Below are 144,179 nucleotides of genomic sequence, written 5' to 3' on the forward strand. Positions count from 1 at the left end.
AGAATTAGCCCCTCTGTCTCTTTCTTCAACTTGCCGGATCTTGTTGTTACCTGCTTTGCCTGCTAATTTGTGTGTGTGTGTGTGTGTGTGTGCATGTGTGTATTGGCCAGGCAATACTTTGCCTTGCCATATCTCTTTTCTATTCCTCATTTGGACTTTCTTGTAGGCCAGTTTGGTCTCTTTGCTATTCTTGATGGTGTACTAGCTTCGGTGCATCTTCTTTATTGTCCTTCAGATATTATTCTAGTGCCCTTTTTTCTTCTTCAATTGTCTGGTGTACTTGCAACATTCCACACCAACCTATGCTCCTTGGTAAGTAGAGTCTGTCAATGTCGCTGCACGGATGAAGGGTATGATTCATGGTCATTATTTTTCTAGTCTCCCTATCCAGGGCTTCTAGTTCTGCTAGCATCCAGTCCACTCTTCCAGCTCTGTATCTAATGACTGGAATTGCCCAGGTATTAATTGCCTTGATGGTATTTCCTCCACTGGGTTTGGACTTTAAGACCTCCTTCACTCTCATTATGTATTCACTACTAACCTTCTTCTTGAGTTCAGTGTGCTTGATGTTGTCAGCTTGAAGGATGCCCTGGTATTTAGTGATCTTTTTCATCCAGACTTGTGATGTTATTTCCATAGGGCATCTTGATTCCTTCAGTTTTCACTATTTTTCCCCTGTTGATGGCAAGGGTGGCATATTTGTCTAGTCCAAACTCCATTGCAAGATCTTGTCTGTATATTTGGACAGTGTTGAGCAGCAATTCTATTTCAGATGGTGTTTTTCCATATAGCTTCAGATTCTCCATATAACGGAGGTGGGTTAGCCTGGCAGATGTTTTTGATGTTTGATAGCCATGGCGTGACTTGTTCAGTATTGTTGACAGAGAATCAATGCAATGACAAACAATAGTGATGATAATGAGTCTTCTTGAAAGATTCCTTTCTTGATATTAACCTTTCCCAGTCTATCACCATTTACCAGCAACTGTGTCTTCCATTGTGCTATTGATCTTTGCACAAAGCTTCTGATGTTTCTACTGACTCCTGTTATTTTAGGCATTTGATTATCCAGTCATGTGGCAGGGAGTCGAATGCCTTCCTGTAATCAATCAAAGCTACATTCAAGATGTTCTTCCTTCTCTTGCAGTTTTCCAAAATCTTATTGTCAATTAGGAGCTGATCATTTTTCTTCTGCTGTTTGGGCAGTTTCCTTTCTGCTCAAATGGAAAGAGCTTGTTTTCAACTAGATGCTGTTGGATTGCATCAGCTACTACACCAGTTGCCAATTTGAAAGTTGTTGGTAAGCAGGTAATGGGCCTGTAGTTGCCTGTATTCCTTCTTTTGTTGGATCTTTCATTATCAGGTAGGTTTTGCCAGATGTTAACCAATCTTCAATTTTACCTCCTTGCAGAATGTTGTTAAACTGCTTGGCAATGAGTGGGTGCAGAGCAGTCAGATGTTTCAACCAAAAACCATGCAGTTCATATTCACCTGGTACTGACCAATTCTTGATCTTCCTTGCCCTTTTCTCCATCATTTCTGCTGTTATTTCAAGTTATTTCATTTCAGCTTCTTTTTTATTCTTATCTACATTCTTTAGCCAAGCTGCCTTTTTTTTTTTTTTTTTTGTATTTTGATTTGTCCCAGAGATGCACCCAGAACTGCACTGTTTCTTCTTTGTCAGGGGTTGACTGGTTCATTGCAGTCTCTCTATTGATGGATTGGTAGAAACGTTTCTGATTCAACTGAAATTGGAGATTCTGCCTGTAGTGTACAATTCAAGCTTTGTATCTGCTGATCTTTTTGGCTATGGCTGTTATTTGCTGCTTTATTATTTCCAGTGTTTCTTTGATCTTCCTTGTTTCTAGGTGATATTTCTTGATCAGGTATTCTTTGGTCTTCTTGTTCTTCAGCTTCTTTTCTGTCATCTATTCCAGCTTGCTTGCATCTGATCTTAGCATGCTGAGAACTAATTGTTCATTGTTCTGACCATCAATGCCAGTCCTTTACCATAATCAGATTTTGCCATATAATCCACTATATTGCTGTGAATCCTCAGAGTCATTGGAAGTCAGGTGGCATAAAAATTTAATAAATTATTATTGTTATTGTTATTATTATTTCCTTGTGCAGGTTTAATTTTTAATAACTTTGCTTTTACATAAGATATAAATAACTTGACCAATGCAACAGAGAGGGAATTTGTTCAGTATTTGAATTAAATAAATATTGAACAAAATGCTAGGCAAACAAACAAGCTTAAACACAACTGCAAGACATATTCAGTGAACTTCAAAATTGTGCTATGCTTTGAATTCAGAATGATGGTGGCTATGTTTAAAGTTAACATTCTTACAAATAAATATGCTAAATTTACAGTAAATACATTCCCTCTCTGTTTCATTTCTCAGATTGTTTATATCTTACTGTATATAGAAGTGAAGTTATTAAAATTAAATTGCACAAGGAATTTATAGACTGTCTGCATATAAAGTATGAGGTTATTCTTCCCTCTGTCACTTTAGCAATAGGGAAATTGTTGGTACTGTTTATTTCATTAAGAGAAAAGGCTGTATTTAGAAACCATATTAGAAAGTTGTTGCTCATATAACCGAGCCAGTATTTTGACAATAAATTGACAAGTTCAATTCATAACAGAAAATCTATAAAACTAAACACATTTAAAGTTTAAAATGAATATTCATAGCACATATGAAATGTTAGAGGAATACCACACAATTGGTTGTTTTATCAGGTCATTCGCAAATTTTATTTGTATTTGTGGACTTACTGAACTTCTTTCAAGCCTACAAGGGTTAGTGAATGTCAAGTAAGGTCAATGTAGGCAACTATCAATCCAGACCTTAACTAGGAAGAATAAACAAATGAAACCCAATTGGATTAGCAGAGAGGTATAAATCTTTCTCAGACAGTCTGTCAAAGACTTAAATGCAGTACAAATCTTGATTTCAGGGTCAACTATGATGTAGATCAGTCAGTGGCCACATATCAAATAATAAGAAAGTATAAGTCCAAAGAAAGGAGGCTGTACAACAGAAACAGACAAGGGCTTTTATGGAACTGCTACCTTACAACCAGCAGGGTTTGTGGCAGGCAAGAAGGCAAATGACATAAATGTATCATGGCATCATAAAGCAAGTCCCACCACTTTCATACATGTATTGTGACATCACATGTATATATGAAAGGGACAGAACTTATACTGTAGCACAAATTCTGATGAAAGCAGCAAGCTTTTGCACATGCTTAGCTTTTATACCAAATGAAGTGATGCGTTCAGCAGTTTGACAAACTGGGTCTTGCCAAGGGGAAGAAAGAGCATGATACCTATCTAGGTGGTACAGTGATCTGCAGCACCATTTGGGAGGTTTGCCTTAGGAACCGAGGAGCCTTGTAGTTGTTAAAAGAGGCAGACCTCACATTTAACACTACCAAACATTACTTAGGATATAGAGAACTAAAATACTTAAATTTCCTATTGGGAAATGAAGAGATAAAGCTAGGGAAAAGAAAAGCACTATAACTGGCAGAACACACATGGGGTATTTCTAGGGCTGACAGCTTACTATATAGGTGTATTCAATAGGAGGCTAAACAGTCATCTAGGGACAGTTTAATTCGGATTCCTGAACTGAGCAGGTAAATGTACTCACTGGCTAATTGGCCCTTTCTAGCGCTATGATTTTATGTCCTAGAGAATGGGGACTCTCTAGAACGTCATGTCAATCTCAGGAATGAGTAGCATGAATTCACTCCCTTGTAAGTAGTTCATGCAATACAACCAGCTATGTTTGGAGGAAATCTAACTTAATTTGAGTTAAATGAATCATTTGTGAAAGTTACAGAGTTTGTACCACATGCTTATTCCTTCATCCTCCTCAGCTCAGTTAGGTTTGTTTTTTTGAACACATCCAATCAGCATTAAGTATCTGTATCTGAAGTTACTTAATTGAACAAATCAACCCAGAGTTCTCACTCAAGGCAGAATTGGCCAGGCTCAAATTATTCTACTTTATATCACGTTATGTGAAGACCCAGCTCTCTGGAAAAGGCTTTAATGCTGGGAAATATGAAAGGAAAGAGAAGAGGATGGCCAGCAGCAAGGTGGATGAACTCAGTTACAGGGGCAATGAGTGCACCATTGGGAGACTTGAAAAAACAGATCATCATGGAGAAGATCTATCTATGTGGTCACTGGGAGTCAAAGACAACTCAGTGGCACAAAATCAATCAATCAATCAATCAATCTGAAGTTAACAAAAACCTTTGACAAAAGTGAAGTTTTGTTGGCATGTGGTTTGTTGTTTCAGCTGGTGGACAGAGTGTTGTAGATTCAAGTTTTAGGGGTTGTTTAACTTTCACCATGAAGCCACTTTGCTAAGGAAGATTTCAGTTTTAATGACCATTTCTCAACCATGGATATGTCATTAAATTAAGTACAGAATATCTCACAACATAAGGATCTGGTCTTCTGTTATTCTGATTACAAAGTTTATTATTTGATCCATTTTAATCTCTGCTACTTTTAATTTCTCTGACACTGAGGAAGCAATTTCAGTCTTTAATTTCTGGAGTCTAATCATAAAATCATCATGATGGTTTCCTGATGTCTCTAGAGATGTTTCCCATTGATTTAAACAGAAGATCTGCTGAGGTCCAAGCTATTGAGATAAAGTTTTGCATATTTTCTTGATCAATCACTAATGTTGTAAAGAAGATGGTGATAAAATGATTAGACCAAGGTTTAGGAGAATTCAGGCCAATGCAGCCTAACTCTCAACTATTATTACATCAGCATGGTATCAATTGTGAGAGTTTTATGTGCAGGGAAGGCCTTTTTTCATAAATGTTCAAGGGGATCATTGATAGAGTCCCAGAGTCCCACTGTGAGGTAGAATGATCAGTAGCTCAGCTGATCCCATCTGGCTACTATTCTGTACTAGACACAACTACGACATAGATTAATTTATTCCCTTTGATTTTAGTGGGAACGGTGAATAAAGGCAAATGGACTGAGGATGGGGGAGAAATAGAAATTCTACTCCATTTGCTCTTTTACATAGCTGGGGATGCACCAGATTAATTTGATGTGCAGATTTGAATAGCTCCAAACCTTTTGTATAAAAATGATAGATAAAACAACCATTAAATAAAACAGCACTTAGCAAGCACAGGCTTACCAGAACAGAAGTGTCTTCACCATTTCAAGAAGAGGCTCAGTCACATTACCTAAAAAACTGTTCTATTAGAATTTTAAACTGCATAAAAATCTCTGTCACACTGTTCATGATTCACAGAGCATTAGAAGTACAAGCAAAATATTCAAAAGTCTTTGATATAATAAGATTTGCTATATATTTTTACTTACTTTTCTTTAGGTAATTATTTCCCTATTATCAGTTGAAGAGGAAGGAGAAAGGAGGAAGGAGGGAGGAGGGAGGAGGGAGGAGGGAGGAGGGAGGAGGGAGGAGGGAGGAGGAGGAGGAGGAAGAATAAAACACAACATTGGCATGTTGGAATTTATGTATAAAGTATGAATTTGATGCCCTAAAGTATTAGTGTGACCATGTAAAAAAATTATGGAACCTCTGCATTCAGATGGAATGACATCTAGAACACAATATGCCAGACATCACAATAGTTGAAGAAAAGCAAGTCTGAATGATAGATAAATATTTATACTAAAGGACAGTAGAGTACTTTAAAATAATCTGGAAAGATTGTAAAATATTAGGACATACCATCTGAAACACAGATTATGGAATAAATTGGCAAACATTTTCCCCATGATTATGAGCTATAACAATGGAATAGTCCAAACAACTGGGGAAAAAAATTATTTGGCCTCACAACATTTAGTTTAACAAAAAAAAAACAAAAAAAAAAACAGCGTTTGCTTTGAACCACATATATATTATGGTGATATTTGGACAATTGTTAGGGTTTGGGATAAAGTTTGAATGAACTCTGAATTGCCATTTAGAGCATTCTTCAAAAGTGTGTGTGCGTGTCTGAAAGTGACCTTGTGATATAATATATGTAGGAAGAAAAGAAAAAGAGAAAAATGTCACATTGCATTTAGGAGGACTTATTCCCAGCCTAAAACACCTTTTCCTACCATGAAAGGAAATATCAAACAATGAAGTTTATTTTAGATCATAAATTGAGCTTATGTTTGACAACTGGCAATATTGGCAAGCTATTTCTCCAAGGGTTTAGTTTTATTACTGAAATAGCAGGGTAATAATATGAATCTGAATCCTTGTTTACATGGTTGGCTGCCTGCTCAGGCAAACTATTGACCATCTGCACAATAATTCTGTCAGGCAATAGACTGGCCTAAAATGTGCAGTGATGATCATACAGTGGCAAGCAAAATAACTACAAAACAAAAGTACACCTGGGAGGAAATCAAATATATTGTTTAATGATACTAACTTCAGTTCAGTTCTGTTTTCAGTTCATGATACTTTGCAGAGTGATGAAAAACAAGTGAGGTATTTTTTTTAATACTTGTTTTCGCTTTCATTTATATGAACATTAGGGAAAGCTATTTGGAATATTAACCTTGCAACCTTTACTCCAGATTTATTTTTATTCTTTATTCTTTATTTTTTAATTTATTCATTTAGGGTAAATAATTTGTTAATTTGCTTGACTTTTATTTAATTATTTAAGAAAATAATGTATTTAATCAAATTTGACTTGGGGACAGTTGGATAATTCTGGGGCAGAGCCTACCTGCAGCTGGCAACAGTGGGAACATCTGATCCTGAAGATTTGGGATTTGGAACTCAGTCATGATTTGAAACCTACAAGGCCAGAGCCTAATATCTCAAAATAAATTCCTATAAATAGGTGATGGATGGAAGTTGTCATCTTTGCATTCATTGTTTACATCAACATACATTTGCTAATCATCTCAATGCCTATGGTATCTGTAGACCTCTAAACCAAGAGTTTGAAATACAACTAGTGATTAGTAATGGGGAGAGAATTATAAAGAGAAAAGAATAATCTCTGTACAAACCATTCCAAGGCTGAGTATAATTGTCTATCTTCTAGTGTGTGATAAGTGAACAAGATAAAACTCCACCACTTAATATATATGATTTTAGGACATGTGTATGACAATGACCTTCCCCAAACTGACTATATAGTTGTTGCATAAATGCTGTTACAGAAACAACCATAATTTTAAGGTAAGTTAGAATTGTTTTGAATTTGTGCTAGCTTTGCTGAGAAATAAAATCACCCATTTTTTTATAGTCTTTCCTGTAAATATTTTATTGTTTAAAAAAAATCTTTTACCTTAGTTTCTGACAGTAGAGTTTCTTCCTGATCTTTTTTCTAACTTTGTGTTTTGTAGTATATTTTATCTGATATTTTGGAATACAGCCATGGACGTTTATCCTGAACTAAACTGAGATGATTTATTGTGACTTATATTATTGTGCAAAGTTTAGGGAACTAGTTTTAAGAAGTATTTAATAATAATAAATAAATAATCAATCTTGGTGAAAACCAAAATAGCATAAAAGCAATTCCAGGATCAAGCTATAAGTGTGTGAATGGACCCATTTCCTGGCTGTATTAACACTGTTGACTGAGTTGTTTTTCTTGGCTACTATGCATTTTAATTTTGTATTTAATTTTTGTATGCATAATATAATTGTTTTTATTCTATTTGTTATTGTTCACCATCCAAAATCACCTGTTGAGATGGGTGGCTTTACAAATTGAATAAATAAATAAATAAATAAATAAATAAATAAATGTTTCATTTTATGCTTATTTTTCTCACTGTAATTTTTTTTAAATGAAAAATTAATGAAAACATAAGTATGCTCTCTTTCTCCTACTTCAACATAGATCAGGAAGCTGAGAAAAAGTTGTACCTAACACCAAAAATGTAGTTCTGTTCATTATCAAACTCTCCTCAGAAGCTGATCCCACTCTGTTCAGTAGTGGTTGCTCAAAGGTTAATCTGCCTTAGAAATTCTCATTTGTAAGACTTGCTTCCTCTGAGTATTACGAAAGCTCATAATGTAGTAGATGATAGAAGGTACACTTCTGTTCACTAAAAATGATGGACTCAAGCTTGCATAACTCTACCTAGGACTGTGATCATTGTTTCTTCAAATGCAATGGGGCTTCATTATATTATAAAATTGTAACTGTATCATTCCGGTTCACACAAAAGATGCAGGGGGGGGGGGCAGTTATAAGACTCAGAGAGGGTTACATTGTTCATTTGATTCTCCCCCCCCCCTTTTTTTTTCCTTGGAATTTTTTTTTTCTCCTTTGGAAAAATTCTTGTACAATACTAGTAAAATAAACAGTTTTGCCACTTTGGATTTAAAAAAAAATCAAACTGATCATTTCAGATATTAAATTATTCTCTTGATGGACCCCTCTATGTTGTGGGTCCTGGACAATTGCCGTTGCCAGGTCCTGCAGAATTAGATTGGACTTGTACTGCATATCTTAACTGGCTGTAGCAATACAAGCCAAATCAATTGAACCAAACACAGAACTGAGAAAAAGAAAGAAACTTCTGATATTATTCCTAAATGACTTTAGGGTTTATTCAAAAACTCCAAAAGGGAAGTCACCATCGAAATTTGATTTTGAAGATTGCCCTCATCACAGCCTTGATGTACTGATAGATTGATATGCCTTATAAAAATGAGCTCATTTATTGATTTGAAAGTGAAATAGTAAGCTAAAAGTACAGCTAAAAGGAAACCAGTGGTATTATTGTTATGTTTACCTCATATACTTATACAATGGGGTTAACATTATCTGACTTAAGCATCTCTCTCTAATGTCCAGCTATGGACAGATGGTCTATAACTGCAATCTTTCCCTTTTTTTCATAACTGTATTAAATTTTTAAGCAAGAAAGATAAAAACTAATAATTAAGTTAAGGAAGGAAGGAAGGAAGGAAGGAAGGAAGGAAGGAAGGAAGGAAGGAAGGAAGGAAGGGAGGGAGGGAGGGAGGGAGGGAGGGAGGGAAGAAAAGCAAGCAAGCTGAAAAAAGAAAAAGAAAAAGAAAAAGAAAAGAAAAAGAAAAAGAAAAGAAAAAGAAAAAGAAAAAGAAAAAGAAAAAAGAAAAAGAAAGTCACTTGAAGCCCAATTTACAGCTTTTGAAAACAAGATAGATGAAAGACTTGATAAGATAGAAAATTCTGTAAAACAAATATCTGGAGATATAAAGCAAGTTAATGATAGGATGGAAAATTTAGAGAGTAAATCAGAAGTTAGGCACAGAGAATTGGAGAGAGAGATGGATAATGTGACTTTGCTGGAACTGAGGGAAAAGGAATTCTCTTTGAGATTTACAGCTATCCCAAAGAGTTCTGATGAAGATACTTCACCATAATAAGTTTATTATAAAAGAAAGATGATTAAACATAAATGGTTAACTTATGGTGACATATCAGAATCCAAAATAAAATCAAGAGAAGATTTGACATTAGAAGGATACACGTGTCAGTGGTTTTCCTATGTAAAATTATTAGAAATATTTAAAGTAGATAAAGTAGATAAAAGGACTTTTGGCTTTGAATATTGTAAGGCTGAATTTGAAACAGAATTATGTACAAATGATAAACATGTTATTGCTAAAATGTATACACTTTTATTAAAATTTCACACAGGAGAACAAGTGAAAGAATGTATGATAAAATGGACTAAAACTTTGGTTATTACATACCAATTGAAGAATATGTGGATCAAATGATTGAAATTTACATTATGTTATAATCTTAAAGAGAATTTTTATAAAATGATGTATCATTGGTATTTGTCACCAGAAAAAAATTGTCTAAAATGTATAAAGGTACTTCAAATTTATGTTGGAAATGTGGACAAATGTGGACTTTTTATCATGCTTTATGTTAAAAAAGCTAAAAAAAATTGGATTCAAATACCTACATTAATTCAGAAGATTTTAAAGATTAATATACAATTGAAACCAAAGATGTTTCTTTTGGGATTGATTGACAAAAAGTTGTAAAAAACCCATGGAACTGTGTTTTTATATATGAAAACAGCAGTGAGACTTTTATATGCACAATGATGGAAAGATTTGACATTACCCACAATGGAAGGGTAGATGGTGGGGATGATGGAGCTAGCTAAATTGACAGCCTTGATTAGAGAGAAAACACTGGCTAAGTTTAATGCTGATTGGAAATCCCTTTTGGACTTTTTGCGTGCAACAGAAAAAACTGAAATTATGATATATGAGTTTGATGATTAGAAAAAATAGTAGATGATAGAAAAAATTAAAGTTATGTTGTAACTATAGAGTAAGAGGTCAATTTAAATTTATACCTATAACTGTTGTAAAAGAAAATCAGAAGTCATTTCTTTATGTTTCTTTTTACTATGCAATCTTTCCAATTTCCATCTTTCCATAAAAATTTCAGTCCCATCCTGCTTATCTCAATATTACGCATTCTCCCTTTCCTCCAAATAGATTTAAGTCCATAGCCATAGTCGACTATGGTGGTCTCCGTTTTTTCATTCTTTTCAGTTTACAGATTGAAATATTTGCCATAGTTCTGTTTTAATGAATATATATTTTTCTCTTCAAAAATGCTTCTAGCTTCCCACAAGTTAATCAGTCCAGGCTACTATGTCCTCCTGGCTCCATTTACTGATGCTAATGATTTTTGTCACTTTGCAATTCTCTAATGATATTCCTGTAAACTTTCCTTCAAAGAGTGAAAAAATGGCTGCTGCAAGTCCATTCTGGCCACAGTGTTGCTCTCCATATGCAGCTAATGTTCACTCATTATCCCAATACCCACAGTGTTTTTTCAGGAACACAAAATTAGTTCATCTGTGATATTTTTTGTATGAAATATGACCTCCTGCATACAGACTGTAATATAAAGACCCCACCATAATTTATTTTCTTCATTGTAGAGAGTGTGGAAGTAAAATACCAGCAGTGAGATGAATTTTCAGAAAAGTGAGGGTAAAAATCTATTGAGAATGGATACTGTTTTTAATATGACTATGCATACATTAAAATTATATTAAAGTTGTACCATTTATAACAACAACAATAAAAATCTACAGACAACACTGTTCATTTATTCCTTCATCATTTTTCAAAATTTTAGGCTGCCCAATATCAGAAAAACAATATAAAATCAATATAAAAAGGACAACAGGAGTGCAAAGGGAAAAATCCAAAACACTCATCCCATCCCTCAATGTAAAGGGGTCTAACCACAAAGTTCAATTTAAATATTCCAAAACCTTAAAATAAAAAGTGAAGAATGGGTTTGGAATTACCAAGATAAGTGTCCAGTAAGAAACAAAATAGTACCATTCCTTTACAGGTAGTCCCCGTGTAGCAACTGCCTCATTTAGTGACTGCTTGCAGTTACAACAGTGATGAAAAAGTAACTCTGTGACTAACCCTCACAGGTCTGTAAAGAAAGGAAAGCTGAAGTAAGATTATAAGCACAGTTGCAGTTTTAGTGACCACTTCACTTAAAAACCGAGTTGCTGGTCCCAATTGTGGTCACTAAAGGAGGACTATCTGTGTTTAAAAAACTATTTGTTACCTACTTACCTGTTTTATTTTTTATGCTGAAGAGTTGGTGATATAGCTAATGATACAATTCAGATATGAACACTCATTTATTCCATGAATATTATTTATGTGGCCTTTGCCACTACAAAATGGAAAACTAAATAATAAAACCAAACAGATGAAATATATGCAGACATACCAAAACACATAATAAATTCTGTCCATTAATTACATAAACAAGGTATGTATCATTTGTCAAAAATGCTAAAACTTCCGAGCAAAGACCATTGAAACTTGCAAACAAACAAAAGATGCATCCCAAAGCAACTAGACAACCTAATTGATTTCTCACCCCAACATCATGTTTCAAATATCATTAAAAAGTCTTTAAAAATGCAGAGCCCACTTCTTCCAAATTGGTTCCAGAAAACTGATGAAAAGCATATTCCAGGGGAAGGAAAAGGGACAATTTTAATTCTTGTCTTAGAGCTTGCAACGCAACTTACCAAGCTCTTTATTAAGAGGTAAATGGCATAAGACAGAAAGTTCCCTGCATAATTTACAGAGCAATAAAAATTGTGTTAGTTGCTTTGATAACTTGCCAGAGTAGAAAGGTGGATATAAATCAAGTAAATAAATAGTAAAGGCAACAGCCCTTGCCTTTAGTATAAGAGCCCGAAAAGCTGTAACACAAAAGCTAAATAGGATATGGTAGGAAACAGATAACTAGAATACTAAAGTACTAATTTTATAAAGGCCTTTGTTTCCACCTCTCTTACAGGTTTGTATAATTGCTTCTGGGAGAAAGACTAAGCCTTTCTGCCTGCAGTTTTCATGTTTTCAACATCACATCAACCTTTTTCTCCCCAGTTCCTCCCTCCCTCAATTTCCCCCACCCAGATTTTCTAACATATGGCCTGATGGAAAGATATCATGACCTCAAGTCTGGCCAACTTCAGGCAGTCAAATAAATCTAATAAATAAACAGCTAAAATGTCGTATTTGTCTGATCTACATAAATGCATTATCTGCATTTGGGTTTTTTTTTTTTTTATGGGTCAACTTAGTTTACTTTGTTTTTATTAGGAATTAGACAATTATTATAATAATATTTCTAAGTAAGAACAGCAGATTTCCAAGCATTTTTAGCAATTAATCATAACATCACTTTAAGCTATGAAAATACATGCAAAAATACATTAATCTAAATTTTGTCTACTGTACATCCTTTCCTATTTTGGTAGGTTCAGGTAATTAAACTATTTCTTACAGCTTATGTAGGTTCTTTGACAATTAAGCTTCCATCCACTTCATCCTGTTGTCAACAAAATATGGACATTCCATAAAATCATTCGGAATCAAGCTCAGCTGCACAGACACTTCGTATGTTTTAATCCTGATTTCAGCTTTACTGTTTTGTTCTTGAAATCTGCATCAACTGAAACCCTCTGCTTCTGTGTTCTAGTTCTTTTCTGCACTGACTCCTTGTTTGTAATGAAACCCAGTTTCATTATGGTTTCAATTCCCAGATTAATTAAATTTGTCTCCCTGCTTTTGTCTTAGGAGAGAATTTCTTGGGATGTCTCACTAAAAACTCAATGACCTTTTAATTCCACTGACATAAACAGTCTCTGAACTCCAAATAATTCAATAACTAAATAAAAAATAACCGTTTCAACAATGAACACAAATACCAAATGATGAACAGTTTTATCCCTTTACGGTAATATGTGGCATATATGATCGGTAAAAATATATTTATAAGTCAAAAAATCAGGATCAAACTCATCTATATCTATGTCACCTCAAACTAATCTTCCTTCCTTCCTTCCTTCCTTCCTTCCTTCCTTCCTTCCTTCCTTCCTTCCTTCCTTCCTTCCTTCCTTCCTTTCTTTTTCATTTTATAACCAATAAACTGTAGTTTCACCTTGCTTGTCTTACTCTGTGTACTATCATATTTTCCTTCTTTGTACTAGAGATTTTGAAAGATGGCCTGTTAAAAGCATTAATTGTTCAAAGCTGACTTTCAAAACATAGAAATTGCCAGAAGAATAAGGGAAAAATAAAAATGAAAAAAACAATGAAGTGGAACAAGAGTTTGAATATCAAAAGCAAGGTTTTAACAATCACTTCCTGACTGCAATTACCTTAATCCCCTCCGGTGCCTAAGTGACCTGTCAAGGTGTCAAGGAGAGAATGGCAGAAAATTTTCATGCAGCCTTCTTTGTAATCATGTTCATTTCTTCTGGTTAATTAGTGGAATGCAGAAAGAAGCAGGCCAAGGAAAAATGTTAGTTGTTTATAAACACAAAAAAGAAAGCAGATGGGCAGACAAAAGAATGCACAGATTCAGTCATAACATGGTAATTCTCAGGGAGTTGTTCATCATCTGCACCTCGCTCTTCTCCTTCTGGCTGGACTAACCAAGCAAAAACTGATCCTTGCATTAATGGCCACATATTCTTTATTACCGTCTTGATTATACCCCAATGCAAATCTCTTACTATTTTTAGCTTGTTGTCTCATCCATATGGAAACACACACCCATTTTATATGTGCATGTCTATGTGTGTGATTAAGATTGGTATTTGTTAGGAATCCTTCAATACTTTTCAAATCTTAAACTCACCCATTACCTTGGTGCTAGGAGCAGTTTCAGTTTTATTCTTCCTGTATTAGACCCAAGTACTGTATTTGTTCATGCTGCATATTTAGCCTCCATCTTATATAACCTTAGACTTAGAAGATAGCTGGAAGGCTTACTTCCAGAAAATATGTTCCTCTGTTCTTTGTAGAACTAGGTAAAAACCCATTATCTTTTAGCTTCTTACTCTGCCACAAATGTATTAGACCCAAGTACTGTATTTGTTCATGCTGCATATTCATACAAATGAGAATGAACAGTAGATCCCAATATAGACTGGATGTGTTACCTCTTTTCTTATAGATCAGTCCATCAGTCTGGTCCTATGAGTGAACTTGCAAAAAATGTCACAACTGCAACACTAACATCTTGATAGCTTTGGCACACACTGTCTGAATATACACAGCATAAAATCAGCTGCAAGGCTTAATTTGCATTGGTAACAGGGTCATACATTGCAACAAGATAAATGAACTGTTCAGGATCAACAAAAATGAGTAAACTGTTGCTTATGGCAAATGTATTTTCTTGCATAGGTCAGACTCTTATGGTCAAGGGCCATAAGCTGCCAGTTACTTAATTGTACACATTAACCTCTGAGAACTAAAAATCATGTTGTCGGCAGTTTTGCCAGTGCTGTTTTTTTCTCTATACGCAAATGTCATAGACTCATCACAATAAATAAACTATAACTCTAGAATGGATTGTTTTCAGTCATTTTTGCTGAAACAACTGTTTTCATTTGTGCAAGTGAATACAGTAAAGTTATAATGTATAATGCATTTTTGAATTAAAATGTCAACATCAATATTTTCAGGAAGTATATTTGTAATGAATATTTTCAGTGAAATGGATGTTAACAATCATAAAAACTCCAAGAGATTGGATAAAGAGTACATCTAATCCAGATGTACTTCCAGAAAAGTCACACAATTTCCTGAGTAAGGGATCTTTAATAGCATAATCACTATGCTACAATGCTACTGAAGAGTTACAATGTTTATTTAGCATTACTGGCAAAAGCATCTATTCCTAGGCACAATGAGGCCAAAATGTCAAAAGTGCTTTGTGACATCATGACACAATGTCTGCTCTATTCTACTTGTATTCTGCTCTATTCTACATGTAATGTCATAACAGAAATACAAAAACATGGAGCTTGTGTTGTGACATTGGATTGCCCACCACAGATGCCTATGTTTGTTGGAGCTAGGGTTTGTAAAGCTAGTATAGAAGTTTCTTTTTTAAAGAGGAGGAGAAGGAGTAAAAGAAGAAGAAGAAACATTTTATATTGCACTTAATCACAGTTCAGGCTAGGATGGTTTGCATTGACTGAACCTTTGAGGGTGGCTGTCCCTCATGTTAGCTGCTGCCATTTCTCTTTGGTGTTTCTATAGATATTACCTTATTAGAGATGTTTTGCTGCTGCTGCTATGGTTACTTTAATAAAATCTTCCTAGCATAACAATGCTAGGAAATATTGGCACACACACCCCAGAGAAGAAGCTGTAGCCACAGAAATAAGGAAGTTTCAATCTGAACCATCGGGGGGGGGGGGGGAATGACAAAAGGGATAAGGAACCTTTTGGGAAAAGGAGGAGAGAGCTGATAGAACCCACAAAGGACTGAGAATTCATGAAGTACCTGAAAATCTTTCCACACTCCTTTTTCCCTGCTAGTAGGCTACATGTGTAAAAGGCAGAAGAGGAAGGACAGGCTGTTAGAATTCAAGCCTAAAAGTTTTCTCATGGCAGTTAGTTGAAAGGGAAGAGAAAAGGGGTGGAAAGTAAAGAAAATTCCTCACTAGGGGTGAATTGGGAGAATAGAGATATAGAGAAACAAGGGAAGGGATGGGGCAAGGTTGGCTAAGAGCAATAAAAATTGCACATTAAAAATTGCACATTCCTAAACTTAGGAATCACTTTAACTTGTAAATATTAATGCCTACAGAAAATTACACATAGATGTATTGCATGAAATGTCACAGGAATGCATGTTAAGTCCAAGCAACCAATTTGACATTGTAAATAGTTTTTTGTATTGAAGACAATTCCAATTTGTCTGTGCGTGGGAAGACTGTGAAGATGACACCATCATAATAAACCCCTTCTCTAACACAGTGTTTCTCAACCTTGGCAGCTTTAAGATGCATGGACTTCAATGCTCAGAATGCCCCAGCCAGCATGCTGCTTGGGAATTCTGGGAGTCAAAGTCCACACATCTTAAAGCTGCCAAGGTTGAGAAACACTGCTCTAATATAACCATGTTCAGCTACCCCAGCATTTCTGGGAGATTGAAGAAGAAGTTGCACATGCAAGTGTGCATCTCCATACTTCTGTTGTTCACCCCTAAATAGGAGGTAACTGAATGTTTTAGATATGACATTGGCCATTGTTGCTTGTAACGGAAGACTAACCAATTAAAAAGATATAGTTACACCATTCATTAGGAGCTAATAACTCAATTTTCATCCTAGAAAATGGAAACACAAAGAAGTGCTAAGGGATAATGATTAACTATTGGAATAGGTTCAGGGAGACTCACTTTCAAATTGTCTCTCCAGGAGAGAGTTAAATTTGTGATAAGTTACTCTCTCTCATACTAATGTTTCCGACAATGTTTAGTGAGAATAAAAGAATAACAAAACACAAATGCTGATATGAGTTCCTTGAAGGAAGGACAGGATGTCAGTAATGATAATGATTATGTAGACAAGAAGACATTAATTGGATTAAATTAAATGTATCACATATATCTTTGCAGTGTGAATGGCTTTACTCATGTCTAAGACAAATTAAATATAAGCTTTTTTTTCAGTTTTGCAAAGCATGCTTCTCAGTCTGGATTAATATTAAAAAGGCATAGGTCTATGACTATTTTAAGGTCTCTTCTACATATCAGTACCATACCTGTCAGCATGTTAGAATCGTAAGTAGAGACATGGTTCTTGTAATTCTCCTACTCTCAGTACATATTTGATTTTTTATATCCTAAAAAGACATGAGTAACTGGGTCAGAAGTGGTATTTGCCATTGCAGGAGAAACCTTTATTTATCCCAAAGCAGGAAAATAACTAAATAATGAGTTACAGCTAACTTGAATTGAAGCTGAATTTGTTATTGACCAGTTCACTGAAAGTTTTAAGAAGTTTCTTTTCTATCCTGCAAGGTTCTGTGGCTGCTCACTCAGGCAAATAATACTGTGACAGCAACATATAATCCTCAATGTCTTGGTGAACAGCTAGTTTTTACATTATCCCAATTTCTGCAAGGCATGCTTCAAAGCTTTTACTTTTCCTGCCACCCTACCCCGGAAGCTTCAGTGGCCTAACTGAGGTCAATACCACTATGGACTGAGTTGGAGGAACTTAGCACCTACAACTGTTTTCTTACCATGTGTCATTCCCTATGTATAGTAAAAAAACTAAAAACAACACAGAGTGATAAAAAAAACTTGTTCATCCATGGCTATTCTAGGACTGTTTGTGTAGAGAATAGGGGTAGCAACCACCGCAGGCTCCTTCAAACAATTTGGTTGACCATAACATTTCTTCTATTCCATCCCTGCTCTCTAAGTCACTATATTTGCATAATATGCTAAGCCACCTTGACCCTGTTAAGTGTGTCATACAAGGAGCAGATTTTGTTTTGTAGGTTAGGTCAAAGTTTGATGACTAATCAGTGCAGCTATATTTCTTGAATATAGTGATTTTGGATCCTATCACCTCATACTGAAGTAATATATTAAAGTTCTCCAATCAGATATAATTGTGTGCAGAAACAAAGCATACAGTTTATACACTGAACTCTTGAATACATAGCCTAGCCTACACTCTTGGATTTCAGATGTCTTTACCTGTTCCTCTGTTTTTTTATTGGAGGAGGCAATGTTGAGATATGAAATGACAGTTTAAAGCCAGCCCCAATATTTAAAATGCTTTCAAGTGTGAGAGATGTTCACTGATCAAGTTACTACATGTGTGAGGACCTTTTAGACAGCTTCATTATAAAGTGAAATATCTTTTCTACAAGTTATTTTCTTTTGCCCTCTTATTTTGCTACTCAGTGTGCTAGTGGCATGCACCACCAATAGCATAAAGTTTCCCAACATTTCATTTTTTTCATCTTTAGATACATTTTACTTATAGTCATTAAAGAGATATTGTCTGAGACCAAAGCCACACAATGCTCTAGGCTGACTCCTGTAGCAGAGAAGCATTTTTCAATAGCTTTTCCAATTTTTTCAGCATTTGCAAGATTAACTGTGAACATATTCAGAAAGTGAGTCCCGACTGACCCTTCAGAATTTTCAAAATTGAACTAGTGTTGGGTGAAACTTCCCATCCTAGTCAGAACTGCCATTGGTATTCAGTAAAAATATTTGTTTTGTTTTAATTACTAGAATGTTGCACTAATTGCATTTGGATAGCACCGGGTTCTTTTTCCAATACATTAGACAAATCACTTGATTTTTTTGCTTCCACATGCATATTTCTCCACTATTTCACTGTCTGGAAATATTCCACCTCCTAGTTTACTGAAAATTTCCTTTTCAAAAAACAACAAACTGAAAAAGTAGTTCAGCATACAACATACTGTACTTGCTATTAGTAGATATTTATAGTATGGACCAAAAGCTCAAGATTAGATTTTTTAAAAATCATTTTCTGTATTTGTCCAATTTAAAAAAAATATATTTTCAGTATTTGTCCTATGTTTAACAATACCTTCACACATTTTTGCATTATGAATCCCATCATGTGCTATAAAGAAATCACAGGGACATGTTTCACAAAAGACTTACATGCTTTCTTTTCGGAAAGATTCTATAAATCTCTTGTCTTCTGCAGAATATGAGTAACATAATGAAGTTTCATGATATTTTTGTTTTGATCTTTGTATGATCATAGTGGAACAATAAGATTCTGAAAATAAAATATTGTGTTGCATAAGAAAGGTCTTGGATTACAGCATTCAAGCACTTTCTGAAACTAAAATACTGCTCTAAATATGACCCTTCCTTACAACATTTAAAGAGTTTTTTTTTTAAATGCAATAGTTGTCAACATAAGAGCTCAGTTTTAACCTTGAAGCAAGTCTTGTAAATGAAATAATAATAATAAAGGCTCTTGACCAATTGTTGTTGTTCAGCCATTAAGTCGTCTCCAACTCTTCGTGACCCCATGAACCATATTGCGCCAGGCCTTCCTGTCCTTCACTGCCTTCCTGAGTTTGCTCAGTTTCATGCTCAGAGATAGAACAGTTTCATGCTTGACCAGAGATAGAACTTAATAAACTCTTGGGAATCAAATAAAAAGATAAAGCTGAGTTTGACTTGAACACGGACATGTTGTTTTCTTGGCAACAGTGTGGAACTTTTTTATTGCCTTAATGCAATATGCATCTTTCCCCTTATCAGCCTAGTCTATAGGTCAGAGATTTTTTTTGTGGTCTCCCATTCAAGCACTAACAGATCCAACCAGATTGGACTTTTTAAAGATCAGCCAGAGTTGTGTATGCTGTGCTTTCTTCTGAATAATCCAGTCTGTACTGTGCATTTTGTGGCCAGCAGTTTCTGACCAAGCCATTCAAATCTTTTAAGAGGTGCCTTGCTTCAATGAAGGATCAAGTGAAGGCCCCATTCAGAGCTCCTTCATGAAGCCATGTGTCCCCCTTACTTATAAGAGCCAAACAATTGTGTTGCTTTCCTTTTCATCCCTCCACAGCTGTTCTGATAGTTGCAAAAGCTGGAAGAGGCTTCTGTGGAGGCTTAGTTTAGCATTTTACAAGATGGTTGATGGTTCTTCTGACTTTTTAAAAATTCTTTTTCTTAAAGTCTTGCCCTGGAGGCTGGACTAGAAAAATATGCATGAGAGCGATGTCATTTTGGCTTTCTTTAAGTCCATCTCACAGGAACTGCAGGCAAACCCCTCAAAAGATAAGGCTTTAAAATTTAGGATTTTCCCCCTGAAACCAATAACATGACAAGCCCTGTCCATGATATTGGGTGGTGGTGAAAGAAAGTTGCCAGGCAGTGCTGAATTTTAGGTTAGTCTCCCACCCTCAAGATATTGGAATAGACTGCCATTTAATTAGCTTTATGGGAAAAGTTTCTGAAGGCAGTAACATTGAAAACTTGATATTAAGAAATAGAGAAACCTGTTCTGAACCACAATAACATCAAAATGATTAAATGTGTTGCAATGCCATAAAACAAAGTCCACCTTTCCATAGTTGCTTTGCAATGGTCATGTAGGTATATATAGGAGTGGGTATTGCATTATGATGTCACCACATGTATTTCAGCATTCCTCTCTCTGCCCCTGGATATCTGCATTAGGAAAGATCAAATGTACAAATGTATATGCAGTTTGATCCTTATCCTCAACTTTTTTGACTAATGACTTGCCATGGCTAATTTTGTGGACAATGTAATGTGTGAGATTAACAGCTACGTGTTTTGGCTGGAGTTTCTATTGTTGGTTTTCAAGAATCTCTAGACCACACATCTCATTTACAGGATATCTTGTAGGTTTATTAGAAAGATTCCTGAATTCCCTATTTTGAAGAAAGCTGAATGATTTTACAGGAAAATAATTTGACAGTTACGCTACTCTTGTTAGCCAGAGGGCTGCCAGTAACTTAATCCTAGCCCTGCTATATAAGCGGGCATTTTTACATGGATTGACTGTGTGGCTGATTATTCAAAAGCAATAGATCATTCTGTAGTGGCATTTATGAAACCCTAATATTTAATCATGTTTCTTCTAATCTGGGATGTGTAAATTTATGGGGTATTTTCCATTCAAAACCTTTAAAAATGCACCTATAAATGCATATTGTCATTTTCCTTGATTTTATGCATTCATCATATTTCAAAATGTCAGCCAAGCAAAGTCTTGAATGTGTTTTGGGCAGATGAAACTAACTTGAAAAGATAAATTACCTTAACATTATGCCTTGAGTAGCATTTGTAGGGGTCAATAATGGCCCATCAAAATGCCTTTATTGATGCAAAAGAGATTTGTTTCAGATGAAATAAACATCTCTGCAAAAAAGAGTCACCACTATTTACATTTCCTAAAAAAAAAAAAAACTCAGATAAAGCTTTCCTGCACAGCAATAAACACCACAATAAACATTCTCATGCTTTTTCTCTCATTTACTCAATAGACGTTAAACACACACTTCAGGCCTCATGCTGGCTGAAGGGCAATGTAGGATTGGCTGTGGAAGATAACTATAATCAGAAATCAGTAAGAAGAAGAATTCAGAAAATATTCCCAGTCCATGTATTGGAAAGAAAAAAAAACATGAGAGAGCTTTCTAGAAGCTGAACACATGGGATTATAAAATGGGCCATAAATCTGACTGCATGAACATGGTGCTTAATGAACTAGTTCTGACTGGGTTACATGCTTTCATAACAAGTAGCATAACTCTTACACATTCTCACCTGAGTAATGTATCCACATGTGTTTTTTCTGAATGCTGAGAGTCCCAAAATTTGTCCAGTTGTTCCCCATTGCTTAGCAAACAATTTCTTTCATGCCTTGTAATGTTTTAAATACATTCAGAGATGAGGATGGAGAGATTCCATAGCAGCCTGTCTGCTTGGTGTGGTTAAGTCAAACAATGGAAGGTGATCTTTTTGTCCTACTTCCCAGCCCCACCCAGCCCCAGCCCCATCAGTTTGTATTCCAATCCCCAGATAATTGGAAGAACTGGATAATGCCATTTGGAGGACAGAAACTGTTCAGAGCTTGTTGGCATCAAAAGAAAGCCTAAGGTTCTGCATATCATCATCAGTCCCCCACTCCAGGGCTGTGCAAAGCAACTGAAAGGGTCCATTGCAAAGTACACTAAGGCAAACCAAACAACCTCCCTCAAAGGATTAGATCAGCTGGGTCTCCTAGAATACCTGACACAGCTGCTGCACAATTTTCCACTGTTGTCTCTACATATGTCTGCTTGCACAACTACTTCTCTTCTCTGACAGTCCCAGCAGAAGTGTTGCCTGAGCAAGCACAGGCAAGCAGAGACAAGTGGAAAAGCTTTTGAAGTAGCTGCACAAAGCCCTCCCAAGCATGCAACAGCTGCTTTGTAAATACAGTAGAGTCTCGCTTATCTGACATAAATGGGCCGGCAGAACGTCGGATAAGCGAAAATGTCAGATAATAGGGAGGAATTAAGAAAAAGCCTATTAAACATCATAGGCTAGACGCGCGTGCCTGCTGTACCTGTTGCAATCGATTTTTGCGTTGTGGTGCCGCACCGTCAGGAGCAACAAGAAAGAGTACACTCATGCTCGCAAACAAGCAGCACACTTTTCTCATTGCCGATTTATGCATGTTGTGGTTTTTTTTAGGGGCGTCGGATAAGATGGAATGTTGGATAAGCGAAGGTCAGTTAAACGAGACTCTACTGTACCAACATGCTAAGGCAAATAGGGGATGAGGTACTTCAGGACAGGGTCCAGTGGGACTTTAGCCAATTCTTGGCTTGTTTTACAATTTCGCTCTTGAAAAATAACACTAGAAAGGTTATTTCTATAAAATACAAATGCACAATCTTCATATTTCATATTAAATACTTGAAGAATAATATGATTTCAAAAGTTTATATCATAAAATTGTTTTCACACAGAGCTCTTTTTGTGGAGGGGGCGTGATTTTGGGCTACAGTAGAAAAGGCATTGTACTAAAGGTCATTTGGCCATAATTTTTTTTAAAAAAAGTACTAACAATGTGTGAAATCCTTATTCTTCTGGTGTCTGCACTGCTGAACTACACCTGGGGTACTGTGCATGATTCTGGGACCGCGGAAAGAACAGGTTCAGGGGATTCTGACAAAGACAATACAGGGGCTTGAGGTCATGCCCTTTGAAGATAGGTTTGAGGAATTTGGGAAGTTTGGTTTGGAAAAAGAAGACTGAAGGGAACATGATATCTATGTTCAGGTACATAAGTGTGCCATAGGGAAGATGGTCAAGAACTACTCTTCATTGCCATAGAAACTAGGACCAGAAATAGTGGGTATAAGTTGTATCAACTTAGATTTCATTTAAATATAAGGAAAAAGTTCCTAGTGGTAAAATCTATATAGTAGAGTACTCACAGAAGCTGTGGGCATCTCTGGAGTTTATAAGAAGAGGCTGGACTCTTGAGCATGGTTTAATTAGGCTTCATTCGCACTGCTAAGGGTTGGACTAGATGAGTCCTTTGGTCCTGTCCCTCTCCACTATTCTATGATATGATTCTATGATGAAGATGGATATGCCCTGACTCACCAAAGTCCTTGTTGATATCCAGAATCTCTGCATCCCATGCCACTTGCCCAACTCATTTGCTGGTCTGTCTACATTTGGTCTAAAACTGCTGATTAATATTGGATTTATGACTCTATCTTGGAACAGTACTAGAGGGAAATGTATGTGTAGTCTTACTTAGGGTATATTTTTCCTTAACAGAGATTCCTGAATTCCTTTTCTTTCTCTCTATTTTCCTTTTGTGAGAAAAACTGTTAAATCATCTTAAGTATAGAAGCAACTTCAATTGCTTTATAACGAAAGTGGCTATACTGATTAATAGCAACAGCCAAAATTATTGGTTAATAAATTTCAGTTTGTTACTGACATGGGCATGCGAGTTGAGAGAAACCTTTCTTTAAAACCTGACCCCCTTCTTTGTTGATGACCATTGCATTAGCATTGCTGCAGCTTTTGGAAGTTGCTTGTTGCTTTCTTTCTTTCTTTCTTTCTTTTCTTTTTTTCCTCCCTTACATTTGTGTTTATCCTTTATTTGTAGAAGAATAAGGATGAAATATTAATGATCAAATGGCAAGTGCAGGATGCTATGGTTCATTCTCTATCTTTATATACAAACATGTCCTATTGTGCCTCTGTCTTGGTGTGGAAGGTCATAAATTACCGTCTCTGCATAAAAGTGACACTCACAATGAAGACAACAATGTCATTGAAATGAAATTAATAGTGCAAAATGCTAATTAAACAGGTAAATTGTCTTTCTCTTCATAAAAATGTATTAGCCTCACTCATATTTACTCTTCTTCTACTCTGAAATTAGTGTGTTTCTTGAAGCTTATGGGAAACTGTAACAGTAATGAAGCAGAAAAATGATGAATGTTAAAAAATTAAGGTAATCCATGAATGGTAATAAATGTGCTCCTCCTTTTGGTGCCCATGTACTTTTGATGAGCTAGTGAAGTTTTAAACCTCTTTAATTTAAGACAGAGAGGTTTTATTTCTTTCAAGCTACAGTGGAAATAATTTCCTTATCTATCATTTAGAATGGTTTAATACTTTCATTAATCCACACATCATAAAGCAGAAAGTGATTTTTATACCTATACCAATCACTTTTTGTGGCTGGCTGCAAATGGGAAATGGCTGTTTTTCTGCTGATTCTGAATTTAAACTTAAGGGCAGTATCCCCACAAGTCGGAGTAATTATGGAGGCAAAGATTTAAAGACAGACAGAAACACGGTCATCTCTTTCTTGCTGTTATTGGACTTATTATTGGCTTGGAGAAGAAATAAATGAATAAAACAAAAGGAAATAACCTCAGAGAAAAGAATGGAGCCCAGGCATGCTGATGGATGCAAAGAAAGCAATGCCTTAGAAGCAAAGATACAATAGCGATGGATTATTAAGTTTTCATTCATAGAATGTCCATTTCTCTTTAAACTTTTTAAATACCCTACAAGTGTTCTTTTTCTGCTGACTCGTTGTCAATCCAGGACATTTCCCAAACTGATGCTAATTAACAATGCTATGAAATATGTTTCAGTTGCCCAGCAACTGTTTTAATGTTATCATTATGAGCTATAAAGTATTTTTAAATTCATATCACATCATATGTATATAATAATTAAATTATCTAGAACAATATATAAAAACAGTAATTAATAATTGCTAGTTTCTTATTGCTAAATGTTAATAACTGTACTGGTATCATATTATAACAATATTGAAAAATCTACACTAGTTGTCAATTATTTCCATACTCAATTCAGGATTTTGACCTTTGAAGCCATAAATGATCCAGCTATCTAATAGACTAATTCATTATGAACTTGTCCAATTATTATGATCTGCAGAAGATTTTTTTGGGGGGGAGGGGAACATAACTAACCCAGAAGACATTTCTTGTTGAGCCTACAAGGAAAGGCTGTCTGATGCCACTCCTAAAATCTTGATCAGACTCTCTTCAGAGCTAGGTTTATTCACCACCTGATTTGGCTTGAAGATTTAGCCATACTAAGCAATATGAATGTAATAAATGTATTATTATTATGACATGAAATGGAGCATTTCCCTTCGGATGGCACTAAAGAGATTGACCACTTCTTCAAAAAATTGAAAAATTCCTTGAATTTTATCCTCGAAAAATAATTTTCTACCTCACACTCTAGTATTTAGTAAACCGTAAGTGAATTATTTAAGCTCATGCAAAAATCTGCAAGTAATTCAAACAAAAGACATATCCATTTCAACCAGTTTAACAATGCATTCAGTGTTGTCTTCTAATCTAACAGTATTTACCATAGTTACTCTTATCTCTTACTCTTATTGCAAAGGATTTATCATTTCTTCGAATAATCCAGGTTCTATCTTGTACTTGAGAGTCTTTAAATGTTATGCATTCAGTTGAATCAATTTATAAACTACCATAATGATCAAGCTTCATCCATTATTATCCAGTCTCATTCTCTATAGTCCTGTAATTTCTTCATTTTTGTAGGATTGAGAACCAGCAGCTAACAGCCACACACAGAATTAAAAAAGCAGGATTTGCTCTGATTCTAAATCCATGTATTGTAAATCTTTCTAATGAAAAAAAAATGTAAGAAGGCTTACACACACACACACACATACACACACACACACATTGTAGAAGAGAGCACAATTTTAGGCCTATACATGATTTAAATATATTTCTCCTTATAGTCCAAAAGATCTGAAGGGTCAGGAATGGAAGGATGGTTAATGTAGCATTTGGTCACCAGAAACAGAAAGCAATAAAAAGGAGAATGAAGAGTGACAAAAGTAATACATACAAGAAAAAGTTTATTAACAAACAAGGTACCGCATTTCTTAATTGTTATGTCTTTGTTGTTCTATGATAAATACTAGTTTTACGTGGCCAGGACTTTCAGAGGACTATACCTTCATATACTGAGGAGGGGAGCTTCAAAAGAGTTTCCAAAACTGTATTGACTATTGTGTAGAAAACAGGTGTACATTAAGAATCCCATTCAGGATTCTCTTTATATAGAGAAAAGCCAAATGCTTATATTGGTACATGTGCACCTGTATAGTGTTCCCACCTAAGCTAGATTAGTACAGGGCTAATGTCTGATGGGCATTGGATGGCAAACCCAGGTTACACAAATTGATATGAATGTAAGTGCACTTACCTTGAGTTATTGTGTGATTACCAGAAAAATGTTTAATGCTTTTCTACCCCCAGTGTACTTTTTCAGGAAACACTATGCAACTAATAAATGATAGCTATTATTTCACTTCAATTTTAATTCAATTTCATCCTGCCCAACTTCCTTTATAGTACAAATGGATTACTCAAATTGTTGTGCCATTGTAAACTCTAATTCATCACATTAAAAAGCTGTTCTTTCCACACTTGACTAGCATAGCTGAAATGAATTGAAAAAATTAAAAATGAACTTATTAATAAATCTGACTTCTATCCATTGGTGTTTTCTTTTCTTAGTTCTACAAAAAAAAAAGTAATTAATTTGATATGACATCATTAAACTTTCAAATTAGACCAGAAGAACAAAGGCACACAGGCCTTGGCCTACTGTGACTTCTTGGTTCTCAGTGACTGCTTCTGCAAAGAATAATCGATAATAATCATTCCTACTATAATCTGTATGGTACCTTATATGAGAGACTACACAGCACATAGATAAAGAGACCTTGGTAGTGAGAGAAAGTTGATGCTAAAGTGAATCCTATAACTCTGCATGGTTTGGGGCACATTGAAACAATCTTGCCCATGCTGTCCTCCCTTTAATTTTGTTCACATTTCAGCAATTGACTGACAAATTTGTTTGCAATACCAAGAATTCTGCCTGCATGAAAAAGTTCAGGTAGCTGAAGCATAGGCATCTGTTCCTGATTATGAAGATGCCAAAATGATAAAATATGTGTTGAGAGGTCATGATAGAATCTTTCTGTAGCATGGCATTGCATTAAATACGTTAGGGGTTGAATTTGCATTGTGACATCATGAAACAGGTTTCATCACTTTCCCTACCCCATAGAAATAAGAAATATCCTATATTTGATATTTCTGAAAAAAAATAATTTGGAGGTACAAAATAATTGTTACATCCAGTTTCACACTTCTCTTTCTTTCAAAACTGCCTTCCACATACTTCTGATAAGAGTGACCCTGTTTTTCCAAAAATTCATTTTAACAAAATGAGATATTTTGCCAGAGAGCAAATTGTGCACTTTGCTTTTATGCTTGACTCATCACTGAAACTGGGTTTAACCTTTGTCCTTTTTGCTTAGGAGGCTAACATAATTTTTTTTAAACCTTGCATTTTCAAGCATTAATTAATAAAGCCTCTTTAGAATGTAAAACACAATCAATAGTATATCTTATTTAGCTCAATGACCCGATAGCATGTAACTATGTAACGTGCATGTTGACATGCTTTATGACACCAAGCAATATTCTTACTGCTTGATAAAACTGTTGATAATGTGGCCTTGAGATTATAGGGTGGTCTGTGATGAAACAATATTGATGTAGAGATATTTTCATTGACCAGGGCAGTTTATGTGATATTTGCTAATGGACAATGTCCTTGAGCATCTTTGTAAATTGCGATAACTTGTAGGACAATTAATTCAAGTGTTAAATGAGTGTATGGCCTCAACAGAGTAACATGCCTCAGGTCCTTACTCCTGACAAAAGTATATGCTACTTACAAGGTTAGGGGACTCTCAGATCAGCAACCCATAGCAACTATCAGGTTGTGCTTAGAAACCTAACATCGGAGATTTGCTATAGTTTTCCAGACCTATAATCCTCTTTCTATACACAGTGATGATTCACCCAGCTCTTCTACCTCTGAATTTACCTCTTAGTTTCTAAAGGAAAAGGAAAATTATGAATTCTTATTAGAGAGTAGGAAAAAATGTTAATGGAAGCCACAGTAAACCTAACGGTCTTATGATATTTTTTCCCTTTCCTGATTCACTAAATGTTGTTCTAAATCATTCCTTACAGTGCAATAATTACTTTCAAACTTGGTCAGATCAAAGGTCTATCTAGCCCTGCTTTCCATAATGGCCAGTCAGATGCCTACACTGTATTAAGCAGATTAGGATTACAGCCTAAATCCTCAGAGTATCAATTTATACAATTTTGTCTTCTACAGCATTATCTGATAGTAAATGCCATTGAACTCAGTGACTTCTGAGTAGAGATCTATACGAATTAAATGCATATCTTAGAATCAGTTTGCAAAAGAGCATAGTACTAAATATTTGAAAATACTTTTGGAGACAAATTTAGTGGCAGAATTATAGCAGTTGTAAAATCAGCTATTGAGCAGTGAGAAGGAAGAAAGCATTTCTTAACCTTTTTCATATATAAGTGGCTAGAACTTGGAACAAATTATTTTTATTTGGCTAATATAATGAGATTTATGCAGACATAATATGACTGAAATGATTATGTGAATATTAATACTACTTTAATGCTCTAATTACAAAATGATTATAATTAAATAGTCCATAGAAGGTTTGTGTGGGGGAAAAGAGAAAAAGATATTTAATTTAAGTATGTAAAAATGTCATTAAAGGGAAATTTAATCAAATGGCAGAAGAGTTCATTTTGTAATCTCCTTATCATTACTTTTCAGTTGGGTAAAAAGATCAAAGAGATGGTATTCTAGTTGAATGTCACTTTATCAATAGGAGCTCCTGGTGTTATTTGAAAGAGCTACATGGGCCCTTTTATAAAGTGAAGCAGAAATACTATTAATTAATCATGAATGTTGGTAAGAAGATGATCCATCAAAGATTTTGGAGGATGGCACAAAACGCACTGTAACATGACTGAAGTGAACAGATGGAATTATGTATAATTATAAAAGCACTTGATCTGTTTCTCTTTCATCTTTGAATATGATATATAATGCAGCAGAAGGAAGAATCACTGGCAAACTATATATGCTTCATAATTTTCAAAGTGGAATCCTCTGAGTAGTTGTATGGTCCAAATAATGGAAGAACTGACCATGTGAAATGGCAGCATCAGAGGTCCTATGTTAGACACAGCAAAAGAGTGGAAGCTGCATGCTCTTTGCCTTTCATATTCCAGCCTGATTATTTCCTGTTGCAAATACAGGAAAGATTTTAAAAGATTGGATATGTTCATTCACCATACTGAACTCATAGGCCATATTTATACTGTACAAACGCCTTGGATTTCTATATAGCTTTACAAAATGGGGCAGTTCATAAGTTAAGCAATTAAACATTTGTAATATCACTTTCATATATGGTTGATAGCTTTTCAGATGAAGAGTCAAAAAAGTAAAATGTAGTACATGCCCTGATTTTATCCCAGTTAAGATATCACAAGGAAATCTTATACCTGAAACATTTTCATGAACTCCTTATATTATCTACTCTTTGTACATATTATGGGATATTTTTTCAGATACGCACACTTAAATTGGTATTAGCTCTGGGTGACTTCATTTAATTTAATTAATTAAATGAAAATTAATGAAAAATATAATACAGAAGTGCTTTTTCACTGCCATTTTCTAGGATTTTTTAAAACTTTCCAGTCTAGACTATGGCTTTGGTATTTCCTTGAAGTCTTCCAGTCCAAATACTGACCAAGTCTGACCAGGATTAGTTTTCCAGGATTAGCTAAGTTTGCCACTCTTGCTTTTATGATTCAAATGCAATCTAGGCCACCACTAATATGAAAGCAAAAACAGAGCTGGGGGAAAAAAAAACATTTTTTTTGGCCAATCAGTTTCAAGTTGAATATTAGGCTTGCTTTTATATGACAGTAGAAGCTGTAGGGAGTTCAGGAGTAGCTCATCAAAAGCCTGAACTTTGTAGGGTCAATGTGTTTCAAGCTTTTAGAAACAAGAAACAGTTGAGTAGGCCATTACATAAGCTAATTTCTTAAAACATTCAGGTGTAGGAAATCTGTATGTTTTGGACTACAGTTGGTAATTAATTGACCTTACTGGTTGGATCATATATGGGAATTGTCATTCAGATCAAGTCGCCTATCCTTAAATAATATTTAAATATATATTACCATATTTTTCCGACTATAAGACGATACTTTTTTCTAAAATCCTTACGCTAAAAATTGAAGGGCGTCTTATTCAAGGAAGTAAGCCGAGGAGAGAACCACGTGGTTGCAAAACTGCCCATACAACTCTGCAAACAGGCTTCCTCCAATCACGAGCCTCCAATCACGAGTGAAACTGCCCATACTGTCTCTGCAAACAGACTTCCTCCAATCATGAGCCTTATGTACTGATGTCAGCTGATGCTGAACAAACCAATTGGAGGAAGTCTGTTTGCAGAGACAAGCTATCAGCAGTTTTACTCGTGATTGAATGTAATCAGTTATACAAAAGAGCATGGAAATAGAGCTGCAGAGAGACGGTTTGGACCTCCTCCCATCGAGTGTATCAGGTAAATGTTACCTAATTACTAAATAAAAGTGTCTTCTGCACTATCTTTAAAATATTGATTTCTTAATTTTGGGTTGGAAAAGTGGGGATCGTCTTGTACATGGGGGTGTCTTATTGACGGAAAAATATGGTAAATGTGTTTAAGATTTTTTTTTCAACTGGATAGGTCTATGCTAGTCTTGTTTGGAGTAGTACTGATAGTTTAATTGATTTTTGTGTAGACACATAAGAAACTGTAGCAGCTTCTCATCAACTGATACTATTCTTTTGGACAGTAAAACTTTCCCTAGTTTTTCACTATAATACATGCTATGTCTTAACATAGTCCAAAGGCCACAGAGTAATGTGAGGGGTGCCTGATTGGGAAATCTGTCATCCCACTGATTGCCAGAGTTAGTGGCTGATTTGGTTAGTTGGCAGATGTCCCCTTCCTCCCTCACTGCTCTTGAAACTGCACATGAGGTGGAAGATAATCTACCCAGTTGGAAGTATAGCATTCTTCTATAACTGAATAGATATTGTCTTTCAATGTACAAAACTTAAGTTCATCCCTCACAGCTGTCACAGAATATATATATAGACAGAAAGAGCAGGTTGGGAGACAGGGAGTAGGAGGACCAATGTGGTATAGTGGTTAAGGTGCTGGACTAGAAACAGGGAGACCCATTTTCTAGTCCTCCCATAGGCAAAGAAGTCAGATATGTAACTTTGGGCCAGTTACCTTCTCTCAGCTGTAGACTTGGAAGTTGATAAATATCTGTCTACCAACCCACCACACTGGATCAGAGTGAGAGATTATGATCTATAATCTTCAAAGAAAAGCCTTTCATCCTGCAGTGGATTGATTCAGCATGATGATAATGATAACAACAACATAACAACCACAACATATAATTTTCTTGATCAACTATACTTAACATGAACAATTAGAGGCCATGGTTTATTGCAAGTAAAACAGCTAAAGAAGATAAACATGGATTAAATTATCACATCAAGACTAAAAGAAAATGGCCATTGCAGTTTGCAAAGAAAACATCCAAGAAGTAGCAGAAGTAAAACAATAGCTTCTTATAATTTTTATAACCCATAAAAATGACTTGTTGGAAAACCTTTTAGAAAATTGGAGAATTGCACCATTATATAGCTAGTATATAAAAGAAACTGAAAATAAAGTAGACAAGGCCAGGAACCAGCAATGGTTACAAGCTGGCACCATCAAGAAGGAAACAGAAGAATCAATTTCTGTAGCTCATGAACAAGCATTGCAAACAAATACGATGAAATCAGGGATTCAATATGTATCAAACATTACCAAAGCAGACTTTTTAAAGAAAAATATGAAACCATGGGTCATATAATTAATGGATTCAACAAAGTGTTCAGGCTGACCAAAACTAACATCATTTTTATCCTGCAGCCTCAGTCATGCCACTAAATGAGAATTTTCAAATTCATGGAGAAGAAAGTGGAGGAATACAGACTTAAGGCTCATATAATTTCATTTCAATAATAACAAATTATTATTTCCTGTTTTATGTGAGCTGAGCCTAAGCTTACATTTTATATCACTAAAATGGGAATAATATTGAATTGCAGAAGGTGAATTAGATACAGTTATGACATGGTTCCAATAACACTGGATAATGATAGTCTACATTTACTGGACAAATAATAGCCATTATATTTCTAAAACGTTCTCTTGGGTGGGGGCTAACAAGAGTAATTTCCATAAATCTCCACAGATCTTGAAGTATCTTTATAAAATGGACAAAATTTAAAAAATTATAATTTACGTAAAACCCAGTGAAAGAAAGATTTTGTCATGTATTAAAATAAAAATTCTAAGGGGGAAAAAATCTGTCCTTTGCAGCATAAATAGCCTAATATTAAAAACACATTTATGTTGAATATAGATGATTTTTCACAAAGTTCATTTGCCAACTTATAGACTTTCATTTTGATTTTTTCTTTTTATACCATAAACATAAACTGTATGATATTAACAGTATTATAGAAATTTTATCAAAGCTTAAAGTCAAAGTCTACTTTCAGAATTAATTTTACCTTTTTTTTTTGTTTTACCTTTTACTGCTTTCTTCTTATTGTAAAACAAAATTACATTTTGTATACCCTAGCCACTGAGCAGTTGCTAATAAAATACAACTGATTTTAAATGTGTTTTTTCTCCTTTACCTTTCCCACTTAATAGTGCTTTTATTTATTTCTTTGTTTTACCAATGTTAATAAAATCATGTTGATTTGGAAAAAAATGAGTTTAAGGTTATATTCCACTTTAAGAAGTTTGCATGCTTTTTCTCTCTTCCTAGCCAGTTCACAACACTAAACATCAGTGCTATTTTCACCAAAATAATCAGGAATGAGAAATATAAACCTTGTTTAGGTCAAGTAAACAAGGTTTATATTTCTCATTCCTGATTATTCCTCACTCCAAAATAGACAAGTGCATGGAAGTCAATAATGTATCTGATGTTTATACAAAGCGTATGCCTGTAGCCTCAGTACAACATACAAGGAACCCCAATCAATTCTGTAGATTCCCCCATGCAGCTTAGGAGTTCAATGAAATAAAATGGAAAGGATGAACTGAATATATATTATATACATACTGTTGACCAGATTAAGAAAAAGGAAGGATGGGAAAATTGGGGGAAGAAAGGGAGAAATTAATTGTGGGGATTCAATATAGCTATTGACAGCCACTATTCATAAACTGGTCTGTAACCAATCCATTTTAGTTTTACATGTATTCAGTCATAAATCGATTCTGTCATGTTGTGAATATAACATCTACTTTTCCATACAGATGCTTCTTTTACAAATCTTGACTTGATATACATGTGCAGATTTTCCTAAAATATAATATAAGTACTCTTATATAATTATGGGTAAGCCCATCCGCAGATACGACAACCCTCAACAGTTCAACCAAAATACCATGAAAAATGTGCCACCCATGGATAAGCCAACCTTTGAATTTTTAACCGCAGGGACAGGTGGGAAATTGCAAACTGTTATATCATCATTTATAAAACTGCACAATTTTAAGGCCATGACAAGCTTTAAAAAATCTGAATTCTGGTGCACAGATAAGCTGAACCCAATTTTGGGAGTGTATTTTGGAACCTAAAATTCTTGGCTTATCCATGAGTATATACAGTAATAGAAAAATAGGAGATTGAGCAAGTGAGAACTTAAAATATGTAAGTGTGGTCCTTCAAGATGCAGTGATGTGCACACTGACTCAGGGGCTCTTTTGCTATTGCAATTTTTTTTCCCCACCCAGAATGGAGGGAATGTACCTCCACAGTTCTAAAGGATTACAGTCAAATGCTTGGCTCAGCTGCTTTATGGAATCTTAGGCTCAGCTGCTAAATTTTTATAAGAGCAGTGCTTCATGCTCCAAAATGAATACCCAACGTATTTTTTTTTAATTAAAGATTTTAATTACAGTAGTAAGAGCAAACTAAACTCAGAAAAAGAAAAAGAAATAGAAAGAATAAAAAGTGCAAAGAAAGAAAAAGAAGAAAGTAAGATAAAAGGGGAAAAGAGAAACATGTAAAAAAGTGACTTCTAAGCTTCGTCACAACAAGTCACAACAAATGTGATAATTCTTCACTCCCTATAAGGTTTCAAACAAATACCTCTTCTTCCCACAATCCATCCCTTATCTATATGTAAATCCATAAATCATCAACTTTTCAGTCTTGGTGTCAGCAAAAAGTCCATAAAGCGTTACCAGAGCTTTATAAAAACATGTCTTATTTTAACCTTGATCAAACAAGCCAACTTTATATTCTTTCTAACAATTTTGATCTTTAATTCAATCGGATGTTGTCATAGGATTTGGTCTCTCTTCAATTTTTCTTTTTCCTATTGCAGAGGCTTCTTTGAAGCTTTAGCAAACCTCTTTTGTAAATCCAGTGAAAAGTCATTATCTGGGACATTGTCTTGGTTTGTCATTTGTATTTCCATTTTGCTTTTCAAAGCTTTAACCAGCTTTCTTTTATGTATGCAGTAAAGTATGCAGTAAAAAGACCTTAGCAGGGTTCTCTTGGCTTGTCATTTGTAATTCCACTTTAACACTTTTTTTATTATCCAGTATTTCTGGTTCTACTATTTCAGCATCAGATTTAACATCTTTTGGACATAGTCTATCCATAAAAGCAGACATCATTTCTGATATTGAAGATACTAATGTCTGGCCCCATTCATCGAAAATCTCCTAAAGTATTTTTCATGTTATGGCATTTTGTGTCATTTTGTAAATCCCCCCGCCCACTAAAACTAACCAAAGACCAAAGGCTGTTTACAATTTTTTTTCCTTTTCTGCCTGGAATCTTTAATCCATTCTAGTGTTGAATTTCTAAAATCATAAAGTCATAAGTTTCTGTTTTGACTTAAGATAGGCAAAACATTCTGGTTCCCACAAAATGCTGTTTATTTTATTTATTTCCAAAATCTTATAGTAAAAGTCTCAATGTTCCAAAGTTGTCTGGACCATTAATTCATTTATAACTTTTAGATTAAAATCTTATTTAGCTTTTTGCTGTTTATTTCCAATTCTTTAGATTCTTAAACACACACACACACACACACAAGAAAGAAGGTAAACTCAGCAGGTGGCTTTTCAAATGTGTTGTTCTGACGATCTTTAATACTCTTAGAATAGTAAATTTCTGAAAGTTATTAGAAAGTGAAGTTAGCAAACTCAGTGTCCTTTAAAGGCTCCACTACAGTTATGAGTTTGATGACCGATCCCTTCAACTCCTGGCACTCAAACTGCTGTCCTGAGGTCTCCTCATGAGGAGCAGCTGTCCAGAGCATATGTACCCACATCTTCCATCCCCTCCTTATCCGGAGAAGTTCCAAGGAACCAGTCTACTTGCTGGTTCTTCTGTCTTTGCCACGGTTGTTATGTCTGATTTGTTGGAGATGTGTTTAATTTGCCATGCCCCCACCGGAAATTGATATCCAATGTATTTCTGAGGCTAGAGTCTAGCCAGATGAGGATTAACATAAGGTCATAGTTATTAATTTTCAATTATTGACTTAAATGCCTATTTCCCTATTATTATTTTTATTATTATTTAAATGTATTTCAGGCACCCATTCCAAAAGTCTCTGGGTGGCTTACAATATATCAAAATATAAACAGTTAAAAACAGAACAGCAAAACAGAACAGCATGAACAAAAAATAGCCATAAGAATCAAAAACATGACAGGGGCTCCACAAGCAAACTCCAGGCCTGGGACAGTTGGATTGAAAGTTTATGGGTTAATAGTTGGCAGGATCACCCCTATATTCTTTCTTGAAAATTGAGACAATTATGATCACTTCCCAAACTGGAGGAATATTTACAGAATGATTACTGTATGAGAAAAGTAAGGCCAGAACAGGGTCCATCAATCAATATGAGATTTCAACATTTCAAACACACACCAATGGTCACCATCCTTTGGATTTGCTGTTTAAATCTGGCTTGAGTTTCTTCATTTGTTTGACAATATGTTAATGGAGATTGAAAGATGAAACTTTCAAGGAACTGGGGGCCAGCCCTGAAACTTGCCATCCTTGCATGATTCTCCTTAATTTCCTTAAGGAGGGCCATTTAAGATTTTGGGGAAAAAAATACCCCAAAATATAACAGCCCTTTTACATAATACAACTCAACCCAGAATCTAGCCAAGTATAGTTTAATCAGCCTAGGTAGAAACCAGCAAATTCCATCACTCACTGTTCTCCCTAGGTCAACAAAGTTCTTTTTATATGGGATATTTAGTTAACCCTGCCCTTGTAGTGATGGTTTAATTACATTTATTCTTCATGTGCTGTTCTGCTGTTTTTCCTGTAGGGATACTGAAAGATGACTCGTTTTTACACTGTTGTTATATGCTCCAAGCCAGCCTAAGGAATCTTATGTTAATTTCTTCCCGTCAGCTAAGAAAAGCCTTATTCCTCATAACATGGCAAAATTTTGCACAGTAGCTGTGAATGTGTGCAAGCAGCTGGTCTACATGAGCAATATCTTTATATTTGCTCAATCTATTCTTGGACATGCATGAATGAACCATTAGTTGTAACTTAGCATCAATATTTTAAAAATTAGATATTACAGTACAATTTATTTCAATATTGTTAATTTATTGTACCATGGACTCAGTATCTAGTTTTATATTTCACTTACAATTAATTTTATGGGCTTTTTTTTCTTTTTCGGCTATACCTCCATGGCTGGTTTTTTTAATATGTTGTTTCAAGCTGTTCATTGATCAGAATAAAGTTATTTGTGCATCTATGGTCTTTATGCTAGCTGAAAATGTTTGTGCTGAAGTACTAAAAGTGAAAACAAGACTGGTTGGATAACTATTAAGTATAAAAGGTATTTAACCTTTTAAAATTGTTTTACATGTGATTGGACAAAGGCATCTCCTACTCAGATATCCTGGATTCCCAAAAAGCAATAATCTGACTACCTGTCTTCTCTTTTAAATAGCATACTTGAGCTTAATGTCCTTTCGATAGTGCACTAATTCATTCTCCAACAAAGGTCTGGGTAGGCTACTTTATCACAAACAGCCAGAGGTTTTAAACTGATTTACTGTAATTGCTGTAAATGTAATTTAAAATCTCATTAACATGCATTGCATTTGTATGAACGCAGTTGGATGTCAAGCTGTAGCTGCTTTTTTCCCCTCTTTCTTTCTGTGAACCCCATATTGAGATAAAATGAAAAACCTGGACTTCACAGCTTAAAATCTCCAGTAAGTTTGTAGAACATACATTTTGGAAATCATGAAGAATTGGGGCTTGTTTTCCCTTTTAGTTATTAAATGACAAACTATGTCATCATAGCTACCTTGAGTTCTAAGGGTAATATTTTTTCTATAACAATAAAATTATAGTATTACACATAATCCATACACATCAATCTGCCAATCCTATTTATTTATTCAATGACGTATGCTGCCTCCACAGGTACTTGAGGAGGATTGCAAGAGGAGGATTGCAACACAATAAAGGATATTATCTAGCAGATCATAAAAAACATCTTGGGCATCACACAGCAATAACCTAGTATTAACACTAACTGGTACAATTTGGACTGCTATCCCCATTTCCTCGGCACCAGCCAAAGGCTGTCCCAGAAAGGACCATCTCAGTGGCTTTCTGGCTTTTATCATGGTAGTAGTCTTTCTGGAGAGCCAGTATGGTGTAGTGGTTAATGCACCAGGCTAGAAACCAGAAGACCATGTATTCTAGTCCTACCTTAGGCACAACACTAGCTGTTCACAGGAAATGGCCTTGAAGGTAACAAGGACCCAAATCATAAAGGGATGTATAGGTTATATCAAATTGAGCTTAGAAGCAAACTTTTCTACCCTTATTGTATGCAAAAACTGTTGGGACAGGAAGAACTGCCTAAAGGTCAAGGCGCAGCTCTTAGGACAAGACTTCATGGATAAAATCACTCAACTTTGCTCTGGCCTACACTCCACATTGTGGAGTCAGAGAAGGTGCCTGAGGCATCAGCTTGCAACCTGGGAATCATCTTGTTAATGTCACCCAGAGAGTGCCCTATCCATATAATGAGAGAATATTCTTAGTTTTGTTGTAACTATAGTTTTTTTCAGGAATTTTCATGGGCTAAAGCCAGTCCTTTCCAAAGGCTTTCATTTGTTCCCAGTGATGCCAGCATATAGCTACAGTTTGACTGGCCATGCACTGGCATAACATATGTTCATCTTAAGCATTCATTTGGACACACAATGGCTACAGTTAATGTAGAAGGGCGAAAACATTTAGGCTTACACAACTTCCTTTGATCTCTTTGGATGCGTACTCTGATATCTCAATTTGAGATCTTCCAGGATTGAGTTGAAAATCTATTATCTTACCTTTCTATCCATGCAGCATTGTGACTGTTTATATTAAAATTTAGAAATCAGTAAAAGAGCTAAAATTACTATCAGAGCAAATACAAAATGTATTTTAATAATGGATTTCTGGGGAAATATTTATGGATGAGGCATTTGTACCCCATACCAAAAAAGAGTGAAGCATGAAGTACATGTAAGCCTACTGATTTATATAGTTTACCATCATTCTGAACCCTAATTTCATTTAGGATAGTAATACTTTAGCTTATAGTCAAATCCCTTTGCACAGATGCCAAACATCAAAAATAGCTTCAAGCAGTGAAATATTGGGTGCTTCCAGATTTATGCTACCAAACAATTCAATCTAGCACTATCAAACAACAGACAGTGTAGCTATTCTAACTGTTCCTCCTGTTTTCAGTGATAAGACAAAAGAATGAAGTGATGGGAAGAGATGGAAATCCCGTCCCCCAAAGAAAAAGGGAGAGATTTGGACATGTACCTGCCCTGAAGGGAATAATTGCATAATGTTATCCCAGCTGAAAGCATCCCTGGTTTCCTAATAATTAAACAAGTAAAGATATTTTTACCCTCCATACAATGTATTCTGCTTATTCCATTATTAAAGCAACTTCTCTTGCAAATGCATTCTACTGAACAGATTGGGAGATCAGCATGCAAATTAGTTTAGGGAATGCTTTCATCTAATATGGAATATAAGTGTCCAGGCATATAGAGTTTTCAAAGTACATGGAAAAATGGGTTAGGATTATTCCATTAAGTGTAAATTGAGCTCCAACCCTACTGGCCTTTGTGTTAGGAAAATATTGTTGAATCTGGAATACTCATGTACAGTAAAGATCATATATCACCTTCCTTTTATTTTTCCTTCTACTGAATATATGTTCCATGTATTAACGATGGGGGTGGAGAGGAGACCTTTTGCCACATCAGTCAACAAACTGCTTTATAATCATTAAAAAAGGACGTGAAAAGGATAGGTGGACTGATTATTTTCAGAACCCTTTTAAGACTGAGTTGTCTTGAAGCAGCAAGAAAGAAGACTTATTTCTGACTATGTAATGCTCAGATAAATGCCTTTAATTGTATTTAAGAAATAGCATTCTAATCTTGCAAAACTGTACATCTGAGGGTAAGAAAAGGAGAGGGAAGAGGAGAATAAATCAGCATTTTCAGAGTTAATCTGATCACTACACTATGAAGAATTTTTCATCAAAATAGCATTACTGAAACCTTCTCTTCCTCATTTTCCCCACTTCTTTTGCATCATCCTGAAAAACCCATTCTTTTAAACAATATCTGTAGTTCTATATATGTGTTCCTTGTCCAACAGATGTATTTGTCTTAGTTCTCCTTGTTTCTTGCAATTTATAGAACAATCTTTTGATTAGAGACCCTAATCTTTTGCTGCTTGCTTAGACAACTACAAGCTATGGAAGGCATTCAGCTAGATGTTCTTCAAGCTCTTCTATCTTAACAATTCTGTGATTCCTATTTAAAAAAACAACAACAACACGTTACTAGTACATATAGTGGGACTAAACTGGCTGATATGCAGATACACCAACTTGCCTGTTCGCAACCTAATGATCCAACTATAACACATTAGCTGCTTCAGTTCTTAGTAATGCCTCATTTATGACCTAGGGTAGAATTTTACAATGTAGCCAAGAGCATAATAATAATACTATTGCAATGGAATGTGCCCTATTGTGCTGTATATGCATATTTCAACACAGTGTTTTAAGTAAAGTTGTACATACAATAGGCATAAACAGAGGTTTTACTGACCACTAAGTTCGATTTAGTCCCACTATCAATGTGCCTCTACAAACACTTGTGGAACATTTACTAAGATTCAATGGGAATCTCTAATTCTTATACTTTAAGACATATCAGTTGCAGAACTTTTTTTTTTTTTTTTAAATGGAGCTTCATTTCCCCAGGAGACAGGTTTGGGATGAAGAATAAATAGCTACAATTGCCTCAGATACCACATGTGACGAGGACCCAATCTAAGATACATTTTGGCATTTTAAATTCTTAGAAAGATCAATATTTTTCCCTTCAAGGCAGTAAAATTGATCAAAATACAATCCCAAGAGTTGCTTCAGTATTTTTATCTTCTCTACACTCTTCTGTTTATTGGACCATTGACTTTGATGGCTTAAAAAAATGGAGAAAATAAAATCTTTCAGAAGAACACTAGACCCATGCTTAAAAGCATCCTACCAGCAGTTCATCAGCACAGGGGAAGGAGTGTGAGAGAATGGGAGTCCTGCTTCATGGCACACTCTTCACCTAACAGTTGACTTCACTGCATCATGCTACTCCCTCCTCCCCCCCCCCACCTCCATCATAACTCTTATCTGGTGCAGTGGATCATATTATTAAGCTGTCAGTTATGGAACAGATTAAAGGTTACATGCTGGAGTGGGAGGGAAACTCCCACTGCATAGTACAATCATAGAGGGTTCCATGGTATAGCAGGAGTCTCCCTCCAACTGCACTTTACAAATCCCAACACCTATCAACTGTTGCAGCAGGTTGTCCAATTCAATAGGGGGCTCCTACCATGAGATCATGTAATCTCCCCTGATACCTATTAGCTGAGGAGCATGCTGGGAAAAGAGGTTTCCCCCTGCATCATGTAAGGGGCAGTGGTGCATCAGGAGTCTCCTCCAGTTGCATCACAAAACTTCCCAAAACCTGTCAGTTGGTTGGGTGAGTTGCGCAATGCAGTGGGAGTCTTTTCCCATTGCATAGTGCAATCACCCCCTGGTTCCTGTCACACTGTGGCAGAAGGGAGACTCTTATTTGTTTTTTAAATATAATTTTTATCGAAGAACTTTTAACAAGATAAAAGCAATACAAATATTAGAAAAGAAACAAAGAAAATAAAGAAAGGTAGTGAATAAGTAAAAAAGAAAAAGAAAAAGAAGTGGTTTCTGATCTTTTTGACAGTGGTTACAAGTGCATTTATATTTTATCCTCTCTTTCTAAGGTTACATCATGATTTCCTTCTTCCTTAAGCTAACTTTTCTAATCATCAAACCAATAATAAATCACAAGTGCATTTTTTTCCTTTTTCAGCAAAATGTCCATAAGGGCTTTCCAGTCACTAATAAATGTAATAGTTCATTTTTCTCTAAGCAAACAAGTTAATTTTGCCATCTCTGCTAGTTCCATTATCTTCACCAACCATTTCTCCATTGTGGGTATATTAGAGTTTTTCAATTTTTGTGCATACAGATAGTCTTTGACTTATGATGGCAATCTGGACCAGAATTTCCATCATTAAGAAATGCAGTCATAATGTGTGAGGGTACACAAGGGTGTGCAAGGGTGCACAAGAGGCAATGCATGGGTTGAGAAGAGGGTGTGGGGCTGTGGCACAGGTCAGGGAGGGTGCATGGGGATGTGTGAGTGGCTGACACAGTGCAAGCAGGCTGGGGGAGGATGCATTGGTGGGGGAGTCATTGAAAATCTGGGGAAGCTGGCAAGGAAGGTTACAAATGGAGATCATGTGATCACAAGGCACTTGGTAACCAGTCATAAGTACAAACAGGTTGCCAAGCACCCAGATCGCAACCATGTGACCATGATCCAAGGACCAATCACAACCACCATTCATTCAGCGCCTTCATAATTTGGAATGGTCACTAACTGAATGGTCATAGGTCAAGGACTACCTGTGTAGTAGTCCTGCAGCAGTAATCATATATAAAAATAGTCTTCTGTGGGTCTTTTCTAATTTTCTTTCCATTAATTCCAACAAGAAAAGTTCTGTTTTCAGCTGAATCTTCATCTTTAAAATTCTTTGTATCAGTGTATGTATTTGAATCCAAAATTTTCTGGCTTTTTTAAAAGTCCAACAGGCATGATAAAATAATCTTTCATGTTGTTTACATTTCCAACATAAATTTGAAGTATCATTATACATTCTGGCTAATTTTTATGGAGTCGTATACCAATGGTACATCATTTTATTGAAATTCTCTTTTAAGTTATAAGATAATGTGAATTTCAATCCTTTCAACCACATGTTTTCCCACTGTTCCAACAATATGTTATGTCCAAAATTCTTAGCCCATTTTATCATACAGTCTTTCAATTGTTCGTCCTCCATTTCAAATTTCAGCAAGAGTTTATACATTTTGGCAATTATGTGTTCAGCATTTGTACATAATTCAACTTCAAATTCTGTCTTCTGTTACTCAATTCCAAATGTCCTCTTATCTGCCTTGAATCTTTCTCTTAGCTGCGCATACAATAACCATGGAAAACTAAATCCCTCTGCAGCCAATTGTTCTGTTGATTTCATCTCATATTCTCCATGTTCTTGTTCTAACAACTCTCGATAACTTAACCATTTCTCTACCTGCTGTTTCTTTCCTATAAAATGCTTCCTGTGCTAAGACCCATAAAGACATTTTTGGGCACAGTCTGGGTTTACATCTATTCCATGTTCTCAATATGGCACTTATGACATAGTGATTTTTAAAATCTACATTAATCTTAACTTTATTGTACTATAGAAAAACATGCCATCCAAACCTCAGATTGTGTACTTCTAATTCTACAATTCTTTGATTTCTCAGAAGCACCCACTCTTTCATCTAAACTAAACAGCTGACTGGAAAATACAGATTTAAATCAGGCAATTCCAATCCTCATTCGTTTGCATCTTGGAGGACTTTATATTTAACCGTTGGCTTTTCCCCTTGCCATACAAACCTAGATATATCTTTCTGCCATTGCTTAAATGGTCCATCGGTTGTCAAAACAGGTATTGTTTGGAACAAAAACATCATTCTAGGCAATGCATTCATTTTTTATCACAGAGATTCTCCCCAACAATTACCATTGTAGTTTCTCCATCTTAACATGTCCTTCTTAATTTCATTCCATATCTTAATATAATTATTCTGAAATAGCATACAGTTCATATTAGTCATAGCAACTCCCAGATATTTTACTTTTTTCTCAATCTTAAAACCAGTTTTTTCCAACAATTTCATTTGGTTTTCCATTTTTATATTTTTTGTCAACATCTTCATCTTTTGGTTGTTAATTTTAAAACCAGCTAACGCACTAAAATCCTTTCATTTTTCCACTAATATTTCTATTCCTTAGGAGGGAGACTCCTGTTTCATGGAGCTCTAGGGGTGGAATCCTATAGTGATTATAAGGGGCTAAAACCTGGAGTCAGAGTTTTCATCAAACCCAGAGAAATAATATCTTTCCCTGTAGCAGTAATAATTACTTAGAGTATGAAGCTGCTAGATTGCCCTACTTGCTAACATGTTGCTTTAATTTATTTACTATCTTATTTTACCATTGCCCTAACTTTTGCTATTTATATGGATAACCAAAGCTTGCATACATTTTGCTTGGTTTGTTATCACTATATATCATGAGCAGTAGATGATATAAGATGTCAAGCTTTTTTAAAAATGAGCTGAGTTGTTAAGTTTAACATTGTTGAAAGTCATTTGATTCTGCTTCCCACTAAAAATAAGTATGCCATGAAGTAAAAATTGTTAAACAAGGTTAACCAATTATAAGTTGAATTCTGTGGCAGTATTTTAAATTACAGCTATTTAAATTTGTAGAAGCTTTCAAAAACTAGAAAGGTCCAGAATCTTTTAATTTGATCAGCAAACTTTCTAAAACACATTTAGTTCAATTCTAGTAAAGTAAATAATGTTTTGAATGAGTTATATTTTAGAAATGATTTATTGTGTATTATTTACTTTGGAGTCTATTTTCAATTAATGTTGGAAGTTACAAATCCCTGGGTGAAGATTTACCTTTCCCTACAAGGCAATATATGTAGGCAGAATATGTTTAAATGATGGCTGTGAATTCATACGTGAGGAATTTCAGAATAAAAAATTGCCAAAATTGAAGCAATTTATTATAAGGGAACCCCATTCCTGCCGAGTTCGGTCCGGGTGATCATGTGCTTTACCACTATTCTTACCCTACCCAGCTCTGCTAGTCCTCTCACTCTGCAGCAAGCACAAAATAAAACACAGAAAAGAAAAAAGTTTACTAAGGAGAGAAATGGTTGGCTTGCAAATAATCCTTATATGAAAATGACTCCTGAGCAGGTTGGGTAGCATTGGATTCATGTAGGGCAGGACACTTCCAAGAGTCTGTGCCACTTGAAGAGCAGCTGTGGACTTCAGTGCTTCCATGGCAAAATTAAGTTCAGCAGCAGGGCAAATTGGTAGTATTTTTATTCCAACAGCCATGTAATCCAAGCATGTGAAGGGACCTTTCTCCTGGCTGTGTTAACTATTGTTGCTTGTGATATTTATTCGGCTGCCATGTATTTTAATATTTGTATTTGTTGTTGTAATTGCTTTTATCTTTATTTTTAATATTATTTGCCACCCAGAATCACTTGTTGAGATGGGCAGCTATACAAATGGATAAAATAAATAAATACATCCACTTTGGGGGGGGGGGGCTTGTGTGGTAGCAATCTTTGCAAGTTTCTGATTCAATTTGAGAGGCTGAAGAAAAATCTGAAGAAAAATCTCCCCTATCTTGAGAACATGAGTTTAGAATTATATTTCTAAACCACTTAGGATTTTATTTTATTTTATTGCAATATAGGGTTAGACAGAGAGGCTTCTGTATCACAAGGTATGCCTCACTGCTGCTCCTTATTCCTTCTTTTATGTCAGAAATAAATTGTTATTCTTACGTCTGGAATTTTGAGAGGAAGTATCACCACATACATCAGGACATCCCATGGAATATTACTTATTCTCACAAATCTTGTATTTATCCTATAAACTTTATCAGTTTCTGCCTCTGTAGCCCTTCATCCCATTCAAAAAAAAAAGAAAAAAGAAAAAGCTTTAATTACCTTTTCTCTAATGTTGTCACCAGAATCCTCTGGAATCACTCTGAATCTCTCTCTCTCTTTTTAAAAATAATTTTATTGAAGTTTTTAATAAACATTGTAAAAACTAATATAAAAACTAAAGTAGAAGAAAAAAGAAAAAGAAAAGTTCAGAAGGTCCAGAAAAAAAGAAAAAGAAAACAGTAGAAGAGAAAAGAAAAAAAGTAGAAGAGAAAAGGAAAAGACAATAATAAAGGTTACCAACTTTCATCACTCCGAGCACAAGCTAATATAGTAATTTTTCATTGTCTTTTAAAGTTACAAATAATAATAATAATAATAATAATAATAATAATAATAATAATAGTAGTAGTAGTAGTAGTAGTAGTAATAGTAACTCTTATCCACATAGTCTAACTTCTATCTATACTCATTCCAGAAATCATCATCTTTTCAGTCCTGGTTCAGCAAAAAGTCCATTAGGAGTTACCAGAAATATCAAACAAATAGTTTATCCTTGATCCAACTTTATAACTTATAACTTATTTTGTAACTTATAAGTTACAACTTATACTCCTTCTATAAAGTCCAACTTTATATTCTTTCTTTTGCTCTTCACAATCTTAACCTTTAAATCATTCCAATGGCATCACAGGATTTGATCTTTCATCAATCTTTGGCATTCAAGAGGGATCTTCAAAGCTTTCACCAGCCTACTTTGTAAATCCCATAAAGAGGTGTCATCCAGGACTTCTTGTCACAGCTGTTCCATGTCCAGACCCTTTTCTTGATTTGTCTTTTGTATTCCCCTTTTGGTAATCTCAATTTTGTTGTCTTCCATGCCTTCAAATTCTATAATGTCTATCAGGTAAATGTTTTTTAAAGTTTTTCTCTTCATCTTCTAAAAGTTTATCCATTGAAATCTGTATCCTTTCTGAGATATTAATATCTCAGTCCAGTTTTCAAAAAACTCCTTAAAATAAGAAAAATTTATAGCCAGCTTAGCTATTTTAACTCTCTTCTGCCTGGTTCTTTAGTTCCCTCTAGTGTCTGCTTGCAACCTTCATAAAGCCTCAGTTCCTAATATGGGCTTAGTTCCATTTCACTCATTTTCCACGAGTATATTATTTAATTATATACTTTTTAAAAAAAACTTACAGAAAAAATAACCAATATTCCAAATCTCTCTGGTCTCCCAATCTGTTTAAAACTTTCTTAAATCAAAATCCTTTTTTTTTTTTTTTTTTTTGCTTTTTGCCAATTGCATATTATTTTAAATTCTTAAGTCTCTGTTTAAAATTTCTTAAATCCAAAGAAGGTAAAATTCACCAGGTGTCAGATTAAGCTCACCATTTTGAAGGTCTCTAATAACCATAAAGTGGTTAAATTGAACTTTTCCAAATGTGATTAGAAAGTTAGTTTGGCTGGCTTAGTATCCTTATTAAAGGCTCTGCCATTGCTGAGAGCAAAGACATCATCTCCCTCAGCTCCTGGTGCTCAAACCCATGAGAGACCACTGTTTTATAGTCTCCTCACAAGAAGCTGCCATTCAGAGCACTTGTATGATGGAATGGAATTATGAAGGCCAGACTCAGGGAGAAAAATGTTTTCTTTCATTTCCTGAGGTGCGAGGGAAAGATAAGAGGATGAGACTGGTACCTCCCTGAGGAATTCACAATGTTGTGGCTGGCATTACTTGGGAACTGGGGTTTCAGTCTGGGAAGATTCTTGCTAGAGGTTGTAGCTAATAAACATTGCTGGACTGAATTTACATGGTCTCTGGGAGTTCCTTGGGCTAGGCCTGACAATGACTGGTCCACCCTCCAGTCTTTCATTCTTCACAGTAGTCATCATCTATGCTTGTTTGTGGAGATGTCTTCAGTCAACCATGACTCACTCTGAATTTCAAGCAAAATTACTTCTCTCCCAGCTCAAATAATGCCAGATTATCTAAATCTCTTTCCATCTCTCTATTTATAACTTCTGTCTTACTTTCCAGAATTTCCATTTTTCATTAATTTGTTTTACATACCCAGCCAATTGTTTTACAGAGTTTTCCATCTTAACTTCTTTGTTCATCTCCTCTTTCATCTTTAAAAGTCTTTCATCCATTCTCTCTTCAAAAGCTGTCAATTTAGTATTGATTCAGACATCTTTTTGCCTAATTCCTCAAATATTTTCTGAAGCAACTCTGGTGTAATTCCTCTTTCTGCAGGTTGCTCTAATGATCCTCTCCTCCCTTCTCCTGTTTTTGCCACTTTTCTGGTAGTTGCCATTCTAATACTGTATCCAAAAGTGAAAGTTTCTCAGTTGCAAGAGGGAAAGTAAAAGACAGGCTCCCCTCCCCCCATACACACTTTTTTCCCCCCTGTTTTGTCTTTCTGTGTCCTTAATACTTTCATCTCAGATGGCACTCCATAGTTACAGTCACTGTCACAATCTGGATCAGATTACCTTTATCTTTAATTTGTAAAATCCACCAATTTTGTTTACCTTTTTAAACAAATAACACTCCTACAAAGGTTAGGTTTGTTTGTTTGCTTAATTCCAATATTTTCAAAAGCACTTTCACCGATATTTAATCTTTCAAAAATTACTGTCCCCTTTATCCATTTTAAACTGCCTTATATCCAATTCTTATTAAGCTTTTTGCTGAAAATTTAAATCCTTTAAATCCATTTTTTCCCTCCTTTAATCCAGAAAGAATGTTGACTCACCAAGTGGATTTCTCTTATCCTGCCACTCAGAAAATCTCTTTAACTGTAAATTGATTACATCCAATAGTGATTGAGAAGTGAGGGTTTTGCAAACTTCGTGTCCATATACCCTGCGTTACAGCTGTGAGCTTAATTGAAATTCCTTGACCCCCAGCCACTTGATTCATGAGTCGACCACAAAAACCTCAGTTCCTGCAGTCTCCTCATGAGGAGCAGCTGTCCGGAATACAGGTGGGTGATTTCATACTCTCCTTATCTGAAGAGACTACACTGGCCAGAAATCACCGTCTGGCCACCAATGTTTGCTGCAATGCTGTCCCTGCTTCTTCAGGGACATCCAGTCCACCATAGAACCCCACCTTGAAGCCTTTTATGCTTGGATTTCTGTTTAAGCATAGTGCAGACATAAAGTTTTGAAAATCAAATACCTATTTTGTATAATCAAGGGCCTTGACTGGATAAGAGAAGTATTTAATTTCAGCACTCCACAGTTTCTAGAAATAACATACTGCTCAAGATAAGAAACTCCCTTGCCTTAAACAATGAATGATTTTTAAGAAATTTTAAAAAAATCTGCTCTATATAAGAAAAGAGCTTTATTTCAACTTTCTAGCAGTTTCTAGAAATAAAATACTGCTTTGGATTCAAATATATATATATCCTGGGCTGGAGTTCTAAAGCATTTGAAAAAAAAAAAACTAATCTGGATTTAAAAGGCCCTTGACTGGAGCACTTAATCAGGTTGTGATAATAAAATGTTATATTCTAGATAAGAAAGTACAGTATCTTGCCTTAATTCCTCTACAATCAATTACCCAAACCCCAAAATCAGACCATATACCTGTAACTTCTGGGCAGCACTTCTTTAATATAGCCTGCTGGCCACTCTTTCTTTCTTTCCCCAATAATTCCATACCCAGTAAGACCCATTAGTTACATGTAAGGCAAACACCAAGCAACATCTGGAACAAATCTTTGCTAAAGCATGTGGAAAAGTGGGGTTTACCTGGTGGACCATGGGTGAATGAGAGAGAGAGAGAGAGAGAGAGATTTGCCAGGCAGATAATCTGTCAAGACAGTCCTAGCAGAAAGCTGCTGGGGCTACCAGGTGGGAATGTATTTGCACCATGCATCAGACTCTGGGATTTTTAATTTATTTATTTATAAATCAAATTCATACACCACCCATCTCACTATTAGTGACTTTGGCAGCTCACAAGTAAAAAAACATAAACACATTTAAAAACTACAAAACACAGTAAAAGACTACAGACAAAGTTAAAAGATGGAGAGAGCATCCTCAAGGCACCAGCCACCCCCAATGTTGGGAGCCCCCATTGGATCCCCAAGCTAGTTGGCAGACCCAGGTCTTAAGGCTCTTCCAGAAGGCCAGAAGAGTGGGCCAATCTCACCTCGGGGGGCAAGATATTCCACAGGGCAGGGCAACAGCAGAAAAGGCTCTCCTCCTAGACCCCACCAGTTGAAATTCTCTAACCAATGTGGTCTGTATCATGCCCTTCCTGCTGGACCAAGTGGGACAGGCTGATGTAACTGGGATGAGGCAGTTCCTCAGGTAACCTGGACCCACTCCATGAAGGGCTTTAAAGGTCATAACCAACACCTTGAATTGGACCTGGAAGCAAACTGGCACACAATGCAGCTCATGTACCAGAGGTGTTATATGAACAACCCTAGGGGTGCCCAAAACTGCCCATGCCACCACATTCTGTACCAGCTGAAGCTTCTGGTTACTTTTCAAGGGTAGCCCCATGCAGAGCACATTGCAATAGTCTGTGTGGGAGATTTTCCCAGAATGCCTTTTACCAAACTATGACAATGTCAGAGAATCTGGGACAATTAATATTAATTAATATGCTTTGATATTCATATCAGCTGGAATAAAATGGATCTTAATCAATGTGTTATAGATAACTGATGTAGGAAAAAAGTCTACCATTTTCTTCCTGAGTCAGGATTACATCCAATATAATACTGCTGTTTATTTGAGATTAAGTACAGCTCTAACTCTCTTCCAGTTGTTTATCTAGAATAATACTAATTCTATAATTCTTACATGATAAAAATAGCTCTGCATGATAGTGGAAGAAATTATAAAGGTATGAGTGGGTGGGTGTTGTGTTAATGCATGAAAAATTAACTGAGGTATATGTTAAGACCTTTCAGTCAGGGAAAACAATCAGTGTTAGCTGCATACAACTGATATTTATTCTTTTCAGTTTTATGAGCATGTCAGTATATTTTCTTCTACAAATATTCATGACTTGCTTTCCTGCAGTTGGCATTTCCTTTTGCCAAAACACGATAAACTTTCCTTTAAAAAAAAAAAACCTTAATCCCATTCTGGAATGCCAAACTGAACAATAATTTCTGCTGAAATCTTAGTAAACATTTACTTTGGAGTTGACAAGAATTCTACTTTGAAACAATGACAACTATGTAACAGCGTATTTTGTATTTACTCTCTTGAATTCTTACTGAAACTGACATTTGCATAAAAATTACTTTGTTCTATAGACAGCCACTGAAGCATTTGAAAAGGTGGCAAGGGAAAAAAAGTTCAGAGACAATCTGCTGATATAGCATATAATAAACATGCGGGGTCTTCTCTGATATTTTTAGGTTAGAGTATTTTGTGAATGCAGAGGCTCTTCTGATACCAATCGCATAGCCCTCTGACAATTCTGCACCTGTAGTAATCATAAAAGCTTCCCTCTCTATACTTGCCAATTCATCTTTTTAAAATTCTTAATGAAATTAGGGTTGCAATTCACAGTGCATCTTGCACAAGCAACTAAGCTAATACAATAAGCAATTACAAACCCCAGAGTAGTTCAGTATTTACATATTCAGCAGCCTAGAATCCTTGTTTTGCTCACTCTGGTTTCAGTGACCATAGAGGACCACTTCTATCATTACATTTAATGGAAAGAGAGTGCACTTGCAAGTTGCTCCTGTCTTAGTAAATGACAGGTGGGCATGATTAATACATTGCTTTGGATAATTTCCTCTTTAGGAAACCCATTTTAAATTTAACCAATAGTGACAACAAATAGAACTGCTTTCCTCTGTAAAACTGCTGATTTAACTTTTGTCAGCTTCAGCAAATAGTATTTGTCTCAAACAATTGCTTCTTCTCTTTAAAAATTAACTATATATGCAGTTCTATAGCAGTGGTTTCTTGCAATGTGTCTGTTCATTATTACTTTCTTTTTAACATTCTTCACTTCAGGAGTTTAATTTCAGGGGTAGGAAACAGATGAACCTGGCCTACCAAGTTATTTTAAAGAGTAGGCTCAGGATACATAGTAATTACTGTACTTAACATTTGACTTCTGTCAAAATCCTTCAACTAATTTCCAGGGTCCTGTCAAATATTTTAATTGAAACATAATAGGTTGATCCTAGAATTTGCCTCTTGTAGATGTGAGGGCTTCACCCTTCTGCAGAAAGCTTCTAATTCCAGCATTCAGAAGTGAACGGATGCAAATTTCAACAATTCTCTCTCTTGACCCTATTCCTTCAGTCTACTTCAGGGAGTTATGGACCAATGGAAAGAGAGGTGATTCTGATAGAAAGAAAGTGAAAATTGTCAAAATTACCTCTACTTTCTGTTGGTGTCTGATAACTTTATGGAAATAGAATTCTACTCGGCTGGAGTAAATAAAAAACTGGGTTATTTCCCACCTTCAAATATGAAGTCAATCATTTGTCCCATTGCCGTATATATAATCCCTCTCTCATTTGCTGCATTTCACATATGGAAATCTGTTCACTTAATCACATCAAAAAGGGGATGAAAGACGAGCTAAAGAGAGGCTGAACTTCAGAAGAGTTTGGTGGGGGAGTAAACCCTCCATTATTGCCTTGGAGAACATCCTTCAGTCAGAGTGAAGGCAAAGATGATAGCTAAAGAATGAAATGAAGGAATGTGTGGGTTGGTTGTCAGAGAATTGAAAGCAACTGTCTCTTCTGAATATAACTTTCTCCTTCCCCTTTACTCTCCCTTTTATTTATTTATTTTTTTACAGAGAAATTACACAGACTAAAACACAGATTCTAACATAAATTATATAAGGTGCCGTTGAACTCTCTGCTCTTTCCAAAGGAAAGCTATCCCACTATGCTGTGTGAGAGCCCTTTGGATAGTAGGAGGTTGTTATCATGTTCCTCCTCACTCTATCCATCTTCCAGATGGACACACTCAGTTACTTCAATCTTCCTTCTTACAAATGGTTTTCCACACCAGCAACCATTTTCATTGCTTTGTCTTTTAATTCATGTCTATATTCTTTTTTAATAGAAAGAACTGGAATACCATGGATTTGGAAATTAGCTGTATCCCATACTTTAGATCAATGGATGTGGGGGGCACCATTTTGCTTCCTAGCCTTCCAGAGGGTGATGACATTGTCAGAAAGGATGAACCAAATATTTGGTCAACTTGGGGAGATGATTAAAGGTGGGCATGGGAGTGGGAGGACTCTAAGAGGCAAAGTGGGCCATTTGCACCCTTGATTACCCTTCTATAAATGCAAGAAAATAACCGCAAAATAACCTCCCAAAAATAAGGGTGAGGAAGATACCAGCAGCTGAAGTGTTAATACTTCCTAAAATTTAATTTGCCAATTTGTGCTGCATAAGATGCTGACTAATATTCAGTCTGTAGTCAACTCTAGTCCAGAAACCCTTTTCACATATACCAAGCCACAAATTTACAAATATTCAGGGGGCTGGGCACAGGTACAGTGGCACCTCGGGTTACAAACACCTCTGTTAACGAATTTTTCAGGTTACGACCAGCTCTGGCTGCAAAAATTTGCCTCGGGTCGAGAACCGGATCCACGGCCATTTTCCCTGCTACCACGCGGTTGCGGCTTCCTGTGAGCAAGATTGCGGTAGCAAGGAGACGTTCGGTGAGGCTTGTGGTGTGTTTTGTGGCATTTTGGAAGGTTTTTGGTGTGCTTGTCAGCATGGCTCCAAAGAAAATGCAGAGCAGGCTTGGCAAGAATAAGGCTTTGAAGAAAAAAGTGCCAGGATTTCTTTGAGAAGCACCACCCCAACAGAACTGTGACAAACAGAGTGCTGAATATGATGAACGATAACGTGTTCTCATTTCCAGAGGGTTATGCAGCGCAGGAAAAAACAACTGACTTTAGACAGGTTTTTCCCCACAACTGAGCCTGCAGCTAAGAGGCAAAGAAGAGAGGAAACCCCTGAAGGAGATCTCCCCGATGTCCTTTTGGAGGGGGATTCTCCCTCCAAACAATAACTGCCTCCCCACCCCATTCTCCCTCTTCATACTGTGCCGTACTGTACTTTTTTCATGTTTTTGTGGTTTAAAAATAAAATGCATATGTTTCAGAACGGATTAACTGTATTTACATTGAACCTTATGGGGAAATTTGCCTCGGGTTGCGACCAAATTCGGAGGGAGGGCGGAACAGACTAACCATATTTACATTGAACCTTATGGGGAAATTTGCCTTGGGTTGCGACCGAATTCGGAGGGAGGGCGGAACAGACTAACCGTATTTACATTGAACCTTATGGGGAAATTTGCCTCGGGTTGTGACCAAATTCGGAGGGTGGAACAGATTAACCGTATTTACATTGAACCTTATGGGAAAATTTGCCTCGGGTTGTGACCGATTCGAGTTGCAACCAGAGTCACGGAACGGATTAAGTTCATAACCCGAGGTACCACTGTACTATCATTTAAGAATAAATTTAAAAAAAGAAAGTCCCCCCCCCCCCGCCAATTAAATAGGCACTGATGCAAGGAGATAGAGTTGGATGATGACTGTGGAACAACATAACAGTCTGAATCTCCAGCATTATCTAAGCAAGAGTTCAATGCTTCGCCTCTTTAGATTCCATGCATTCACTTTTTTTCTTTATTCTTTTAGTATTCTTGTTCCTGCAAGATAAAACTAGCAAAGTGCACCTTCACAACAATTGTAATAGCTTTTTTTCATTTCAGAGTTTCTTTTCACCATGAAAGAAGGAACTTACTACTCACAGTAGCTTACAAAACGTAAAAGCAAAGCAAAAACAACAAAGCCCAACCCCAAACCATAAACTTGCACATTCAGAGGCACAAAAGTTGCCAACCCACCCCAAAAGAACTTAATCAATAAATTTACTCAAGCACCAACAGAATCAGGTGTATCTTTAAAAATGAACTGTTTTAAAATAAATTTAATTGGATTCATTAAAACTGATTTTCAGGCAGATGTATGTTGGATTGCATGTAAAATAACATTTTCAATGTTTCCTAAGACAATGTTGTTTCTTCTGTATGTGATCCTTATTCTAAGTGGGTTATACAGTCTTACCCTTTATGAGATTTCCACTTGCTTTTGTAAATAAAGGACAAGTTCTGCAAGCCACCAAATGCAGCATTACGTATATATCAATGCTCAACTCAACTGTTTCTTCCATCCATTATGTCAATAAATTATGTCTCACCTTGACTCTTCCCTGGTACTCAACATTTCTGATACTGGCATATCTCACCAGAACTATTTATTGATAGCAGGTTTCAAAATACTTTGTAAATGAAAATTATTTATACTTCCTTAACAGTATCTTTTCAAAATCCACTTTGAAATCAGTTCTGACCTAGAAAGAGAAAAGAATGGCAGCATTAGCCAGCACAAAATGATTTCATAGCCATGCAGCAAGATTTCTGCATGCTCTAATGGAATAAACATCCACATACTTTTGAACTTACCAGACATTCAGAACAATATAGATAGCTGTTATATTTTATCCTTCAACAAAGGGAATAAACAAATCATAAGTAATGGAAAGGCCATAATCCTATTTTTTAATAGACTATCAGCCACAATTCACAGACACTAAACTTTGACTCAAAAATATCTTGTAGCAAACAAGAATATTGTATCTAAATGTTACCTTATGTTTGTGAATTAAAAACCATTGCTATCACTGATAAAATCAAAGCTTCTATGAGGGATTTGTTTTAAAACACATGTTATTTATGCTTGGTGTAAATCTACAACCTCTATTTTAGGGATGAGCTAATCTCTAATTTACATTTCACTCTGTTTCTCATTTTCCTAACTGTGAATTAGTTTTGGACTGTTTCTGCATCACTTTGCAAATTTGGCAAAAGTAAAGTTTCCATTTAAAAGATTACATAATTTTAATATATATTTTAATCCTATATGGATTGTGGATGTCCCTTTCCTAATGTGATTTCCTTTTCAGTCAATTCCTCCCTCATTATAAGGTGTGTTTTGCACATACTTGGCTAATATATACATTTTTGCATGTATGTTTTTAATGTTAAAATGCAGTGCAAAATTCTGAAAAGAAAAGTCTCGGTGCATCTAGGTTTAAGACATAAATGACATGCCCTAATCCCCTCAAGGCTTGACTATGGTAACACACTCTACACGAGGCTGCCCATGAAAATCACTCAGGAGCTTCAACTGGTTCAGAATGCAGTGGGGTAGGCAGTGATGCCTTCTCTATCATGGCGCCTGCCTTTTGGAATGAGATCCTCCGTGAAACCTGGGTGGGTCCAACCCTGTTGGCATTCCATAAAGACTTGAAGACCTCCTCGTTCTCCTAGGCCTTGGGGTGAGATGGATGAGGCCATTTGGGTGTGTTATTTTTGTTTTTTGTTTGTACATCATGCCTGGATGCCATCTAGTTTTGGGTTTGCACTTGTTTTTACATTACTATTTGTGAACCACCCAAAGTCAGTTGGGAGTTGGGTGGTGTCCAAATTGAATTCAGTCAATAAATAAAGTAAACCAAAAACCTGAACCAAACATTGTTCCCTCCATTCTTTGAGATGTTTAGCTTTATAACATAAATGCTGTGAAAATATATGGAAAGAAAACATTCTTTACAATATGCTTTAAATAAATACATGCCACATATATTTGTGCCACTTCCTGATGACCATAATCACAAATGTCAGTGCTATCTTAATTTTTTAGTTTAAAGGTTGAATTTTTTAATAAATTATGTATACATAATTTAGTTAGAAATTATATTCCACTTCTTTACAAAGAAATTTGCAGCATAGCTAAATTGACAGCAATTTTTCCTTTCTTTCTAGTGATTTTTTTTAAAAAAAGAAATTCCTGAAACGAAAGCAAGTTCTTTAATTGCTTAAAGATTGACATGATGTAATCCAGCCATAATATAACTGGGAGCATTGCAGAGGTTGTTGATAAAATATGTGTTAAATGTTAAAAGTTGTTGGAAGCCTGGTTAGTAACAAGCTATAAGCAAATGTTGGAGGATACCTGGAATTCTGAACTGATGTAGCTGAGTTTTCTTTCAACAAACTATATCATGCAAATCTGTACTCTGTTAATTATTTTATCTCTAAATCCTGAATTCTAGTTTACTGATTGCCATGTACCGTACTGATATCCAAATTAAATCATGCTTAGTTCTTTTAGATTGATTTCAGAATTTGCAGGTTGTATTATTATTACTGGTTGCACAGTCAACCAGTTCTTGCTTGCAGGCAAATGGTGGTGGTGGTGGTGGTGGTGGTGGTATTATTATTATTACAATTACAATTACAATTATTATTATTATTATTATTATTATTATTATTATTATTATTATTATTATTATTATTCTCTGACTGCAATACTGCTGGACTAGACTAATGACAACTTATTTTTCTTCTGGGGAAAAAAGGCACAGTGATTGAGCTGTGGATTGTCCCTGTACTTCCTTTTCTTCATGCTTAATGAATTACCAAAACTTACAAATCTCTAAATCATTTTTTTTTTAAATGAACATAAACTTTTACAAGTGTAGGAGGAAACAAAGGTGCGAAGAAAAAACATATTGTTTGTTTCATATAAGGCCTTTACATATCAACCTAATGAGCTAATATATTTATATATTATAACAATAAACACAGCTGTAAACAGATCATAAAAATAATGCATCATTTGCATATTTCTATATCAACATGTCAGCTGTAATTGGAAAATAAATTAAATGATCCATCTGCTTGCTATCATCTATGGTATTCTTCGCACCCACAATATTTAAATATAGTCAGTATTATTTATACTAATTATCTCCTAAAAACAACAAAAAGAACAAATTAAACCACCCAATACCTCCTCAGAGGAATTGATTGGCCTGTTAATATAATTTTTCTTTTCTCACTCCCACTCAGATACTTTTGGTGTGGGCTTTTTTGGTTTGTTGGTTTTGTTTTCTGTTTCTGTTACATCCAGGCTTACTGAGCATGTTGTATTTGCTTTTCTTATTAATAGCATTCACTTTACCAACTGTTTTATCTTTGTTAAAGTATTGCTTTCAATAACATGTCTTATAAGAGATGGAAAGACATCCAGTTAATTAAACTATTGAAGATTGCATATCTGGGATTGGAGACTGATAAGTTGTAGTAGTTGTCACATTCCCTTATGAGTAATCTACAGGAAGCTGCACATCATGGGTGAAGCTAGAAGCCAAAGCAAACAGGCCCTTTCAGGACTTTCTACAAGGGGGGATCAAAAAGGTTAATCTGGTAGCCACAACAGTAAGATTAAGCCCTGTCCCTTTTAGCATGTGTTGTACGTTTCACATATAAAAAAGTGGTGGGACTTTGATTGTATGGCTACAACTGTCACATGGACTTTTTTGATATTCCTCCCCCAGCCAATGCCCCTAAGGTCTGTACTTTTCTTTCTTTTTCTATTACTGTCACCCTCTGATAATCCTTTCTCTCCCTTTTTCTTTTCTGTGCTAGGGATACTGCTAAAGGAGAGATAGACTGCATCTTCCAAAGATCTGGAATGTTTGCATGCAGAGGGCTTTTGAAATTCCAACAGCCATGTGGAATTAGGCTGCAGACTTCCCACCCTCTTCTGACATCACCATGAAGAGTTCTGAATATTATGAAGTTGCTATCTGAAAATAAACGTGTTGATCTGAGATCATAGGCAGAAGTCAGTGGGCACCATCCTTTTGCAAGTCCTGAAGTGATTCCTGTTTCTGTGTGCATTTAAAAGCAACTGTGGAAATTGATAACATAGAATTTGACTTATGGACAACTGCATAAAAAGAAGAATTCTAAAACAGAGTCATACTTTTATATATGAGTGTACAAGTAGACTTGGGCACTCCTGATGTTCCTTTTCAGATACAATCATACTTCTTATCTGCATTGCCCAGTTGCCCCATCACCCGAACAAACAGAAATTTATTTGTTTGTTTGGTAAATTTATATGGCCGCCCATCTCACCTGAAGTGACTCTGGGTGGTGTACAATAAAACTAGGAATTAAAACATTTTACAAACCCATTAAAACAATAAGAATAGATAAAACAAGAACATGAAAGGTAAGATGTTACATACAATACAGCCAACATGCAGACTCCCTATTACTAGGCAATCCCCAGGCTTGCTGAAAAAGAAACAAATGTTTTGAGGGCTTTCTGGAAGACCGTAAGGGCTGTGACTAGCCTCACCTCAGGAGGGATGATCTTCCAGAGGGCAGGTGCCATGGCAGAAAAGGCTCACCTCCTAGGTCCCATCAGATGGAACTCTTTTACAGATTGGAAGCCATTTCTTTGTATCTTTTTCTTTCTTTTCTATTTTTCTTTTCCTTTTTTTCCCTTTCTTGCACTTTTAGCTTCACTTTGATTTCTTTTTCTTTTTTCTTCCTTACTTTATATTAGTTTTATTAGTTTTTATCATATATATAAAAGAAGACCATTTTTTTGTTAGAAATGCATCAAATCCTGGTTTAGTCTTACATGGAATAAATTAAATATTTTAGAGATTTAAAGACCATTAATCATTTGTAGAGTTGTGCCCAGAATAAAAGCTACAGCCCTTACAGAACAGATATAATATAAAGATGGTTCTAGGAAACAGAACTGTACACAGTATGCCCAGCCTACATGTGTTTTTGGAAGACCAGAAAGAATGATATGCCCAGAATCCACTCACCATATAACCAGAATCTAGTAGTGAAACCTGTATTCTTAGGAGGACTATTGTTGTTGTCCACCCTCTAAAGATTAAATGCATATCTAACATACATTATTTTTTTTCTTTTACTTTGTCACATTTTTGCCATATTTCACATTCCAGATATTTCAGAGTTAATGGGATTTATCACTGAGTAATTGGATTTGCAGAGATTGTAGCTTCAAAAGTCAAGAGGAAAAGCAGCATATGGATGGGCAATTTCTACTCTTTTAATTTTATGACTATCCAATCTGTTTTAAATTCCCACTTCCACAGACAACTTCTGATTTCAGTAAGGAATGATGTAAGTTGAAAGATATAAAGCCACAGAGTTGGTTATGAAGGCCACCCTAAAACCCTTCAAGTACTACAAAAACCTGAGCTGGACTTTGGAATTTCCAAAAATAACATTTAATTTCAGTCTTTAGGGCAATCAACATTACTGCAGAGGAGAAATGCCTAGCTTAGTTTGCTGTCTCCCTTCTTGCCTCATTTTGCTTGAAGCCTTTTATTCTATTTTCAGTCTGACAATAATGAAGAGCCTGGATCTATCTTCTTACTGTCATGTTTTGGCTGTTGCTTGGTATTTGTTTCAATTTATTATAAACAGAATCATCTTCACACAGAATAGTATAGCTGTTTGGTTGCTTTGATAGGCATGCTCTTTGAATCTATCAAATCCTGAATTAAATTGGAAAATTGTAGAAAGAGTTTATGTCTTTCTAAGCAAAGTGAGATGTTTCCAAAATGAGCAGAAAGTCTGGGAACAATTCAACAGTTCAGAAGACAGCAAAATTGGTTGGTGAATGTAGTTTCAAATATTACTCATTAAGCATTAAAATATGAAAACTGTTTATATCAAACACAATGCATATTCTCTTATTTATTGTATTTAGTTCTTTTTTGTTTTCCTTTGGAAGCTCAAGGTGGCATGAATATGCCCCTTAATTTTATCCCCCAACAGCAAACCTGTGAGGTGTGTTGAACTGAGAGTGACTGACTGGTCTGAAGTCACCTATTGAGATCTTTGGTCAAGGGGACTGTAGTTTGGTCCTCCAGAACTAATTCCAATATTTTGACTACTATACTATACTCCCCTCAGTTAATGTACTCATTAAGATAGATAGATAGATAGATAGATAGATAGATAGATAGATAGATAGATAGATAGATAGATAGATATGAATAATACAGTTGGTCATGAACCATTCTTCCCAGTTGAGAGAAACTTAACAGAATATTGAATGTTTAATAGTGCCAAGAATCTAATGCACACAAAATATCTACTTTGCATCCATATAAATGAAGTTATTTATAATAAATTCATAACTCTGCAAATTTTGAGCAGACAACTGAGATTAGTACTGTATACAATTACATTTAAAACCCCAGAAACAAAGTTAAAAAAAAAATGTAACTTCCAAAATGGAAGCCAAGACATTAATAGCTAAAATCCTGATGTCTAAAGTCTTAGTAGTGACATTAGAATAGCACATCAGTTTTGGAGCTTAACTGAATATTTGCAATTTGCAGTAAAAAAGACTTTTCCAGACTGCTGATTTTTAAGCAGAAATGGCAGTATTTTAAACAGCAATTCATAATACGCCCTTTTAACACTGGGATTAAAATAGAGACTTTGTGTGTGTGTGTGTGTGTGTGTATTTACAGCACCTATGCCATGTTCATTAGAATTTCCAGATACTGAAGAATCTTGTAATGATCCCAAAGTTTGACAAAAAAACAAAAACAGGCCACTATGAATACTATCATACTCCTGTGATCAATTTAAACATGAAAGCAGCAGGCGTCAAAGTAAGAAGCAGGGATTTGTTTGTTTATTTAGAACCAATCATCTTCTAGCATAAGGGAGCTTGGGCCTCATGGCCTCACAGGTGGACCACTTCAACCCATTACCTGCTAACAAAGCTTTGTCCAACATAATTCCTTGAAGCTGTTCTTCACATATGGAGCAAAGTTTCCATCCTTACCAAAATAGACTTCCTTTCTAATGCAACTACTTAGCTTAGGAATAGCAACTTTGGCGGAACAGCTCTGAATGACCAACTTGAATCCAGTCAGTTAAAAGCTTGGAAAGCTTTATTTTGTTTAGAAGTAAAACAGACTTGAGGGGAATATACCTTATATACAAAGACTAAATGCCCAAGAAGATCAACAAGCTCCCTTGCTCCAAAATATCTGTCCATGTGTGTACAGGTAGTCCTTGACTTACAACCATAATAGATACTGGAAAATTTGTTGTTAAGCAGTGCAATCGTTAAATGAGATGTCACATGACCACACCCAATTTTACAACATTTTTTGCAGCAGTTGTTAAGCGAATCACCATGGTTGTTAAGTGAATCATGTGGTCATTAAGCGGTTCACATGATTCCCCACTGACTTTGCTTGTCAGAAACCAGCTGGGAAAGTCACAGATGGCGATCGTGTGACCCCGAGACATTGCAATTGTCGTAAATACATGCTGGTTACCAAGGGCCAAATTTTGACTGTGGAGACAGTTGTAAGTGCGAGGGCAGTCGTAAGTCACTTTTTTCAGCACCGTTGTAAATTTTAATGGTTACTAAATGAGTGGTTGTGAGTCGAGGACTACATGTATATACAGTATATTTGTGCCTTTGAGTCAGTCTCGAGTCTTGACAACTACCATGGACAAATCCATGCAGGGTTTTTGGCAACATTTTTCAGAAAGGGTTTGCCATTGCCTTCTTCCTAGGATTGAGAGAAAGTGACTGGCCCAAAAATCCAGCCAGGTTCTATGCCTAAAACAAGACTAGAGCTCTGATTTCCCCATTTCTAGTCCAGCATCTTAAAACAACTAGACCAAATTGGCTCTCATGAGATATTGGGGCAGAGGTCTAATTAGATCTTCATTCAGAGTAACCCCTAGCATATTTTACAGAGAAATTAAACATCTACTTTGTAGATGTGGAGCCCTTGCCATTGCTAATTAACCCTTCTGCTAGATCTTACTACTTCTTGGTGACCTATGCAGCTGCTGTTTAATTTTTTTAAAAGTATACATTATTTGCATTTACTCAATATCCATTTGGAATTTTAGTTTTTTCAGTAACCCCATGTTGAGGGCTTGGAACAGTAAGAACACTTAAAACAACAACTTGAAACAGCCAGCAAGATAAATCTTTCTAAGCAAGTGTGAAAGTTCAACAATGACTTAAATCATCAGGAAAAAAAAATTCTTATGATATCTCTAGAAATTCTCAGGCTTTTTCCCCAAGACAAATTGGTTGCACAGCTGAAGGTGAGATGAGCCTGAGAAAAATTTACAAATATCAGAACCTTGTTAAGAAATGATGAATCATATACTGTAGTAAAATCTCCCTCCCTATAGAAAAGGTTTTCAGAAAGATTTCTGCTCAGACACTCATTCCAAATATAGAATGAGGTTAACTTGAAAAGATAAGGAGTCAAAGCCAATCTAAAGGCTTTGTGTCACCTGATAATTTAATGAGCATCCTTTCTATCTTCTTCTTTGAGTCATTTATAATAATGTTGAAGACCACTGCAGAGTACCCCACTGCATACTTCCTCAGGCAAGAATACAAACATGCTACATATCTTGCAGGTCACCACAGTACTTGCCTTCTTGTTCATGTCTATAAGTCCCACAAATATTGTATAATTTTAGACAATAACTTCCTTTGTACATTCCCTTGTCTAGACTCCCCTAGAGGAAAAAAACATACACCAAAAAAAAAAATTTGATGTGTCTGATATGCTGAAGAAAAAGGAAGATGGGGGGTGGGGGGAAAGGAGAAGTTAACTGATTTGTTGAGTTGGATCCCAGGCTGCTAGCTTGAGCTGATGAGATGAAGTCCAGCTTCTCTGCTGCTTGGGGTGACCTTCTGCTCACTCCCCAGAATGTTCTATGAGTATGCAAATTATCCCAATAAGTCAGATCCCAAGTTGCTAGCTTGAGCTGACAATTTTCAACTTCTCTGCTGCTTGCAAGTGACCTTCTGTTAATAATGTTTTATAATCCAGACAAATTATATGAAACCTCTTGTTCAAGGAACAATTTTTTTAAAAAAGGAGATCAATGGAAAAGACTACATGATTAATAATCATCCTTAGGATTTAATTATTTAATCACTAAATTCAGATTAAAGTTGAAAGTGAAAATTAAAAGTTATCATTTTTACATCTTAAAGTACTTGTCCATTTTTAGGTATTTAAATTGCATGTCTAGTCAGGGTATGTAATATGTGTATATATACTTATATGTGGCTCAACATGCCAATAGGACAAATCTATACACTTTTGTTAACATTTTTTCCTCTATACTCATACTAACCCTAACCCTAACCCTGCCAATGAAAATGATGCTTCATACATCTCACATCATCTTGTCCACAAAAAATTCTGCTATACTAATCTTACTAGCCCTTAATCTATCACTGGACTCTGTTGTTTTTGCAGCAACAGACTAACACGACTAGCCCTCTGAAATCAATTACCCTGAGATACACATTCAGGAGACTATGAATTGCATAAAACAACAAATGTTGTATAATTATATAACTGTCCCTGAGATTTTCTCAAGAACAAAGGAGATAAGGGAAAGGAGATGGAAAGATCAGTATATTGTAAGCATGGGAAATTCCATGACTGGAAAGAGAAGGATCAAGGAGTCAACTGTATTCTCTTGTAGTCTCCTGAATAAACATCAATCATAGAAGCAGTTAATTTTTGCATCTAATACCAGTGAGACAAGGACAACAAAGAAAGAAATGTTTTTCCTCTTCGTATAAGTTAACCCCATTTAAATTAACATAACTGATTTCCTGTTAAACAGGCATCTGACTGAACCTTAAGCCTGGCACAGAAGCAAAGCTTATGTAATCTTTTGGAATATATGGTAAAATTTTTGTGTGTATTAGGAATTTTCCAAATCACAGTGAACACATCATGTACTTAGATAAGATTTGTTACTTCATATGTAAGAAAAAAGAATTGAGTAAAAGCAAGTTTTTTTTTTTATCCCCTCTAAAACAGAGGTTTAAAAATTGGGGTTCATTAGAATCTCCTTTCCAGCTGTCAGAACCCCTCCTCCAAAGTGATTGGACCCCCACTCCCACCCTTTTTGTTTTCTTAGGTTTGAGGAAATTAAGGACCAAAAATAGTTCACTATACCTTGCAAATGGTTAATGCACTATTGTGTCTCTTAAGAATCCTAATATACAACCCCCAACCAAATTTGAGTCCTAGACCTGCACACTTTTGGAAGTTGGTGCTCAGCCTGCCATGTAACTCTCAGCTATTTCCCTGAAGACTGGCTGAAGATGTGCTGCCTAAAGGCCAATAGCACAATAATATATTTTTGTTCACTTCCCTATTTGATAAGGCATTATCTCTAAATTTTGACAAGTTTCTATTTAAAGTAAACATCATATTTTAATTGGGAACCAGCTGATAGTCCAGAAGGAAGGAAGGAAGGAAGGAAGGAAGGAAGGAAGGAAGGAAGGAAGGAAGGAAGGAAGGAAGGAAGGAAGGAAGGTCAACATCTTCTATAAATTATTGTAGCAATTTTGATTTTTACACACATAGACAAAGAGCAACCCATAGATATGTGAAGCAGTTAATTATATGTTTATATCAATGACTTTTATTCACAGGAAAACAGTAGGGATTGGCCCACAGTAGGGAGTGGCAGTTCTCATTCCAAGCCTTCATGAAGAGAATTTAATTAAATATATATCATCTATGGAGCTAGGTGGCAATGGCTGCCTAGTTTAATGGTTAATTAATCTTTTTTATTATTATTACTAGTATCTAAGACCTTTAAATTATTATTTAGCCTCCACTGTAATTAGGTTAAAAATCCCTTTTGTACTATCTCATTTTCTTCTTATCTACTAAACAGCATGGTCTCTAAAAGTACAAATCTCTTTATTAGTAGGAGGACAAGCTGCCTTGTGTAAAGTTAATGAATCTTTCATTAGTTCATTCAGAAATCATTGCATAATAAGTGAAACAAGAAAAAGAATTCATTTGTATTTTTCTGGTTGTTGTTCTCTCAATGGATTTTTGAGGATGCTCCCAGCAATTCTGATTTGTTTTGACTTTACTGAGGTTTATATACTGCTGCAATCCATAAATACTCTGAGTGGCTTACAAATACATGTCAGCAAGGGGATGAAAAATAGTATATCAAAAAAATAAAGTGAAAGTAAAGGGATAATTTGCATTCACTCAATATTCAGTGGAATAATCAATCAAATATATATTGTAGTGAGCATATCAACATTCACAAGGATTCTACATTCAAGGCCTTCTGGAATAACCAGTCTTTAAAGGTTTTCTGAAAAATTAGCTAGGTAGAGCCAACCTAATCTTGGGAGGAACACTTTTCCAAAGAAGGGGGCTGTGACTAAGAAGGGTTTCTGGATTCAAATACGTATAATGATACAATACAGCCAATTACAAAACAGCCATGGAAGATTACTTTTATATATGATTACTACTGCAAGACTATTATATGTGCAAAAATGGAAAGACTCTGAAATACCCACAGTGGAGGAATGGTTGGTGAAGATGACAGAACTAGCAGAGATGGCAAAATTGTTTGATTAGAGAAAGATCAACAACTAAATTTAACAGTGTCTGGAAGTCCCTATGGACTTCTTGCTGAAGAAAGAGGAAAATGAGCTTGTGATTTATGGGTTGAGGATTAGAAATGGTAGTTTATGGAAAGAAGGGAATTATGACGTAACTTTTGAGAGAGAGGGTAAAATATAAATGTATTTATAATCACTGTCAAGAAGATTGAAATCTTTTTCTTTTCTTTTCTTTTCTTTTCTTTTCTTTTCTTTTCTTTTTTCTTTTCCTTTTCTTTTCCTTTTTTTTCTGCTTTATTTTTTCACTATTTACTATTTTTCTTTATTATGTTTATTTTCTTTTATGGTTTTTACTTTGTTAAAAATTTCTTCAACAAAAAAATATTAAAAAAAAGAAAAGTAACTGGTAGCCAGTGCAGCTCCCCCAGTAGAAATGTTACATGGCAATACCTAGTGGTATCCATCACTAATGTGGCCATTACATTCTGGGGCCAGTTGAAGTTTCCAGATGGTCTCCAAGAGCAACCCCAAATAAAGTACATGGCAGTAGTCCAAATGAGAGATGTTTAAAAGCATGAGTGAATGTAAGTAGAGCTTCCCAGTCCAGGTAAGATCATAACTAGACCATAAGATGTAATTGCACAAAGCCCCTCCTACCCACCGCTGCCCCTGCTCCTTGAACAGTAACCAAGAGTCGCAGATTATGAACCAGTTTGACCCAGGGTAATGAAACCGATTCAAAACCAAACATCTCTGGTTCCAGAGGCACTCTATTTTGTTGGGTTTAAGCCTAAGCGTGTCCTTCTCCATCTCGACCCTAACAGCCACCAGCTGCTGGGGCAGAACTTCAACTACATCTTCTCCTTAGCCCAAGAACAAGATATACAACAGAGTATAGCTAAGGGCACCAGTGATACCTAACCTTGGGCTAATGGATTATGTCTGCAGTCAGCTTTATATAAATGTTAAATAGAAAAAGTGAGAGTGTTGACCCCTGCTGTATCCTACTTCAGAGGACCCTGCAGCAAGATCTTACTATTACTGACTGGAACTTCCCCTTTAGGAAGTAAGTAAACCACTGCAAAACAGTGTTCCCCACTTCTAACCTCAGAGAAGCATTCCAAGAATTACGGTATCAAAAGCCACTGAGAGAACCAGCCAAACCAGGAGAATGTCATTTCCACTATCCCAATCTTACCACATAACCATAGGGATCTACGTGGTTTAAATACTATACATAGATCTGAAATCTGATTGAAAAGAATCCAGATTATTCATTTCCTCCAGTTTTGTTTTGTTTTGTTCTAATGATTGCAGATGAACTACTTCTCAATAACCTTCCCTAAACAAGTAAGATTGGAGACTGGACAATAGGGGGTGCATCACATACACACACCCAAATATGCATTAATCACTGGCCTAACTCAGCCGTTACCTCCCTGAAGGCCTTCACCAGTCAGAAAGGGCAGGGATCCAGACTACAAGTGCCAGAACTAGCATCATGGAGAACTCTGTCCCTTTTCATGGGATCAATAGGCGCAGACTCATCCCAGATAAGACCGTGAGATGTAGCCTCAGGCACCTGAACAGAACTTGTCAACATTCAAGTGGATCTGAGGGGTTTTTTGTTGATAAAACATAAAAGATTATTATATCTAGCAAACTCCTCTCAGCAGCCCAACAAATGTCCTTTTGCCTATCCTTTCTTAAAAGGGCTCACTGCTCATATCACCACAGTGCAGACTCAAACCTGATTTTTTTTACCCATGTCTGACCAGATTTGGTTTTCATCATTCACCAGTGATGCTCAACTGCTTCTTCTCCTAGAGCTTCCAGTAAGCTAATTAACCCCTTTGATCAGCAGACAGAGAGAGGCCACTCAGGTTCCTCTTGTTTAAGGCTGCAGTCACCCCTGTATTCCAACTAGCAATTAAACCCTCAGCAGAATTACCTATCCAGGTTTCATAAGTTGCCCTCTGGAAACCAAATTGATCCATTAGACTAATTTGGGGCAGACTAATTTGAATAGGTCTAACCCCCATGCATCAGCTATTTTTGAATGCCTAAATATTTGTTCATATCAGTCTAAGGTTATTGAAGAATATGGCTTCTGATTTCAGCTGTTTCATGAAAACCCCAAGGCTCAAGTCAAAACCACAGGGGTACAGTCTCCCAGCTGGAATAGCCAGAAGCCCAAGGAATAACCTTACATGTCAACAGAATTTATTTCCTATGAATGAAGTCGTTTATGAGGTTGCTTGCTCTTTTCTGAGGGTCTGTATTAAGCCACTCCATAGCTCTTATCACGAAATAAAGAGATACTGGCAAAGGTTGGTGCTAATTTTATTACATACAGCTTGGCTGGTCCTATTGACCATAAGGTCTTTTATAGTAACTGCTAAACATTTGCAGAAGCAGCTAAAGTCATGCCAAATATTTGCATGCAATTAAGTACATGAAAATAGCATGGGAAGCTGAAATCCCAAGAATTATTACTGTTATTCACTCTTTCTCAATTGGCAACTGCTTCAGTGCCATATCAAGCAAGTATGCTGATACTGATTTTGTTTACATTGTGCCTTTCGGCCCAAAGGCCCAGAAATCTATGAATAGATATCAATACCCCTTCCCCAAAGAGAAAAGAAAACGATATCCGCAGAAGTTACAGTGAAATATAAGAATGCAACCCTGCTGCCTACTATTGTTAAGATCATGTCACAAAGTTGTTGGGGGCAGGAAAACACAACTTGTAGGGTAACCCCCAGTTCAGTCAGAAATCTCCATTTCAGCTTGTTCAAAGAAACTCTTACCCTTGAAATTCCAATCATGCATCAATTTAGACTAACATAACAAGAGCCTTTACAACACTAAAGGTATTGGAAGGGACATGGGGTTACTACAAGGCAAACCTTATGAGGAGTCTTCTCTCCACCTTCCCCTTGAAAATGGGGCATTAAACTTTTTGCTCATGTTTAATGCCCTTGGTGACTTTCAGGATAAATCTTCCATTGTGGGCAAGTGAAGGAAGCATATAGCAATATTCATCAATATTGAAATATTGGTTGGATTACAAATCTCACTGATGCTGATCATCTTGAATGTAAGAGGAAGGGATAGCATATTTTTAAGGTGATTTGAATTAGGAAGGCTTTTGTGAATCTTTGAGCAAGATGATCACTTACCATTCCTCATCCCCTCCCCCAAATAACCCACACTGGACATATAAAGTTTTTTAAAAAAACAAATAAAAATCAAACTCATTTTTAACTAGCTAAAAAGACAACCAAAAAAAAATCTCATTCTTCACTCTTATTGCCATCTCCAGCTGGTGGTACTGAAGGGGAAACTGCAGTGCTGTGAAAGCCTGTGCTTATCCCACAGAACCTCTTCCAGTCATCTGAGATCAGTTCTTAACAGGTTGGGCTTGAAATTGAAGTTGTGTAATCACAAAGTGGGCAAAGCCCTATCGAGTTCCTCCACTGAGTTGGACTTGAGGTTCAGGATTATGGAGGCTGCTTGGCTTTCCAGGAACTGATCTCAGACCTTTCAATATGTTACTTCCTTAGACCTCAGAAGAAACACCTTCTTGACTCCCAAGAGCAGTCTCTGCTGAGTTAGATTTCACAGCTACCTGGAAAAGCTAGCCAGCATCAACTAATTGTCTGGATTCGGATCAGAGAGAGTAACAGCTATATCAGTCCCCATTTTCTGAATGTGTTGGAGTTTTCATAACCTCATAATTATGGCTTTAGGAATTCAAGGAGTGGACTAATTCACCCAGTAAAAAATCCCTACCTTCCTTCCTATTCTTCCAAGAACTTTTGTAAGTTCTGCCTACTGGCAGTCCTTGAAAACCAGGAAGTGAGATAGAAAGATACGCCAGGCTTCCTTACTCTCCCCACTCCCACTCTATTAATATTTCCTTACATGTAGGCTGGCTTTTCAACCCACTGTGTTCCTTTGTTTTTTAATTCTTGCCTTTCCTCTTCCCCACTTGACATATGCTTCATAAAGCCTGACCTTTTCATGCTGCTCATCACTAACCCCCACTTTGTTTCTTCCTATTCCCTCAGCTTGGCCACCTGTGTTTTGGACTCTTGGTTGGTTAGGACCTTCCAGGAGGTGGCATGTGGTCAATACCTCTTTGCGGGAGGCAGTGGTGTGCCCCTTCTCAAGAGGCCATCCTTGGACCCAGCCATGCTAGACAACTTTTATCCATTCCTTTTTGGGGAAGGTAGTTGAGAGGATGGTTGGCCTTCAACTTCAGAGGGCCCTGGATGAAGCAGATTATCTGGACCCTTTTCAGTCTGGATTCAGGCCGGGGTATAGCACTGAGATGCTATTGGTCATATTTGCTGATGATCTTTGGAGGGCTCAGGATAGGGGTGGTACAAATGTACTGGCTCTCCTGGATTCCTTCTGGGTACAATTCAAGGTGCTGGTTATCACTTTTAAAGCCCTACATGGCACAGGAGCTGGTTATTTGTGGGACCGCCTCTCCCTAAGAATATGTGCCCATCCCATTAGATTGGATAGTGTAGGCATGCTCCAGATCTCTTCCCTGAAATCCTGCTACCTAGTGAGACCTCGGAAACGTGCCTTTTCCATGGCTGCCCCTACCTCTGATGGAACACCCTCCCTCCAATAATTCGGCCAATCCCCACTTTTCGGAAGGCCATCAAGACCTGGCTTTTTACCGAGGCACTGGGACAGGATAGAATGGAATAGAAAGAATGGGATGAGGGTAATTGGAGTTTGCTGTGGGCTTCCTAAAGGGATTATTAAGGTGCAAGGTTTCTGTTTTTGTTTGATTGTTTTACTGTTTATTGTTTTATGGTTATGTTTTATAGTTACTGGTTTTACTGCTGTTGTGAGCCACCCAGAGTTGTTTAAGATGGGCGGCCATACAAATTTTAAAATAAATAAATAAAAATAAATCATCATGACTGGCTGGCAATCATTTCTGGAGGGCAAAAACTGATGATGTTGCTCTCTATCAATCCTCCACTCATGCTGTAAACAACCTAAGGCTGTCTCTGGTTACAAAATACACTTTTCTTGCCTATGTTGGCTCAAGTGCTCCTGTCTGTTTGGCCTAAGGTTTTCATCTTGCTGTAACCTAACCTCAGCAGTTCATTGGCTGCTTTGCAGAGGAAGGATCACCTTTTTACCTGAGCCACTGTTTAACATTATCTCTAGCATCTTTTAGACTTTTCCTTGAACCTAAATTACTGATTTTTTTCAAGGCCTTTTCCAAGGCAGGGGCAGAGATTTGGTTTAGTCTTTTGTTTGTTTGTTTGGTTTCTTTCTCTTCTAGATATCTATGACTTGTTTCTTACCCTTATTGTTCTTGCTCTTAAAGGGTAAACTTCCAGAGTAATATGGAGTCAGGAGGCCTCCTAAATAAATAAATAAATAAATAAATAAATAAATAAATAAATAAATAAATTTCATGTGCCACGTATGACATTCCTGGATGAGACCCTTCATGCAATTACTCACGCCTTGGTCATCTCTTAATAGGACTACTGCAAATTGTTTTACATGGGGCTGCCCATAAAGACTAGCTCACAGCTACAACTGGTTAGAAGGCCGCAACTTCAATAACTTCTAGTTTTCCCAAGTAATGCTACCGTTGCAAGAACTGCATGGTTTGCCAGTTAGCTACCAGAAACAATTCAAAGTGTGCTTGTTACTTTTAAAGCCCTACTTGACTCAGGACCAGGATGTATGTGAAATTGTCTTCTCCCAGTGGTTTCTGCTATCCAATAAGATCTAGTAAGGCAGGCATTTTTTCAAGCCCCATCCTTGAGCAATTGTTATTGTTGTGGAATTTTTGTCAAAGACAGGAGCACAGTGGTGAGGAGAAGAACGATGTTTATTGCAGTGATCATTGGATGCCTACTTTCCAAGAAAGAGAGACCCTGAACAATAGAAAGGCAGAGATTCTTATACACTTTGGGGGTGAGAGGTGGGAAATCCTTGGAATCTGATTGGTGGGCAAATTTGGGATAGGTGTTAAACAGGGGGCAAATTTTTTTTCTATGAATCAAGGAATCTATTGCAAAATAGAATGGAATGTTGCAAACAGCAGGCACATGTTCTTAATAAGAATGGAATTCCTGCGGTTTCTCAGGTGTTAACAAAGGATTTCCTTATCAGGGTTACCCCTTCGGCAAACCCTTAAGCAGACAGGTGATGTCCCTCCCATTGTTTCAGTGTGATAGTGTTAAGAGAGCTATTTCAGTGTCAGAAACATGGTCATCCTTGTCCCATAGCTTGGGACTGATTCTGTTTTACATGTGCAAGTGGGGTGGGGGGCAAGAAACAACAGAGGGAAATGGGAGAAAGAGTTTGCAGGAGAGGCAAGGGGAGGGGGCAGAAAGAGAGGCAGGAGGAAGCGGGGAGTGAAGAGTTTGCTGCAGGAGAGGTGGGGGGGAGAGTTTTCAGCCTTATTTTATTATTTTTCCATCACAGTTATCATTAGGGACCCCGAGGTTGTACCATTTCTATAGGTGCCCCTTTTCTTTGTTATGGCGATCCATCTGAGGTCTGCATCAATCTTGTTGTCATACAGGAAAGCTGCCAAGACCTGCCTGTTCCAAAAGCCTTTGGGGACTGATGGTATAGTGGATCCCTTCCTTGCCATAAAAGATTGTCATTCTTGGTACTCTTTTTCTTCAGTGTCAATGGCTAGCAAAATTATTGTCTTTGGAGGTTTGGTTATTTATTTATACTTTAGTTCTCACTATTTTTATTTTATTTTATTTTGTATGTATTGTTTATTTATAAATAAAATGGGGATTTTAAGAATCTTAAATGTATACCTTACATAAAGCACTAGAACCCAAATTCTGCAGTCTTAGATGGATAGCCTAAAGTGTGAGGAAAGGAGAAGCTGCAAAACATTGTGCTCAGATGCTGCCACCTGGCAAAATCGACTATGCTTCTTGAACCTGATTGCCAAGTGAGACAATGACAAAGGGAGACCCAAACACATCATGGCTATATGTTCACCTCACAAAACACAGTTGGCAGTGGCAGTGATTACTATTAAAACCATTTGCTTTTATTGCAAGTTGACTGTGAATCATTGCCTTCAGGTTTTTGTGAAAAGCCTTCGTTCACTTCCACCCATGTACTGCAAGAAAATTAATAGTACCTTCACTTTGCGCCCTCTTAAGAATTAGGTAAAGCCTCAAAAAAAGCATAATATGAAACTTGTTCATAAAGCAGAAACACTTTAATCTGCAGAGACATTTGTATGGTGCTTCACATAATCATTAGCTTTTCCTTTGCTTCAAGCCAGCTATTCTTCAGATACAAAACAAACAACCGTCCATCTGCATGACAAGTAGCCACCAAGAACTTAAAACTGACTGCCACCAGTTGCCTGCAGCAGATCAACAGCCACCCATATAACTAGGTTTTGTCACTGGTGATTTCGCTGACTGCTAATGCATATAATGCTGCAAGCACAGGAGGCAAAGCTGGCAGTTCATTGGAAGGTCATATCTGGGTTCCAGTACAGAAAGTAATGGACCCTTTACTCTCAGTGAAATTCTCCCCCTCCCTCCTTTTTAATGAAATGACTTATTCTGTGCCCAGTAAGAAAAGAGTCATTGTCTGAACAACTTTATGCATGGATGTTTCCCAGTCCTCTTCTAGTTCTACAAGAGGAAAGAAAGATACATCTACAGCATTGTTGTTAATGAGATGATTTCAATTGAAATGGCTATGGCCAGAAACCATATTGGTTTAATGGACTAAGCCTGCACACAACATATGATCCTTGAAATTAAACACAGAAGTTCCAGGAGCAAAATAAATTCTTTTTTTTAACCCCTTCCTTGGCCTGAAAGTAGGTCTTGTCAATAATCTGATGATCAATCTATATAGATTTACAACAGACTATACGGTATGTTAGGACTGGTAGACAATCATTTTCTGCTGAAGACCGCATTGTTTCAAGAGTAACCTGTTGGGGGCTGCAAGGTGCTAGGACTACAATATGCAGTGGATGGCACCAGAACAAAAACTGAATGGGGACACCCATTGGCCTTTGCCTCTTTCACTCAAGCATCTGGCTGCAGGATAGGACAGATGGCTCTCACCAGAGGTTTGAACTGATCCCTTGCATAAAAATTATGAAATAAGGCTGACAGCCATATGAAATTAGCTCAAAGTTGCTCTGGGTTGTCCACTTTTGTTTTAGAAATAAGATCATTGTATCCAGATTCAGTTAGTAGACTTGGGCCTTTATTTTGCCATATGCTGTTACTGAAGCCTGCCAGAGTCACATATCATCCACCATTCCATGCAGCTTCTTGGACATCTATCACTGAATGAAATTAGTTCTAGTATGCTAGGTGGATGAAAAAGAAAATTAATATCTTGCCTTCCATTTCAGTTAGGAGAAGAATATGTGTTTCAGAATGTGGAAGAGCAGGCTGCTTGAACAAAATTGTAGGCACCTGGGCTGCCTTCTTTCCCTCCCATTTGAGACTTTCCCCAGCATCAGCATGGCAGAGTTGCCAATAAAGCTGCAATCTTGACACAGGAGACGGGAAGAGACATGTGTTCCGGAGCTTTGCAGCTACCAGCACACAGAATACAGCAGCCAAGGCATTTTTCCTTGAGAAATAATGGATGGTCCAAAAGAGAGAAAAAAAGTATAGAGGTCCAGAAAGCAAAGCACAACGTAAAAAGGTGCAAGAGCTCTACATGCTGGCCATTAACAGAAAAAGAAGAAATCTCAGAGAGAGGGAACTTAAGACGGAACAGGCTTAAGAAAGAAACATTGATGCATACTAATAATAGTATAGAGGTACAGTAATTGTAATAGAGTAATAGGTAATAGCAATAATATCGTAATTATCATAGTAATAATATAGAGATAGCAATAGAACGGAAATATAGAAAGCACTCATATATCACTCCCCAACCTTTATAGGGAGATATAAAGAAACTACTTGTCCAGGGTCTAGTACTTTTGTGTCTCTCTTGAGTCTGGGTCAGTCTAATCAGGTACAATTTTAAAAAGAACCTGTGACACAGAGGTACAAAAATAAACTAAAATCTACACCGTTTATATCAAGAAACATAATATATTTAATAACATACTGTTCATAAAATAGCAAAATCCAGATTTATAGCTTTAAAATGTTGGAAACAAATCAGTGCAAGAGTCAAAATAATATATTTTAAAGATAAAATATATAAGTCAAGGTAACCTGATAATTTCATGCTCTTTGAAATGAATGAACAGTTCACATTTTGTGATCATTTTGTGAGATGTATTTATCTCTCTCTGTATGCTGAAGTTGACAATACCGAATGGAATCAGCTAGAAAGTACATATTATCTTCATGCTGTGTAAAAGCCAAGTTAAATCAAAAGCACTTTAAAAAGCCAAACACTAAACCTCAGCAAGTGGCAGTGCCTATCTGACCTGGCAAATCTCTGTGCTAAGCAGGAACAGCCATGGATAATACCTGGGAACCTTGGGGTTATAATTTAGATGGGAAGTTGGAAAATCTGATGGAAAAAGGCAAGGGCAGCCCATTTCTATAATCTGGCCAAGAATGCTGCATGAATGCAATAAGGTGAGCTTGACACAACGGAGTCTTAATTGTACACTATAAAGTACACATTGTTGCTGTTGTTGTTAGAAAGGTGAACATTATTGTCAATTAAAAGGAAAAAAGTATCTTAGCTCTTCCACATCAAAACACATGCTTCATCTGTATCTGAATTCATTATGTTTCTCTGTATGTAATTAGATCCTTTATGAAAAAAATGAGTGTGTTTTTATATGCTTAAATTGTTATTAAATCTTTATTTTATACATCAAGAATGGCTAGTCTCCTTTTTAACCAAAATATTAGGTCTATTGGTTGTCCAATCCCCCCAAAACACTTCGATGTAATGATTAAAAATCTGGACTAGGAACTGGAAGGCCATGAGTCTTCCTTTAGGCAAGGAAGTCAGCTGTGGGCTCTCTTTCAGACCACTCTCTCTCACAGACCAACCAATTCACAAGGTTGTCATCATAGGGAGGGTAGGAGAAGGGAGCATTATGTAGACATCCTTGAGTTGTACAAATGAAGGCTAGAATATGAATGAATATGTGTATATATATTCACACACACACACATACCATTTTATATTTGTAGAAACCAGAATTTGAAACAAAGGCTTATAGTATGTTACAAATTCTGTCAGGTTCAGATTACTGAGTGAACCTAAAACTTTGAGCTGTACATCGGAAAGTAGGATAGGGTCTCATATGCACAACAACTGGAAGTGAACAACTTATTCTTTTTGTTTCTCTCTTCGATTTCTGATAGAACTCTTACTTCTCACAAGCGCTTTAAATGCAATGAAAGTTTGAAGCCTCGAGGTTGTGTGACAGATGAAGTTTTGTTAAATGGCTTCTTGAAGAAAAAGAGATCCATCAAGCCTTATCTTTTGTCATGATGGCAGCCCTTTTGGCTATTCTAGAATCCAAATTTGTTATCATAACACTTTCAGCAATTTGACTCCATTGAATTTAATGCAGCCAATCTGGATCAAGTTTATGGATTTTAGCCTTCTGATTTGCATGAGTCAAATGAACAAAAACTTGCCTTTCCTCTTTTCTCCATTCTCCCAGTTGCCCTCTTAGCTCTTCTGCATCCAGAATGCTGCCTGTTTGAATAAGGTTCTTTGAAATCTTTCTAATTTCAGAGGCTGTCACCTTTTAAACTTTTGAACACTTGCCTCTGGCTGACTTCAGTATCAAGAGACCAAATGAAAATGTCAAGCATCTAAAGAAGCTATATAAGATTTTACATACAGTATATTTAAAACATAAATGGAAACAGGAAGACAATAAAATAAGTGAAGGAGATAGATATGAATCTATACCCATATTAGCTACTGAAAGAAATTAGGAAAATTAAACAACTTTGGAATTATATGTTAATTTGATATATTTTTTTAACTTGGCAATATTGCCTATTAAATTTCTCAGTATATTAAATTGAATGTAAAGTTTAAACATCCAGGAAGTACAACATTATAATATCATTTAAGTCCCAGTTTAGAAAGCCAGATCTCACTGCTTCTGCTCCAACTTTTTCTTTCAAATTCCTTGCAAACATTTGGTTTTAATAACTCTCAACTTATTCCATATGAAAAAGAAAACCTACCCAAATATCCTAAACAAATTAAATGCAACCAATTTTTGACATGAAAATAGATTTTAGATTTGCCCTGGTAAGGTCTTATGTTTCATTATTATTAAAAATGTTAGTAATATTTTGCCTGCTGGGAGTAAAGCTTTCTCTCTTCTTTTTCCATTGTAAAGACTTTATTGCATATTTACCATTCATATCAGTAGAGACTAATAGTTATTTTTCTTTTCATTTTTAACTAATTTGACTAGTTAGTTAAACCTACTATCACCCTATACACATATTACCACAGTTGGTAACACATTTGAGCTTGTATATTTAGAGTTAAGGTTACATTACTTGAGAAACCCATATCTTAGTTTTTGACTTTAATCAAAATTTCATCTAGAATATAGTGTTCTATGATTGCTTTCTCCTGTTATGACAAGCAGACATGTCAGAACTTCATATCTCAGAATTCAAAGCCAAGCTGGAGAAGGAGGGAAATAGGCAAACATGTTTCTAATATTTTGGGGAAATGTCTCTTGTTATCTAGGGACCTTTTGGGCCTCAACACTTCCAGAGCTATAAGTAACCAACTTGTGTCATTTGGAATAAAATTTATATTATAAAATTTAATAATGGCTGAAGCTTCCTATTTCTATGTTAATTCCATATAAACTCACTTGTATCCTATGTCTGCATTAATGTGATAGATTTAAAAAACCTGTATGAAATGATCCTCTTAAATACCAACACAGTTTCCACCCAAAATATATATTTAAATGCCTTTTTATAAGTTATTTTAGTTAAGAAGTGTCTTGGCTTAGTCAGAAATTGCAAGAGCTGACAATAACTGGGCTCTGATTCATATGAAGTATGTATCAGATCAGTTCATATAGGAAGCCGCAACTATCACATTTGTTAAACATTCTTACAAAACAAATGGGGGTAAACAAATAATCGAGTGAGAAAATAGTTAACTTAAAATGAAGAATGTGGTTTTTCATCACCCAAACATAAGAAGAAGAAATGAAGAGAAGCACTGCTTTCAGCAAGGAACTTTACTATAGTTCAGGGTTCATTTCATGTACAGCTTGAAGGGAAGCTGTACTCAGATTCTCTTGAATGTAAGTAAAGCTGTCTGAGCAATCCAGGGCCCTAACAAAGCTAGTCTCAGATTGTGCAGAGACCTGTGCTTACATTCAGGTAAAGAACTATGGCTTTCCTTTATTTAGTGGAAGATTGGGGAAAGCAAGGGGTAGAACAACCAAGACATACAGCTCCATCTTTTGCCCATCTACATTCATAGAAACATTAGAACTGGGTTGCTGGGTCCCTGGGCTGCTCTTTGTCACTGCTAATCTGAACAGTATGCTGTTTCTGTTTCAGCAGAAATTTGAGAGGGTGGAAAGTTTGGGCCAGTCAACCCTATACATATATTAATGTGCACCAACACAAACCTTCAATGGACATGAGACCACAGGAAAAAAACAAGTTTATAGAATACTAAAGTTGGTCACCATGGCCACAGCACATCCAGACAACTGTGAAATAGTGCAATCATGAAACTGAACTAATCTAATTTAGATGAATTTACATTTAAATAAAAACAGTTCATATGATTCCCACATAATAAATGTCCTCTTCTCTTACATTAAACACAGTAAGTTAATGACAATGATTGAAGCCGCTTTGTAGGGGGTTGTGTTCAAGATTTAAGGAGAAGATTCAGGTGGCCCAAAGGTCACAGATTGTTCACCCCAGAAGTCCTTGATAGATTCAACAGAATACAAATGGAATGAATGCATTAATTAATTAATTGGTTCTGACATTCTTCATAACAATGCCCATTAAAACAAAATGGGTGGATATGCTCAGTTTCAGTGAAGTACACCATGAACACAGAATCAAGGGAAAGCTACCACAAATTATTATGATTATCCCTCTGACTCATCCATGTGCAATGCCAACAAGTAGGGAAATGTGCCTATGCTACATAAATATGTTAGCCCTTTTATTGCAGTGAAAACTGCAGATTGACTTTAATTTAAAGTAAACATTCTTGCATTTCTGCCCTACAAATGTTTACTTTTTTAGGCAAAAAAACTAAATTGTAAGACAAGACACTGGTAGTGATATGTTAAGTTAACACTGATTAACAGAGATTAACACCACATTGGGAGAAACCTCCCGCTTCACACTATCAGCACAGCAGACATTTGCTCACTCAACTGAAGGAACGCAGCAAAGAGGCATAAAAGACTACTGAGTGTTAGCCTACTGCATTTTGTATAAAATTAACTTTATAACTTGTGGTCTTAAAATGCCATTAAAATGACATACTGCACTTAAGTGAACAGCAGAGTTTAAGTCCCCCTTCTCTATCTCACCCATACAGGCTTACAGATACATTTTGCATGCATGGTCTGGCTAGTGTGTATAATCTATGTAGATTTGTGGTGATTAATCACCTGAAGGCACAATGCTTTAGAATCTCTTAATACATTAGACTTCACTCTAGACAGGCTCCAGGGAAAGCCTGTTTAGAAACCCCAGATAAACTGAAGATAAATTTGAAAATAGAACAAGATACAGGTTACCATGGAGTCAGTATGTGGCTAACAGCATTTTGGTTGAGCTTGATTCTCAGGATACACCAAAATGCTAACTGTGTTGATCTTCAAAAAGTCCTTTGTTGATCTGCAAACATTTTTGTGATTGTGCACGAGGAATTCCTTGGTAATGGAATATCGGCTACCAGATTAAGGTTTTATTTCAAGCTGTTTGTAAAGTGTTTCATAATTTTTAAGAATCAATAGTATGGATTTTTTAAGGAATTTTGCATTTTAAATTCAGAAAATTGTTGAAGAATACTGAGTAATAAACACAGATTTTTTGGTTTCTTAGATGGAAATAAAGTTAAATATATTGGTCAACAAGGTAAATGGTGGTTTTAAAAAATTTATTATTTATGTCACAACTCCAACCTATTCTTTAGTTAGCTTCTACCACCTCCTAATATAACTGCTTAGCTTTTCAGCCTATCACCCTAAAAACCTCACTAAACTGAACTTATGCTCTGAAGCTGATGCATTTGCAACCTGAACAACAGATGGATGAGTAGTGGACATGAAGGTAAATGAGCAAAGTGCAGACTACATAAAAGTTTGAAATGCGTGGTTAAGGATATTTATAATGCTGGGTGAGTGATGGAGTTAATAAACTGTCATAATATGCACATACTGCAAGCTGGAAAAAAATAGGATCATAATACACATCTCCAAAGTTCTATGAAACTAAACAAATTCATAGTTGGGAAAGTCCTTCACATTCTATTGCCCATGCTTAGAACGGGAGGGGGGATCTGCATTTCAGTCTCTATCTCCTTTGGCTGGTATATCAGTTGTAGCCTTACCTGGAGCATGCTGTACTGAAGATAGTCATCTCTCATAGTAGAAGACTTGTCATCTCTCATACAGATTAATGTAATTTGCTCTTCACAGCACTGCCCTTGAAGACCAACTGGAAACTCTAGCTGGTCTAAAATGCAGCAGCCTGCTGGCTTACTGGAAAGTCTCGATGCTGCCATATTACTCGCCTCCTATGAGAATATTTTCTATCAGAATCTAACCTAATGCCTACTCTCAGCTCCTTATCAGCAAAGCAAGTACAAACTGTTTTGTTTGGGTATCTGCACAGATGCATGGACACTTGAAGAGCCAGTAAGAAACTGTGGTTGACAGCAGACTCATCATAAGCAGACAAGGATTCAGTGACTGCCATTGCCTATGCTTTTTAAGGTAGTAAACAGAAGGAAGACAAAAAAGCACAGGGAGGGATGGCTGCTCTAAGGGTAAAATAAAAGCAAATAATGTAGTGATGCCAAATGAATAGAGGTCTGTGGAAGTGAGGATGAGGCTTGGAGAGAAGCTGAGATTGGTTTACACTTGTTCAATGAATGACATATATATTTGAATAAGCAGCCTTAAAAGCATAAAGGTGATTTGTGGAATTGGAGAAAGTAATTATGATATTAGGAATCTATCCTTCTGCTGTATATTCAAAGTCTGCAGAGGCAGTATATAGATAACACCATAGTACTATATAAACCAGATGGTTCTAGAAAAAAAGGGCATACAAACATATATAAGGGAATGATGACCTTACGTCCTAAAATTTTATTTATTTATTTATATGTCACATTTATATATATATTTATATAATATGCTCGGTCTTCTTCCATTATCCCCAGTCTAATGCACTGGGGATTACTTGCATAAGTTCATCTTTTTCCAGGCATCTGACGTAAGAGTTTCATCACAGCCCCTAAATAGCCTATAGGTTATTTGGGCTATTGGGAAGCTAAGTAGATTTTTCTGTTGTAACAGTGAAGGTAAAGGGAAGTCTAGAAGATTGCAGTGCTAAGCATTAGCTGAGTTTAAGGGATGGTCCTTCCTCTGCAAAGCAGCCAATGAACTGCTGAGGTTAGCCTGCAACCTGCTGAAAGCTCTGTAGCCCAGAGAGGAGTGCTCAAGCTGACCTCTGGAGATGGGTACTTTTGCAGCAGAACAGAAATGTACACGGACATTGTTTTCAGAGTGAGTGGAGGATCAGTATAGGGTGACTCCCAGAATGGTTGCCAGCCTGTTCTAATGACAGGGCAAGAGGAAAGTCCAGATGTCTTTTTCCTCTTCTCAGTATATTCCAGTATATTCCAGTATATCAGTATTTTCCAGCTGACTAGTTTTAATAGGCGCTGTTACAAATACAAATGTCATTCTGGGCCAGATGTTTGTTACACTATTTTGACAGATAATATATCAGATGAGGTTCATGTATTACAAGTTTATTCAGCAGAGTCCGTCTAAAATGCTAAAACTCTAAGAAGTGATATTAAGATCTTCCTGAAATCTCCATTCGCTATTCTAATTGAAATGAAAAGATAGATAGCAGCAACTCAACAATGATTTCTATGTAAACTTAAAAAGTATGGATACTTGTCAATGTAGTGATAACCAGGGGAAATATAGCTAGGTATTGCTGGAAGAAAAAAAATTGAAATTAATAAAAGAAAAAGAAAAAATATATATGAATCAGTTCGTTTATTCCAAACACAAAATCAAAATGACTTTTTGAGAAATGCATATCTATTCAAACAAGAAACAAGCAAGGAATGGAATCTAGCCCAACATTCAAATTCAGCCACCAAATTAAAGTCTATGGGGCCTATCAATTAACCTCTGCAAAACCTACTTCAGTCTGCTTTGAAAAAAAATGGTTTGCTGTATAAAGCATCTCTTCATTTATATGAGTTCAAGAAATATGGTAATTCAAGGTTAGGTTCATAATAGGATTGACACAAACTACATGATTTGCATAATTTGCTGATGACATCATGACTTGTATGACATCATTGTAGCTATTATTAGAGACCTATGAATAGAATGTCAAATGTATTAAGGTACACAGTAGGAATAGAATCATAAGCTAGAATGGCAGGGAACAAATAGAATGCCACAGTTCTATATAGGAATGTTTCTCTACACATAGCATGTTAGAAATGCACTATTTGGTTAGAAATGTATAATCACTGGGATAGTGATTATACATTTCTAACCAAATTTAAACCATTTAAACCATTTAAAATTTCAGTTGACAATATTGAATTTGATCTTGTAATATTCTTTGATGGAAAAGATAAAACTTTTAAATACCAGGAGAAGAGGAAAGGATGAATCAGGAACCACAAAGGAAGATAGCTAGAGCTAAAATCCATTTCTATTGATCAGTGAACCAAGATAAAGGCAATTCCCTCGTCTTTACTACTTGCATATCTTCATCCCTTTGAGAAGCTGTGGTGGGGCGTGTGAAAGGGCAGTTCTGCCTGCCACTCATCATGGTCATTTCCCACCTGTTAGAGCCTCCACCCACAAGAGTGCATGTCCTGCAGTGTATAGCAAGTACTTTTATGGAAGATGAGAGATGGACCTGAGAAGTTTTACATAGGGACAGTTGAGGGATAGTTGGAGATAGCTGTTGGTTAAAGGAGGGGCTGCTGGTGGTGAGAATATCAATATGATAAATAATGACTGGAAAGGAAAAGGAAAAAAAAAGAGAAGGAAAGGAAATGGAAATCAGAAAGTCATAAAGCCTATAGAAAGGTTGCTTGTCAAGACTCAGAAGATATTCCAAGCAGAGAAAGGATGAAGTGGTGAGCTGAGAAAAGGAAGTTACTGTTGGAGATGTGGCTGTATATAGTCAAGATGGGAGCAGACAAGCTATGATCAACAATCCAACAACCTGAAAGCCTCAGAAATTTCAGCCAAAACTGAGCTAAGAGAGAAGAAGATTGGGAAGGAGGACAGCTTCATCATTTGCTCATACGCCTGGATCCACCCAGAGTCAGCTGGAGCCAGGTGTCTAGATCTACTAAATAAGCAAGCAAATAATCTTTCCACCAACCCTTTCTTATGCAGTCCATTAAAAGTGGTGATGGCTATTGGAACTAGAAAAAAGAGAAGGCTGGCAAGCCAGATTCCTGCATTCACCCAGAAGAGATTTCTTGAGACCATCAAAATGAAGTCTGAGAGAAAGAGACGGTATTGCATTAACAGGAAAATTGATCTCAGATGATAATGCTTGCAGGAATAATCTGGAAGAAGCAAAGCAAATGACTCTGGACAAAGAGCATGGAGGAGGAAAAAGAGAGAAGAGACAGAAAAAGTACTAAAAATCTAAGAGCTGATTTGCAAAGCAATACAAGAATCAAAGTATTAGCAAATATGAATAATCAAGGAGGAGTGAATACAGGAGGGTGAAGAAAGTTGTTAAGTACAGAGGAAGTTTCACATTTAAGACTGAAGTCTAACCATAGTAAAATAAGATAAAAAAGGAACAAGTCTTTAAAATGAAGAAGGAGAAGGTTTTAAAAGTGCTGCAGGTAAGAAATCAGCATCTTTAGTGTGAGAGCATTTAGTATATATAATTGTACAATAAAGCACTTTTTATAATAAAACTCTGATCTCCTGCCAGATTGTCATCTTCCTGTATAAAATACCATACCAAAGATAGCAAGCTTCAAGCTTTGATTTTGGATTTTATTCAATATGTATTAAGGAATGGAAAAATGGAAAAGGTTGGTACTAGGGGAAGGTGGCCCTTGTCATCTCTCTTCAAAATGTTTATTAGAATCTTTTTTCTACCTTTGTTCTACAGCAATGATAACTAGGCATTTTATTGAAACACTTTCAGTATTCAGATGGAATAAATAGACTGTCATAGTTCTATTAACATATGAGTCTGTATATGATAGAAAGCTTCTAAATAGTCCAATTAATCATGGTTAAAGATACATCTTGATAACTTGCCTGTACTAGAAAGGATAAACTCATAAGAAGGAATATTTAGAATATTCCAGAGAGTTCTTATAAATCAAGAGAAATTCCTACAAGAATATTCTGTTCTGTTCCTCTTTTCACCTTTTCCATCTTAATATCATCAACATATCTGTTTTTATCACATATATGGAAGGAAGACATTGATGAGAAGTCTTTGGATACAGAAGGTTGTGAACTTAAACAAAAAAGCCTGAATGATTCATAGAAAGGCACAAAGTACTCATTCTTGTAGACTTTCCAGATATAAATGAAAAGAACAAAGAACTCATTTTTTCTTTTTGAATTTCAGTTAAAACAATGTGCAGTTTTGAAAGGAATATACACACACACACAAATGGAGTTTACTAGAAATTTATGGCAGATGGCTGATGCATTTAACTTCTGTAAATGGAATAGAAACTCAGCAAGTAAACTCTTTAAACCTTAAATCTATAAAAATCACAAACTTCATGCTTTGTGATATTGTCTTCTTTTAATCGTATGATTAATATTTATTTACTAGTGCAGCAAACCTCATAATTCCACTCTAATATTACAAAGAACAAGTAGACAGGAATTCTTTTAAGGCCCATTTGGAATAAATACTGTTTTTATAAAATTAAAGCTGTAAATATACATGCTTGGCTACTCTTTCCCTTTAGTTTGTTCTTTTCCAAGAAGCTGATTATTACCTTAAACTAATGTGCAAGTATGTCTAAATATAGTATGCATAAATTTGTGCAAACTGTTTTAATAAAACCAAGAGAAAGCATACCTGTGTTCTTATACAGTATACAACTTTCCCTAATAAATGCAGGTTTTTACACAATTTGTCCTAACGTATATATTATTTCTGTATGCTACTTTCCTAAAAAAAATACTTATATCTTTTCCAAATATACATTATTTCTTATAAAACAATATATATAAATCTATAAATATCTAAAAGCAATTTAACAATTAAAACCCAGGATGATACAGGATTCTGGGTATTACTATATTCCATGCAGCAATCAAGTTTATGTTAGATTTCTTTTATATATCTACTTTAGATAAATTGTTCAAGCCAGAAAAGAGTAAAAAGTAGTATTGACCAATGTCATAAACCCTAATATTACACAGAACTGCAGATACATAACACATATTTTAGATTGAGAATGAACAGAAAATAGTACCAATTTTCTGCTTCTATTTCCACATTTAAACAATATCATAGGTAGTTGACAATTGCCTTTAAAAAAAAAAGCTGTATTTGAAAGTGAGCATCTATCAACAAAGAACATCTTGTATCATGAGTAATCTGTATTTTTTTTTTTTTAATGAAACTGAAATCCCTGATATGGTATGTTTAATATCGAGTTACTATAAGGAAAGGAAATGTGTTAGAGATCATCTGAACCACTTAATTTGCCTACTTACATAATTGATGGTTTTACATCATTTGCATTACTCAAATGGCATAATGTGGCATAAATGGTGTAAATTATGCCAGTTGCCTGGACTGGTTTGCAGAGCAAAGTGGAAAGTAAAATTTTGTCCATGGCCTCCAAAGTAGGTCTGGAAAATTGAAGCTTTACTATATTACATGCAGCAGGAGTAGCTTTGTAGAGCAATCTGAAAAGTAAGTCCAAGCCAGAAAGCTAGTGGCAAATGTACATTGCTTCTTTTCTATAAAACAAGTGAACAGGGTTGGCAACAAGGGTCAAAATGGTATTTGAGAAGCCTAAATCTCACGTTTTATTTAAATCAATTTTAGTTCTTTTGTTGCAGACTTCTAATTTTGCAGCTATGTTTTTATCATCATAAAAATATGGGGAAAATGCTGCTTAGTCTTGGTGTTAGGAAACTCTACTGATGCCAAAAACTGGAAACAAATAGAATTTTCATTTTCTGCAAATGAATTTTTCAAAAGTTTCCAATCTTTTTCTTTTTTTTAACTGATAGCAGTTAAACTGTAAACTGTAAACTACAGGATGGTTTGGGGATTTTCTCTAAAGCCAGTAAGCTTTTCAACTACACAGTAATACAACCAAGCCAGACTTCCCTGGTACAAATAATCAACCTTTAATGGAGCGGAACCTGCTGGGAATGTTTTTATTTTGATGCAGGTCAGAGGTAATGAGACATGTAATCATCAGGAATGCAAAAGATGACAAGTGTGGTTCCATTAATGAACATTATGGGGTGCCCTTTTCACTTTGGATTTTTTTCAGTGCTAAAGACTCTGAAAGAATGCCAGCAAGCTGCTAAAAAACTGAAGCATCTGCCATGAAGCTATTTCATGACCCATTCAATAAAAATACTCACATCAAGAAACCAAAGAGAGGTAAGCATATAGGTCACATTTTCAGGAAGCTGAAAGAGTTGACGGGTCTTAAACAGGGAAGGAAATGCATCAGTCTAAGGAACACCTTTGTGCCCACTTTAGCATCTGCAAACACAAGCAAAGCAGGTCTTGGTCTCTCAGCAAGACCAAAAGTCATATGAAATACTATAGAATTTAACCCTTCTGTGATAACATTCTGAATGCAGTGAAGAATGCTATGGAGCTCATTACATAAAGCTGTAAAATATAAGTTGGCAAAGTATTCTTTTAATGAACAGTCCCCCAGAACAAATATGGGGAGGTACTAGACTTCACCTCTTCCATTTCTTCCCCATTTCAGTCTATGAAATTTCTTCCCCTTTTCATCTTTGACTTGAGAAGAGAAGGTCAAATCGTACAGTTTTAAAAAATGATAGGAAAGTGTTTCCATTTGGCTCAAAGGTACTCTTCCAATGTTCTGGGACTGCATCGCAGTCTGCATCTCTGCATGTCCCATAACTCTCCACCACCTTAGGGTTACTACCAGTGTTAGTATATACTTAGTATATATTTCAATTTGCAGCTATGTGGGAGACACACAAATACCCACTCATATACATGTACACAGGGGCAAATAGATACATTTTCATGAAGGTATAAATGAAATATGGCACATGAAATTCAGTCAAAACAGGCCATAGTGGCAGAAGGGTTTATCCTGGAAGATTTCAGCTTCCAGAAAATATTAAAATGGAAGCTTCTAAGAAATTTCAACCAAATATGAGACAGTTCTGAAAACATGAAGTAGTCCTCAGAACAAGAGATTATTCCCATCTGAATTGGATCAGGTGACGGTTCTCAAGCAGAAAAGTATCAGATAGTGTAAGAATAGTAGCAAACTGGGATTTGCCAAGCCAAAGTTATTTTAAAAAGAACATCAAAAAGACCACATAGAACAAGATACTGTTCTTCTGGAGCTCAAAACTATCATTTCAAATCAAATCCCATGGGGGTTGGGGGGAGAGTCCTGGACAATTAATCAATTGTCTAATTTCATAGTCTCAAGATTTTTCAATTTGTTAAGGTCCTTCTTTTGAAATCTCCATAATCATTTACTTCTTATTTTTTGTAAGATATAGTAACTGGCTATATTATAATGCAGTTTAAATAGCTTTCTTCATCCTGAGCTCAGTCAAGCCACCATAATACATTTTTTTTTAAATTCCACTCACATGAAAGCACATTCTTACTTCCAAGGATTTAAATGTGTATAGATTTGCATTTCATTGAACAAAAACATCAGTAACAGGGAAGGTGAAAACATACCATTCTCCTATGTAATGTCTATTCAGAAGGATATTTTGCAGCAAACTTTCTTGATCCAGATCCCTCCATATATTTTCTACAAGAATTCCTATTGATCCCACCTAGCATGGCTGACAGGAGTTGTAACATATAATATCTGGAGAGATACACATCAGGAATGATCTTCAGGAGAAAATTTTGATATTCTAAAGAAATCATACTAAGGAAACCCCTTATTTCATCTTCCACCGTATTCTTATTCTCAAGTGACATGGAGGGATCCTTTTCCATGCAGGCATCTTGTCTATGCCATTTGCTCTGTCATAGCTTCTTCATAACTTTCTGAGGCAGACTTTAGGAAACAACTTTAGCATTGCTTTTTCTCTTGTTCCCAATAAAATCATGATTTCCTGTAACAAACACAGCAAAATGTTTACAACAGAAACTAACCTGAAGTACCCATAGCAAACTTTTTTCTTCCCATATGTCATCAGGTTCATATTATAGACATATGGTATTGGCAAGAAGAATAGTGCAAATAAAATGTATTCTTTACATTTCTATAAACCCTAGAGTGTTTATAGCTTCCATATATTTTACACATTTTTCTGAATATGTTTTTTTCTTCCCTCTCTTTTGTCCTTCCTCCTTTATTTTTCTTCTAAGAGCTCAGTAAACACGAAATTAAATCAGTGTTAATTTGCTTCTATTCTATCAGGCTTCAAATTTACTCCAGTGGCATTGCTGAGATATCTGTATGAATGTTTCATTACAGTCAAATGACCAGCAACATTAAAATAAGCCAAACTAGCACAAAGACAGAACCACACAGCAACATGGGAAGGGAGAGTGGATTTATTCTCCATAGCTCCTGAGGAAGGCAAGAACCAGGGGGCAGAAACTTTACAAATGGAGATCCAAACTCAAGATAAGGAGGACTTTCCTGACCATTAGAGTTATTAAACAGTGGAACAATCTGTTCCCTGAAGCTGCGGGGGTTCCATCACTGGACGTTTCCAAGTATTATGTGGGATGGTATGAGAACTTTTGCCCTGGGCAGGAGTTGGACTAGAAGACCTCTAACATCCTTTCCAACCCTATGATTCTGAGCAGCTGGAACTCCAAGTAAAAAGGCTGCATCTGGCACATATTTGAAAGTATGGAGTGTTGCTCTCAAAAACGTGAAATTCACTGATTCCAGTATGTATTGTGGGAACTGATCTCCATAGAGAAGTTTCTGCAATTATTTTTTGCAGTGGCAATAACATCTCCTTTTGAGTGGCAGAATTTAATATTTGCTGCAGCACATCTTTGTGCTATCTGTACTGGATATTCAAACTGAACTCTCCTCTTGCATGAGGCATGAAAATCCATGCCTAGGTATTTAAAATATTTTACCTGGGCAATTATGTTATTCTGAATTTTCCAGCTTCTTAATCTAGATCTTTAAACAATTATTCCAATTTTTTTTTCTGGTCATTAATCTACATGTGATTGTCAGAACAGTACTGAAAAAGGGCTCTCAGTGTTTACCTAAGGCCACTTTGAGATTGAAATAAAAATCACATATAGCAGAATTGGAAGTCATTTGTCTTTCTTAGGAGATGGAGATCAATTTCATATATTTGTTTGGCTAGAAAGTTAATGTAAAATGTAAACAGCAAGAGGGCCAATAGGCACCTCTGTTTGGTGCTGGGACAGAGTTTATAGGATCCCTCTATTGATAATATTTTATATGCAAGTCTTTATTTTCATGTAACTCATAGATGAGCAGGAGCAGACATCTATCTGTGTTTATAACGAAGAACTTTTCTAAAATAATTTCCCTGGAGATGGAATAAAAGACCCACTTGAAGTCAGTAAAGGCTACATAAAGTGATCAATGCTGGTTCATCCTGCTTAGAAGCCTGTTTGGTCTTCAGCCAGTAGGTTTTTTCCATACCCTTGTGCCCTGCAGCTTCCAGTATTGCCTAGAGTATAGGTTACTTATTGTCCTTATTAAATGTAAGAGAGAGTTATTAGCAGGATCTGCTTTGTTACCTTTTTTAAAATTTAAGATAAATGCTAATACTCAGTTATTTGGTATGAAGGCATTTTGTTGATTAAGTGAAAGGCAAAGCCTACTTCAATCTACCATTCTATGTATCTGATGAATCCTACTTCAGTCTATCATTCTACATATCTGCTGAAATGCACTGCAGCTCATGAATGCTTAAGCCTTTTAATAAAATTAGAAAAAGAAGATACCAAACTCCTGATTCTTAATCACCTCCAAGGGCTTTGTCAGCTGAGCTAGCAGATTTATGATTTCAGAAGCTGAAACAGATGGTCAGTCAGGTAAAGGGCACTTAAATGCATGTGTAGATATTGTGGAACTCATCTGGGATGTTATAATATATTGAAAGATTGACTCCTAAGTTATGGCAGAAATATGGCAGACCTGCCACAGAGAGGTCAAATCTGAGAGCATGAATAGGGCTGAGAATTATTCATTCTATGCATCTCTAGCAAGTAGACCATCTCAGAGAATTATCAACCTACTGTTGGTGGAGCTGCTAAGGTTTTCTGAGAAGATTTTAATTCTTTTTTTCACACACACATGCAAACAGAATTCAAAGCCAGCAACATAGCACATGTGGTCAAGAACTGCAAGTAGAGAAGTAAGCAGTTCATTTAAAATGCACTGTTCCTTTAAAATATATTGTGTCTAAGATTATTCAGTCTGCTGACAGTGTTTCAAGGCACAAGTTTCTCTCTGGACAAAAAGAATGATCACACTGAGTTCAATAATATAGTACTTTTTTAAAGTTACATATGTGTGAATATCATAATGTTTATATAACTGTATAATTGCTAACAATAACAAAAAGTGATTCTTTAATATGTTCAAAATAAAAGGAAAAGAAAAGAATAACACCTGTTCAATGAAGAAGGAAAAAAGCTAACAGGTAATGTTGAATTATAAGGCAGAATTATTCAGCCCAACTGAATCAAAATACAGTCTTCAGCAACAACAACTACAGTTTGTTTTCCACCAGGAAATTGTGAAAAGGAAGAGGAAGGGGCCATACTGAAACTTGAGATTGACAGAAATATGGTCAGAGAATCTCTCTTTATTTTGAATTACTTTAAATCTCAAAGATCAGATAAATAACACCTAGGGTACTGAAGGAAAAAGCTGATGATGTGACTGAGATATTATGTGTTCTTCTTGAGAAATTCTGAAGATCTGGTGAAGTAACAGATAGCTAGAAGAGAGTTACATTGTTCTCTTCTTCAAAAATGGGAAAAAAGACAGGGAACTACAGATCAGTGAATCTGACACTGGGAAGATTGTAGAGTGGAGCCAGCATGGATTTTTTAAAGAACAAATCTAAGCATACTAAACTCCTTTCATTTTTTAAATCAGGTAATTTCCCAAACAGATTATGGGAATTCAATAGACATAATAAATCTTCACTTCAACATAGTATTTGACAAAGTAATCTTAACATGCTGATTAACAAGCTGGTTGGCTTCAAAGCATAGTTGGGTCAAAGAGTTTATCGACAGTTCCATATCACATTGGTGAGAAATATCTAGTGCAGTACCACATGGAACTGTTCTGAATGCTCTACTAATTTTTATTAATTTTGTATTAATTACAATTTTCATTAATGATGTTGTGGAATCAAAACGCAAGACTCAAATGCAAAATAATCAAGGCTTCACTGCAGTGTTTATTAGACAGTGCACACTGGAGGGGACCCACCAAGGGTTAGTGGAAGACACTCCCCCTGCAGGCAAAATGGATACCCTGATATTTATACACTTCTACAAGAAGGGGAAGGGAAAGGAATGCATATACATACATATTCATGTGATGATGCAGGCATACATCAATAAGCAATAGATCTCAAGTTACTTTCTGTCTCCCTTCTTATCTCATCCTCCTATGAGAGAGATGCCTTGTGCATGCGCCCCTCTTCTTATCTGCTATCTTCAAGGAAAACAATAGCCTTACTAAGAGGAAGTAACAAGTTAGTCAAGGTGCCAAATACCAGGAAGAATTGTGAGACAGATGCCTTATATATTGGGATATTTGTGACAAGGCTTTGAGATGAGGCTTTTCTTTACAACCAGCCTGCACATTCCTTTATATTTCAATTTTTATTAAGGTGATCCTATTCATCTGAGGCCTCTAAAAACTTACTTCTTTCCCCCAGAGATGTATTTCCCTCACAGTCCGAAAGACAATATGGATAAGATTCTTATGTAGATGACACAAAGTTGGATGGGCTAGCTAATACACTAGAAGTCAGAAATTCAATATGTTCTTGATGGGTTAGAGAAATGGTCTGAAAGTAACAGAATGACACTTGACCAAATTACAAAGTTCTTCATTAAGGAATAAAAACAAACACTCAGTTTAGGATGAAGGACACCCACCTTGACAATGCTATTTTTAAAAAAGATATTGAACTATACTTGATTGCAAACTGAATATGAACTAGGAGGAAGATGTGGCTGTAAAAAAAGCAAATGCAATTTAGGCTACATCAACAGAAGTGTAATTTCCAAATTAATAGAAAATAATCATTCTATTTATTATGCTTGGATTTAAGTTACAAGAAGACAGATATGGGCTGAATGTTAGAAAAAAACATCCTAATAATGAGCAGTTTGACAGTGAAACCAGAGAGATAATAGATGTCTAGCTTCAGCTTGGAGGCATTTATCTGGGATGCTTTAATTTGGATTCCTGAACTGAGTAGGGGATTGGACTCAATGCTTAAATGTCCCTTTCAGACACTATAATCCTATGATTAAAGGAATGATACTGTCATCTGCCTGGGCCAACTCCATGTTCCAAAGATTGGTTAGGGCTTCAACAGTATTGCCAACATAAAGGATACTTCTAATCAACTTGGAAAAAAGGCATTGACCTGGTCTTAAATGTTATGGCCTTCAAGCCAATATTTGGTCTCATTGGGGTTCAAGAGAACTAACTTCAAATTGAAACTCTTTGACAGAACGTCTTTGAATTCACAGTGATTGGAGCACTATTATGAGGTTGGTCTAACAGGAAGCCATTAATTCCAGCTAATTATTTAATTAACATCTTGTGTGCCACACTTGGCAGGCTTATCCCTGTTAATAGACCCCCTTTATCTATGTAATAGAAGGGAGATACAACGTTCTAATACAAAAGAAAATTATGTCCTTGCCAGTGGGGGATATCAAATCTGTTTCCTGTGTCTTATTGTGCTACCCTTTTTACATGGCTTAACACTCAGATTTAATAAACGCTTGCCATAAAACTCTTTTGGCTCACCTCCTTTAGGTTGATGTGTCTGCAGAACTATCTGAAAGGTAGCCATGTTTTGTACAATCACTATTGCCATTGGGGAGGTAACTGATTACACTTTCCAATTACCAAATATTAATCAACTTCACATGCCATTTTGACACCATGTTTAATATTACTCAGCTTTCTTGGATCCTTGTGAACTTTAATTCTTTTCTCCTCAATTGTTCACATTTTATAGTATCTTGACACATTGCACTGCCTCTTTCTCTGGAATATGTGGCCTTTTGACAGCTGCTCTACCTCAGTAAATAATGCTAAACTATTGGCGTGATTGAGAAACTCTCCAAGCGCATTCAGGAAACCAGCTGGACCCTTCATAAGCTCAGGTTGGACTCTTTTAACCAACCCACCACCCTTACAATAGTTTGTAAATGTTAGGATTTTCTTTCTCATGGGAAAGGATTTATCCCATTATCTTTACAACAATAACAAATAATATTTTGGCTACAGAGATCATGTGAAAAACACCTGTTATTGTGTGTTGTGTATTGTGCTATTTACTGCCACCTATTGGCGTGTGTCTGCTAGTCACCCAGTAGGGGTGGCATGGAGCTATAATATAATGAGAGGAAAATGTTCAGTGTCTCAATGTCTCAGTGTGTGTGTGTGTGTGCGTGTTTTATAGCTTTAGCTCAGTATAGCACCATGTAATCATTTTTATGGACTATGTAGTTGTAACAAGTTACCAAGTAGTGTACCTCTTCTCTGGGAGTTTGTAGCTAGAGATTTTGTTAAGCTTGTGTTGCTAATAAGTTGCTACATTACATGAGAAGATGTGTTTTTCTTTATATTTTGTATGATATTTGCATTTTATGGAATTTTGCATTTTTATCAATAAACACCAGTTAATATATATTTTCTGACTGGATTTCTTTGGGAAACAAGAAATGGACATTGCATTGTGAACAGCTGCAATGCTGATGTGTATCTTTCCTGGATAACTTTTCCTGGAGTTTTTGCTACGCTCTGCACAAACAGGAGTGTTTATGATTTGTACTCTGCCCGACAGGTTATGGGCCCAGGTTATGGCCAGTGGTGCTGTGCCGGCCTAGGTGTGGAGTATTGTCCCAGCATTATGGTCCCAGGAGTGCTAGTCCCAGGACTGTGGTCCCAGGCATGTGCTAGCCCAGGCGTGAAGTTCCAGGCGTGTTTTGCCGTGGATGCCAGTGCTGGAAGCCAGGACTGAAATTCCTAAGTGATACGAGATTTATGGATTTATCACCCTGCTTGTGAGCATCTGGTCAATGTTTCGTTTGAAGTTTGGATTTTTTCTGTGTCAAGTGCCTGTTATAAAGTGTGTAACATGGCGACAACAACAGAGAGTCTTCCGTTTGAAAGATTGAATTCAAAGAACTACCAGACATGGAGTATAAAGATGAAATCTTTTTTCATGAAAGAAGGGCTCTGGCAAGTTGTAAACAATCCTGCACCAGCAGCACCCACAAATGCCGAGCAAGTCTTGCTTGACCGTGCGTATGGTAATCTGATTTTGGGACTTGAATCTTCAGAACTAGTGCATGTTCGTAATTTGGAGACTGCCAATGGATGCTGGGTGGCTTTGCGTGAAATCTATGCAAGACAGACTTCAGCTGCCATCGTAAGTTTGTCAAAGCAGTTGTATAACCTTAAATTGGAGCAAGGTGCTAATGTGATTGAGCATCTGAACAAGATGAAAACTTTGTTTGCTGAGTTGGCAGATCGTAATACGCAGCTTCCCGAGAATCAAAAAGCATGTATAATACTTTCGAGTCTGGATGATTCGTTTGATATGCTTGTAGAAGCTGTGCATGCCTTACCACCTGCAGATCTTACAGTAGACTACCTTACAAACAGGTTGCAGGAAATTCAGTGTTCGAGGGATTTACAATTATCATCAAAGAAGAGGCTTGATAACGTAAAGCAGCGCTCTTCTACTGGCACAGAGACTGCGTGCATGGTGAGGAAATGCTTTCGTTGTCAGTCTACCAAACATCTTCTAAAAGACTGTCCTATGAAAAATCAGCCTACTGAGAGTTCCAGAAAAGTCCTTCGTCGTGGAAAAGGACAATTTGTTAAAAAGCAAGCAAGCACTAGAATGATGTCTGCCTTGATGTCTAACAAAAACAAACATTGTATTGATAAGTGGTTGTTGGACTCTGCTTGTAGTGAAATCATTGTAAACAATGAGCAGTTGTTACTGACCAAATGCAAGCCTAAAATTCAACAAGTTAACTTGGCTGATGGTACTATAGCTAATGTAACCATGCAAGGTAAAGTATTTGTTCCTTGTTTGGGAGAAATTATTTCTGATGTATTCTGTGTGCCTACACTTGATTATTCTCTTCTCAGTGTCCCTGTGTTAACTAAATTTGGGTATACTGTTGTATTCCAAGGTTCTGAATGTTAGAATGTTACCAAAGAGGGGGCTGAGTGTGCTAGAGGGAAATTGGTTAATCAATTGTATGAAATGCTTCCTAAACAAGATGTGTTAATTGGAAGTTGTGCTGGCAATGTGCCACTGCATGATGATTGCATTCATTATTACCACAGAGTGCTTGGACATCCTGGATGGAAGTGTTTGTCAAAAATGGCAAAAGTATAGAGATTTAAGTATAGAGATTTAAGATTTAAGAAAAGTTTCTTGATTATACTGTGTGTAAGCAATCTAAGATAAAATCTGCACCTATTGCTAGGAAAAGTAGCAGAATTTCCAAAAGATCATTTGCCCTTGTACATGCAGATTTGGCTGGTCCGTTTCCTTTAAGTGAAGGTGGAGCAAGATTTATGTTTGTGTTAGTGGATGATAAAACACGTTTCACGTTTTGTTATTTGCTTAAACAGAAGTCTGAAGCTTTCTCTCGTTTCAAAGAGGTTGTGGCTTTTGTTGAGAGAAAACATGGGCACAAAGTAGAGAGTTTGCAGACAGACAGGGGGGGTGAGTTTGTAAGCAATGAGTTTCAGAATTGGCTACGTAGAAAAGGCATTTTCCACAGATTAGCAAATGTTGGTGTGTCTGCAGAAAACGGGGTTGCTGAACGCAAGGTCGGCGTTCTGAAGGTTTTGAAGGATAGCCTACTGCAGGATGCACAGGTACCATCCCATTTCTGGGGTGAGGCCATGTTAACAGCAGTATTTCTTACCAATAGACACTGGAATTCAGCTGTGAATGAAGTTCCTTATTTTTTGCTGTATGGTAGATATCCTTCCTTAAAGCACTTGCGTACATTTGGTACATTTGCTTACGTACAGATTCCTCAGGCTCAAAGGAGGAAAAACCAACCAAAAACACAGCGTTTGAGATTTGTTGGTTATGCAGGAGAATCTAAAGCGTATAGATTTTCATTAGGTGGTGGAAGAGTAGTTATTTCTAGAGATTGTAACTTTGAAGAGCCTTCTAATTGGCAAAGGCTGCATGCAAATTCAGAAGTCATTTTGCCTTCACACACAGACTTAGCTAGAGAGCAAGCAGCCGATGCACCCCCCTCTCCGCAGATAAAACAAGAAGCGGCAGCGGAGGAGTTGCCGGCTGTAGCTGAAGCTGAGAAATTAAAGGCACAGGCACAGGAGAAAAGTGAAGAACAGGAACAAAGCGTTTTTGAAATTCCACGTAGGTCAACCCGTATAACAAAAGGGGTTCCACCTGAAAGGTTTGTTGTTCAACAAGTGAAAGTATGTCACATCACTTGCGAACCAAGAGATTTCAAAGAAATGCTAGCTTTACCTGTTGATGAGCAAGATAAGTGGAACATTGCTATGGACACAGAATTTAATTCATTGGTAAAACAAAATGTTTTTGAAATTGTTGATTTACCACCATCACAGAAAGCCATAGGGTCCAGATGGGTATTTAGAAAGAAGCTTTTACCTGATGATACTGTGCAGTATAAAGCTAGGTTGGTGGCACAAGGTTATTCACAAGAGCAATTTGTGAATTACAACCTGACATATGCACCTACAGTTAGGCCTGAATCATTGCGTGTAATGTTGGCCTTAGCTGCACAAAGAAACATGGTTGTTCATCATTTTGATGTGGATACAGCTTATTTAAATGCTGAACTTCCTGAAGTTGTTTACATGAAACAAGCGCCAGGATATTTGTGTGGAGATTCCCAAAAAGTCTACAGGTTGCGTAAAGCACTGTATGGATTGAAACAAGCTAGGAGATGTTGGCATCAATGTTTAGATAAAGCTTTGTTGGAAATTGGTTTCAAGAAATCATTAGCTGATTCATGTGTGTACACCAGAGGAACTGGAGAAAGTTATATAGTCCTTATCACTTATGTTGATGATTTTTGTCTTGCCACTGGTTCTTTAAACTTGGTAAAAGAATTTGCAAAGCAAATGGAGAAATATTTTAAAATGAAGGATTTGGGTATGTTAAGATACTACCTTGGTGGATAGAACTGAAGTGGATAGAACTGAAAATGGAGAAATCTATCTAAGTCAGAAGAAAAAGATAGAACAGTTGTTAGCACAGATGGGAATGGCAGAAGCTAAACCTGTGCAAACCCCGATGACATGTGATTTTTTAAAACATGAGACATGTGAAAAGTTGTGTGAAAAACCTGAAGTGTACCATTCTGTGATAGGTTCAATCTGTCACCTAGCCCAATGGACACGTCCTGATTTATCCTATGCTGTTGGAGTTTTGAGCCGTAAAGTGGCTAAACCAACTGAACATGATTGGCAAGGATTAAAAAGGGTAATGAGATATTTAAAAGGTACAATAGATCTTTGTCTCAAAATGTCAACTAGTGGGCCTGAAAAGCCAGTAATTTTTGTTGATAGTTCATTTGCAGAAGAAAGAGACAGAAAGTCAATAACTGGGTTTGTTTGTAAATTTGGTGAATCCACAATTGCGTGGAAAGCAAAGAAACAAACATCCATTGCCTTGTCTACTGCAGAAGCTGAATTCGCAGCTTTGTCAGAAACAGTTTGTGAAATAAGATGGTTTCATCAATTATTCACTGATTTAGGCATCAAAGTGTCATTGCCTTATACAGTGCATGAAGATTCCCAGGCCTGTATAGGGTTAGCTAAAACAGAAAACTTAAAAGCTCATACTAAGTATGTGGATGTAAAGTACAAAAATGTAAGACAAGCTATGTTAGAAAATTTCATTGATCTTGTGTATTGTGTATCTGAAGCAAATCTTGCAGATGTATTTACCAAATCATTGTCTATTGTACAACATGAAACAATGTTAACCAGACTTGGGTTTGAACAAATGTAATTGTTTCTGTATTGTTGTAATCAATTGTCTGTCTAAAACTGACAGAAAGTATGTCCATGACAATGGTGTTACAGAGGGCTCATCCATTCACAGATCAACTATTCAGTTCTAGCTGAACAGAATATCTAATCCAGTGTGTGCTTTGCTACATGTGTGGGATCATTTATCAGTTGGACAGCTTCATGGGCACAGGCATGGAATCCTGAACTCTTCTAACTGGGCAACCATAAATATTGAAGTCTCCTAGGACCAGGACAGTAGGTCAGGGTCTATGTGTATGTATACTATATGTTGAGTTATAGCTACAACGGACCTGGATTTAAAGTATGATGGTAAGTGGTGCAAACCTAGAAACCAACCAATCTTAGCTTAGTCATAAACATATTGAAGCAAAATCCATGGATATTTTTGGAAATACAACAACTATAAATCACACAGTCTCATATTATTTTCTCTGTGACTCTTCTATGATGAACTCATTGTGTGGCCAGGAATATTCTTTCTTCTGTTCACTAGCTTTACAAAACTGAGGTTAGAACATGTTCATCAACTGCTTTTAGCACTCCAAAAATGCACATAGATATAGATAATACTGTTTCTTTCTAGTTCTTCTATTTACTCAGTTGATAAATCTCATATCCCCTCCTCTGCTTGTTTTTTTAAGTGGAAGCAGGATTTGCTATTCAAGAGCTTTCTTGCTTATTTGCCAGTCGGCATTTAATAAGAAAGATAGTGTGTATATACTCTTTAAATTTTGCTTCAGGTAATTCATAGCATCTTTCTAAATAATAGAATAAATATATCCTGTATATTGTTTTGCAGACACGTGTGGCCTCCTCAGCTGCAGAAGGGAAGTTGATGGAATTTGTATACCTATATTCTCAGTTTTTGGGTTTTTTAAAAAATATTATTAGGTAATTTGACAACTCTAATAGAAACTGTTTACTTTCTTGTTTAGGCTGCTGTTCACCAAAATATGCTTTATAGCCTATCGTTTTATGAGCAAACCAGCTACTGGGCCAAGCTGGGAAAACACAAACACAGCAGCCTTTGGCATTTCCAAACTACTTAATGCTTGCTCCAGTATACCTCTGGCTAAATCATGGTGACTAAGTTTCAGAGGAAATATTGCACAGTGAGTTTTTAAGAACTTTCAGATAGGTGATTTGCCATCCACATTCAGGGCAGTTGCTTTTCTGAATGGAAACTCATTTTTTCACAACCTTTCTCTGCAGTACATTAATGCTAATTAAAGCGGAACAGATGGAGAGCTCGGACTTGGGCTGTTTTCAATCACTTATGTCATTTTTGGTCACTTGCCAAAATCACACTAGTTGTGTTAGATATGTATGCAAACAGAATGTCAGATTCTTCTGATCTTCCTCCTCTTCCTCCTCCTCCTCCTCCTCCTCCTCCTCCTCCTCCTCCTCCTCCTCCTCCTCCTCTTCCTTTTTAAGCCCCATCTCTGATTTGATCATCCTTTTTGTCTAGATGAAATTACCTGAGCATTTTGGGAAGACCAAAATGATTTTTAAATAGACTTCAGATATCGTTTACTTTTCTTACTATAACATAATAATCGAACAGAACAAAGAACACAAGACCTTTAGAATCTGAGTGTGAATAAAAAGCTGCTGAAAAAACTGCACAAAATACAAGAATTACTGGCTGCATTTTCAAACAATGTTCACAACACAGAATAATCAATTGCAATTACAAAGTTTTAACACTGAGGTGATATATAAGGGGTGCCAACTTTTAGAGGTGTAAAGGGAATAAAAGCTTGGATCCAAGCTGCAATCAATGCCTCTCCAAGGGAAGGGAAGATGCCAGAGGACCTTAAAGAGGCATTGGTTCACCCAGTCCTTAAGAGTCCAAGCCTGGATCCAAAAGACTAGACAGCTATTGTCTTATCCCAAACTTTCCCTTTTGGAAGAAGGTTACTGAGAAAGTACTCCTGTAGGCACAGTGATGCCATTTTTTAGAATACTATAATTTGTTAGCTTCTTATTCTTAATTACCACTTTAATTATTTTATTTTTATTTTATTATGTACAGTAGATTGTGTAACACGTCTAGAGTCCAGTTGTTTTCAGGTGGTCAGATAAATTTCATAAATAAATAAATCTATTAGCTGAGCCAGGTCTCATTACATTTGTCCTTAGAAGGTTGCATACACTTTCAGGCTTGCATCATTAAAAAACAACAACAACAACAACAACAAGGACAACAATTGGAAGGGAAAGTGGGGAAAGTATTTTTCTTCTCCCTAGACTGCCTCCTCTCCAAGTGAATAGTATAGAGCAAAATTTTGTCTTTGTCTGCAATCTTTTTACAGTAAATATGATCAATCAAGTCATCATACCCTATATTCAATCATGTCATGCTTTGAAGCTGATAGGTTTCATGCAAATTTGGGGAAGGTTTTTCCAGTGCTGTCTTACAGGCATCTAAGGCCATTTTCTAAGGCTATATAAGTGTCATAGAGTCTTCAAATCATCATGTATCCATTCATCGTTAAAATGTTATAAATATGTCTTCAGCAGCATTGTTAAGAAATAACAATAGTTATATAACTGTATAGACCACTAAATGCCACTGGTGGGGAAATAACTTATGTATGCTAAAACATAAGCTACCTTATTTAATGTTCTTTCAATAAAGATACCCGAATGACACTTTAAACCTTTTAAAGGTCTACAAGCACTGTGTCATTAATTCCACAGGTACCATTTTCATTGGAAGATGAATATTAACAAAACTTTGCTTAACTTGGGTATTGTCAGCCCTTCGAGATGGACCAGACTAGGAAACCAAAGTTATGAATGCTAATACTACTTTTATTGTAAGGTTAAAGTAACAGAATGCACCTCCCCCCTCCATCCCTTTATCTATGAGAGAACTAGAGAGGGTCAAGCTTGAGACATTTTCTCAAACTACATTTCTGCCTTGGACTCAGATTTCTTTTGTCTGACTGTTGTCTTGCTTGCAGCTCTTCCTACTCTTCCTCAAAATTACTCTTACGGCCCATTACAACCATTGGGATTTTCTCCTTGCCCTTATTATCCCTGCCCTTTTTCAGTGGGCAGCTATTTATTAGAGATACCACTGTCCAGATGAGGACTTCTAGAAATCTAGGTTTTGAAATTCAGCCCCACTGTGCAAAACTTTCTTATTGGTCCAGTTTTGGGGGGTGCAGAAAGGTCAGCAATGGGAGTACCCCAAGAGAAATGAGATCAGGCTGCTGTATCCCTAATACCTAAGCAGAGACCACAAGGTGGCTCAGGACTCCTATCCAGCTGCTTTTTAAACTGATGGTATTACATTTTTGAAATTTAAACTTAATGTAATTTTAAAAAGCAAATCAAATGCTATCTTAATGAAGTCAAATACTCTCTCATACGCCCACTCAACTTGCTACTCACATTGGTACTCTGAGGTTGCAAGACATTGAAAGACTGGTTGTGGGATTTATGTATCTTCTTGTTCTCTTAGCCGTTGCCACTAACACATATTATATGTATTAATATACCAGTAGTCAGGGTTCTTACATCTCCAATACTCTGACAACTGTATAACGGTATGACAGGACAGAACATTCTTATATTGCATTGAACAGTTAGTGAGACCAGAAATAAAAGAACTGTTTAAAGGTTGGGAAAAAGAGAGCAAACAATTACTCTGCTTTTAATGCAGAGTTTCCTATTTTAACAGAGAGCTATGTCTACTTGTAAGTATAAAAGTTTAACTTTTTTTAAAAAAAATTGATAATATTTATTTCACATTAAACAACAAAGTTAGGTTGTCAGTGAATAAGATTACACTCTATTGTATTGAGTATTGCCTCTAAAAGAATTTAAATATTTATCAGACTTAAGTGTACAGTGAAAAGCATATTTTGTCTGTCTATAAATCTGTCTCTCTGTCCATCTATCCATGTACAGAAGTATTTAAATAAGTTACCAGCACTATTTAGGCTTATTTATTTATATTAGAATTTTTAAATGCAATAAAAGTATGAAAAAATCAAAGGAAAAATCAGAAAAAGAAAAAAGAAAATATAGAATCATGACTTCCACCCTTCTTTCCTTCAAGTAGTTATCATCTTACTCAGATTACTAGCACTATTTAGAAGTTAGTGGAAGGTTCACTGAAAGTTCCAATACATCCAATAAGAAAAAAAAGAGTTCAATCACTCCATAATTAAAATTTCATATTTTCCTATCAGAATGGTACATGAAAGCAGCTAAGATATTAATTTAGAGTCTGTGTCGGTATGATACTTTATAATATGTTTGAGGATAATTTAATCTGTCTCCTATTATTATTAATCATACTGCTGGGTAAATATTTTGACAGAGGCAACTGAATGAATTTTAAGGTTATAGCTGCAAAATCCATTCTATAATTCTAGTTAAATAGCCTCATGTTTCTAAGTAAATCAGTTGACATCAAATATTTACTCAGTAAACAACACACCTAAGCTATGATGATCATCTGGAAAGAAGAAACTGCTAAAGACCCATGGGTGCTTTAAAATCTCTAATGGAAGAACTTTGTAACACAAATAAAACTTGTCTATAAAGAAATAAGCCTTTCCCCACCTAAACTCTTGATCCACAGAAGTCCAAAACCTTTCAGTTCAGATACCCCTATAAATACTAAATAGCTGTGCGGATGAGGTGGTTTCTATTAATGAGCAGTTCCCATGCAGCTGGAGGTAGACATGAACATGTCACTGACTCTTGCTAGGAAAGGAACACTGATACTGATGGAAATATTTAGGTGGTTCACTCCTGGTTTAATAGATAGGTCATTTCATCATAATTCATAACTCATAATCAAGCAGGTTCCAACCACAAGCTCCAGCCCCACATTATGCTACTATCAGCCTAGTAAGAGGGCTTCAACCAAGGCCACCAAGGCCACCGTCTCACCACCACTGATGTTCTATAGCACTTCTAATAGGATGAGGCATACTGTGGCCTCCTACCTTCCAGGCCACTTCTTCCTTCCACACACCAGGGCCACCATCTCATTGTCCCAACCAATGGAGCCTTCCAACCTGCCACCAATTACCTCCTTACCTTCAGGAAGGCTCTGGCACACCAGCATAAATATGTGATTGGCAGCCCAAGGCCAATGCTCCTGGTTGTAATTACCAAAGTTATTGTCATCAGCTCAATCCTTCAGAGGCCCACAAGCACCAGCTCCACCACTGCCCTGCCATCTTGGCCAAACATCGGGCCATCTCCAATATCTCCACGAGCTTCCAAACCACCACCACTAACCTCTGAGTTAGGTGGGTTGCGTTTATACAATCAACTTCCTGCCACTATGACTCACTTGAGTAAAGAGGGTTAAATATTTAGGGTCTAAACAGGGTCTTAATTTTGTTGTTTAGTCGTTAAGTCATGTCCGACTCTTCGTGACCCCATGAAACATATTGCGCCAGGCCTTCCTGTCCTTCATTGCCTCCCTGAGTTTGCTCAGTTTCATGCTCATTGCTTCAGTGATGCTATCTAACCATCTCATCCTCTGCCGTCCTCTTCTCCTTTTGCCTTCAATCTTTCCCAGCATCAGGGTCTTTTCCAAAGAGTCCTCTCTTCGCATTAGGTGACCAAAGTATCTGAGCTTGAGCTTCATTATCAGTCCTTCCAATGAGCAATCAGGGTTGATTTCCTTTAAGATTGACTGGTTTGACCTCCTAGCAGTCCAGGGGACTCTCAAGAGTCTTGTCCAGCACCACACTTCAAAGGCATCAATTCTTCGGCACTCAGCCTTCTTTATGGTCCAGCTCTCACAGCCATACATTACTACTGGAAAAACCATAGCTTTGACTATGCGGATCTTTGTCGGCAAGGTGACGTCTCTGCTTTTTAATATGCTATCTAGGTTTGCCATGGCTTTCCTCCCAAGGAGCAAGCGTCTTTTAATTTCATGGCTGCAGTCTCCGTCTGCGGTGATCTTGGAGCCCAAATAAATGAAGTCTGTTACTGCTTCCATTTCTACCCCTTCTATTTGTCAGGAATTGATGGGTCCAGATGCCATGATCTTAGTTTTTTTAATGTTGAGTTTCAAGCCAGCTTTTGCACTCTCCTCTTTCACCCTCATCAAGAGGCTCTTTAGTTCTTCTTCACTTTCTGCCCTTAGGGTGGTATCGTCCGCATATCTGAGGTTGTTGATGATTCTCCCTGCAATCTTAATTCCGGCTTGTGATTCTTCCAGCCTGGCATTTCTCATGATGTACTCTGCATATAGGTTAAATAAGCAGGGTGACAGTATACAGCCTTGTCGTACACCTTTCCCTATTTTGAACCAATCGGTTGTTCCATGACTGGTTCTAACTGTTGCTTCTTGGCCCGCATACAGATTTCTCAGGAGACAGGTAAGGTGGTCTGGTACTCCCATCTCTTTAAGAATTTGCCACAGTTTGTTGTGATCCACACAATCAAAGGCTTTTGCATAGTCAATGAAGCAGAAGTAGATATTTTTCTGGAACTCTCGTGCTTTCTCCATGATCCAGCGAATGTTGGCGATTTGATCTCTAGTTCCTCTGCCTCTTCAAAACCCAGCTTGTACATCCGATAGTTCTCGGTTCATGTATTGCTGAAGCCTAGCTTGTAGGATTTTGAGCATAACCTTGCTAGCATGTGAAATGAGTGCAATTGTGCGATAGTTTGAGCATTCTTTGGCGTTGCCCTTCTTTGGAATTGGAACATAAACTGACCTTTTCCAATCCTGTGGCCACTGTTGCTTTTTCCAAACTTGTTGGCATATTGAGTGCAGCACTTTAACACCATCGTCTTTTAGTATTTTAAATAACTCAGCTGGAATACTGTCATCTCCACTAGCTTTGTTGTTAGCAATGCTTCCTAAGGCCCACTTGACTTCACTCTCTAGGATGTCTGGCTCAAGATCAATGATCACACCAGCGTGGACATCAGGGACATTAAGCTCTTTCTTGTATAGTTCTTCTGTGTGTTCTTGCCACCTCTTCTTAATCTCTTCTGCTTCTGTTAGGTCCCTGCCTTTTTTGTCTTTTATCATGCCCATCTTTGCACTAAACATTCCTTTCATATCTCCAATTTTCTTGTAGAGATCTCTAGTCTTCCCCATTCTATTGTTTTCTTCGATTTCTTTGCATTGTTCATTTAAGAAGGCCTTCTTATCTCTCCTTGCTATTCTCTGGAAATCTGCATTCAGTTGCTTATATCTTTGCCTTTCACCCTTGCTTTTCGCATTCCTTCTTTCCACAGCTATTTGTAAAGCCTCATCAGACAGCCATTTTGCTTTCTTGCATTTCTTTTTCTTTGGGATGGTTTTAGTTGCTGCCTCCTGTACAATGTTATGGACCTCCGTCCATAGTTCTTCAGGCACTCTGTCTACCAAATCTAATCCTCTAAATCTATTCATCACCTTCACTGTGTACTCACAAGGAATATGATCTAAGTCATACCTGACTGGTCTAATGGTTTTCCCTACGTTCTTCAATTTAAGCCTAAATTTTGCAGTAAGAAGCTCATGATCTGAGCCACAGTCAGCTCCTGGTCTTGTTTTTGCTGTCTGTATAGAGCTTCTCCATCTTTGGCTGCAAAGTATATAATCAATCTGGTTTCGGTATTGACCATCTGGTGATGTCCATGTATAGAGTCATCTCTTGTGTTGTTGGAAAAGAGTGTTTGCTATGACTAGCTTGTTCTCTTGACAGAACTCTATTAGCCTTTGCCCTGCTTCATTTTGTACTCCAAGGCCAAACTTGCCTGTTATTCCAATTACTCCTTGACTTCCTACTTTAGCATTCCAATCCCCTATGATGAAAAGGACATCTTTTTTTGGTGCTAGTTCTAGAAGGTGTTGTAGGTCTTCATAGAAGCGGTCAACTTCAGCTTCTTCAGCATCAGTGGTTGGGGCATAGACTTGGATGACTGTGATATTGAATGGTTTGCCTTGGATACGCACTGAGATCATTCTGTCGTTTTTGAGGTTGTACCCCGTTACTGCCTTTCCCACTCTCTTATTGACTATGAGTGCAACCCCATTTCTTCTAAGGATTTCTTGCCCACAGTAGTAGATATAATGGTCACCCGAATTAAATTCACCCATTCCCGTCCATTTCAATTCGCTGATTCCCAAGATGTCGACGTTCAATCTTGTCATCTCATGTTTGACCACATCCAGCTTCCCTTGGTTCATAGATCTTACATTCCAGGTACCTATACAATATTGTTCTTTACAGCATTGGACCTTCTTTTCGCTTCCAGATACATCCACAGCTGAACGTCCTTTCGGCTTCGGCCCAGCCGCTTTACTCTTTCTGGAGCTACTTGGAATTGCCCTCCGCTCTTCCCCAGTAGCATATTGGACACCTTCCGACCTGAGGGGCTCATCTTCCGGTGTCATATCTTTTAGCCTTTTAACATTGTCCATGGGGTTTTCTTGGCAAGGATACTGGAGTGGTTGCCATTTCCTTCTCCAGTGGACCACATTTTGTCAGAACTCTCTGTCATGACCTGTCCGTCTTGGGTGGCCCTGCACGGTATAGCTCATGGCTTCACTGAGTTATGCAAGCCCCTTCGCCACGACAAGGCAGTGATCCATGAAGGGGTGGTCTTAATAAATTTCATTAAAGTTAGTAGCAACTTTAAATAACCAAAATGCCCTTTAAAACAAATCTAAATATCCAACATCCAAATATAATGTATAAAATGTATTATAATAACTCCACCACTAAGAATCATCAGTTCCTGAAGAGCCATATATAGGAAGGATGTGCCTCTACTAGGAAGGAAGGGTTGTTTTTTTTTTCACCTCCTCTTTTTCAAAAATTGCCTTCTATACTGGTCTCACCTATCATAACACTATTTTGAACTCTGCAAATTTCCCAGCTGCCTCTGTTAATGCTCCAGCTGTCAGCTAATTTAATTATACTTTACAGCAGCCAGCAGTTGGAATTTTATTTCATACTACTGCGCTAGAGGTATGCATTTCATAGCACTGTACCTCCCCCTCTCCAAACTGTGAGCTATTGTTTAGAGAACAATAACCAATTTTTAAAAAACATGGTTTGTGTTAAAAAAATCTTTTATATTTTCTTCCTGAATCTCTAAGGAATGTGATTGACAATAGAATGATCACTCCATTTCCAACTACATGCTCCGTATTGTTATAATTTAACTAATATATTGACCTGGAAATTTGAATTTAATTTTTTGTTCAACCTGATTCATTTTCATCACTTAATTGTCTATATTTTGTACACGTATTCTGATATCTTTTTTTATGTCACCCAAATGTATATAGTAATTCTATGAATAGCTCAATACTAATCCTATACATCTTGTTTGAGAATAAGTCCTACTGAGTACAACTTCTAGTAAATATGCATAAGATAATTATTTTGAGATATATTGAATGATTATATGATAATAGAGAGAGAAGGAAGGAGAAATATATCATTCTATATACCCCTCAAGAAACTCTTTGCTAATGGGGAAATTTATTTAATGGCAACATTTATTTAATAGTACAATAACACAACACTAATAATAAAATTACAAATAGCCTATAGGAGCAGGAATTATAATACAGAAGTCCAAACCAAAACTGAATCCTAAGCAAACCAATTGGAAAAGCATCACTGATATTCTCCCAAGAAACCCAAAAAGATGGAGCTATTCTGTGTTTTCAGTTTTTCTGGAATCACTGGAACTGTCCAGAGAAAAATAATTTGGTTTTAATCCCCATGGAAGTCAATGAGAGTTAAGTATTTTATTGTCCATTAAGTTTCACTGACACCATTTCAACATGAATATACTTTTATTTTCTATTTTTCGAAAGATGTGTTCTTGACTGGATTATTTTTTTAGTCTCTCAATTTTTAGTTGATCACATAGATAACTTGTTATTAATATCAGCATTATTATTATTATTTAGATTTATTATAGCCACCCCACTCCAAAAGACAATTAAAAACAATTAAAAGCAGAACAACAGAACAAACAGAACAAACAGAGGATAACAGGACAGAGAAAAACAGCCATACCAATCAGAAACATGACAGAGGCTCCACTAACAAGCTAACCCTAGCAGGTCTTAAGAGCCTTCCGGAATGTATGGCGCCCATACCGTCCATATCTCTGGGGGATGCTATTCCAGAGGTAAGGGTCTGTGACAGAAAAGTCACACTTCCTTGTATCCTCAAGATGACAACATTTAATTGTGGGGACATGGAGCCCACCATGTCTGAATGTACCAGGTGGGCAGAGACTAATGGAGACAGGCAGTTCTGTAAATAACCAGGCTGTATGCCATGAAGGGCTTTATGAGTGATAACTAGCACTTTGAATTGTACCCAGAAGCTGACTGGCAGCCCATGCAGTTGTCACAGCAGCAATGATACATAGGTACAACAAGAAATACCTGATACTACTCACACCGCTGCATTTTGGATCAGCTGTGAGTCCAAAAGGACCCCCAAGTTGCACACCAGTCTCAGATGCAACCCCTTCTAAGACCAACTGTGAAGACATCCCCAACCCTGAGGGCCCAAACTGTTACAGCCACTCAGTCTTATCAGGTTTGAGCCAAAATTTGTTCCTTCCCATCCAGACCTGTACAGCTAGGGTATTATACTGACAGCTCCACCTGCGCAACCTGGGATTGAGATGGATAGTTGGTTATGTGTATGTAAGGCACCCACACATGAGGATCTTTGCATTATGGGGCTGCCCTTGAAGAGTATCTGGAAACTTCCGCTGGTGCAAAATGGAGCAGCACGAGCAGTTATGTGTGTTTCTAGTAGAATTCACATTATACTTCTGCTTTATGAGCTGCATTGGTTATCAGTTTCTTTCCTGGTCCAATTCAAGGTGCTGGTGTTGATCTTTAAAGTCCTTCATGGCATGGGGCTGGGCTATCTGAGTGACCGCTTCTCCCCAGTTTCATCTGCCCATCCTACCAGATCCAGCAGAGAGGGCATGTTACAGGTTCCATTGCCTAGAGAGCTACATTTGGTGGGCCCCAGGCAGCCGGCCTTTTCTGCTGTGGCGCCTGCACTGTGGAATCGTCTCCCCACTCAGGTGAGGTTGGCCTTGGCATTGTTGAGCTTCCAGTCCCTTAAGACTTGGTTATGCCAGCAGGCCTGGGGACCCCAGGAGACAGGGGAATTAGTGAGGTGGCTCCCTTATTTTTAACTTCCTTTTATTCTCTGTTCTATTTTGATTTTTATATTTTTAATGTATTTATTGACTGTTTTTAGCTTTGTTGTACACCACCCAGAGTCGCCTGTGGTGAGATGGGCAGCTACTGTATATAAATTGGTTAAATAAATAAATAAATAAATAAATAAATCATATACCGCATTTGTAATATATAAAAGTGTGTAGGGGTAAAACAAAACACCAAAAAAAGAGTACTGATTTAAGTCCATTTGATCTAAAAGGGGATGAAATGAAACTAACTTACTGGATTCAGCTTGAAATAGGCCCATGCATTTTATATCTACATACATGAACTAAAATCTTTGTATTTCCAACAGGACATAAAACTCACTTAATGAATGCATTTAGCTGCATTCAGAGCATGATGACATATATCAAAGGAATTTCACACTCTTGGTTTCCTCAAAAGTCTTCTAACGACTTTATTATATTCATCCATTTGTACTTGTTCCTTACCTCCTTCCCTATTAGAAGATAATATTATTTTCTGTCTATCTAGCAAGCACAGATAATTGGAACATATATTATTTGAAGTAACACCACTACTGCAACCATCTCTCCACCCTCCCAAAATTTTGCACAAGCTGAATGGAAAGGAAATTAGATCCCCTGGTTACAAGGGGATATAAGCTATATTTAGCTGATGGCTACTAGCTTCAGTTAACACATTTAATAATATTGGAAAACGAGGCTGTTGGACTACATCTGCAGCCAATCAGAGATGCTATGATGAATTATGCCTTTGTTTTAGCTTTTTAAAGTTAAAACATGAGCATCACCATCCATTTCCTGTTTTGTGACAATACAGATTTTCTATTCTATTTCTAGTGAAGACAAAGAGAGAAACTTTCTTACTCTGGGAAAGAAAAAGACCTTGCATAAAATGTTATTACATGTCTATTTATGATGATATTTCCAGCAACATTATCTCTATTCATTCATTCAATTTACGTGGCTGTGTGCTTGGCAAGTGCCTCTGAGTGGCTAACAAGGGTTAAAACCATCACAATATAAAAAACAACAAAACAATAAAGCACATTGTGCCAGGAACGATAACACACACATCATATGATTAAAACAGGCTCATATAATATCCTGGCCCAGCACCTGTGGGACTCTTTCACTGAATTTTTAAAGACAAGTCCTGTGACAAAAGACGTGCTGGCTACAGTACGGATAAGGAAGGTCTGGAAAACAAAAAATGGCAGGCAATTCATAAGGTGATGTGGATCTGGCAAGCAAAGGCTAACACCTATAACCATCTGTAGGAATATCTCAGTCCCTGTTTACTGGGAAAACCTGAATCAGTTCATATTCTTTTTCACTGTCCCTTCTGTTCATTTTGGCCTAAGAACCTATGTGTGCCTCTTTTGTCCAACTACTATAGAAATGCTGCAAAATTTGGTGTCATTGCCACTGCAGTTTGATGCAGTTATTATACAGTTATAGCTATTGACTTTGTATTGTGTATTAATGATGTTCTGTACTGAATTTTACAGTTATCATTTATTATCTAGCTTCAATGAAACTTCTTTTACCAAGTTATTTTAAAGGTAATATATACTATCATTGACGTAAACTAAACTACCTCTCTTCACTGAAATCGCTATCAAGATTATCAGTTATTTCTGTTTATCCTCATACTTTGCAGGTTCTCTGCTGTCCTTTATTCTGGCTTCCATAACTACTTCTTAGCTCTTTCCAGGTCTCCAATTATTTTTTCTTTATCATTTCACTTAACCTAGGTCTAGTAAGTTTCCAGCAACCCTCCTCGGTGACCTCAACCCCCCAGATGCTCTACATGTAGAGTTCTTGCCAGCTGAACCTTCCTGAAATCTATTGTAGTCTTCCCCAACCCAATGCACTTCAGATATTCTAGACTACAACTTCCATCAAACCCAGTCAACATTGCAAAATTGATTATGGGAGCTGTAATCCATCATATTTTGACCGTGGCAAATAAGGGAAGGTTCTTCTCTTTTATTTCATGTTTTGAATTATGTTTGTAAGGTTTCTTTTTTCCCTGAAGGACACCTCATTGTACCAAAATATATATTGTGGTTATCCTCTTTCTCCCACTTTTTCATTATTCTTATCTTAGTCTCCCAGATACATACACATCCATGAACTATGACCCTTTTTGCCTATCCTCAAAAGAAGAATATGAAAGTTGTTATTGCAGCTATGTTTATGCATACCAACCAGGATGCCTACATTCTGGTTAATGCAAGATTTCTGGGCATTTTTGTGATGTTAATTGGAATGGAATAATATAATGCAGCTTTGAACAATTTTAAAACAATAATTTAGGAATCAGACAATTCATAGCTGTAAATCACTTAGATGAGACAGTTGAGATGCAGGTGAACTCATTTAAGCTTAAAACTTCTCACTGCAGGCAGTTATCTGTATTGTATCTCACCATAGCCTGGACATTTTCCAAGTTAGCAACATGGGAAATTATCATTTGCCTCTGTGTTTTTCTTTTGAAGATGTGACAATTACTGATAAAATATAACAGGTTCCTATAAAGAACTTTAAAAAGGGAAACTGCAATTTCTTTTTAGGAAACTGTGCAGATTATGTTAGACTTTATGGTGAACAGATGGATCCAGAGGAATTTTCAAGACATTTGATGCACAATATAGTTACTGCAGCCAGTCAGGCTATACCTACATGGAAGCCTATAAAGAAAAATCAAACGTTGGTTCTGTGGTGGACTGCTGAATGTACTAAAGTGATCTGAGGGTGTAATGCTTCATTCTGAAGACTTAAATGAACTTTAACAAGTGATAATTTCCTGGAATATAGGTGTTGTGAAATCATAGCTAAGAAAATGGTTAAGAGAAATAGTTTAGAGACACTTATCCCCACTTAGTTAATCAGATTCTCTTTCGGCCTGGGAGGGTTTGGGAGTTTGATCTAGGCTGTAGCCAGGTCCTTAAAGAGGCACTGGTTCAATGATTCCTGAAGAGAGAAGACCTGGATCCAACAAAATTATACAATTATCATACTATTTCTAATCTTTTCTTTTGGGGGAAAGTTACTGAGAAAGTCTGCAGCTGCAGAGGGTTCTGGAAGATAGAGATTATCTGGACCTGAATTTCATTATGGAATGCCTCAAGGTTCAGTCTTTTCCCCTGTCCTATCTACATCAGACTGGTGGGAGAGATCATTCATCAGTTTGGGGTGAAGTACCCTCAAGTATTATTAAGTACTATCGCAGTTGGCCTGGGGTGGAGATATTTAACTGAGTATCATCTGTGTATTGATACAGTCAATCTTAAAGGAAATCAACCCTGACTGCTCATTGGAAGGATTGATAATGAAGCTCAAGCTCAGATACTTTGGTCACCTAATGAGAAGAGAGGACTCTTTGGAAATGACCCTGATACTGGGAAAGATTGAAGGCAAAAGGAGAAGGGGACGGCAGAGGATGAGATGTCTAGATAGCATCACTGAAGCAATGAGCATGAAACTGAGCAAACTCAGGGAGGCAGTGAAGGACAGGAAGGCCTGGCGCGATATGGTTCATGGGGTCATGAAGAGTCAGACATGACTTAATGACTGAACAACAACAACAACTCAGTTATATATCTGCACCCCAGGCCCACTGAGATATATGGTGAAAGTCATAACCCAATGTAGGAGCTTGTGAGGTTTTGGAGGGAAAAAAACAGTTTCAGACTCTACCCAGTCAAAAGGCTGATTGATTCTAGGACTCTATCATCCTTGGCTGTTGATGGAATTGTGCTTCTCTGGAAAGAGCAGGCTCACGATCTGAGGGTCCTCCAAGAATTGTTACTCCTGCTCAAAAAGTAGGTGGATGCCCTAGCCAGAAGGGCATTTGTACACCTCAAGTGTATATGGAATAGGATACATGCCCTTGTCAGCTGTTGATTAGATTACTGTAATTCATTCTACATGGGGCTGCCCTTGAAGGCTACCAAAAAACTTCACCTAGTCGAGAACACAGCAGCACACATGCTTGGTGGTCAGTACAGTACTGCCATATTATATCTCTGCTGAATGAACTGCACTGATTGCTAGTAGGTTTCTGTATGCAATTTAAGGAGTTGCTTCCTACCTATGAACCTTTAGGTGGTTCAGGGCCTGGATATCTTAGGGACCACTTTTCACCAATCTTTCTCTTCATCTTACCTGGATCACTACAGAATGGCTGCTAAGAATTCCCATCTACCAGAAGGTATAGCATAAGGAGAGACAACAGCAAGTGTTGCCCGTAGCTACTCTTCTCCTCTGGAATAGCTTGCCCCCAGAGGGTCCCAGAAGCAGGTGAAAATACAGCCCTTCCAAAGGCCTTATGGATTAATTATATATTATATATAATGAGAACATTTTTACAGTTCTGTAATTTAAGCCTCTTACTTTTAACTACTATCTTAATCAATTTTATTCTGTCTTTGTATCCTGCTTTTATTACATAAATTTGTAAGCCACCTACAGTCTGGTTGGTTTGAGGCAATCAGATAAATTTCATAAATAAATACATTTTATTCATTATTTTACAAATTATGAAATCTGTCTATAGATAGTTTTGTAGGTCTGGTCTACAGACAGATGAGGAATTTGAATGGAATTAGATCTCAGAAGAAAAATATACCCATGTTACTACTGGAAGATAATCTTGGTAGGCACCACTAACATGAGTGAAGATAAGGCCTTGACAAGAATTAGCAGTTTGGAAAACTGGTCAGAAAGTTATAGACAATGGCAGATCTCCTTTTCAAGTTTGTATGATGATCTTATGCATGACAACTTATCAGGGGAAGAGGATGTTTTGAATGTAGATATCTCTTTGTGGGAAGTGGAAAAGTATTTAGGTAAATGTAAAAATAGCTCCCCAAGTAGATATAGTATTACATGTGGGATGTTATGGAATCAATATCATGACTGCTAGTAAAGCTACTTGAATTGTACAATTTGGTTTGCAGGCTAGGTAGGTTGCCCAATCCCTGGAAGAATACTATTTTGGCCTCAACAGATAAATTTGGTAAAGATTTTCTTTAGGTTGATACTATGTACCTGGAAAGGGATGAAACAAATTATAATTATCAGGTTGGTGCTCTATTTAGAGAAAAATCATTTATTAACTCCAGAAGAAAGTGGTTTCCATTGTAGTTGAGAGACTACATTATACTATTCAATTAGAAATAGAAATTCAGCAAATCTTTCAGTGCAAAGATTTTTTAACAGCTATGTCATGAAGGCCTTGAAAAGATACTCAGATACCGTGATTTGTCTATACTTACAAAGATCAGAATGGTTTAAGCAATGGTATTCCCTGTGATACTCTATGGAAGCAAAAGCTGGTCTTTGAAGAAGCAAGATAGAAAGAATATTGACACTTTTGAACTTTGGTGTTGGAGAAGACACCTGAGAATACCATGGACAGCTAAGAAGACAAACACATGGGTTATCAAACAAATCAACCAGAGTTCTTACTCAAGGCACAAATGAGCAGGCTCACATTATCCTACTCTGGACATATTATGCGAAGACCTAGCACTCTGGAGAAGTCTGTAATGCTGGGAAAGGTGGAAGGAAAGAGGAGAGGATGACCAGCAGCAAGGTATATGGACTTAGCTATAGTGGCAATGACTGCATTGTTGGAAGACCTGAAGCACCAGATTAGGGAAAGATCCATGTGGTCTCTAAGAGCTAACACTGACTTAATGGCACATAATCAGTCAAATAAACCAATCACTCAATCATGTTTATATATTAACAAGTCTTTAATATGGTGTGAAAATTAGGTTTACTTTATAAATCAATCCATTTAGGATTGCAAGGCAGAATATTATAGTGGTCTGAGGATTTCCTAATTGATAGAATATTACAAGTGACTGGGAAATGCATGTTCTAGACCAAAACCTAAGGTGTACTGAATCCTCCAGGGAAGGTTGGTTAGTCTCATTCCATTTAATAGAATGATAAATGATTTGTCTTCACTTGTTCCAACAGGTATGGCATTAAGACTATATGCAGATGATTGTGATGTAGAAGCAGATTAGAAGTAGGAAATCAGCTATAATTCTAACAGAATTAAATAAAGCTTTAATTAAATCAGAAGAAGGGGGAAGATTTGTGGGTTTCTAGTTTTCATTAACTAAGTGAGTGAGCATTATATTGATATAATCACACCCAGAGGAATTAGGATTGAATCTTTATAAATAGTGATTCAAATTGATACCTAGCTTTCAGTCTTGAACCACATATTTTGAAAGAAAGCATCAGGTCCTCTTGGTGTAAACCTTATCAACACCCATTATGAAGTACTTCAGGGGGACTGAACTGGGGGCCTGATAAGGAAACATGGTTGAAGTTGAATTGAATTTTTATTAGGCCTGTTGTAGAATATAGTATTCTATTTATCAGCTTCAAAATCATTGTTGCACTGGATGTAATTCCAATGAAGGCTTTCTGTGAAATCACAGACTGATCTGTGGAGCTTTTATGTGCTGGGAGTCCCTAACCAGCCATACTACATCACTAGGTGGTTCTCAGTAGCAGGAAAGATATTTAATGCTCTTCCCAATGGGTGCTGTGTCACTGGCCTTAACACCTGGCTGCTGGGCACCAACAGTTCTAACGTTTGCAAAGCAGCATTCAGAGGCAGTCCCTAGCCTTATATTTCACAATTTAACATTGATACCTTGGAAACATTATGCAAGGGAAAATGGTAATGTCTACATTTTTAAGAAGGTCTTTATGGAATAGACTGAGATGTAGTCAGAAAAGTTTAAGAATAAATATTTCATCAGACATTTTATGTCTCAGGAAGAAATGGTACTACGCATAACTTCCATATGGGAATAATCTGTTTTGATTATGCATACTAAGTTGTGAGTAGAACTTCCTTATAGATCTTCCATTCTACATGGATGTATATAACTCTGATGGTGGTATGAATTATATGGGGGCAGGAAGGCATATTTTTGGACTGTAGAATCTAAAATTACAGCTCTTAAGTATATATTTAGCATTGGGATCAATGCTAAAGGACACAGTTTGGGAATGTAAAAGCAGCTTTTACATTTCTAAAGTGGCTTTTGAGTTTCTACATGTCTCTGTCAAAATAGCTTTATTATTTCAGGGATTTAATAGCAATATCTTTGGAATAGATTAGGGATATCCATATGTAAATTGATAATGCTTCTTTGTTAGGGTTAATTACTGTTTGTAATGGACTGTAAGAATGATCTGGTGAAAGAACTTAGGTTTCTATAGACAACATTGCAGCTCCTGGGTTTTTCAATTCACTTCTGTTGGGTTCCAATGCACATAGGCGTTTGGGGAAATGAAAAAGCAGATCATGCAACTAAACAATTAGATTATTGTTAAGGAGAAGGATTCCAGTAATGAAACAGAATATAGAGAAAAGCTAGGAGAAAAGAAATTAATCATGAGAATGTTTGTATATATTTAATCACTGACTTTAAAATATATTTCAGAATTGTTCAATGGAACTGGTTAACTTCCCTGATAACTAGATGATTTTTTTCTCTTCTGTTATATTATTTTTTTTCTATTGTTTGTTGTTCTATTACTCTGTTCCATTTTTACTGTGAATAAATAATTATTTGACAGGGTTGAAAAGTGTCTATAACCTAAAAAAATAAAGATTGCTTCAAAATCATCTCCTGATGACTACATAAACATATCCATGTCCAGTTCTTGGCAACATTATAAAAGGGCTTTACTATTGCTTTCTTCTGATATATTTTTCTGACTTATGAGTCTAGCCTACAGCTCTAGAATTTCTTGGTAGTCACTCATCCAAATATTAGCCTTTTCTAATCCTGCTTAGCTTTTTTCAAGACAGACTCAACAGACAGGCAGAAGACTAGCAGAACTCATCCACGAGCACCAACTAGCAGTCAGAAGACATGACAATTCCTTAATCTCACAACACATGGACAGACTCAACCATAGTTTTAACTGGGAAACTGTCAGCATTTTAGACCAAGCTAAATCCAAATATGCAAGAGAATTCTTGGAAGCCTGTATTCAGACAAGGCAGCAATTAACAGACACATAGAGATTAACAGCATCTACATACTATTCAAAAGAGACAAAAGACCAGAAGATCACCTCACCAACAATCAATCACCAGCAATCATCACCCAGATAAGTAAAGGTTACCACCAGGCACACAATCAAGCAGCAAACATATGCCAATCAAAGAACTACCAGGGGAGCAAAACAAAAAAAAACCCCACCCTTACCAGCACTGACAAGGCAGGCCACAGCACATAAATAGAGAGCAAACCCCAGCCCATTTTAGCACTGAAGATGTTACCTAGCTGGGTAATGAAACGTTTGCAAGAAAAAAACCAAGCTCAGAGGACCCCAAGGACTCCACAGACTCAACAGAAAGAACCATACTATTGAGAGAAATACCATGTTATAGAAATATTTGCAATAAATAAATCATCTTGAAACACAAACATTTCATATTTATTTTCTTTGTTCATTCAGAGCAATAGCATATTCCTTGTGAACTTCAGTTTCAAAGGCTAAGGTACTGTCTTTATTTTGAGTTCTTTAAAATACTGCTTCATTCTGGTTTGGTTTTGTTTTCTGTTTGTTTATTCATTTTTCCCCCCATTTCCTACTAACATCAATACAGTGCCAAATGAAGGATTATGCTGGGAGTCCCTAACCAGCCATACTACATCACTAGGTGGTTCTCAGTAGCAGGAAAGATATTTAATGCTCTTCCCAGTGGGTGCTGTGTCACTGGCCTTAACACCTGCCTGCTGGGCACCAGCAGTTCTAATGCTTGCAAAGCAGCATTCAGAGGCAGTCCCTAGCCTTATATTTCACAATTTAACATTGATCTGTTTAATGCCAGTTTAACCTCATGCCATGTCCTTGTGTCTGACAAATCCCATTACCTCCTTGGTTTGAGTTTAAGCAGCTTAGTTTAATGAGCCAAGTAATCTAATCCTTCTGATAAAGAAGATTAAGACTATGTCAGGAGACACATAAATATAATTGTTCAGCTCAGCATTTTGTTTTGTTTTGTTCTGATTTTGGATATCTGTATATAAACTGATCTTCTAGAAAGGTGACTCCCTATCGTTGCTACAAAGCTATTAGAATTCCCAGGTATCTGAGAAGTACACGAATTACAGTGCTTAGATACAAACAGAGGACAGTTAAATAACTTATTTGATGGTTATGATATAGTTTAGACTATGTAAGGAAAACATAAAATTTACAAGCTGCAATTAAAAAAAAAAAAACTTATTCATCTTGTCAAAATCCCCTTCTTCCTCATTCTCAACCAGAATGAGAGGTAATTCTGGCTGTAAGGTATTTGACCAAAAATTAATAGATGTTTATGTTTAAGCAGGAGTTTTTGGTAACAGAAATATAGAATATTTGCAGGGAATGTACTGAAAGCACTTGAGTCAGTAGGGCTAGTAAAATTAAAGGGCCCCTTTCAGATCATAGGCTGAAGTCTTGAAAGCCTGCCAGGCAGATGAAAACATTACTATATATCAGGGGTGAATCTTGTATGCTTATTCATGTAGCTCAGTCCAAATAGCGTTATCTTTCTGCAGGCAAAAAACTGCAAAGGATCTATCAATGACTTCCAGTATTCCTGATGTTTGTGTCTCCCCACCTACCCACACAGGCTTGATTTCAGTTCCAGTCAGTTCAGGGTAGACTGCTCAGGATGTTTCAAAATTCCTCTGGCACTGGCACTGGCACTGGCACTGGCACTGGCACTGGCATTAAATTAAATTAAATTAAATTAAATTAAATTAAATTCTTCTTTTTAGCTTCAGCCCATTTTATTATGTCCTGTTGCTCCTAGCCAGGGGAATAATGGAATAATTTAAACTTGTATAGCCTCTCTGTGAATTGTCTTATTTGGATTTCTGGTCTCATGTTGTGGAATCATCTACAGTAACTGTTTTGTTTTTTGTTTTTCTTTTCAGCAAAATAATGTTGAACATGAATATTACCATTATTTAGAGTACTATTTCATTATTTAAAATTAAATTAAAAATAATTAGCAGAATTCAGTAAAGGCTCTTGTCCTTCTCCAAAATAATGGGATGCAGGAACTAATGTGAGCAAGTCCATTGACCGGTTATTCATTGGTAAATTACTCATTAATTCCCTAGTGGATCAATAGGATGGGGGAGAACCCATCCAAATCTGCCTGCAATAAACATTTATTTCAAGTTCCCAAATTTTTTGCTCACTGAAACCTACTTTAAATTAAATGGACTTTTATCTGGTGCAGGAAACTTAACAGCTTGGGTGCTGAGCAAGTGTAAGTACATATAGGATTTCTTTTGTTGGCATGATCAACACATCTCCTTTTGGCTTCTTGAAACTGAGAAATCTTCACCTGATTTTGGTGAAGCTTCTATCATCCACAAAGTAGATTTTTGTTGCTTCAATTCAACTCTTCAAAGAGGTTTTTGTCATTGATTACCTGACTCATAGCTCTAGAGTCAACATACTACCCTTGGGATAGCCTCTCCTACATTGCACGGAAACGTTCCTTCTGCTATTGTGTGTCTGTTGCTCATATGGCTTTTGTTTTCTGCTTGTGCTTATGGAGGGAGATTTTGTTCTTCAAGTCTCCCTCCTCCTTGAACCTGAAACATACTTTTGTTTCTTTTGTGTGTGTGTGTGATCAGTTGTCTCTGGTTTTCAACATTTTTTGAGGGGTTAACATTTTTTTAGTGTTATTCTATATTACCACATTACATCCAGAACTCCTCCTTTTAAAACACCAGAGTTAGCTCTACTTCTCATCTTCTATTCAGAGCACTTACAAAGGAGCAGTCTGATTCTGCAAGGTTGCAAAGAAGCAGGACTATTAAGTGGTTGTCCTTTATGTGTTCCCCAATGTCACATAGGTTTTCCACAAATTCTGATATTGTGTTTATATATCCCTAAATCTATTTTCCCTTGGCAAGGCTCATTTGATATAACTTCCCAACAGAGAAAAAAAAATGCTATGAAAGTTTGTTCTTTCATGCAGTCTTTGCAAAGCTGCAATCACATTCCGTGCATGGATTACTTGACCATGATCTCCTGCAGCTTTTGCTTGCTTTTTCTTTTTTACCCTCAGCTCATGAGCTGTTTGTTGGTCTGTGTCTGGTTATCAACTCCCACAGGTCATTTCTGCAAAGGAACATTTTCAGATGGAATTCACAGAGCTGGTAATTCAGATTATTTAGGTTGTTCACTGAGTCTGAACTCAGAGCCACTAGCCACTTGCTTCCCTTCCCGTTTTGGGAATTTTTTTAGGTTATTTTCAGTCACCAGTCTTTCTCTAGGAGTTTCTTATTATCCTGAACTTCTTCCAGTAGCTTCTGAACGATTCAGGGGTTTATTCTGGGCTTTTAGTTGTCTTATTGAGGCCTCTGGAACATAACATTGTGACACACTGGGTTCTATGGGCAGCAGTTAATAAATGATCCAGTCATTTGCTTTTAAATTATATTTTAATTGGTAAAAAGTAACCCAGAAAGGCATAACAAGTTTGGTGAAAAAGCAAGGCTCAGAACAAACATGCATACAAGAAAGGTGTGGATATAGAAAGGGGGGTAATGTTCCCACCCACTTCCTGTGTCCCTACATATATTTCTGGCTTTACTAACACATTATCATTTTACTGTAACTGTTGCATATCTAGCACAGCCCAACCACCAAGACTAATAGTGTGGGTTTTTAGGAATTCTAATTCTAATTCTGCTATATTTGGAGGACTTTGGGTTCTCCACATAAAATGTATAGAATTTCTACTTCACTGCTTAAACAAATATGTACAATATAGTGTGTGTGTGTGGGGGGGGGGGTTGTTTGCTTGTTTGTTTGTTTGGTACCTTTGATTCAGCACTGACTCCTGGTGACTGCCTGGACAAGTCGCTGCAGTTTTCTTGGCAAGATTTTTGGAAGTGATTTGCCATTGCCTTCTTCCTAGGGCTTCCAGCTGTGGCCTTCCAGCTTTGGGCCTAAGGCAGGACTTGAATACATGGTTTCCCAGTTTCTAGCCTTAACCACTGCACAAACTGGATCTTAACCACTGCACTTAAACTTAACCTTAACCTTAACCACTAAACTTAACCTTAACCACTGCACCGCACAAACTGGATCTCCCAAAATGTGGTATACCACTTAATATATAAACTACATAGCTAGATGAGCCAAGTATGTTGGATCCATATTATGACAGTTAAAGTCCCTTTTGAGATCAAAGGAACACAGTTGCTTGACCCACTGATTTTGGGGAGACTTAAATTGTATTAAAGTAATATAGCTCCAACCCTAAGAATCTTTGCTTAATATTTTGCTGGAAACTACAACTATGAATTATCACCAGAGGTATCTATGTTGCTCAGAAACAAGAAAGAGAAAGTTGTACTTACATCATATTACATTATTACTTAAACCACTGAATTAAGACATTCATGACATTGTTCATCTGAGTAGTTGGTCAGATGAAGAGCACCTTTTCATACCTGAATGCTGTGCTTTTTTTCACGGTACTGATAATTAAAGAAACGAGCATGTATTCCAGTGATTTTCATCCCAAGTCCATTTAATACTTTTTTAGTAATATTTTTATTAGAGTTTTACATAATTAAAAGCTATACAGAATGAGAAAAGATATACAAACAAAAAAGAAGAAAGAGAACAAGAGAAAGAAAAAGACACAAAAGTGACTCCCCCTTCCCTCCAAACAAGTATAAGCATTTACAGTAACTTAACATCTTCAGAAAAAAAACCTCTTCTTCCCATTTCTCATCACTAAACAATAACTAAATTATAGGAAGATTCATTGATCAGTCTTACTCAGCAAAAGCATTAAGAGTACCAATAACAATAACCTATATGTTTTAAGCTTAGACAAATAAATCTATTTTGCATTTTGATTTATAGCTTTCTCTAATGATTAAGACATACAAGATTTATCTCCATAGGTATAAAGAATATCAATAATAGTAACAAATATATGTTAAACTAGATCCAGTAGATCCCATCTCTGGACAAAGGAGATGACTGGGTCACCCACAAGTACTCCTAACAGAGGCTCCCTGTGAAGAGATCGCAGTCTAGCAATCTCCAGCAAGTTAAGCGCTCTGGAAGTCGCAGGAAATATCAAGCCCAAGCCGCGGTTCGGAGCCTCCAAAGAGACGCTAGATTTGCTTTCACTTCCTCTTTTAATTAACACTGGTAATTACTTATTAACAATCTACTTGGAAATTGAAACCCTTCTGTAAGGCTGTACACAGGGAGAATTTCCTTCTATCCTGGAAGAAAGAAGATTTCAGTAAGTTTAAACATTAAAAAGAAAAATGTTAACTTTTGGAAACAGCAAAAAGAAGTTAAGAATGCTGACTGGGGACAGTTAAGGGGCCAGATGGATTTGAAAAAATAGCTGTTGTTGTTTTATGGACTGTTTTAAATTTTATAAAAATATAGCAGATGATTTTGGACTTAATTGTAAGAAAACCTATTGTGGGAAAGTTTTGGCTTTGAAAATTATCAGAAGATAAGACTGGGCATTGAAGGTTAACTAGAGGGAACCAGAGAGCAATTAAAGAAAAGGATACGTCCTAAATCTGTTTGGGAACTTATTTTTAAAATTGGTTCTAACAGAGATTATAGAAGAAGTAAAGATTCTACTGAATAAAACAGAAGCTGAGGGTAGTTTCAATATGGAGTTTAAAATGGACTTTAAAGAAATGCCAGATTATAAAAGAGATATGGAAGATATGGAAAAAGATGTTGTGGATCTGAAAATGGATTTAAAGATGTTTGATTACAAGAGTGACATGGAGAAAGAAGTTGTAATGGATATACAATCTATGCTGGCTAATGTTTTAACAATTAAAGGAGATGTCTAGATTACAAAGCAGAAGAGTAAGTTAGAGAGTTATTTTACTTTGGATCCACTGAAGGGAAGCATTAAATCTCTGAAGTTGCTTCTGAAAACAGACGGGGAGAAAATGATAAGAAAACACGATCTGGGACTCTACTTGAAGAAGCAACTGAATATCAAGCCTCTTAAAAAGAAGAAAAAGGAATTCAAAATGGACTTATTTGATCAGGATTTCAAGATGATGTAAAGATTTTTTCATATGGGGATAAATCTTTTACCTCCTACTTGTTAGAGAAAGATATGGGTTAGAATGCAAAAAGGACCAAATCCATTTAATACTTTGTCTTAAAAAGGGCAAAAGAGATAAAGAATTCATGCATACAAAGGAAAGCCTGGGGAACCATGTGTCAATTGATGCAACCTCACGTTTACATCAACATTTCTCAATTCCAGTAGCAGAAAATGTCCCCAGTAGGAAAAAAAAAAGTGTCTTCAGGTTTACTGTTGATAAATGACTACATTTCTGCAGTGTTAATTCAAATGCACTGAATTGTGAAATATAGCTAATATAATTAATCTAGTTATATTGTAAATCTGCCACAGAAAGATAACATGAGAATATTAGCTTCAGACTTTTGTAGTAGGTTAGAATCTAATTGTGGTGACTTCAGTTATTCTATTTAAAATAAAAATAATCTGTTTTATTAGTTTCCAGACAAAAGGAATGCAACCTACATTATGTATATTGAAAAAAAAGCTGGAATTGATTTAGCAACCACCTGCTGGAGAAAGATACGCAGATGCATAAAGGCTAACATACAAAATGTTGTTGTATTTTAGTGCTAATTTTGTACTTGTATTTAATAGTAATAATTGCTGTACTTTATATTTATTTAGTTACCATTAAACTGGTATGAATCTGGGCCTTTGGGGGAAGAGGGGTCTAAGGAGCAGCAGCAGCAACAGCAGCTTTTCCAACTCAGGAAAATCACAAATTTATATATGCATTTTGAAAAATGCAAATGATTTCATGTTGACCTCAAATTTCTAAGACTTATTTTTAGTATGATATATGATGATGAGTATCTCAGGATATCTCAAAAATCATATAACCCAGAGGCTTTTCATGAGCAAGTGTGAGGGTTCTTTGTTTTCCAAGGACTGGACACACCATAGCATAGAAGTTAATTGTACACAATGCTTTATTGCAGCACATGCCTTCCCCAACAATAGGCTGTTGCCCTGGGTGAATGCCACCCTCCTAGGCTTGCAAGTTGATGCAGCCATATAAATAAGTCTCTTATGCTCAGTCCTTAAAACAAATAAAAGTCTTAAACTTTGTAAAGTGGCACACAACCTTAGCTTCCCTCCAAAACTTCTTGCACTGTTTGGGATATGAGGTGCTGCCTCAGCATGGTTGCTCCTCTTCTGGTCACTACCAAGCTCCAGGCCAAGCTGTAAGCCAAGCTCTAGGCAGGAATCAAACCACAATGGGCTGCTTACCATAGCTTGTGGTCCTAGCAGTTGACTGAAGCCCTCTTGCTTGCCTGTAATGGTTGTAACTGTCCAGATGCCACCTCCCACTTCCTTGTCTGCTTGCTGTCTTCTCCTTATCACCTTTCTCCTACACAGCCACACACAGTCTGTTCTAGCTTTCTCTTTTGTAGGCTAAAGGCCTGGATAGGGTGAGATTGCCTATGGACATCAGCATGTTCCTGAAAATGCCAAGGTGTGGCTCAGTTAGCAAGACAGGGATCCTGGCAAGAATGTTTGGGAGTGTGTTTTGGGGGGGAGCTGTGGGAATTAATGAGCCCATCTCCTCTCAGGTTGTAAACTTTTATGTCTCTTTGGGAAAAGGGATGAACTGGGCCTAGTCTTGGGGAGGCAGGGATGGGAGGCTGTTCTGCCTGGCTGCAGCTGCTTTTCCCAAGCGCAGACAGCAACTCCAGCTTCACTTCCTCACAGCAAGTGGGGGATCCATCCACAGGGGGCTCTCCCAGATGGCAATAACCTTTACATCACTGTCAAATCTCTGCCAGTGACGTTCTGCTACTGATAGTAACCAAAGTAGGACCATTTGAAGAATGTATCAAAGATAGTCAAGGATTTACCAGACTCTGGGCAACAATTTTCCTCCCATAATCCGCTTAATTTTCCTATCAGGGTTTAAAAGAAACCCTAGAAATCTATCTGCTTTGAGAATTTTCAAAGTAAAATATTACTTACTGAAATCTTAGTACTAGCATCAGATGGCAGCCTTAGTGGGCAGCAGATGTGAAAGAGACGAACCATGTTCCATGGCGTTTCCTTACATGGCCTTCAGCCCATGTGGGGCACTAGGATGCCTTCAGCATCACATTTTCTTTTAAACTACTTTATATAGTCATTGTTTTATGAGGAAAACTGAAAAGCACCAAGCAAGCTGAAATGCATTAAAGAAATTATAAATAATAAGTGCTTGAAGTAAAAAACCTTAATATATATAATATTTATACTAGAAATCCGTGTGTTAATTTGAGTTGAATTCATCCAAGGAAGAGCTATAAGAAACAGAAATAGTGAGAGGTAGAAGACCACCCTGGCATACATCAGGGACTGACTAACTCAATGCATTATTGATAGGCTGCAAAGGCTTTTATCTCCAAGTCATTAGCATTTTGAATCAATCCCATATCAGAAGGAACTTGAGGCCATTACCAGCATTTCAAAATTGCTTCTGCTCAAACTAGAGAATTTATTTTGCTGCACTTCTTGTTCCTGTGTTTTTTTTTCCTTTTTAAAAAAAGAAGTATACTGATTAAGAACCAAATACATAGTGCAGACATACCCATCTAACGACTCCCTTTCAAGGTAAGTGGCCTTATGCAAAGTATAGAAAAACAGTAAGAAGTAGAAAGCAAAATAAATGAATGCAGGAGAGAAGAAAAGACAAAAAGGAAATCGAATTGAATCTAATTTACACCAGCAACATTCTCAATGCCTCTTCTTACCTTTTTATCCTTGTAAAGCATCCTTGCTTCCATTATGTCCATAACTTTTGTTTTTTACAATTTCAATTTCTCTCTTTTTGGGGATCTCATCAGTTCCAGCTAAATTGTCTCTGCTTTCTTCCCAACCTTTTTTTTTAAAAAAAATTTCTATTTGATACTCATTCTTTACACTGTACTGTACAACCAAAGTACATGTACTGATGAGACCCTTTTGTGTCCAATCCTTATCAATTCATCATCCCTTCATTTTTAAACCTATTTTGTTTTTGTTTTACCACGTAGACATCATCATGCAAATGACACAAATTATGTAATTGCATCATGAAGGATGTGCAGTACATAGTTCACATCATTGCTCCCTGTAGGAACCCTTGCACATACACTTCTTCAGTATTTTATTCCCACTGTGTTCATCTTACTTTTATGTTTTTCTTAAACATATAACAAAATAAAAGGCAGAAAACAGTTTCCTTATATCTTCTTTACTCTTCCCTGTTTTGTGATTTATAGTTCTGTATTTGAATATTGCAGAATTTGAATCAAACCACACGACTACAGTTCAAAAATATATTCAATTACAGGAGCCAGGGGAATCATTCTTGGGATAATGCAGCACATGGAGAGAAAAGACAGCCAAATGCATTCCTTTCCATGAAGTCTGAAATGCTCAGGAGACCAGTCTCCTTTACCCTTAACACTGACATCTCTTTCTCAAGCACCACATTCTGTATAAGGATCCCTGCTAACACCTGCACCTGTGATTAACTAAAGAAAAACTTGACATATAGTAGAACTTTAAACTACACATAAAACAAACAACTAGTTTCCTCTAATATTATATCATGGAGGATAGGTAGTATTTTCAGATTATTAAAAGCCATGGAAGATGGTGCTGATGGTCTGAGCTTCAATATGCTGCTTAATCCTTCATTGCCTTTCACTTTTGTTCACCCATAAGCATTTCCTGTAGATCAAAAAGCTTAAAAGGTATTTGGTGGTATTTGGAAACTAAGGACTCAGGATAGGAAACAGGGATCAACTCCTAAACCACTATAAGCCAAATTTAAAAATTTGGCCTGAACAATTTCAAGGATAACCTTACAATTATAAGTTCCAAAATAAGAGTCTGCATGCTCTGTTATTGGGTTGAAGCTTTACATACTGATTTATCTTTATGTGCATTCCTATTCCTCTGGTGAAACTCCTTGGAGATGCTAGCTGGGATTATCAGTTATAGTCAAACACATCTGGAAGATACTGATTAGGGAATTCTACTCTAAAGAGCTTCTGCCTCATCCCATAGCACTTTTAATTGCATGTCTCTGTAAATAAAGTGACAAACATCCACCCTCTTAAAAGGAGTTTTTATTCCATTTAGGACCTCTTCTACTTTCATGTGACCATCCATCAAAAATGACATTATCAATTGTATTATGCATGGCTATACAGAAGAAAAATAACCTGTTTTATTGTTACTGTCACTCTTGCTTGTGTCAGTCTCAGAACATTCCTAGTTACAATTTTCTGTTGTCCTAGAATCTGATAGGGCTAAGCAATAAAGTCCAGGAGCTATTCCAATATTCCTCTGTTTAATATAATGTATTCTGGTCAATACCCCAGATTTGAAAAAGACAGAACAACTTTGAAGTATGCAGAAAAAATAAAGTATGATCTTTTTATACAAATTTACCTTAAAAAGACAGACCCAGTATACAATGCTCCATTTTCCTCAACATCAAACTCATTTGTTTGTCTAACTGGGCAAAACCTAAAGAAAAGAACCTTCACATTCCTTCCTTAAAAGACCAGTTGTAATATCTACACTCCATAGGAACATAAAAAGAGTCCTGCTAGATCAACCCAAAGCTCTCTGTCTCCATTCTCAGGCTAATACTCAGTAGGTATTAAGGTTTCAGTTCACAAAATCCCCAGTGCCCAGTTCCATGCACTGAAAAAATGAAACGAAGGTATCTGTAGGCCATCATTTTCAGTAAGAATTGAATGTCCAATACAAGCCACTCAGGAAAATTGTTGATAGGCCCTGACTATTGGGAGATCAGAGGGGCTGAGGTTTTTCCATTATGCCCACCTTGTTATGAACTGGTATACAACCAGAGATTAGGTGTGATCTGCCTCTATTGCCTTTTGAAAAGAGAGCTTTTCCAGTTGGCCTTTTTAATTAATTAAAATAACACTATGGAATAGTTTGTTTCCATTTTAAGATCATTTAATATTGTTACAGCTATTGTTGTTCTTTTCATTGTTGTTGCTGTGTTATGGATGGTTTTCTTTAGTGGAGAATTCTTTAAATGCAGCTGCAGAGTTCCAGGTGACTACTTGATGATAGCAAAGAATGTTTAATATCTCCTACCATCTAGCTGTCATCTGGATTTTTGCAAACCAGAATCATAATACATATGTTTTGAAGATATAAAGACAAACCAAACAAGAATATTACTTACTATCTCTTGTGCTTATAAAACCATTAGTTTCTCTCTCTCTCTCCCTTATAGTTATTTTAAGTAGAATTAGTTTTCCATATGAACCTACCCACTTAAACTGATGGGACAATTTCCCTAAAATGTGGGACATAATATTAATCCTAATTTGTTCAAATGCTTATCACTTTAATCTTCCCAAGGAATCTGAAACTACAGTGAGAATGTTGAGTCAATTTGAGCAGAATCTAGCATTCCATAAAACTAGCCTGATGTAAATTGTTTTGTAGGTGCCACAATTTGGCGAACAGTGTGAGATCTATGATGTATCACTATCCATAGAACAATCATGCTGAAAGCTAAAGTACAGTTAAATTTATGCAAAAAATAGGTTTCACTTTTTTTCTAAGAAAAGGAAAGTAGTGTTAATCAAGATACATTTGGAAAAAAGACTTTAAATGGAAGTAAAGGAGTTTTATCATGCTATATGATTAGTTCCTAGGACATGCTCATTTATTCCTCTGTTAAGTAAGATAGCCTTCCTTTCATTCTTTACTTTGACCTCCTAGTGATATTCTTGCAGGTTCTAATCATCCTAGATGAGTTCTGAGTTAGGAGAGAATAGCTAATGCAAGAATATTCCTTCCAACTTCTCTGTTTTTCTGTTCTTTACTTGAAGCACAGTAGATAGATTTCCTCACATTCTGTCTATTCAGGCTTCAAACAGTAATTTGGTAATCTCTTAATGTTATTCTCATCTCCTTTAAAAAGATGGTTATACTAACTCTAAAGCACCTGAGGATATTTAAAAGAAGAGAATAACAATTGGAGGTAGGATGAGTTCCTGTTCAATTAAATTAGTATATTCACTTCCTAGATAACTAAATATACAAAAACTCTATAATTTTAAAGATTTGATTTCATATGAAAATTATATTTATATACACATGCATATATATGAATAAGTGAATGATATTGGCATCTGGAAAAATATGATTTTTTTTCCTACTGTCTATCAGCTGTTGCTTTAGCAAAAACTCCATCTTAAGGGGTTCTGTGAGTGCTATATTTGTTTGCTGAGGGCTGATATATTTCATAAGATACACACACAAAACAGCAATGCAATTTGGTTTTATTGATTACAGAGTTACAGTTCAAAATGTGAATATTCTTATTAAAATACATAATCGCTTTAACCTATAAATGTAATCTATAAAACTAAGTTTGACATTACTAAATTATATAGACTGCCCTATGACAAATTAGTTCTCAAAGATGGCAATGTGCAATGGGAATGATCTTTTCAGCCAAAATAACAAAGTCCCAGGAACTAAAGCATCAGGCCTTGTTAAAGCTTAAAGTGGGAACTTATATACCAAATAATCCAAAATATATCTCCTCACAAAAGAACTAAACACACATACAATGAACACCCAGAACACAAAAACAGAATAACCAAGGCCAACAGTCATATATTCTATTCAAGTCCTTTCAGATCAGATGGGTTCATCCCACAGCCTGGTCCAGTGCCTAGGGACCAACCAGGTCTTCAGGTCCTTACAGAAGGCAGGAAAGATTGGGACCATCCAAACAACGTGGAATGTTGTTCCATAGGGGAAGCTGTATAACAGAGAAGGTATACCTCCTGACCCTTTAGGTGACATTGTTTCGTAAAAGAGACTTGAAGCATGCCCACCCTGCTAGACTTCATGAGATAAGCAGAGATAGAGACAAGGTGCCTCACAAGAAAACTGGTCCAGTGCCATGTAAGTCTTTATAGGTGATAACCAACACCAGTGCAGGTTATGAAGTAGTGATGTTACATGGGTGTATTGATGTACCACCATAATTACTGATGCTGCTGCATTCTAGACCAATTGCAGCTTCTGGGTAGCTTTCAAACATTGCAATAGTCTAAATGGGAGATGACCAAGGCATGAGTGACCATGAGCAGGGCCTTCTGATCCAGAAACAAGCATGATTGGCACACAAGTTGGATTTATGCAAAGGCCATGGGCACATAGATTGTTCCAGCAGGAGCTGAGAGTTCAAGAGAACCCCCAGTTGCACACCAGTTCTATCTGGGCATACAACTTCATCCAGGACCAAAGTGGAGAGTTCCCAGAGCCCAGGACCCCAAATCCCAAAGCCATTCAGTCTTGCTTGGGCTTAACCAAAACCTGTATTTCCCCATTGTGATGGAATGTGAGAATGACCTTGGAAGATGGGGAAAGAGATGCCACTTAGGGAATGATCAGATAAAAGAGAAAGGAGTCTGCAACAGAGTAACAGCTAGAGAGAGAAACTTAGGAAGGACCCGCCTTTACTACTCAGGCAGTAAATAGGGAGGGTGGGAGATTTGTACTTTCAAACTTGTAAGATTGATGTCAGCCCTCCCTGGTAAAACAGACAGGAAACACAACTAGATGACCTAATTCTACTTTATTGTAAGGCTACATTAACAGAATTTTGCAAGTCTAAAAGGTCTTTTGCAAGGTCACCCTTACATTCCATCACACCCATCCAGACTCCCATAGCTTCCAGATAGAATAAAATAACTTTGATAGCATCACTTGGTTGGCCTACAGTGGAGATTTATAATTGGGTATCATCAGCATATTGGTGATACATGATCTTATTCCAATAGATGACATTGTCCAGCAGTTTCATATTGATTTTACATAGGAGCAGAGAGAAAGTAGAGCCAGAGGAACCCCATAAAGCAGGGGTCTTGAGCTAGATCTATTCCCCTCTACCCACACTGTCTGAAACTGGCTGTGGAAGAAGTAGGAGAACCACCATAATGCTGTGCCTCCCATTCCCAACCTCAAAGAATATAATGATTGATAGCAGTATTATTGTGGTTGTTGATATTATGGTTATTATAATTCAGCATACCCAAACAATCCAAACAAGACCTGACTCTTTTAGACTCATTGATTTCCACTCCAAACTATCTTTGTGGTCATACTGACAATTATAAATGTTTGGTTTGACAAATCTAGTACTTTCTTTGTTCCTAGTAAAATTTTCATTCTTATAAAGTCATACAATGCTGTTCTGTTTTTTAAATTGTTTATTTAGCATATGCTTGACATATTGAGGCCTTGGATAAAAAGGCACAAAATCAAAATTACTGTTTTGTTGTATTATTTCTGTCTTATTTGTATATAGCTTAGATTTAAATATTTTTAAATGTGTTTCATATTAGGAAATACTATATTCCTCTCAAATATAAGTATTCTTGTATAGACATTTCAGAGCGAACATATAAAAACTGAGAATGGAAATGGCTTTTCTTTTCTTTTTTCAAGGGCTCCTGAATTCAAAATATTCCTTGATGATGTGTGACATCAAGCAATATAAGACAGCTTGCAGCTAAACAGGTTAGAAGAAAGGATTGTGTGGGAGATTGTGTAGGAGTTACAGCAAATGTTTTCAGAGGAAGAAATAGAAGTCTGTATGCCTTTGCATCTATAATTAAGGTTTAACTCATTAAAGTTTCACACATATTTTATCTGTATTGGATATCAAAAGAAATAAAGAATTTTTTCTACATTAGGAAAGAAAAAGAAAGAAATTAATATATAACATGTCATAAAACATAATATTGTAAACCCGGAAGGAATATATGGCTATTTAATGAATCTACAAAAGAAATGCCAGTCAGAGATCCAAAAGAATCAGCCAAGCAAGTTAATCAAGATATGGGTTCTTTAAGGTTTGGGTTTGGTTTGGTTTAATACTAGAGCCATGTAATGCTTCAGATTCTATTTTAGTAAGATGCTTTGGAGCACACTTGTGCATGAACATATCACCTGACTGCAACTCTTTAAAGCAATCACGTCTTTTGCCAGGATTATATGGTAGCTGTGCAGAATAGCTGTGTGATCCCCAGATAAGACACAGCTGCTTTAAGAGTTGTAGACAGCTGCTACATTCATGTCCTTATGTGCTCTGAAGCATTTTTCCCAAATTATTTCCAAAGTCCTGCATAACCTTTTTTAATATAGAGAATAAAACATTTAAGGCATAAATGGAATAGGGCAAACACAGAAAATTAAAGCAAAAACCATCCAGCAAGAGCCATAACTATGCTTCTAGCACAAGTATTGGCAGCCAAAGGTAGAAAGCTAGTTGTAGCCATGTAATGATTTTGCATGGTCCTGGAAGGCCCTAATTTGCCACTGAATTACAATTGAAGAATTTGTCACTGAATTTGTTTGCCATTGAAATTACTGTGCTCTGCACTAATCTTTGTTTCTTAAACTAAAATTTTCCTTCCAGCTTCTGTATCATTCCCCCATGCACGCACGTACACACTAATTCAGCCAGGGAAAAAAAATGTCCAAGTGCCCCCTTGCCCGCCAAGAGTTTGTTCACTCACAAGACTGGCTGTATATAATGGATACCATACTCCTCTTAGGAGTGGATGAACCTGGTCTATTTCTACGTCCATCAGTTTCTCAATTTTCTAATCTTAAATTCAGTCTCTTTCTGTATTGGTTTGAAGATGGGGGGTGGGGAGGAATGAATAAATCATTTACAAGGATTTTTGCAAGAGTATACACAGCTTTTGAATATATTTTACTTCCTATACTTATTTTGGCAACTAATACTCCATGATACAAAACATTTGTGTTTTTGCCAGCATATACATTTTTATGTTTTCAGGTGATATTGCAATCTTCACCCCCCCTACCACCACCACCAGGTCTACCATTAGCATCCCTGAGGAAGAATATCCACAATACTTGAACTCTGGGGCTAAGTCCAACTATGTTACATGCAAGTAATGCTGTACTGAAGTCTATCTTGCAATTTTTCAAAGGCTTTCTTCCCCTGTAAAAGAGGCTCTTGGTTTGCTATCTTTTTGCTTTCAAATTTCTCCCAGTGATGTTTTTGAGTCTACTTTAATATTGGAAATAGTGGAGGGTACTATTGCTAGTGTTTCTGTTTTCTATTTTACATTTTCCCATTACTCTGAAGTTATACAGATGGCTCACACTTTTCAGTCTGAAAAAGGCATCTAAGAGGCATTCTTTTACAGTCTTCCCTTGGGATTTAACTGAAGTGTAGGAAGTCAAGGAGGTTGTAGACTTCTAGAGACATAACTGTACAATCCAAGACAGAACTTTCACCCACACCATATGTCACCTCTTCAAAGCATTGGAACTGCAAAGTGCCGCATGTACAGAAGATCCTTCTGCCAAGATTGCTACTAAAATAAAGCAGCACTGTGTCTTCTATGCATGCACATGCATGTTCAGAAGAGAGAGGGGAGGAGAGAGAGAGAGACAGAGAGAGAGCGCCTTGAAGTGATCACATAGTTTTAAGCAGTGGGTTCTGAGGAACACCTCACAAAGTACATTTCTGAATGGTTTACCCCTTCTTACTTAATAAGGATGAGAACAGCCCACCCCATCCATGAGTATTTCAAAAAAATCCTCTTTTCCTTTGAAAGAGATTACCCCATACACAATGTGTCTACAACATATACTTTCTGAGCAATCTTATAACCCCAACCATTAAATTCCAGATTTATGTTTAAAATTGCAAGAATATTTGACTGGTGGGTTTGTGAACAGTAACAGCCAAAATGGGCTATGGGTCATGGGTCTTTCTTACATGCCAGTGTGAGTAACATATAGTTTTAACATATACCCTTAGAAACGGTACAACTTTATTCAGAGTATCTTAGAATCTGCAATAATATCAGAGTTTTCTATTTCATAGCTTAGATGAGCTGTTTTAAGCTAGATTTAAATAATTTCAGAACAGAAACTTTAATGAAAGGTTCCTAGGAATAAAACATGTATAACTCCTGTCAAGGAGGACAAAGATCCCAGTAATTAAGCAAACTAAAAATGCGTAAAGGCAATGGTGTGGCACAATTCTCTTAGAATAAAGTACAAGCTACTTTAAAAACTGATAATTCCTTTTTCTGTTAGCATTCTTCCCTGAGTACATATGGTTTAATATAAGCAATCCAACCAGAAACTCTTATGCATGTACACTAAAACTTAAATTGTTAGAAGACCTCATTTTCCTTCTCTAATTCCTTTCTGGAATAATCAGGAATAATTGTTAAGAAAAATGATCCCATTTTCCATTTTTTTAGTTAAACCTTCAATATAGAAGCTGAATATACTTTTACACTGTGAAATATAGATGAATTATTTTTTGCTTTGCACAGAATTGTTTTGTGTACTTTTATTAGTCATGGAGTAAAAGAATTATATAAAATGATTTGTGTTTTATAAATAATAATTATTTTAATTGTGGCCAAATATCTTATCTGAAAGTTATCCAATATTTAGAGCATCTATGTATTGCCACCTAGTTTCTTCCTGCTGTGGGAATTATTTTTCCCTGTAAGAAATGGAAAATAAAGCTATTATCTTTTCCACCCACTTGTGATCTCTGTGGGAAGAGGGATAGTCACAATAAACGTACAAACATTATAATTAACTTCATGATAGTAAAAGAAAAATAAGCAGCATTCATCTAAAGTACACATTTTTGGTTATGCATTTAGTTAGTCAATGGTTATGCAGTTTACTCAATAATTGATTTATTCCTATATGGATGTGAGTCCTGGACTCTGAACTGAAGGCACATCAAACAACTGGAGAAATTTCACATGTGCGCTTTCCCTGTCATCTTCAGCATTCATTGGCAGGATCGCACCTCCAACCTGGAAGTCTTGGATCCACCAGCACTGAGTCCCAGATGCAGTGGTGGGATGTGTCATCAGAACAGATGACCGCCATACGTTGCCAGTTGCTCTATAGTGTACTGGAGTTTGGGAAGAGACCTCGAAGTCAACCATGCAAGCGCTATAAAGACGCTGTGAAAGAAACCCTACGTCACTGTGACATCCAGCCAGGGGAACTAGAAGCTGCGCCTGCTGACAAAACCCACTGGCAAGCCCTGTGCTATGAAGCCTCCACTGGCTTTGAAGACAGTCACCACCAAAAACTGATAGAAAACCGTGAGCAGCATCACAGAATAACACCCACAGTTACTACAACAATGGGCTTCCAGTGCCATTGTGCTAGATGCTGCACTTCCAGACTGGGACTGCAGAGCCACCTCCGTACCCACAGATGAACTGCACAACTGCACTTTCAGTGTTCTGAAAGACTACTAATGATTAAAAATAATGGACAGAGTAAGAGTCATGTGTTTAATATATGTGGAAGAGATCACATGCCACACTTCTAATCCTTTCTTGTACATTTATTTTGCTTTTATAATGTACAGTGTGGTGCTTCTTCACAGTTCACTGGTGAAGTGATATCTTCTTTATATGGCAGCTATACAGAAAAGTAGCATAGAACAGGATCCCAAATACTATACCAGCCCCCTTCTTACCTAACTTAAACATGCACTCCCAGAAATCTGAGACTAGAATTTCTCCTGCTGTATCAGTTTTCCCACTATAGCTTCACTTTGCTATATTTTTCATCCAACCTTGCCTCATGATCACATCCAAAGCCAGAAACATATGACACATTTGTAAATAAGCTCAGGTCAGAAGAGGGCTGTTTAAGTCAGATGAAATGACTGTATGTCATTGTATATCAGCTACTTTCATGACTGCTTCATAGGTAATTACATACTCCACACATTAGCAGTGAAGCAGACTTCATTCTTTGATGTTCCACCTTCTAGTGCTCATAACAACTTCATAGCTATATTCATTAGCAGAAAAAAAAATGCTGGAAGGATGGATACATGGCTATAAACTGATATCTAACTGCAAAAACAGGGACCTTAAGGAAATTCACTGTGGCAAAGCTATGGTGTGCTTTCTACCACTTGCTAATGGGTGCATGAAACAATACAGATGGATGTGTGTGTGGAGGTATTCATCATATTTTATGTAAAATCAAGTTTATCACTCCCACGTTGTGAATTCTTGATGTAAATACAATGAACTTATTATTGCCTTAATGTATTGTTCATTCAATAACACTCATGGAATTGAAAGAATCTTTGCTATGCGGTTAGAATTGCCAGAGAGAGAGAGAGGAAGAAATAGAATTATATATATAAAAAGAAGCCTACACACCTTCTGCTGATGAATAGTACTGCACAGCTTTATTGTTTTTGCAGGCAAACACCACCATCAGACATTGAAAAGGTCATTGCAGGTTGTAAACAACCAGATTCTCTTCCCACAAACTCCATATGTCTTCAGCACTTGGCTGTTTTTACTCAATTGATGAAATAGAAATGAACATATCCATTTATAAGGCTGTATGGATCCATTATCAAGTGGTGGGAAACAACAAAGTTTTTCCAAAGTAATTCTGTTAAATAAAAAAAAATATTGGAGTTACACAGCGCATGTGCTTCTTATGCATGTTTACTGAGACTTGAACCACATTAGTTTAATGAGACTTCTCTCAGAGAAACCATTTTGTAACCTGCTATTCTCCAGTGTATTTGAACTCTAGAAGTCAAACACATCTGGGGGTTAGGATAAAGAAAGTTGGACTTGTCAACTCTGGGATTTTTTTGTTCTCAAGGACATTCACTTGATAAAATGGCTACTACTTTTCTTCAATTTAGTGAAGGGGAAAAAATAAGCAAGACTAAAACAACATTATATATGCAGTATCTACTGGCATGTAATAATTCCAGGACTTACATCTTCCAATTACTTGTATCCAGTTTCCAGGTTTCCAAGTCTTAGAAACAGTGCAGCAGAAAGATGTATGTCTTAATTAATTTTCTTAATGAAACGTTTCTGGCTTCCTAAACCATCAGCAATTTTGCTTGAGGACAATTAGGCTACCCGGAAATTCTTCCATGCCTTGGAAGTGAAGGGGAAAGTGATGAACGTTTCCTGTGTGATTGGCAAAAATATTGAAAGTGTGAATCCAGTGATATTAACTCTTAGTACCTCATGTCCTACTGACTGTAAGGGAGCAGCGGAGCATAGAGTTAAGGATTTTCTCTTTGTCCCTTCTTTGTCTCTCACTCTGCCTGCTCTTCAGCTAGGCAAACAGCCCTGGATTAACCATTAAACAAAATAAGCACGTACTTAGGGAACTTTAGGGGTTTAGTACAGTACAGCATTTTTTTTTCCTGTCACTGTTGATTCCTGGTGACTGCCTAGACAAATCTCTGCAGCTTTCTTGGCAAGATTTCAGAATGGTTTGCCATTGCCTTTTTCGTAGGGCTGAGAGAAAGTGACTGACCCAAGGTCATACAGCTGGCTTTGTGCCTAAAGTGGGGCTAGAACTCAGAGTTGTCTGGCCTCTAGCCTGGTGCCTTAACCACTAAACCAAACTGGCTCGCAGCACTTATTGAGTCTTAATATCTTGTCAGTTAAGCAATGGAAGGGCTGAGGGGCACCATTGTTGGGCTGTGCTTAGGGCATCAGTTGGCCTTAATCTGGCCCTGTAGACAATTCCTAATTTCAGATCACTTTCTTCTGCCTTTCTTGCCAGGTACACACACACAGAGCCTTCATGACTCTACTTCTGGTAGAGTGTGGTATAAAATTTGCTTCATAATCGTCACTCAAATCAAATTCCTCTCTCAGAAATGCTCACATACACACCCAAAACACTTCAAACCCTCCCCCCGCAAAAAGAGCAAAAGGACCGCACATTGATCCTTCTTCCGTAATATAGAAGTGCTCTTTTTCTTTGACCAGAACATGCTAGTCACTGATGGTCCTCCTAATCTGCTATTAAAGATCTGTAAGAAGAGAAATTTCAGTAACATGGCCGCTGTCTGATTTTGCTTTTATATCTGAAAACATGAGGCAAAGTTAGTCTATGAGTGGTAGAGTGATAGAAAACAATCTCACCAAAGGAATAGGACTATTTCCACTGGCTCCATTCCCCCCGCCTGATTCTAACTGCTCTCTTTTATTTATTTTTCCAGTGTCTAATCATCTTTCTTGCTTGGTGTTACAGCTGTGTGTATATACAATAGCAAAGTGTCTCGGGTGCCACACAGAATTAAATAACTCAAGGCAGGAGATAGCACATTGTATAAATTATAGAAAACAAGGGTCTGGAGTTGTTCTATGGTGAATAAATTAAAGACAAATAACAGCAGGAGAGAGAGGCAAGCTCTCACATAAAAGAGAGAGATTTGGGGGGGGGGAAATGGCTAGTCAATGAGGCAGAAAGATGCAAGAAGGGAGAAGGCGGTAAAAAAGGGAATCATTTCTCTAAAGACAAGTGATGACAGTTGAAAATAATGCATTGAAAGTGAATATTTTACATTAGTTAAATCTATAGCTCATCAGAATTAAAGAAGACAGATACATTATTAATGTCTATCTTTGAGTATATTCTTTAAAAGCATATTTTATTTCAAAAATGCATCAATCCCATTTCAAAGAATGCATCAATCCCATTTTTTAAAAATACTTTTTGATATGGACATGGGTTGGGCGACATTATGTCACAAAAACATGTAATGAATTATTGCGTGGGATTCATGCTGTAAAAAATTAGAAATTACTACAGCCTTGTACAGTTTTCTCAACCTGTTGTTTTCCAGATGTGTTGGATCACAACAGCACCCATAATTCCCAGGCAATAGCCCATTGACAGGGTTATGAGCTTGAAATCCAACACTTCTGGAAGGCCACAGACTAATTAAGAGTCTGTTGGATAGGCAACAATGGAAAAAAGAATGTGCAACCTAGATTGCGTGCTGCTATCTTGACTTTTTGATTCTCAACCCCACCCCACCCCTCCATTTCCCCTATCCACAATTCTACATTTCTATGATTCAGCAGAATGTTCTTTTTGTATGTTGCTACCTTTTATAGAATGGGGAAAGAGGGCAATTTAGGCTTGGGAAGAGCAGAGAAGAATGCACAAGCCTTCCTGTGAAAGGGCAGGAGCCCCAGGTTGGAAGACAGGATGAGTCATTTTATGTGTCTCAGCCTGTGATTTACTACTTGTGTACTCGGCTAGTGGGGATACCATATTGAAACAAGGTAACAATTGCTCATCCTTAGAATCTCATCTGAGATCAGTTGTTTCAGATCTTTTGGTTATTAAAGGCTTTGCAAAATGGACATTTGCATATCCATTTCCATACTGCAGCCTTCCATAACCTGGATGTTCAAATAAGTGGACTTTGTGGTGGTTCTGAGAATTCCCAGTCAGCATGGCCATTGCTTTCAATTCTTGAAGTTGAAATCCACACACTGGGAAGGACTCCATAGGAAAGAACTGCACTGCATTCTCCCTGCTATTAGCACATCCTCCATGTCCTGCCTTGTGGGCAGGAAACTCAGAGACATTGAACAAGGTCATCCCCATATAAAAATGCTGTCAGCATTCACCAACACAATAAAAGAAACTTGCAAATTCTCTGTCTCTATGCCTCCCTTTTCCTTTATCTGCAGCAGCCTCATTCAAATAATTAATAAGTTAAAGGTGCAAGGATTTTGTGGTTGCTGTTCATTGTGACTTTGTTTTCTTTGTTTCTTCAGACATAATTCTTCTATCTTGGCTTGTATTTGTTGGCGCATATGTGTTAGTGCTTTGGACATTTTGACTAATTGTGGGCTTACCCAGTGAGTGGTGAAAGCCGAGAACTGTTTTGGGTGTTCATCTTAATTTTTGTCTTGAGATCTTCCCACTCAAAGAAAATTGCATTGCCCCTGATGAAACACAAGCAAATCAATAGCCATTTTCAGACTCTGTTGTGTTAGTTAACAAGATACTTTATTAAATTAGACCTGCTTGTAGCAGAATTGTCTTGTTTTCTAAATTTTAGAACTGTTGTTTTAAAATTAAAAATAGAACACTCTTTTCTTTCAGAAACACAATGGAAAAGCTTTATTACTGCTACTTCTACTTAGCAATCCTGATGACTCAGCAAATATGTCTTCTTAAATTTAATCCTGCCGTTCAGCTGTTTAGTAAGTAAGGGAAATGGTAGAAACTGGTTAACCTCTGGAGCACAGCTTCCAGTTAGAGGTGGCCCCAAACTTTGCAATGTGGTTCACAACAGCTTCCATCTTATTTATTTATTTACTTACCTACTTACTTATTAAATTTATATGCCGTCCATCTCCCCCAGAGAGTGACTCTGGGTGGCTCAAATATGTAAATAATTCCATATTTCTATGATATTTCTTAGACTGTTCTGAAATTTAGGACTGTGTGAAAAAAGCAGCTTTAGTCAAGATAAAGCATAATTTTTCAATTCATCAATTTTTAAGCTGTCATCAATTTCTCATTCAATATAAAGGTGCTGTGCAAATTCCAAAACTTCTGAGTGAGAATCCAGGTCAGCTATATCAACAAATATTCAACCTATCTTCACCCAAGCACCATATTAATTCTCACTGGTTGACGAGAATTTTCCCCTTAATGTGAAAGGAGATCTCAGATTGACACCCTTGAATTACCAGACAATGCTAGCTAATATCTCACAAAAATTGCCAATAAGGACTGCTGTCTGTGGGCTTTTTTCATATGAGTACACTCAATTCTGTAGGCAATGTTACCAAATCAATATTCTTTTTCTTTCATATTTATAGCTACTAAGTCTTAACATACATTATTCCTTATATATTTTCCCCCCAGACCCATGAATTTGTGCAGAAGTTTTGAATAAAGATATATGGGAGTACATAGCATTATTAATGTCATTCATGCCTTAGAAACAAAATTACAGACTATAGAAAGCACAGAATTTTGATCTAAAATAAATCTGTGACAGATTTCCTTTATAGCCTAATTGTCAGCAACATCATAGTTACTGTTTATGGGAGAGTCTGAATTCTTTCTACAGTAGCAGATTTTAAAGCTATAATATACACTAAGTCACTCTAAGGGCATAACTACACTGTATTTGGACGGACGGACGGACAGACAGACAGACAGACAGACAGACAGACAGATAGATAGATAGATAGATAGATAATCCAGTTGTGTTGGGATTACAACTCCCAGATTTCCTATGCATTATGACATTACCCCATAAAAATGCAGGAGTCCTTTCACAGTTTGCATTGTTTTTCAATGCCCTCCTCCAAATTACTGTTAATGGAGTGTTGTGCTTGAGGGAAAGTTCATAAAACTCTGCCTATTCTGTTCTGCTCAGTCTTATCCTTGAGTTTATGATTCTGCACAAATTAATTACATCATCATACAATTTGTATGATGTATCATTACATTTTTCTTGGACTCTCCTTTCCCTTTTTTAGAAATGTTTTTAAATTGATGTTTTATCTATTTATATCTATTTATGTTTTTAATGTTCTGTGTGAGTCCCCCAGAGTTCCCCCATTGGGGGGGAGATGGGTGGGGGAGAAAACAAATAAATAAATAAATAAATAAATAAATACTGCATTTTATTACCCTAGCATGTATTTAGCTTACTAGTCAATTTTTAAAAAGAACATATGAGATTATAACCTTGCTCAAACATTTACTGGTCCTCTAAGTCTATATGTTTGGTACATCATGGCCCCCATATGTTGTCTATGATCTCTGCATAGAGATCAAAGTGTTACACAGAGAACTGTGCTTGTGTTCTTTTATATAGAAGCACAATTCTCTGTGTAACACTTTGATAGAAGAGTATTCCATACCATGTGGAGAACTGTTCATGCATTCACATGACCACAGGTATAACTCTTCAGATTTCTCAGCAAGAGCAAGGGGCATGTGGAGGTTTTTTGTACATCCTGTACATGATTGCAATATCTCATGTACGTAGATGAATTCCTCAGTGATGTTCAGGTCAGTGCATTCCAGATATCTCCTACCTTTAGCCTATTCATTTGGTTGCTGTTTGTTGTGGGTTGGGGGAGGACTGTTGAATACAGTGATGCTGTATCACTGCTTTTTAGCAAGTTACTAAAGAAATGCATGGAAAACAGCAGCCTGTTGCCCTTTGAACCTAATGAGCTTCTGTTTCTATCTCTTGCTTCATTTCATACATTTTGCAGAAGAAACTATGAATTTAAAGACATGTGATTGTGAAACACTCTCCAAGGGACTCTTGTCTTGAGTGAAAGTTTTGAGTTACAAGGTCTATAAATCTGACAAATAGTACTGATTTTCAGGTACATTAAAAATATGCATAGTTTTAAGAAATTTATCTCACAGAATTATTGCCCACCTTTCATACCGAAGATCCCCATTTAAATCTGCTGATATTCTACATTTTTAGCATGACATCATATGTTCATTAATCCATTCCTGAAAAAAATAATCAGACTAATATTAAAGGTAATAGAAAACTGCCAATCATTTTTCTCAAATAGATGTGCCCCCCCCCATAAAAAATGCTGGATTATACTAATTTTCAGTAATGTCTTTTTTCCCATCATAAACAGAAATTTTCTTTTCTGGCTGAACATGTATAATGCTATTTAAAACACATATATTCATATCATATATCCAAATATATCTTATTGGCATATTCCATTAAATCTAATTATTTTATGAAAGATATAACACTTTCTAATATACATATAAATGTGTAAGATCTTCTCTATGCATAGACAAGTAGGAATTAAGCAGACAAATACTTCCACCAACTAAGAACAGCCTCACAAAGAACATTGAAATAAATGGCAAACATGCCTTTTCTTGTACATCAGTAACAGGGAATTCCTGATCCTTCAAGATACTGTTGAGAAAGCTCTAGCATTCATGACAACTGGTTGTGCTGGATAGGAACTGTTGAGTATTAGGTACAGAATGCTTGCCAACCTAGTTGATCAAATATTTAAAAGAAAAAAGAAAAAATGTGTGATCCACATGGTTTATATATTACGAAGAGGGCAAAGAAGTGATCATATTAGCACTATGCTAAACATTTTTCCCATACTATGATGTCAAAATATATGTTTGCCAAATGAAACTGTTCACCTTT

This window comes from Python bivittatus, unplaced genomic scaffold (genome assembly GCF_059951505.1).
Source record: "Python bivittatus isolate LINGU-HERP-01145 unplaced genomic scaffold, Pbiv_v1 ctg000980_np1212, whole genome shotgun sequence".
In the NCBI taxonomy this organism is placed as follows: domain Eukaryota; kingdom Metazoa; phylum Chordata; class Lepidosauria; order Squamata; family Pythonidae; genus Python; species Python bivittatus.